Below are 106,117 nucleotides of genomic sequence, written 5' to 3'. Positions count from 1 at the left end.
AAAACACCTTCCCCTTTCCCTCCCCCCCCAAAAAATACTTAAGAAAATAAAGTATTTTACAACATTTAGTGAAAGCTGAGGTAGGCGGATGGAGCCTGTGGTTGTGCAGCTTCACTGTTCCGACATTTAAGTGATTCTCAGGTGCCAATGCCCTCATTCTACAAAGATCGCAGTAAAAAGCCGGCTGGGGCATATTTTTATGAGTGACCCTGACCTGTATCTGTCATGGAATAGACTTTCAGGTGGTGGATATATCCATCTAAAGGAAACTGACTTACAATTAAGCACTGCGTATCATAAACCTCTTCTTCTTGGACTCAGATCCGTTGTTTAGGTCTGGTCCCCAAATTCCTTCTCTGCCAGTGTGAATAACCGGGTGCACAAGGACAACAGCAAAGAACAAACGGCTGGCTGTACAGTTGTTCAGAGCTTGTTGAACACTACATTTGGGCAGTCTGAGTACATAGAACACAACAGTACTTTTAGTTATACACGCCAAGAGACAGTTTTAATACATCAAACTGTTGCATGAATTCCATCAAACACTTACACTATAAACATATTTTTCTTCCCAGAGTTTCATATCAGTTTCTCTATCATTAGTGAGAAACAATTAAAATTCCATATAAAAAGACAAATAAATTATGTTACCATACTACTCAAATCATATATTCTTGTCTCCAAACTTTTGCTGTCTTCTTGAAATGCTTCCTAAAGCACATCTTTACTTTAGGTCCCAGAATAGAAGCTCTAAAGGTTCTAGATTCAAACTCAGTGGAATCCGCTGTTAGGGTTCTGCTTGCTGCTAGTTAAAGGCAGTGAGTGTGGCTTATGGCCCCTGAGATTTTGCTGACCCTTCCACTTCTGCTCAGTACAAAACTGTCCCTACTATTTCCAATAGAAGCGTGGTCTGGGACCGGCCTTGTTTGAACTGCGGTCTTCGTGATGCTCTTTCTCTAGAAAAGTTCATCACTGACCTCTTCTAGCCTCTCCTTGGTCCTTGGAAGGTCCGCGGGATCAGCAGAGACGCGTCTGTCGAGGCGATGGCCAGATGCCCAGCCCAGCAGTGTTGGGGGCAGCGCCGCTGGCGGGGAAGGCAGGGGCTGGGAGCGTAGCCCCAACTTGCCAGGGAGTGAAATGGGCGGGCCCCGGGTGGAGGCGACAAAGTGGGCAACCGGGTCGCATGGAGAAGATGAGGCCAGAGGTGGTGGGTTGCAGTCTCTCCAGAGCACCTGTGTCGCCAGCTGCAGCAGGGCGAGGTCCCTGTCTAGGTGTAGTCAGGGTGGGGCGCTCCCCCATCCCGCTAGCTCCTCCTCCAACCACCCTGTCCCTGGTCTGGGGGTCCCGTTCCCAAAACCAGGACCATTTCTTGAGCAGTATCAGGTGACTATTTTGCTTTTGCAGTCACCATCTGCCCCCGTATGTTACTAAATTAACATTCACTTGCAGCTGACGTCTGCAGAGAAGCAACTTACTTGTGGGTCATCTAGTTTTTCCCTATTTCTTCTTCTTCATATATATTATGTTTGAATCAAAAAGTAATTTATTTTAGATAGGTGTATATGATTTTGGAGTTTTTCCTTGTTTAAATTTTAAGAAGGAAAATTGACATTCTACTCTAAATTTAATTATCCTCATAAAAGAAAAGGATTCCTTCATGTTAGGTCCCATCAATAGATGAATAGATAAGGAAAAGTTGGTATTCGTACACAGTGGAGTATTATTCAGTCAAAAAGAAGAATGAAAACATGCCATTTGCATGAATATGGACAGAATCCCAAGATCCTTTTGTTAAGCGAAACAAGTCAGACTCAAAAGAGAAAAATATCATGTTTTCTCTCATTTTATGTGAAATCTAGGGAGGAAAAAGAGTAGCAGAGAGACTATTAGGGAAGAAGGGGATGGAGAGGAGGGGAATATGAGAGCCGAAATGGCCAAACTGTGATGTGCATGTACAACATGCCACAACAAACACCATTGTTCTGTATAATTGGTCTGCACTTAATAAAATTCCAACAATCAAAAAATTAATTGCTCATTGAAAAAGAAAAAGATTCTCAAGTAATAAATTTCCTTGAATAATTCATGATAGAGGTGGAATATAAAAACTGAAAATTAGAATGAAACTTGAAAGCATATTATGGTTAAGGAAAATAAACCAAATTCAGAAAGTCAAGGATAGTATGTTTTCCCATGTATGTGAAAGCTAACAGAAAAAAAAGAGAAGAGGGGAAAGGACCTCATCACAATTGAAGGAAGATCAGAAGAGTAGAGGAAAAGGGTCAGAGGAAGGGAGGCAGGATGGAAAGGGGAAATACTAGGGAACAATATTGACCAAATCATATGGTCATATACATGCATGTACGAATACATGACACTGAATCCCACTATTATGTATAATTATAATACATCAATAAAAAAGATGGGAAACAGAGCTCTTCAAGATTATTTGCTTTGGATGCAGGTACCCACAATTATACAATGATCTAAAATGTGATATAATCTAACCTCTATTATTCTAAGTTGTATTGTTATTTTATAAGAATTTATTGACTTGATAAAAATCAACTGTTCTCCCTTAAATTGTCTAGCTAATGCCCTTTTTTTTAATTTTTATTGTTGGTTGTTCAAAACATTACATAGTTCTTGATATATCATATTTCACACTTTGATTCAAGTGGGTTATGAACTCCCATTTTTACCCCGTATACAGATTGCAGAATCACATCGGTTACATAACCACTGATGTACATATTGCCATACTAGTGTCTGTTGTATTCTGTTGCCTTTCCTATCCTCTACTATCCTACCTCCCTTCCCCTCCCCTCCCCTCTTCTCTCTCTACACCATCTACTGTAATTCATTTCTCCCCCTTGTTTTTTTTTCCCTTTCCCCTCACTTCCTCTTGTATGTAATTTTGTATAACCCTGAGGGTCTCCTTCCATTTCCATGCAATTTCCCTTCTCTCTCCCTTTCCCTCCCACCTCTCATCCCTGTTTAATGTTAATCTTCTTCTCATGCTCTTCCTCCCTACTCTGTTCTTAGTTACTCTCCTTATATCAAAGAAGACATTTGGCTAATGCCCTCTTAATATTTGTATTAACTGTCCATCTATTTACTAATTTAACAATTAAGATTTTTATTAATTATACATATAAAATTCACAGCTTTCACAATAGTAGTTAATTATAACATATTCTTCTTGTATAAATAAATTTGTATTTGCACTTCAACGTAGGGATAGAATTTCAACATACAAAGGCAAAGATTTTTCACTCCAAATCACATCTAGAATGCTTAACTACATTTGAAAATGGCCTACCAAGGTATTAACAATAAGTCCAAACAATGTGCTTTAGTTGTGTAACTGACATTGCAGCACTGAATAACTATGATTTGCTTATACAATCACATGAACCTTGCTGGTATCTTGATTCCTGAACCAGGTGCCACAGATGACACTTAAGTAGCTGTTCCGCTGTTTAACTTCCCAAAGAGGCAAAGCAGTAATATTTCCCTCATTTTGAAAAGTTAAAAATATGCACACAAACAATTTTGTTTAGGAATTATATGAATTTGTGTCAAAATTACAAAAGCATGTCTGAGGACAGGCACGAACCAAAGGCATGAATCTGGTTCTTTTGGGGGAAAGGTAGGAACACAGTAGAAGACAGATAAGCAGAAAGGCCAATTGTGTCTCTGATGTTTGTTTTATTTATTTATGGTACTGAGGATTGAGCCTAGGGTTTTGTGCATGTGAGGCAAGCACTCTACCAACTGAGTTAAATTTCCAGCCCCTATTTTATTTTATTTTATTTGAGACAGGGACTTACTAAGTTGCCAAGGCTGGCCTCCAACTTTCAATCCTCCTGCCTCAGCCTCTGAAGTAGCTGAGGTTATAGGCGCCATCACCATACCTGATCATACATTATTTTTAATGGAAAACAGGTACAATGTGTCTTTCTGTTACAGCAAAAGAGAAAAAATATAGCTAAATGTAAAGAAAACAGTAGTTTGTGATTGAAACCAAATGAATGACAATCAAAATCTCTAATTCTGAGGGTAAAATCTCCACTTTAAGTAGTATGTTAACTCAGTCCCCCAAACCAGCTTGTTTTGATGTTCCCTTACTTCTGTTTAGGCACAGTTTTCTTTTTTGGTATTACCTGGCAGGATTTTTCCCCCTCCATAGCTTCTCAAACCTCTGATGAGGCTTTGGACTGGGAAGCCTTTGGTTCTAGTTGTTTGATGGTACTAAGTAACTGCCTCATTAAATACATTAAAACCTTTGAATTGTACACTTTACATGGGCAGATTTTATGGTATGTAAATTATATCTCAACAAAGATGTTTTTAAAGTCTATTATAAAGGAGAGATTTAAAAGGAGAAGAGTGCCATAAAGAATAGAGGTCTCTTGGATTTGAGCAGTCTGTTAGCTGAAGCATTTAGGCAGGAAACCACAGAGAGACTTTGAGTTTTTTAATCTAGAATATTCTATCATTCTCTTTCCCCATGTCCCACCAAAGTCCTTCTTTGCTATTTGCCTAATGATTAATCTAATCCAATACTGCCCTGTGCCTAGGTATCCCTTTGTGGATGAGGAAGATTAGATACATCCACAGGACCCTTCTGTTCTTTTTTCCCCTATTGCGTCTCCCCCTTCTTCTTGCCCAGAAAACCGATGTAAGACCTAGAAATGCAACAACCAATTGGTGACCTGTGGTGACAGAGTATGAGGATAAAAGCCATAAAGTTCAGAAGGGCAAAGCAGAAAGACTGAAAGAGCCCTGGTCCTTATGAGCATTTCTCAATAATTGCACCAATGCTGGACTTTGGGATTTCCTACTGTGGCAGTGCTGGACTTCTGGATTTCCTATCACATAAAACTTTGTCCCATTATGTAAGAAAATAGAACTCTTTTGTTAACCTACTGCTGCTTGCTGTTGTGAACAGGTATCCCAGTTACTTGCAACCAGAAGCACTCCAACAAGCCAATTATAACACTTTTGTATGTTAAAATTATTAAAATACGCCAATGCCCATGGGGATTTATTTTAAGGTTCAGGGACTGCTTCTTGAACAAGAAGAGACCGCTTATAGCTAATTGGGTTTTTAATTACAGTTTATGAAGAAACAGAGGAAGAGGAAGGAGTAAGGCCCCCCCCATATCCCTTCAAGGGTATACCCTCAGTGACCTGAAGACCTCCCACTAGGCTCCACCTCTTAAAAGTTCCACTGTCTCCCAATAGTAACTCACTGGGGACCAAACCTTTACCACATGAACATTTGGGAGACACATAAAATCCAGACTATAGAAGTGGATTGAATGATTGTCTCACCTCCCTGCAGGGAGAGAGATGTGGTTAACTTGGTAGAAGATGGCACAAAATCAAGGGATATAACTTGAGGCCCAATGTGCTGTAGAAGTTCAAGTGGGATTAGCCAGTCAAGTGCTTCTACTTTGAGCAAAGTTTTATGTTTTCCAGGGAAAAGTTTTCCTGGGACTAGAAAGCTATATTACAGAACTCCCATGAACTAGTGGAAAGCACCTGCCAGCTGCAAGTTCATCCCTGAAGACCTCAGCTACGTAATACTTGGGTGGTATCCCAGGTTGCTCCCAGTCACTCTGGATAAGGAAATTCCTTACTGTACCTGTGCTGGGAGAGAGATGACTCCTTGAAAGCCCTTCCTCCATTTCAGTCTCAATCTCTCCTTCCAAGACACAGACAGCCAAGTTCTGGGCTGACCACCTTGGGTTTTCCATGTCCTTCATGCTATCCAATTCTGTGAAGGTTGGGGACAAATCTCATGTGGCTTGGATTTTTCTGTTGACAGGCTCATCACCAAAGTGGTTCCCCCACTGTACTACTACCTTCTAGGCATAATGACTATCTAGGTTCTTTCAGGCTTACCCTCTTTGATTCTCCAGGTCTCTAGCCCAACATGCAGAAGTGAATCATCATCTGTCACAGGTTCTCATTATGTATGAAGGACAGAAGGAATGTCAATCCTCCAAGTTTCCAAGAAAACATGTATTTAAATACTCTCAACTTTTGATAGAGTGTAGCAGAGTACTGCTTATTCCCCAATTTTCTCCTTCATACTATATTAATAGAATGCCTAAAATAAAGGTTATACATTTTCAACCTTACTCTGCAGTTTAAAATGATTATTTTAAAAAGTTCTGGCCAACAAGTATGAGGGGGAATGACGTATGGAACTCTCAGGATATATCCTTAAGGAGGGGTCAGGCCCTTTCTCCAACATTCCTTCTCCCAGGTCCTCTCTTTCCATTCTGCTGCTCTGACTGTAGACATGGAGGTACACTTTGTTAACCAAATGTACTTCAGATTATATTCTATGGATGGCTGTACAACAAGTTAGAAGGAACTTAAATGACATCCCAGATGACATTAAGCAGAGCTGCCATACCAGTCTTGGACCACCTGCGGAGAGAGTTGATCTGCTAGCGTCCTGGATATCCCTGAACAACTTTTTGGATATACCAAAAAAAAAAAGAAAAATTTTGACCACTCTGTAGTCAGCCATTTATCAGGGTTATATTTGCAATGAGGTATGAGGTAACATCTTTTACTAGACAAAAGAATTGGCTTTCTTACCACTCACCATAAAAATGGTAGATTACAACTGTAATGCTAACCTATTATGTGTTCCACCTTAGCCCTTCCACATGGATCTTGGGGGACAAGGGGAGATAGTACCAATATGATGAGTATATTTCTCACTATGCATTGAGTAATAAAATCCTTTGTTTCAGATTCAGGAGTCTTGTATCTTCTTCCAGCATCCATGAACCAGTAATTTATGAGCTTGCATGTAGGGTCGGATTCACCAGATCTAACTACCTCTAGATTATTTTTGAGAGAAATCAAATTGCATCTCTCTCTTTTTTTGAGAGAGAGAGTTTTTTAATATTTATTTTTTAGTTTTTTTCAGTGGACACAACATCTTTATTTTATTTTTATGTGGTGCTGAGGATCGAACCTAGCGCCCTGCGCACTCCAGGCAAGCGCGTTATCGTTTGAGCCACATCCCCAGCCCCAAATTGCATCTCTCTTTAGCCCCTGTTATTTTGGATTTCTATTACAAGTAGCTAAATCTAATCTAATAAAAGAATAACTTTTCAAAGTTCTTATTTGACAAAAAATCATGCTTATTACATCTTTTTGAATGTTTATTTTTTATTTATTTTAATTAGGTATATATGACAGCAGAATGCATTTTGATTCATTGTACACAATTACAGCACAATTTTCATTTCTTGTTTGTACACAATGTAGTGTCGCATGGTATGTGCAGTCATACATGTACCTAGGTTGATACTCAAATGAAGCCAAATAGAATCCATTTAAAACCAGGAAATTAAACAATGATAAATGTATGCTACTTGGGACCTCTTGGGAAAGTGTCATTCATATCATTCATGGTTCCTGTGGTTAGCAAATATCAAAGGCATTGTTAACTTGAATCAAGCTGTTAAAATTATGCAAGTGAATTCTCCACATTTGAAGGCCTGTTTCTTTTAGTTGCTTAAACATTATTTTCTTCCAAGTGTTATATTCACCAATACCTCAATATAAAATTCTATATTATAAGAAATAGAATCCAAATGTACTTGGAGAACAGATGATTTGACCTTCCGGTTCTGAGAATTCTTCTTTATGTGTTTGGCAGCTCATATCCTTTGTAAAACAGCAGAATAACTGAAAATATTGAGAAAGGCTCAAACAAGTTTGCATCACTACCATGTTAATCAGGAGATCAAAGATGAAACAAGAGTAAATGTGAGGATGTGTCAATAACCTGCAAATGAACCACTGACAAAATGTTGAAAGCTCTTCCATGAGATACGGATGTGTCAAAATATTTTTAGTGCTTAATTTCTCTACAATAATTTCTTGTGTTTTTTTTTCTTACTTCCAACATGTTCACAATTCTTAGCTCCATCATTCTTTTTTTGGAAATTAAGCAGTGATAAATGTATGCAACTTGGAACCTCTTAGGCAAGGGTTATATGAGAATTTAAAAAGACCATATCATTTGTGGTCCCCTGGTTAACAAATATCAAAGGCATTGTTAACTTGTTTCTGCATTCTCAGCACCCATTCTCACTTTGGAAATAGCAATTCACACTTTGCCTTAGGGAATCACTCCCCCCCCCACCTCCCAATCCATATTGTTGGATGAAGCTGATTCTATCCTATGAAGCACCAGGTAATTGGTTTAGAAAAGCATCCAAGTCTGCCCAACGATGTTCAATTTGAGGACTTCTGTTGCTACTATTAGAAGTGGAAATCTTGTTTTATACTGAGATTGCAAACATAGGATAATATAAACCTAGGGATGCTGAAATCATTAGGTAAAAAGAACAATTCTGAAATTAAGGCCAATGTATCAGAGAACAAAACCAAGAGGGCAAGAAAAAACAAGTCCTACTGATACAGTTTTAGCCTAGATCCATCCATGCCTAACCACAGGACTTTTCACTTTGTTAGCCAATAAGTTTCCCTTCTTGCCTAAATCAAGTTGGAGTTGGTTTATAACTTTTGGAACTAAAAGAATACTGACTCTTGAAAGTATTGTTGTCAAAAAGGACACCTACAAGTGACTATCCCATCTGTATAAAAGCAAAGAATATGCTTAGCCTAGTTGTTGCTCCAGAATTTCTATAAATAGGAAGAGTTAGATGCTATAATCAAATCAGAGAGGACTGAATGAGGGACTTGCTTAGAAGCCACTTATAAAATTGGTTAAATATCTATTATCATAACAAAGAATAGGAGTAAAAAAAGCCCAAAGGCAACATCACTGACTCAAACTAAAAAAAAGTCAATCAATATTGTTTCAAAGCACTAACAGGGTCATTATATATATATATATTGATGCCTACCAGAGAGGCAGGATGATATAGTGCTATGGGTTCAATTCACAGCTCTATAATTTACTGAACTAAATAACCCTGGAATAGTGATTTAAATTCAGGAGGATACATTTTCACTTAGATAATGGAGATCATTTTTACAGCTATTGTAAGAATTAGATCCAAAATAAGTAAATCATGTAGCACATACATGTGCATACATATATGATATTCTTTGAATATATTAACAGCTTATCTTCTTCCATAGCAGTAACAGATTCATGAATTTTTAATAGATGCTAAAATGATTGGTTAAGGTTTATGAAGTAGCAGAAAATGATATGACGTACTGAGCACCTAGGAGCTGTTCTAGAGTTAAAGAAGATCAAAACATCAATTCAGTAAACTGTAATGCACAAACGTGGATTGGATCCTTAGCTATATAAAAAAGTCACTATAAAAGACATTATTGAGGAGAATGACCAAACTTGAAAATACTACGAATAGATAATTATATATTTAATATTATATTTCTAAAATTTTATAATCATACTGTGATTAGGCAAGAGAATACCCTTGTTCTTAGACAATAAATGCTTATTATATTTTAGGGGTGAAGGGTTATGACTTCTTTTACTTACTCTAAATGGCAAAGAATAAGGAGGATAAGAAGAATAGTAATATAATTAGCAAGAGGAAAGAATTCAAGTTAATCTTAAAAATTGGCAAATATATGTATAGAGTATGTTTTTCATTCTTATAATTTTCTTCAAAAGAAAAAAGATGAAACAGAAACAAATTTTAACTTAAAATTAATAAATTCCAGATTCTCCCTTTGATCCAGTAGGAATTCTAGTAGGAATCTATTTTACCTCTATTCCTGTCTAACTACATAAAACAATATATATTTGGGCATCCATGATCAAATTTCTTATAATCCCAAATGCTGGTAACAACCTGAATGTCTATTAATAAAAGATGAATAGTGGTACAACTACTGAGTGGAATACTTTGCAGTTATTATAAGGATCAAGTTAGTCTACAAAAAATGGTACAAAAAAAAAAATCCAAACTCAGGCTGGGCTTGTGGCTCAGTGGTAGAGTACTTGCCTAGTATTGTGTGAGGCACTGGATTCAATTCTCAGCACCACATAAAAATAAATAAATAAAACAAAAAGGTCCATCATAATTTAAAAATAAAGAAAGAAAGAAAAAAGAAAAAAATCCAAATTCTGTAGTGGAGTAACAAAAGACAGTTAACAGAAGAGTTAAGTATAATATAATTTTGTTTTATCAGCAATCATATGTCATATTCAAATTTGGTTATTTTCCAAATTATTTTTATGTCAAAATTAATGCATACACATAATTGAAAAACAAGTACTATTAAAATAATTATAAAATAGTCTCTTTTTCTACCTTTACCCAGCTATTACTCTTGCTCATCTCAGATAGTTATTTTTAATTCTTTCAGCTGCTTATGTTTTCAAAGAGGCTATACATGGCCATGACATTCAAAATATTTGACAACTAGCAAAGTGTGGGCCTCTGTAAATCATAACCCACTATGACTGGCTGGAGAGTACTTCATGCTGCAGTGTGTCCTGGAGGGGTGTGTGTGTACATACATATGTGTGTCCTGAACACATCTCTTTGTATAGGCATGATAATTTTCTGGGAATACAGGCAAGAATCCATTAAAAATGGTGGTAGGATAAACTGAGACCCTAAGAAATACACATAAGGGATCATATGATTACATTTGAACTAAGGACAGAACTGCTGTGTTACTGGATGGCAAATGCAAAGCAAGGTTCTGAAATGATTTTTAGAAGGGATATTTATTAAGCTGTGCAAAAGAGCAGGGGACTTATGAGGCAATTGGTTGGGGAGAGGAACTCTGGGAGAAAAGAAGATCCTTTCAAAATATTTTCAAGTTCTTGAGTGCTGTGTGATTTTACTTCTTTCCTGCTTTCCCACAAATCTTAAGCAAACTCTTTCTTATTCATTGTGGCATTGGATCTATTTTCTAGGAGCAGATGACTGGATATTTGTGACCTCAAGCAGTGGCTTTCAGCGGGGAATCATTTTCCATTCTCTTTGAGCTTCCATTTTTTTGGCAGGAGATGCGTCTTAGTACATTTTGTGAAGAGATAACAAAACACCATACACTGAATACTTTTTAAGCAATAGAAATTAACTTCTCATGTTTTGGAGAATGGGGAGTCCTAGAAGAAGGGGCTGGCATCTGGTGAGGAACTTTTTGCTGCATCATCCCATGATGGAAAGTGGAAGGGCTAGAGAAGGCAAGATGAGAGACAAAGATTAAACCCATAGCCTCAGGCCTTTTTAGAATCAGCATGAATCTATTTGTGAAGGTGGAGCCCTTGGGACCTAAATACCTCCCATTAGGCCCTACCTCCCAACACTGTTGTACCGGTATTAATCTTCTAACACAGCTTTTTGGGAGGCACATTCAAACCACAGTAACCTATGATAATAAATAAATTAATATGAAGTAGGTCCAGAGGTGATGAGTGCCTTGTTTTAGGACTTGTGGGTGCTAAGGACTAACTCTTCTCCTTGGACCCTTCTTTTCTTAAGTAAGTAAATGTAATAACCTCGTGAGCCCAACATGAACTAATTCAAGAAACCATGCTTGGTGCAGTAGCACAAGCTACTTGTAATTCTAGCAACTTAGAAGGATCATAAGTTGGAGGCCAGCCTGGCCAACTTAGAATCTATCTCAAAATATAAAATAAAAATGACTGGAAATGTAGCTCAATGGTAAAGCCCTCTTTGTTTTTCTGTGTGTTTTGTTTGTTTGTTTTAAATTATTTTCAGTGCTGAGAACTGAACCCAGGGGTGTTTTACCACTGAGCTATATCCCCAGAGCTTTTTATTTTTTTATTTTGAGATACCCTCCCTCCAAATTGCAGTAGTTGATCTTGATCTTGTCAACTTCCTGCCTTACGTAGCTGGGATTACAGATATGTGCCACTGCACGAGGTAAGAAACCAATTTTTTAAAATTTACAATTACCTTACAATTAGAAGATGAACATATTACATTACTATAAAGTACTAGAATAAACAAAGTGCTTTGGAATCCAAGTTCTCACCTGATCACAATACCAGACAGCAGATAAGGAAGTGGGTTAGTGCTCCTATCTCTGCAGTCAAGCTACCAAGGATCAAGTCTGGGTTTCCTGACTTACTAATCATGTGACCTTGAACAAGTTTCTTTACCTAAGTGTCAGTTTCTGTATCAGTTAATAGTGCCTGAGTCAGGGGTGCTTAACACAGTGCCCAGTAAAATTTTAGCACTTTAGTTTACTACTATTCAATTAGAAATAATTGGATGGATTGATCATGTGATATTATTCCCATTTTATAGATGAGGGACCTAAGATTCAGAGTGGTTGAGCTAATTGCCAAGCCAGTAAGTGCTGGTGTCTCTTGAACTCAGGTCTTCTGATACAACAGCCAATTCTTCACAATATTATTTGTACAGATTAATGTATTGTATATTCATTCAATAGTTTTGTAGTGCTGAGGATCAAACCCAGAGCCTTATGCAGGCTAAACAAGTACTCTAACCATTGAGCTATACCCCTCATCTTAATAATTATTTATTGAGCATCTAATATGTAACAGTCACTGTGCTTGGTGCTAGGAAAATTCTAAAATAATCCCAATATGACTTGCCATCTTTGAGCCATCCTGAAATTACAAAACCTGAAGCTAGGCCCAGAGCTACTTTGTTTCATCCAGCATTAGTTAATAGTGAAATCTGAAGATTTTTACTGAAGTATTTGTGGGGATAAAGATGAGGATTATATCACATTAAATTAAATTAATTTAATATATTATATCACATTAAATTATAAGTTATTTGAATGCAAAAATCATGTTTTTACTTATAAAGGTATAACTAGCACTTAGCACAATGTCCATCACATACTCATAGAATAGTTGACAAATGAACAACATGCCATATAGCCAAACTGAGTCCATCTTCCTAAAACACTTCTCATGTGTCCCTCACAATACATTCCCTGGTAGCTGCTCCAAAATTGATAAATTGAATTGAATTCTACCTCCCATGAACTTGATTCTTCTAGGCATTCCTGGCTTCCTGATACAAGTGATTTTCATCTAAAACCAAATACAATGAGTTTGGGTTACAAAAAATTATGTAAGTAAAAATATCAAGTCAAGAAGCCAATAGTTGAGTAAACAATGACAACAAAACATAAGAAATGACAACAAAAGATAAGAAATGAGTTCAGATGGTGAATACAAAGTGCCCAATGAAGAGAACTGAAATATCATGGAGTTTAGAGGAATGAGAAAGAGAACAGATGCACAGTAACCTATTCCAGGTCTCTTATAGACAAACTGTATATTGGTTTTTGTTATCGAATCTTAGAGAATTTCCTCTCTGTAACAGCCTGTCAATGGCTTAAGGCTTCAGCAACATCTCTATGAATGGGGGGGGGGCTAAGAAGTCCCAGAAACAGCAGACCTTGCAGTTTCTGTGTAGAATGAGGAAGTGGGGGTGGGGTCCGAGCCTTGGTTCACTTGAAAGTGAAACAAAAATGAAGTTAAGAAATCCTGATATGTTTCCTTTTCTACCAAGTCAAGCAACAAGACCTCCCCTGGCGACACTCAAAGCTGGCCACTCAAACAAATTTCTTTCATTCTGTGACAGCATGAGCTTGCAGAACATTGAGAACAGGAGGCCAAGAAAAAAATGCCATCTTCCTGCTCACAGAAGAGATTGTAAGACATACTTGCTCACACAGCATTACCAAAAGGGCTTGTGTATGAGTCAGGCACAAATGGTAAGTGGGCTGATGAGACTTGCAGAGTTTATGAGAATTTCTGATGAAGCAGCATGCAAGAGCGCCCATCGGTTATTGTATGAGTGTGGTGCGGTCTGTAATTTGACTTGTTTGGGTCTTCTTGTTATTATAGGTTGTGCTTGACTGAAGCCTGTTGAAAAGTCTTTTTTTCTTTTTTTTTTCCTTTGCTATTAGAATTCTTGTTTAGTGATGAAGAATTGAGACTTTGCGGCAAGAATGCTAAATACTCCTTCAAGCTACACAGGCAGAAAAGGATGTGAGATAGTTATTATGTTTTATTAGCATCTGATTACAGGAACATGATCCCAGTTCCCCTGTTTCCTGATCACAGATGATTTCTGCACTCACCACAGTGTAGTTGGACACTGTCTGAAGCACCCAGGAACCAGGTCAAATGCAGGGCAAAGCACTAGGGATAGGTATGCAGAGGGATTGAACAAAACATGTCTCTAGGCTCCTAGTATCCCCCTCCTTTCCAGGGCCAACACTCTTCTGGAGTTGCTACATTTAGCAAAGAAATACAGACATGCCTGTATTTCATCTCATAGTCCTTTAGGGTTTAGTCCTCTGCCATCAGAGCCTAATTTGGCAGAAAATGTCTCAGTTAGTTATCAGACCTTAAAGCAATATTTCAATTCTGGACCCAGATAATCTGCATTAGCATTACCGGAGGGTTGGGAAAAAATGAGAATTCCTGAATCTTGTCCTAGGTTCCCAGAATCAGAAATTGCAGGAATGGGCCTAGGAATCTGCCTTTAATTATGAGGCCCACTAAAGCAAGAAAAGAATTCAATGACCTCAGTGTCTTTCCTCTCCCATCTGTATATACTTAAGGACTTCATCCTACTTGTAAAGGATTCAACAAAGGTACAGTACTTGACCTTTATAGGGACTACAATAATGACATGTTTCCTTAATCCTTTCCTAAAGGAACTTTGGACTTCAGAAACAAAATGGGTATCTACCCATGGCTCCTCCTTGAAGAAAAGAAAGTCTGAAGCTATCTCTGATCACCTCCAAAGAAGGGCCTAACCCCTCTACCAGACCATGTCTAGGTTGCTAATGCCTGCCAGCAGTCTGAGGGGGATCCTCAGCAGTGACTCCATCAGGACCATGTCTAGGGCTTCATCCTGTGCTACAAAAAGGGCAGATCTTCAATCAGTGTGCTAAGAAGCCTGCAATGATCTACCTCCTCTAAATTACCTCTGTACTGTTTGTTCTGCATCAAAGTGTTAACCAGAATTTTCCCCCAAGATCTGCCTCTTTGTCCCTAAGTCTGCTCTCTGCATTTTCCAGTACTTTGTCTGACAATCAGCCATCAACAATAATGACCAGATCATTGCACTCTGAAAAAGTGTGTAGGAGAAGGGGATGGGACACAGCGAACTCAAGATTTGAGTTTTGAAAGACTACAGGCTCCAAAATGCAATTTCACCTCCCAAAGACTACCATTCCCAACATGCAGTGCAGCCAGGGTCAGTAAATGCTTGGCTTGCCTTTCTGTCCCCTCAGGCAAAGGAAGGGTATGGAAAAGCCCCAGAGGATATTTGTGGCAGGAGTGGTCACTCCCTAAATCCAGGCAAGGAAGCTGAGCGGAGTCCCGCCCCTCCTGCAGTAAGCTCCTCAACTCGGCTGCAGGAGTTTTAAGAGCCGGGAGTAGCTGCACGCCGCGAACTTTCACCATGGTTTCGGTGACCAGAACAGTGTTTGGAGAGCTGCCCTCCGGAGGAGGGACGGTGGAGAAGTTCCAGCTGCAGTCAGACCTGTTGAAAGTGGACATCATTTCCTGGGGCTGCACCATCACCGCTCTGGAGGTCAAAGACAGGCAGGGGAAAGCCTCTGATGTGGTTCTTGGCTTTGCCGAGTTGGAAGGTGGGTTCCACCAATCCCGGGCCGAGGGGATGATCAGGACCACCCTTCACGCACCCCGAACGTTCGGCCGCCTGTGAGCGAGGGACTGAGGTCAAAGTCCCTGAGTGATCTTGGGACGATCTAACTGGGGAGGGCGAGGGTTGGCTAACAGGGCAGTGTGGCGATCCGGAGCTTGGGGGGAAAAATGAAAACCCAGAATGATTCCAAGTAGAGCAGCTAAAGGACTTGGTTTCTTGGCTGCTGGTTATCCATTCAGGCTTTGCCTCAGCGCAAAAAGTTAAGGCCAAACTCCAGCAATCCTGGAGCAAACTGAACTGCTGGCAACAGGGGGGCGTGGCTCCTTCTTCTTCTGGTTCTGCTCTTTTCAGAAGAAGGAAAATCACAGACTTGTGTCTACTACTTACTCTTCATCAGATTCTCTTTGAAGACTGATTGTCCCAGAAATGTTTCATAATGTAAGCTGAGTGAGTGTAGGCTCAGCAGAGAGCTTGGCTGTTTTGGTTATGATGCCCAGCCCAGCCCACCCTGCTTGCCGCTCAATAAGAATGTACTGACTGAAAGGGAGAAGATCACCTCTAACTAGACGGACTTTCTCCCTTTGGGGTCTATGGGCAATTAGGATCATGTGTTAATTCATGCATTTTAAAACTCTGGTAACACATTCGACAACACAGACAAGCCCCCACGCCCACCCCCTTCACAGAGCTTGCTGTTTAGCTAAGGAGATGTTTTTTAACCCAAATAACTCCATAAATGTATAATTACAACTGCAGTTGGATTGCAGCAAGAGAATGGGTACATGGTTCTATCTCTTGGCACTGCAGTGTAACCAAACAGAAAATGAGGTCTGAAATGAAATTGGCGAAGGGAAACTGAGAATTAATAAGCTCTGCTGGATGTTGGGTGTGGACAAATTCTGCATTGTAAGAATATTGCTGAAGGTCCTGTTGATCACCTCTGCTTGTCTTCACCAGCCTTGGAGCCCCACAGTTTTGTTTATATGATCTTTTAGGTATGACCTAGGAAAAGAACAGTAATGCCTTTTCTGAGTTTTGCATACCATTTCTTATCTTTAAAAATTTCTTTTACTTGTGTCCCACCTACAGTTCTTATGGCTTCTTTCAAAGCCTGTTATGAGAATATTTGCTGGTAAGCCACATAGATAAACAACTTACCCATAAAATCCATGAGATTCCTTTCTTTCATTTCCCCCCAGTTACTACCAAACAGCCATCGATTGCTGCCATGAGTCATTATGGCACTTGCCCAGCACATGTGAGGCCTGGGTTAGATCCCCAGAACCTCCAATAAACAAACAAAAATGCTTCTTTAGCAGCAACTTAAGTGAGGAGGCTGGTACAGGAGGCTGACTGCAGGAAGGTAAGGGGATGTGAGAAAGATCAGCGTCACTTCCCTTCCACACATCTTCAGAATTAGAAGGCAAGAGGGCAGGCAAGTGACCAAAGAGGATTCTCTATAATCACTTTGCCGAGTCACTTGTCTCTGCTATAGGCTGCAGATAGAACCACAAAAGATTGCATCTGTTTTTTGTTTGTTTGTTTCAGTACTAGGCCTCACACATTCTAGGCAAGAGCTATACCACTGAGCTATATCTCTGACCTTTTTATTTTAATTTTGAGATAGGATCTCCTTAAATTGTCCAGGCCAGCTTCAAACTCCAAATCCTCATGTCTCAGCCTCCCAGGTAGCTGGGATCACAGTTTGCCCACCACAAAGAGTTTACTTGACTCATGCAAAATTGTTCAGGGGAGTCAAAGGAGAATTGGATATTTAACCTGGAATTCTTGATCCACGGAAAAATATTGGGGATAAAAAGATGTGGGCACCATCCCTTATCACCATTCAGAAAGGTACTGTCCACCCCCTGCAGACATATGCACACCTCTCTTATTTCCTGCAATTTTTAGTTCTAAGAGTCACAAGAATCTAAAAGCACAAAGATCTTTGGAATTCATATGGAATGTGAGCTGTGATGACAAGCCTCCGGAAGACATGACACCCAGGAAGCACCAGTTTCTTGATAGGTGTGGAAGTGCAAAGACATTCACATAATCCTGTGTGAGACTGTAAACCTTGTGGGAGTCTCAGTGAAAGAATCCTTCCCAAATGTTCTCAAATGTTCTTAAAAGGAAGAAAGCACGTTAGCTCCCCTAGATTATAGTGATCTAGCTGGTATTTTATTGCCCTCCCTAGTACCAACATATGTTGAGAATGTTCAGTGGCATTTTCTCAGCAGAAGGCACCACAGCTTCACAGAATGCCAATTTAAATCAAAGCATTTCAAATATTCTTCTTGGTGCTGGTCCAAGATGGACATTTTCATTCCTGTGCTATAATTTAGATAATTTAATTATTTTAAAAGGAAAGAAAACTATTTTCAAAAGACAATATAAAGAGAAAACACCCTCAGTATATTAAATTACACTTTCTGATATGTACAGCCATCTTCAAGGTTACCATAAGTGGACCCTAGTTCCCTTTATAAGGCTTGTCTTTTAGTATTGCCAAAGATAAGACTTCACATATGTCATAATAGGAAGCATATTGCCTCAATCAGAAAGTAAGAAATGGATCTCTGCTACTATTTTGGTTAATTCTAATTTATTAAAACCCATATTAGGAAACTACTAACCTCAACGTAGTGATGCATCCTTGTAATCCCCGCTACTTGGGAGGCTAAGGCAAGAGGATCTCAAGTTCACCGACAGCCTAGGGAATTTAGTGAGACCTTGTCTCAAAGTAAAAAGTAAAAAGGGGTTTCAATTTAGTTTAGTGGTAGAGCATCCCTAAAAGAAAACTAGCCACAGTGGTTGTCCTTAAGAAAGGACCTTGGATAGTTAAGGTTCAGTTTTTTCCTCATCTGACCAAAAGACAGTCATTTAAGTAATAAATGTTGTTTGGGGTTTTAAAAAATTAATTAAATACATATGCATATGTACATATATTTAATATATGTATATATAATAATTAAGTTATATACTATACAATATTATGTTATTAAACATATTATTGTTCTAATATTTATAACATTATAAATAAATAATATAGTAATAAGGTTATAATATGTAATACATTCTATATTACATATTATATATGTATGCATATATAATTAAATGCATATCTATTTATATGATATATATATGTATGTATATAGATATGGATATAGATGTACTTTTTTTTTTTAGATGGGTTTTTCTATGTTGCCCAGACTGGCCTTGAATTTGCAATACTCCTTACTCAGCCTTCTGAGCAGCTGGGATTATAGGTTTTGCACCACCATGCTGGGCTGTTTTGAGGGAGAGTAGTGATTAATTTATTTCAGACTTTAGAGCACTGTGGTAAAGGTTTGGGCTTTTTGAGGTGGGTGTCATAGCTGGGGATCTTGGGAGGTCACAGGAGTGGAAAGGGCCATATACCATGCTTAAGCAATTATTGATTTTTTTCTCGCCAGTGCCTTGCCCAGGAAAAGGAGCAGACTTTCCCAATCCTCTTTCTCCCATGTCAGCAGCTGATTTGATTAAATCAGTATTAGTGGCTTGACCTAGGAACTTGGAACTTTTCACTTAAAACAGAATTTTCTGCAATGCAAAATAACTTTTTAATCATTCCTTATGCAGAATTTGGGGATTTTCATTTTTCCATAAGACTGATTTGATACAAATGCTTAATTACATTTGAAAATAGTATGAAATCTATTTGTTCTATTAAGGTTTTTTCAGAGACAGCTTAGACAGGTGGTTTCTCCGTCCTCATGGATCAATTCTTCTTTTTTTTTTTTAGTATTTATTTTTTAGTTGTGGTTGGACACAATACCTTTACTTTATTTTTATGTGGTGCTGAGGATAGAACCCAGGGCCCCCTACCTGCATAGATGAGCGCTCTACTGCTGAGCCACAACCTTAGTGCCCTAATGGATTAATTCTTAAAAACTATTAATCTAAACCAAGGAACTGGCAGGTACTTCTCATCTCCACAGGCTGATGGACTGTTGCCAGGAGCCGTGGCTTCTGAGGGAATCTTGCCAGCCGGTGTGGCAGGAGCTTCACTGTCAGATTGTCTCCAAAGCCTAGTATACCTCTGGTGGAGGATGGGGGCTCTGGGTACACTTGTGGAAAAAATTGAGATCGCACTAAAAATAGCCACAGCCAGTTGTTGTATGTTTGTTTGTTTGTTTAGACAATCTGCTTTTCTTTACATTTTAAAACTTTATTGGGCTCAGACATCCCAAATTAATGTCTGCAGAAGCAACCTCAAAGCAAAGTTTCCCTCTGGCCTTCTCTTGCCCTCCTGTCTGTCACTCCTCATTCTCTCCTGAGGCAAGCCATAGAAGCTAGGATTGCTCTTCCCCAAGGCAGGTCATAAAAACTAGAACCCCCTTTTCCCCAAAGTCAAGATAAAAGCTAGAAATATTACTCTAACACCCCCCACACACACACACAGACTGTCTCTCTAAGTGTCAGCCATAAAAAAAATTCTCTGACCTCTTGTTCAATTGTAGGTCTTAGGACCCCTGTTCTAGAAAGGGTCTTGGTTCGTAGCTGGAGGAAAGATTGCTGTTCAGACAGGCCAAGAAGAATCTGAGCTGACAGGCCTTGCAGGGTCTGCCACGATTATACCCTTTTTGTCCAGTTCTATTTCTAAATGGCTGTCCGTGCATCATCTCTCCGAAGAATATAAATGCTTAGTTCACCCTGGATCTCTGAGTCTTCAATCTGAAGGTTCCTGTGTCACGTGAAACTATAATCAAATATGCTTTCCTCTTGTCAACCTGTCTTTTGTTATAGAGGTGTCAGCCATGACCCCTGATGGTGGGCAGGAGAAGGATTATCCCCTTTTCTATCTAAAGAGAAGATGAAACAAAACCAAGAAGAGGTTATTTGCCTTTTGGGACTCCTTTTGTTTAACCACTGTTAAGGGGTTTGAAAGCTACAGCTTCAGAAAGTGGAAGGGGGGAGAAGGTGGGAACTGACGGAGCAATGAACCCCACCAGTGCCTAGAGATGGTGGTTAGATGGGCCAACCAGGATGCCTGGTGCTTGCTAAATACAGTTGGCCCTCTGTATCTATGGATTTGCATCAGTGAATTCAACCAAACACAGATCAAAAATATTTGGGAGAAAACTGCAATAGTACTAAAAGTGTTTAGCCTTTTTTTTTTCTTGTCATTCCCTAAATAATAATAAAGTACAAAAACTATTTATATGGCATTTGCATTGTATTAGGGATTATACATAACCTACAGATGATTTAAAGTATGTGGAGGGAGCTGGGTGCAGTAGCACCCACCTGTATTCCAAGATATTCAGGAGGCTGAGGCAGGAGAATTGCAAGTTCTAGGCCAGCCTCTGGAAATTAGCGAGACCTTGTCTCAAAATAAAAATAATAAAGGGGTTGAGGATATAACTCAGTCCCCAGTACTGAGGAAAGAAGAAAGAAAGAGGATGGATGTGCATAGGTTTTATGCAAAAACTACCCCATCTTATATGAGGAATTGAGCATTTATATACTTTGGTACTTTGTTGTGGGGAAAGGACCACTGGTAGGCAATGCTTAAGAGTATGGATTAGGAGCCAGACTACTTGGATTCAAGTCTTGATTCCTCTGCTAACTAGTGTTTTAGAGCAAGTTACTAAACTTTTCTGTCCTCAGTTTCTACATCAGTAAACTGGGGCAATAATAGTATCTACTTAAGAGAAATGTTCTGAGGATGAAATGAATTAAATGTAGAGCCCTGAGAAAGTGTCTGGGACTTAGAAAGGACTAAGTGTCTGCTGTTATAATAGTTCATTTACAAGATTCTGAGGCACCATGGATTAATGAGGAAGGAACCAGGACCTGGAAGAGAATGATTAACTTGTGCCCAACCAGTTGCGAAATGGGAACAGTGACCAGCCACTGGCTGATTCAGGGTCTGTATCCGAGAGCCCCTCCAGGTGTGGAAAAAGAGGTCATATGTTTGAATTGCATTCTTTGCTAATCCTAACTAGACATGGAGGATACAGAGTACCCCAGGGAAGGAGATTGGAATCCAGAGTGCATCTGAGTGAGAAGTAGAACAGAAAGGAATTTTAGTGAAAATGCAAAAACAAACTGTCTCCAAATCTTAATCTCTTCCATGGAAAACCACAAAAGAACTCAAAAAAACTGTAAGAATAGTAAACTTTAAGAAGAGAAAAACTTTAAGAAGACTACTTTAAGTACTTTTACTGGAATATGCCCTTGTTCAGAGTTTTAACTACAACAATGGTGCTTTGCTTTTTATAACCTGTATCACCAAAAAAAAAAAAAAAAAGCCCAGCAACATTTGATTCTCATCAATATGCCCTGTAGCAATCAAAAGGAATATGGTATACAGGCAGTAACAGGGAGAAACCTTAAGATATTTGATAAATGAAAAGTTACAGAACAATATGTATAACTCAATTATATCTGTATAGAATATACATGTGTTTGTGTTCTTGCATGTATGCTTATATGTAGTTAATTCAATTTTTGAAAAAACTGTACATTCCCAACTGTTAACAATGATTACATTAGGAAGGAAGAGAAGTGAAGAAAGGCTTTTAAAATGTTTTACACTATGAAGTTTGCCAGTAAGAAGTCTGATTTAAATTTCAGGTAAACAACTTATACTGTCTCATCCACACTAATACTATGAACATACTTAAATACTGTTAAATGATTATTCATTTTTTATTTGAAATTCAAATTTCCTAGGCATCCTGTATTTCCTCTGGCAATCCTACTCTATGTCCTTGGGTATTATTTAACTCTCATTAAAGATATTTACATGTACTAATTATATGATTTTACAAAAACATGAAAAGAGAAAGAAGAATTAGATAGTTTTCTCTCAAGACTACACAAAAGTCTAATTTTTAGTTAAGAAAATTGGGGCTGGGGATGTGGCTCAAGCGGTAGCGCGCTCGCCTGGCATGCGTGCGGCCCGGGTTCGATCCTTAGCACCACATACCAACAAAGATGTTGTGTCTGCCGAGAACTAAAAAATAAATATTAAAAATTCTCTCTCTCTCTCCTCTCTCTCCTCTCTCACTCTCTCTTAAAAAAAAAAAAAAAGAAAATTGATTGGCTCAGAAAATAGCAGATTATAAAGCAACATTCCCACTAAGATCCCAGTTTATAAAAAGAAGCAAATGCATATGTACACTACACTGAAAGACAGAAGGATATATATAAGAATATTAATAGTGGTTCTCTCTCGAGTGATAAGATTAAGGAGGATTTAAATTTCTTCTTTGTGTGTTATAAAATTCTTTAAAACTTTTTGTAATGAATATGTATTACTTCTGGAACAGGAAAATGTCAGGTGTGAAAAAAAATACCATTTTTCTATGCTTTCATGAAGACTTTGATATGGCCAACTTGTAGGTAGTTGCGGCTTCCTCAAGAAGAAAGTGACAGGCAGCAGTGTAAGACACCTCCTCTGTTTGAAGTTTTAAAAAACACTGTCATCCTTGTCCTTTCAGGGTACCTCGAAAACCTGCCCTACTTTGGATCGGTGATTGGAAGGGTGGCCAACCAAATTGGCAAAGGAACATTCAAGTTGGATGGGAAAGAGTATCACCTGGCCATTAACTATGGGCCCAACAGTCTGCATGGAGGACTCAAAGGGTTTGACAAGGTGAGTCCAGGGCATGTGGCAGAGTCCTTTCTTGGTCCACTTCCCAGAGTACCCACAAGCATGTCTTCTATTGCCAAGCAGAATCCTAGGCCCTGGGACATGTGCATGGTAAAGCAATCCAGGAAAAAGGCTGTTCCCAGGGTTTGGGGGAGCAGATGCAAATGGCCACATCCAGGATCCGTCCTTCTCTAGTTCATCTGATTGTCACAAGCAGGGATCCTCGAGTGAAAGGACCATGACCCCTGACTTAGGAAAGATGTGGAACAACTTTCTCATAGTGTTGGGATCAGGGAATCAGGTTGAAGAAATGTGGGTTAATAATAAATACCTACCCTCTACTGCATAGGCCTTCACATACGTTGTCTCTGACCTTTCCAAGAGACCTGAATCATCACTCAAATGAGAAATCTGAGATTGTGAAAGGCACACGATTCCTAAAGGGGACAGCCAGGTCTGCCTGGCTCCAAGCTCTCATTCCTATACTAGAGCTGCTAGTGTCCTCCATGGCCACTGTGGGACCCCCAATCCAATACTCCTCCCTGTTCCTCTTGTGTGCACGCTTCCTGTGCAGTGTGGCACCACACCCGGAAATGCCCTTCCCTGAAGTGCTTTGTGCCTTGAAATTACCTTAGGCTCCTCCAGATCCCCCTTTCTAAATAAAAACTCCATCCCCTAAATAAAAACTCCAATCCTTGGAAAGCAAAGGGATCAAGCTACTCCCTGAGATCAGAGTTCCTGACCTCCTGCTTCAGAGTCCTCCAGTCTCATTTTAGTCTCTGAGGGAAAAAATTTCAGAGAGCTCTCCTTTAAATTATACCACCCAGGTTGTTTGCTAGAGTGGAGAAAGAGAAGATAGGAAGTAAGATGTGTGGTAACTAAAGGCCATGATTTCCTTTTTTCTGCCTCTGGCCTCCACTTCTCCTGCTGAAGGAAGTTGGTTGCTCTAGGTTTTCCCCTCTCCCTCCAGCTTCCTCTCTGTAGCCAAGACTATCCTGTTGGCTTCCCTTTCTTCAGTGAGGGACTCCTCACACTAGGGAGAGCAAAAACTCTCCCTAGTAGCATCTGCTGTGCCCAAGAGCAGAGGGCAGAGATCCTCTAGAACACGCCAGGTCCGTGAGTAAACCCCATCTAGAAGAAGCTGGGCCAGGTTCCTACAGGGATCTTGAGAGGACCCTCAGAACAGCACCTTGCTCTTCTCCTTCTGTTCCACTGTGGTATTTTCTGCAGTGTTGCTTCATATGTATTCCCTTTATTAACACAGAAGAATAATAAGAATGCATATCTGTCTTACTTTGCTATGACTAAATACATAAACTGGGTCATGTATAAAGACAAAGGTTTTTTTCCCCCTCACAGTTCTGGAAACTGGGGAGTCCAAGAGTATGGTGCCAGCCTCTAGTGAGGGCCTTCTTGCTGTGTCTTCACATGGAAGAGGGCATCTCGTGGCAAGAATGAGCAACTGTACCAGTTTGGGTCTTTCTTCCTTTTCAAACAAAACCATTGATGCCATCGGAGGTTACCTCTCTCATGACCTCCTCTAATCCTAACTACCTGCCAAAGGCTGCATCTCCAAATACCATTAGCATGAGTTTGGGAATTAAGTTTTAAACATATGAACTTCTGGAAGATACATTCAAACCACAGCCCAATCCAGTGCAGTGGGCCCCTTTTGTGAACCACGGAGCATAATAGGCTGGGGATTCCTGAGGTTCACAGTATAATGAGGCAGATGGACCCTTACATAACTACTAACAGCTGAGCTTCCACAGGCACCACAACTTAGATCCTAACATTATACTAGAAGAGCTGAACATGAACAAATGAATAGTTATGAAGGTGGGACTTGAACAGCTTTTGAAGAACAGGTAACATTTCATTCAGTCTGTGGGTATTAGACAGAATGGCTACACTGGGGCCCTGAGATGGGTGGGAAAAAGCTGAGAATACTTATGGAGCCACTGAAAGTTTCTCAGCAGTAAGTTTTTAGATAGGTATCGTTAGCAGTATCAGATGGACTTTATTTTAAGTGTATTGGATTTCAACAATTACTGAATGAATAGTTTAGGTTGGGGGTGTGTGTTTTTCTGTGCAGAACAGCACAATTCTTTAAAAGATGAAAATTAAATAACCTGACAGGATTTGAAATAGTATAAGAAAGTCTGCAGATTTAGAGTTTCTGGAGAGTTAGAAACTATAAGGTCAGAGAAATTCTTCCATGAATGGGAATTACACATAACTGAAAATATTTGTTTACACCAAAATCTTTCCATTCTTTCCTTTCCCTAAAGAGGAAAATCTGGGTAGCAAGGTAAGAACATTTTATTTCAGATTTTTTAATTCCTACAATTTTCCATTTGGGGAATTCTTCTTATATTTTTTTAATTACACATATAACAGTCTTCCTATTTTAAGTCTTGAAAGTTCAATATTTCTGAGAGATAATTAGGCTATAAATTAAATTTTTTACTGAGCTCAGTGAATTTGTGTCAACGCCAGCTGCTCTCATTGTAGATGAAGGTAGAGACCTCCATCCCTGCTGGGCTCCCCTTCCTGGCAGACAGAACACCTGTGAGAGCCAGACCCAGGCCAGAGTGAATGGGCAGAGCCTGGGCTGCAGGGCCATTCCTCTGATGCAGAAGGTCATTATCTTTTAACTGTGTTTGGAGTGAGAGTTTGACTCTTCTGTTGAAAATGGAGATTTGAATAAAGCTGTTCATTGAAACTAAGATGTGAAATCATGTAGATAGCCAGACCTGAGTTGGAATCCTAGCTCTGTCACTAATTACATGTATGATTTTAAACAATATTTTTTCTTTTTAAACTATGCTGTATTAAAGGGTTCTATTCTACACCTCCTGAATGTATGGGGAGAAACAGGCAGGTTAACTCCATTGAACTTAATTTGTTCATCTGTAAAGTGGGGATAATATTAGTTGGAACTATAAGAGATTGCCAGTGTTCAACAGTTTTGACCTACAGGGACAGTCATTCATTTAGTTCAACCAAAAAGTTCCTTGCAAGGTGATTTATGTAAGGCATCAGTGACTGGTGAATACTCCACAGATTGGAGGTCTCCTGTGTGCAATAAGCTCTTTACTAGTAGTGATCCCAGAGCTCCCTAAAGGACCAGGACTCTGGTCAACTCATGCTGCTATTGTAACATAAGGGAAGAGGCTTGGGCTGGGTCCAATCCACTATCACTTAGGAGCTGCATGACCTGGGGCCAGCAGTTTACCCTTCCTGAGCCTCAGTGTGTGCTCACTCAATGAGAATGATGGCACTACTTGAAGTAGACAGATGAGAGAACGTCTGTAAAGTTTCTGGCTAGGTGCCTTTCTTCATAACGAACACTTGATAAATGCTGGTTTTCCCTTCCCTGAAAGTGTGATCTTGGGGCCTTTCAGGCAAAGTGAAGAGGAACCTCTATGTTAATTCAAGATTCCATTTTTTCTCTTCATATTTTTCTTGCCAGTCTTAGAATTGTATTTGCTAGAACACAGAGAAAACCTTCAAGGTAATTTTTCTAGCTCCTTAATTTTATGGAAGTGATAGATGCCCAAATTTACACAGTGAACTAGGAACAGATCTGGCTCCAAAACCATGACTCCTGACTTGTGGGCTGGAACTGAATCCTAATGGAACAAGTGCCCAATTTGTTATAAACTCTGTCCAGGGAATAAGAGAAACTTGGAGTGTTTTTTATTAATATTTGTATACAGTACACCAGAGAGAGGGGTTGATTTATTAAAGTTATTTTTTAGATCTATAAAAAGGTATTGCTACACAACACCAGAATGGAGCACCAAGATTAAAATAAATGTATATTCAAGAAAAATTCAAAGAGAAAAATATTGTAGATACATACATGTAAGATTAAAAGGAAAGAGTATAAGGAATGGAACCAGGCAAGGTGGCACATGCCTGTGATCCCAGTGGCTCTGGAGGCTGAGGCAGGAGGACTGTGAGTTCAAAGCCAGCCTCAGCAAAAGTGAGGTGCTAAGCAACTCAGTGAGACTCTGTCTCTAAATAAAAAATATGAAAAATAAGGTGGGGATGTGGCTTAGTGATCAAGTGCTCCTGAGTTCAATCCCTGATAATCCCTTCCCCCCAAAAAAAGAGTATAAGGAATGGGAGTAGGTAAACAGGAAAAAAAATGCCTCTTTTCTGTACAAATCAGAGATTTAGATGAGTTCAAATCCAGGCTACTAATCCAAGCCTTAATGATTGATGAACTCCCTTTCTGGAATCAGTTATCCTTAAATATTGAAATGTGGCATTTAACTTGGGATTGAAGCAAATAAGCAGCTTTGAAAACACTTTTTTCTAGGTCCTCTGGACCCCTCAGGTGCTCTCAAATGGCGTCCAATTCTTCCGCATCAGTCCAGCTGGTGAGGAAGGCTTCCCTGGAGAGTTAAAAGTCTGGGTGACCTACACCCTGGATGGCGGGGAGCTCGTGGTCAACTATAGAGCACAAGCCAGTCAGACCACACCAGTCAGTCTGACCAACCATGCTTACTTCAACCTGGCCGGCCAGGTAAGGGACCTCGCTCCTTCTCTCCTGCTGTAACTTGCTTCGTGGAATAACCAGGGACTGTGACTGGAGAGACCAACCCAGTACGGACTTACTCTGGTCCTGACAATGATGAAAAGAGCCCAGGAGAGTATCTGGCTCCTAGTAGGTGTTCAATAAATGGAAGTCATAGAGGAAGAAGATGGAATGAATACATCGTACTGTCAAGAAGGGTATCTGTTCCCGTGGCCATTTCAAGAACTTCTCTCATCGGATTGCAGCATGTGCTCACATCTGCTTCCCTTATTGTACTCCTACATCCCCCTCCAGTTACTTCCATTTAAGGAAGCAGATATAATCCTCCGAATTATACTTAAACCAGCCCCTTTAATATTTGTGTACTCCCACTGTGCAGCCCACCAGCTCCTTCCAGGGATTCTGGTGGCCAGTCATGCCCTGCACAGGACAGTAGAAAGAGCATTAGACCTGGATTTAGAAGACCTGGAGGTTTTTTTGTTTTTGTTTTTGTTTTTTTTAGAATAAGAGGCATGTTCTTAATTTCGTAATAGTAGCTACCTATTATTTATCAGCCCCTGTCAGAAGCACTTTATGAAGTTGTCAGTAAAGACATTGAAATCAACCCAGCACAGGGATAAGCCCCAGGAGAAGGACTCTTAAAATGTCTCCCTACTCGTGGTAGAGAGCCACTGGCAGTGCCCTTGAGCGATCCCCTCTAAAGCACCTCTTTCCCTTCAAAAGGGAACACTTCAGCTTATTGAGGAGGCTATCACAGGAGGCAGAAAACAGGCTGAGCCCAACTCTGTAGGTTCTGTTACTTCCTCATTATCTGAAGAAATCACGGTCCACTCAACTTGAATCATGTGGGCATGATTTCCTTCAAGCCTATGTACAGCCAACAACTATTAGCTTACATTTCTGCCCTCCCCAATTTTTAGAAATTTACTGCTGATTTTTAGGGGGTGGGGAGTGGATAATTTTCTTAAATAACAGAGGTAATTGGTTCTGATAAAATTTCCAAAGTTTTCCCTTTAAAAATAAGAAATATGGCTCTTCCCTTGTTTGATCTTATCCCCAGAACATCCATCATCCTTCCTGAAATCTGAAAACTAAACCAAAAGCTAAGAACAAATCAAAAACACCCATTGGTAAGAGGATCTACTTTTTAAAATGAGTTCAGAAAGGGCAATAATAAAGAAAGAAAAACAAAAGAAAACACATGATATTGTTTTAGGTAGAGAGTAAATTGTGATGATTTTTCTGTTTTCTGAATTTTGATAGGCTTAGGACATATTATTTTATAACCTTGGGAATGATCTAAATGAATTGATTCAGAAATAGAAAGAGAAATTACACATGAAGTATTCCATCTGCCAGTGTTCTTCCAGTGAAGGAGATAAAATGGGATTTTAAGGTTTACTAAGGCCCTTTGCATTTGTCACCTTTCTAATCCTGCAGGGACTTGGAGTGACAGATATTTCTGAATCTCTTTGCAGAGGATGAATACTTTCCTAGATCAGAGACCCCACCCAGAAGAGCAGTCAATATAAATCTCTCTTCTTAGACTGTCTTAGTAAGTGCAGCTCAAATCTACAACCACCAGCCTCAGCATTAAGGGCACCAGCCTTGGGGGCACTTGGGTAGGAATGGATGGTCACCAGGCCTGGGGTCAAGAGCCGCTGCATATTCAGAACATCCCTTGCCCTATCCTGGGAAGCATTATCATATGTCAAGCCCTCTCCAGGGAAATACTTCAAAATATGATATTTAAAGTAATTAGCTGGGATGTGGTTCACTGGTAGAGCACTTGCCTAGCATGGACAGGCTCTGGGTTCAATTCCTAGCACCTAACACAAAAATAATAAATGAACAAAGTAGCCAGCTCATGTTACATCTGTTCACTTTTTTTGTTATCTAAATCTAACAAATGGTATTTTTGTTCTATTTTGGGGCCCAAGCATTGGCTTGCTACTTCTAGTTTGTGTGTTGGGGGGTCTGAGAGGTAGGATGTGAGAACCGTTTGAAACTTAACCTAAAGACCTCTGAAAGCAGGCCTAGTGGAACTTGAGATGAAAAGCAATAGCTGTGGTTCTGGTGTGACTAGGTAGATAACGTCATCAAGGAACCAAGTTCTTCCATTTTTCCGTTCTATCTCCTCAGTGTCTTGGCTTTTTTTTTTTTAGTTGTTGTTGGACCTTTATTTACTTATATGTGGTGCTGAGAATCGAACCCAATGCTTCACACATGCCAGGCAAGCGCTGTACCACTGAGCCACAACCCCAACCCAGTGTTTTGGTTTTTGTCTTCAGGTTTTTCCCCCTCAGTCACAGGGTGGTTGCTACAGCTCCAGGAGTCACCTCCTCATACAGTCACCCCCTGAGACAAAAGAGGATGTTTGCCTTTTTCATATCTCTAATGTTTCTTTTCTAAGAACAAATACAACCTTTTCTAGAAGCTCCTGGAAGACTCACATTTCATTGGCCAAAAGTGTGACTCATTCTCTGCCAACGGGAATCTGAGGCTGCCATGATTGATCTAGACCAACCAAAATTTGGCGTCTAGGGCTCGGGAAAAGGTTCCTTGCCTGAATCTATGACTTAACATAGAATAAATCAACAAGTCAAGTTTCTCCCAGGAGAAAGGGAGGGTACAGGTGAAGGGAAAGGCACTATGACTTCTGGGCAGTAGTCAACAGTGTCTGTTACTCCTGCTAGGCACATTAAAAGATGAATTAAGGCAGAAACTGTGGCAATGAACAGAAAAGGTTTTAAAATCTCTATGCAAGTTGTGATGGGCTTTGTAAATGGCTAATGTTACAAACTGGTATTAATCGAGCAAAGTTCACCAAAACACTGAACTCAGAGATGGAGCTCAAGATCTGTTTGGGAGTCAACATTTCTTGCCAAGTGTTCATCAACCTTGAATGGAAATGGGTCTAACAGTAATATTCCACCAGAGCAGATCATTGGGGTTTTCCAGGCCAGGAGTGAACTGAATCATGCTTCTCTTTAAGGAAGGGATATTAGTGCTACTTGGTGACCCAGAGGCCACTGGGAGCACAGTGAGCATTCTTTTCCTGCTCCTCCCAGCCTCTTCCTATAATGTCAGACTCATCCATTTTTTTGCAATGTGACTTTTTTTGTTAATTCATTTCCTCCTGCCCATTGCTTTAAAAACAACAAAACAAAAAAGAAAAAGAGAAAAGGAAACTCCTAAGCAGCCTTGTTCATGATAGTGAAACACTATAAACAATCCACAAGTCCACCTACCCATCAGGAGAATGGGTAAACAAATGGTGACATAATGGTAGAGTTGAATATTATCAACAATAAAAAGGACCAAATTACTGATCCAATAACATGAGTGATCTCAAAAACCTTATGAGACACAAAAGAATATCTACCATAGGATTCTATTTATGGGAGGTTCTAGAACACATACAACTCATCTATGCTCATAGAAATCAGAATAGCATCCTGGTTATAAATGAGCATTTATCTTTAAAAAAAAAGAATGGAAGGAGGCAGGCACCTGTGGAAATTGAGTGAAGACCTGATAAATGCTAGGCCAGAAGTCATCTCCTGCAGGCTTTGCTCACTGGATGGCGTAGGAGAGGTTATGTCTCTCAAGCCTCATATATGCAAAGAAAGGATGGAGGTGTTCTTTTGGTCTGGCTGTCCTTTCCTGGGACTCTTCAGTCCTCTATGTGGGCTGTAGATGTCAATCTAATACCCTCATGGCTTTGTACTCAACCTTCCTTGCTGCTGCCTGGACTGAATAAAACCTTCCAAGTTAGGGCTGGGGGTAGCTCAGTGGTAGAGTGCTTGTTTGGCATATGCAAGGGCCTGGTTTCAAACCCCGGCACTGAAAAACGAAGCAAAACAAAACCCTCCTGTTGAACTGAGCATTGAACAAATAGAGCTGGGGAAATAGTTCTAAATTCCCATTCTCATCTTCCCTCCCTTTAGTCCCAAAGGCCTCCTGGGTGCCAGCACCACCCTGGTAAAAGAGCATGGCAGTAGGGAGGAGCCTCTATCCAGGAGAGACACCCTGATGTCTTGAGCTACACTGGACCTGGGTGCACGCCACCTCCCATTTTGGACCTGCCTTCTCAAGTCAGAACAGGAACCAAAAAAGTGGCTAAGAGAGGAAGCATGAGCAGCAGAGAGCTCTCTGTCCTCATATTGTCCCCATTTCCTCCTACCCCAGCCCAGCACAAACCCATTTTCTCTCCCAGGGGATATCAGTTCTGCAGCAGCAAAACCTTCTAGCAGTGTCATTAAGCCAGTTTTTGCCACATTTCAACATGGAATCTCATGATCCCTAAATCTTGTTCTTTCGCCTTAAAATGACTCCATTTGATTGTGTGGCCTGAATCTTTCTCTCCATAGAATCTGCATCCCTTCAGCCTGCAGCCCTCCACCCCTCTGCCCCTCTGCTTATCTCTCTGCAGCTCAGCAGCAGCTTCAGTTTAGCTTTGCTCAGGGTTTCTCAGCCACTGATATTTTGGGGCAGATAATTGTTTGTTGTGGTGGAGAGGGTGGGAAGGCTGATTGTTGAGCTTCACTAAGCAAAAGCCCTCTCTTGGTTCCTCTTTCCCATCTTGTGTTGTGAAGCTTTAAAATATGTTACTATGGATAATAAAAATAATCCTTTGCATTAAAAACATACATGTATAAATTGATTTTCCGATTTGCAAGTAGCCCTTACTAAACTGTGCCTCACAAAAATCCTAGAAAAAGTGGGATCATCATAATCCCAATTTTACACAGAGAGAGAGAGAGAGAGAGAGAGAGAGAGAGAGAGAGAGAGAGAGAGAGAAAGAGTATTCCAGAGGTTACATGACTTCCCTAGTGGGTGGAAACTAGATTCCAAGTCTTCTGACCACTGACTCAGGTTTCCTGTACTAGCCTTTTTTTTTTTTTTTTTTTTTGCAGTACTAGGAATCAAACCCAGGACGTTGCACCCTGAGCTACTTCTGCAGCCATTTTTATTATTTATTTATTTTATTTGGAGACAGGTTCTCAGAAGTTGCTCAGGCTGGTCTTAAATTTATGATTCTCCTGCCTCAGACTCTGGAGTAGCTGGGATTACAGGTGTGCACCACCTTGTCTGGCCTGTACTAGCCTTTGACTCTCTCAAAAAGGCAACAGAATTTTGATTTTTGGGCTTCTGTCATGTGGCAGGGAGTGGAGCCTCTAGATGGGAGCTGGGAGAGGGGTGACAGGTGACCCCTCTAGTAGGCCTGGAGGCAGTGCCTTGACCACCCAGGACTTGCTTTCTGGGTGAGTGATCCTTTCTCCTCCCTGTGGCTGCTGAGTGACAGAGTAGCAGAAACCCCTCCATTAAAAAGCGGGAACCAAAAGGCTTCCTAGCCACTGTGGTCTCCCTGATTTCTCACCTTCACGTTCCACTTAGAAAAGAAAATGCATGCCGGGGTCACACGTTGAAAGCTTCTCTCACGTGTGTCCATGGTTGTTTGGAGGCCCCAGTGCACCTACACTAGATGATCCTGTTTACTCAGTATCATTGGTCAACTGGATTTCTAAAATTCTTGTCAATGCCTGAAAACATTTTTACAAGAAATGTTACAAAGCAAATATGTAAAAGACTAAACAGTAAGTCTTTTTTTTTCTTTTTCCTTTTCCCTCCCAGGGGTCCCCAAATATATATGACCATGAAGTCACCATAGAAGCTGATGCTTACTTGTCTTTGAATGAAAACATGCTTCCTACAGGTTAGTGAATTTAAACATTTTTATGTAACATAGTGTCACAGATTAGATTCCGAGACCAAGACAGGACATTAGTAGAGAAACTGGTAAAATCCTAACAAATCCTATCGTTCAGTTAATAAACTTATTCCAGTGTTAATTTCTTAGTTTTTGATATTTGCATCATGTTTATGCATGATAGGCTTCCCTCGATGTACTATTTTTACCACATTTCTGTGAATTAAAATTCTTTCAAAATTTAAGTTAAAAACAATCAGTGTAAGAAAGTACTTCAAGTTTACAGAATACCTGTCCTACACCAGGCAAGGACTTTTGTTTTAGTTTAGCCTCTTTAAAACAAAGAAGTTGTATTTATGGCTGCTGGTTTAATATTTTTATAAGGAAAAAGATAAACATGTGAGCCTGTGTACTCAACAGTGACTTGAATTAACAGCAGCAGTGAGAAACTTCCATAAATACAGTGACCATAAAACTAATTGGAATAATAATGAGAAATTGAGATAGATGAGTTAAAATTTTTGTCATCACAGTTTTGAGTGTTTTCCTGCTCCAAGACAGGGTTTAAAGGCCTTTATGTTTGTCTTGGTAATATGTGTCATCTTTTGATATTTAAATGACTCAATAGATGAGCATGAGTAAGCTGGCCCATCTTTTTTAAAAAAAATTGGTGCATTATAATTATACATAATAGTGAGATTTTATTATGCATAATTTGATCCATTTGATTCCCCAGTAAATTTGTCCCATTTTGTCCTGGATGCAGAATTATTGCATTACAACTGTATATCATCAATTATAAGGAAAAAAATAACCTGACTGCTATAATGGACTGATAAGGAAGAAAGTGAACTAAGTAGCTTATAAATGCAGGTTTTGAAATAAGTGCATATTTATTTGTCTATATTTATAAAATCTTCTTATGCTCTATCCTGTTGTTTTGATCATATGAAAAGTGCAAAAATGCACAATTCATGCTATGTAAAGATTATCTGCCAGGGTTTTAAAAGATCATTGTGGAGGCTACAGTTGAGCCTTACAGTCCATTAGAGTTCTATCATGATAACAAATAAGTTGCAGTAACTTCAGAGCTCATGAAAAATGATAATTCTCTGCTGCCTGTCCATATGTTCACCAGTTCTACATGTTATGTCTGCTTGCCCCATAATACTCAAACGAAAATTATAAGACTCCTTTGGAATAGCCTCCAAAAATGGATGGTAACTGCTACTTGGCACCTCAGTGATGAAAGAATTCACATCTAGCCCATTTTCAGTTGAGAACAAAATCTCTAGGAGCCCAGATTTCATCTGATTCTTAACATTGACCAAAAAACCTGAGCAAGTGGTTTAATTCTTTTTTTTCAGTTGGGAGGATTGAACCCAGGGGCACTCTATCACTGAGCTACATCCCGAGTCTTTTTTTTTTTTTCTTCTTAGGTATACAGCACAATGAGTATATTTTGACATATCATACATACATTGATATAACTTATTCTAATTAGGATCCCAGTCCTTTTTATTTTTTATTTTGAGATGTGCTAAGGCTCACTTTGAATCTACAATCCTCCTGCCTTAGCCTCCCAAGCCACTGGGATTACAGGCATGCACTCTTGTGCCCAGGTGCAACTTACTAATTCTGAAATCACTACAAAGGGTCTGTCCATCATTTGGGCATCCAAAAATGCCTTCCCAGGGCTGGGGTGTGGCTCAGGGATAGAGGCCCTGGGTTTGATCCCCAGGGATCAAAACAAAAACAAAAACCAGAACTGCCTTCCCTGTGCTCCTGGGAGAGTTAAATACAATCTGGAAGTTCAAGTGAGAGTTTGCTAGGCAGTGAGGAAAGAAAGGTATTCTGGATAAAGAGGAGTAGATCTGGGAAGTTCAGGAAACAGCAGGCCTCTCCCAGGGAAGTGCTGCTTCTGAAGCACCAGGCTGCACCACGCTCAGCATGGCATAGGTTAGATGGACCACATCAGATCTGCTGAAGTGCCAGGGTTGGCCCATGGTGACCCCAGGCTGGCCTGGAATTCAAGGTCAGCCTACACAGAACAGACTGAAAGGTGGGACCAAATGCACTGTCAAACTTCCTGGTATTCAGCCAGACGTGGACTGAACACTCAAGGCCACTTTCTTGTGATGCACTTAGGAACCTGTTAGACCAGCCACACTCCATTAAGACTTCTGGATCCAAGTGCAGTATCTAGCGATGTAGAGACTGTAGTTTTGTTGAATTGAGATAATAACTTGTGAGATGAGATGAAGGTTTATGACACTAATAGCTAGTATTTCAAAGGAACACTATAAATAATTCCTACTATAATCCTGTTGGGTGGATTGTGTTCATTTTCTTATTTAACAGATGTGTAAACTGTTGAACAAGGAATTTAAATAACTCAGTGAGATGTGGTTAGGTTATGGTTTGACTGCGTTCCCCAAAGGCTCATGTGCTAAAGGTTTGGTCCCCAGAAGGCAGGGTATAGGAGGTGGGGCCTCATGCAAGATAATGAGGTCATAGGACACCGTCCTCAGAAGGGACGAATAGCAGTCTCTCAGAATGAGTTTGTTCCCCTGAAAGAGAATTGTTGTACAGGGAAGTCGCCTCATCCAACTGGCCTCTTCTGCACGCAGCCAGTTTCCTTCCTGCTTCTCTGCCATGTTGTGAGATAGCCAAGGAGGCCCTCACCAGAGGCCAAACAGATGGGGCCCCCTGACCTTGGACTTTGAGCCTCCCAAACTGAGCTAAATAATCCTCTTTTCTTTGTAAGTACAAAGCCTCAGGGTATTTTGTTATAACAATAAGAAACTGGACTAATACAGAGAATCACCCAGTTAACAAATGGTGGAAAACTGAGATTCACACCAAGTAGTCTGACATTAGAACTTGGGCTCTTGGGCTAGGGCCATAGCTCAGCGATACAATCCTTGCCTAGCATGCACGAGACTCTAAATCTAATCCTCAGCACAGCAAAACAAACAAACACCCCAAAACCATACTCCCATGTTAAATGTCAAGAAGGTTTGGGTCAGGTGTAGTGGTGCACGTCTATATTTATCAGCTACTTGGAAGGCTGTAGCAGGAAGATTGTAAGTTTGAGGCCAGTCTGGGCAGTTTAGTAAAACCCTGTCTTAAAATTTAAAAGAAATAAAATAAAAACTGAAAGTGCTGGGGAGGTAGCTCAGAGGTAGAACCCTTACCTGACTTAAGCCAGGGCCTAGGTTCAATCCCCAGTATTAAAAAAAAGAAAAAAAGAAAAAAAAAAGATTTGGGATGATGAGGAAGGGTAAAAAAGGAAAGAAAGAAAATAAATTAATTTCTTGACTCTATAGATACCCAAGACCACCACATAGTCAAGAAATGAGAAATAAGCAAAAAAATAAAAACAAAAACTTTTAATAGTTGTCAATTCTCATTTCTTTTGTCACCTTTGTACAAGAAACGTCACAGCTTCTCTCACAATTGTTCCCTGTTTTTCCTTCTGTTCAACTTATTTCTAGTTTGCGGCAAAGAGAACAAAACACACAAGTTGGTTTGCATTTTATTTTACAAAGGGAGAGAGGGGGAGGGAAGAATTTTTCTGAAGTTAAAAGCATGAGTTTAAGTGTCTGCCTTTGTCTGCCCGACAAGGAGGGAATCAGAAAAAGAACAACTCCAAGGCACGTAAATGGAAGCTCAAAACTGTTCTCTGTACCCCTCAGTAGCCCCAGAGCTGCAACCAACTGTGTTTGGCAATGCATCCCTGGTCTTGCTGGTTCTTGGTTTTCTTATCTGCAGAATCTTACTATGATCATATTGAAAGTTTACTTTCTTAAGTATGTGATGTGTGTGTGTGTGTGTGTCATTTCTGTTGAAGATGACAGGAAAATCATTTGATAGACAATTCACAAACATAGTAAAAGAAAAGCTTTACCAGTTACAGGATAGCTTTCAGTTATGTGGAGAATTCACTTACTGGGGGACTTATTTGCCCAGCAGGGACACCGGGTAACAAGTTCACTTCAGACCCTCTGCTCTCCCTGGCTTTCCTGGGGCTGCTGATCTGTTGTGGTGAAGCCCTTAGAAGTCAGCAGTAACAAGATCATTAACAACTTTGGTCTTCTTGCATATGAGTGGCTCTTATTCACAAATCGGTTATTTTGCTCACTCTCCTAATCCTCTGCTCTGCACCCCAGATCCTTGCTTGGATGTTTGTTTTTCTCTCTTCCTGGGCCATAAAAATTTTCATTAATTTTGCCCAGAACTCCTGGAGAGAAAACTCTTATTATCATTGTAGCAGAAAAAAGGCTGAGCACCCAAAACTCTTTAACAGTTAACAACAAAATCTGAAAAAGTGGCACATGCAGAAGCATTTGTAGTGGATGTGAGGGAAGCTGGGGGCAATATTTTAATCATCATATCATCTACATTTCTTGAATTTAGTGTGATTTAATCTGACAAATAACAATGTCTATAGACTCATCTGATTTGATCCTACTGAGTGTTTGCAAGTCCTCTGGGGGTCCTCCTAAGATTGTGCTTCACACAAAAATGTTTTAATAGCTCCCCCATACACACACACACACACACACACACACACACACACACACACACCATCCTTTCCCTTTTGTGGCTATTAATTTATACTTATGTTTTAACTCTTTATTTTGCCCTTCATACAAGGTGTAACCTGAGCTGCTAGTCTTGTGGGAGATGCTGATGCAGATCTAAACTCAGAAGGTGATTTTACCCTGGTTAGTACACTGACGCGCTCAGTACATGATTTTTCAGGTGATGGGAAAACCCATCATCATAAGAACGTAGCTTATTGTATTTTACAGTTAACTATAATACCATAGCCAGGGTATTCAGTAAAAGAGACTAGCCTCCTGCTGGGTGTTTTTGAGGAGGGGTGAAGTCCTATTTTTCCTTTTGTTTGTTACCTGCTTACTAATTGAGTGTCATCACACAGAAAGGAAAGGGACATGGTAGCAGACAATGAGTGCCTTCTTCCTTCTCTCCTTATTCTACTCTCCTAAATTAAAAAGCTACCCTTTTCCCCAAGCCCCATGGAAAAGCCTCCACAAGGTAGAGGTATCTGCAGCCTTCAAAGGGACTCAGCCAAGTAATTTAGAGTCGTCCCTGTTTCCCCACCGGAAACTCCTGCCATCTTGTCAGCCCTGGAGGCTTCAGTCCTTCATCCTGAGGCTGCGGGGAAGGGATCAAAATAAGAACAGAAAATATTTTGAATGAAACTCATCACCTTCTAAAGCTGCTTCTCTGGATGCCATTCCTGGCACTTTGGAGTCTGCAGCGAACACGTGGTCCTTGCTCACAGGTGCCTCAGATATGACCCAGAGCAGTACCAGCTGAAGGCCTCTCCAAGGCCGAGAACTCATTTTAACCCTAGACCAGGAGCAAAGCTTGCTGCTCAATTTCAGTTCAGCTTTACTTCTTCAGAGTCATTGTTTTTAGCTATTTAATGAAACACAAAAGCATTGCTGCTCTAAAGCATTTGCTCCTCTGCAGCACAAGGGCCACAGCATGAGGACAGGCTCCCACTGGGCATCTCAGGTCCACTTCAGTGTGTTTGTTGTGTTTCTTGTAATCAGGGCGCTCCCTATGGGTTCCCAGAAGTGAAACTCCTAGAAGCTGTTTACCAGAAAGACAGATGTACAGTGGATGGTCAGGACAGAGAACACTCAGTGCCAGGTCTCTGAGCCACATGTCAGGCATTCCACTCAGGACATGATTCTCACGCCTCGCCCTGTGACAACGAGCAGAAACCAAAGTGAACAGGTGAGAAAAATCAATCCAGATTTCTCCAGGGAATAATTTGTTCCCAGGTTTGTAAATATTACTTTTTACCCTTTCACCTTACAGAATGGTGAGAGCAAGAGGCAAGCTGAGCAATCTGCCCAGCAAGATGTAGCCACGTATATAACACAGTGCAGTGTTAAAAAGAAAGATTTTTTTTTTGAGGCGTGCACCACCACACCTGCCTCGTTAAAACATATCACTTTTTGTTTAATCTTGCTGCTCTTTATTTATAGATGAGGATCAAAAAAGCAAAAATGCCTATAATTCCAGCAACTTAGGAGGTTAAGGCAGGAGGATGACAAGTTCGAGGCCAGCCTCAGTGATTCAGCAAGGTCCTAACTATCTTTGTGAGACCCTGGCTCAAAATAAAAAAAATAAAAAAGTGCTAGGGATGTGGCTCGGTGGTTAAGTACCCCTGGGTTCAATTCCTGGTACCCAAACAACAACAACAAAAAAATGCTTTGATCAGGTCTTTGGCTCTTACAGTAACAATAGTAAAATCTTCTCTTGCTCTTTTTTTTTTTTTTTTAAGAGAAGATACCTTGTATTTTTATAAAAATTTGCCCAATCCACTCTGTCCCCCAACCCATCTGTGTTCACCTGCTATTCTTGCTGCTCTCCATTTTTCAAAGCTCACTCTAAAATTACATGAAAGCAACCCCATTTTAACAAAATTAGAATTCTGGTAGGAAAGGCTTACCGGGAGTCTGTGGAGACAGACCCAGCAAGAATTTTCTGTTTTATTTCAGCCTCTCTCGGTTCCGCCTAGAATTTGGTCGATGATATAATTACTTCCCTAGAGCAGGTCTATGTCTCTACCCTGGAGAAATAACAAACTCCAAAGTATTCTCCTGTTTCAAAGATGCTGCAGATGAAGATTGTTTTGATCTTCGTGCATTAGCATGTGGGCTCCTGACAGACAATTCCTTTCGATATTACATAATCCTAAAATATTGGACACGGTGTTCATTTCAACCATCCATGGATATGCTTCTCTTTCCTTTTTACCCTCCTCCACATCATTAGTCATCAGGTCCTGCTGATTTTTAACTCCTACGTACTTCTCAAATGTCGCCTCAGTATGTCTTATTGATTATATGATTCCACCTCCAGTGACACCATCTTGGTTGATGAGATCTTTTCTTGTCTAGATCAGTGGGCTTCATAAATTTGGATGAATAAATGAATGAATGAATCTAAATGATCACTCTCTAACTGAAAAAAAAAATCTCAAGATCTATCTTCCATCTGGTTCCTAAAGATATCTATCTAAAATGCAAATCTGACTCTGATAATCAGCAGCTTAGAACCTTTTAGATGATTTTTCAGGCCAGACCCCAGCTGCTTCTCCAGGCCATTTCTCACCATGCCTCACTCACAACCCCCCAACCCCCATCCTAGAGGGACCACAATTATCCCCTTCTTTTTTTTTTAATATCTTTGTTTTATTTATTTTTGCATGTGGTGCTGAGGATCTAACCCTGTGCCTCACACATGTGAAGCCAGCGCTCAGCCACTGAGCCCCAGCCCCAGCCCCAATTATCCCCTTCTTTGCTGCATAAACCCCCACTTGTCCTACAAGACTCATACCTTCTCCTTGGAAATCTTTCCCACACTTACTGGAAACAATAGTTTTGTTTTGTTTTTAAGAATTTGATCTTTGTTTTATTTATTTGTTTTTTTATGTGATGCTGAGGATCAGAACCCCAGGCCTCACCTGTGCTAGGCAAGTGCTTTAATGTTGAGCTGTAACCCAGTCTGAAAATAATAGATTCTTGTCTAGGGATTTTGTTTTGTCAGGGCCTCGTGCATTAGAGACAAGCACTTTACCACTGAGCTACATCCCCAGCCCTTGTGCTTGGTTTTATAATGACATAAGCCATTTAGCACTCATCACATGCCCAAGCTTCCCTCCTTGCCCCTCTACAAGTTTTCCTTGGATGATCTATCAGGATTTAGTTGCAGATCCAAAGAGGAGAGCTTTGGGCTTGGTCACTTTTGAAGTTGGAAAACTAATCTATGCTAAACACAAAAATGAAACCAAGAGCAAGCAAATCTACATATCTTAGAAACAGCTACTGCTTCCTTCCCTCATGGCTACTCACTCCACTCTTCCTCCTCCTTTGCAGTTGTTTTAAATACAATATATTAATGCGATATGGTGTGAGATCTGGGATTCAGAAAACCAGGTACGATTTTTAGTTCTGTTCTCTACCAGCCATGTCCTCTAATTATTCATAAAAACTGTTTGGCCTTATCAACAGAATCTGTAAAATTTGATTAGATGGGAATCGCATGAGTTGGACTTTAGATCCTGTCCATTTCTAAAAATGACTCAAAAGACCACATGGAACCTGTAACCAGGCCCCTGACCAGGACCCTGTGTGTTTGGAAAGATGATAAAAGAGCTTTAGGGACCCAGGAGGGGAGAGGAGGAGGGCTCAGCGGTAGAGCACTTACCTAGCATGCATGTGGCCCAGGGTTCAGTCCCTAGTAGCTCTCCAAAAAAGGGGGTGCCCAGGCACTCCTAAGTTCTATGGAAAACCCTGTGTGAGTTGGCCACATCATCTTGGTCTGCACAGGGGTTTTCTTGTCCTTTTTCCTATCAAGTAATGACAGTCTATGGCTGCATTATATATACTATGCATTAGTGTATATAAAGCGTCATCTTTTTCCAGAAGAATAGTAGTATTTTCCTTTGGGGGAGTTTCAGGGTGGATTTGGTGTTTTGTTTCGTTTGCTGATTCATCATCACTGAATTTCCTGAAGGGAACTAGAAGGCTAGCTAGAGGAGAACGGCAAACCAAGAAAAGCAGCTTCCCCAAGTCCCACCAAGAGGAGTCACAGTAGTTCTCAGTTTGGAGTCAGAGGCCAGCTTTTCTGTTTCTACTTGATTCGGTTCATGAAATGGCCTCCACATGTCCACCAGCCATTGGTTTGGACATCAGTATGTGGGGTGTAGGGCAAGCAGGCACACCAGGGCCACTCTGCAAGTGACATGTTCTGGTTGTCACCCTCAGCTCTGCAGTTCTGGGGACAAGCCCTTCCAGCTCCAATCTTCCCCCAACTACTTCATTTTCCAGTCTGTACCTACAGGATGTCACAGTACCTACTGTGTGCCGGTACTATGCCAGCCCTGGGGAAGAAATACTGAAAAAAACTGAGTAAGTTTTGCCTGAGTGAAAAATATACAGCCATATGTATACTACAGGTCCTGTCCTCATCCAAATTTTAGGCTACAAGAGTGCTTGATTGACCCTAAAAAGATTAAACTGTGACATTGGATTTTATTCAAAGCTGCTTATTCTATGACAGGTCCCTCCTAAAGAGTATTCAAAGAGGTTTGGTGTAGAAACTCCACTTCTCTCTCCTGGTAATGATGATACTCTCCAAGGGGGTACATTACTGAGTTCTTCTCATAAAATGGTCCCAAGAACAGTTTTATGAACCCCTAGAATAACTCCCACAGCTACTCATGTCCCCTGTTAGAGAACATATCACTGCTACAAGATTGGCAAACATGAACCAGCCTGGTGGCGATCTGGCAGAAGGAAAGCTCGGAAATTAGCACTTGTCCAGGCTGTTAGAATTCCTGTGAAAATTGCAGGCTCACATCGAATGAATTTGTCAGGAGGGGAATCATTTGCTAGTGTTCTGACCACCATCCTGGAGAACTGGTTTAACATTCACCCCTTCCTTACCCCAGCTCTGGACAAGTGCTGGCTCTGTTTCACTCCTAGTGCACCACAATCCTCAGAGGTCACCCCATTCGGAAGGGGCCTAGTGGTAGCTGGGGGCCTTGGACGATGGATCTGCCTCAAGGGAATTCCAGAGCTGACTTTTTCAGTTCAGATAGCATTCCCTGGATACCTGCTGACTCTTACATGCTGCCTGAAGCACTGGACACCCCTAAAAAGAAAATGGAACACTCTCTCTGCCCTGGAGAAGCTTCCAGGGAGCAGCAGGATCTAGGTGGTCAGATCTGTAGTAGAGATACAACTCTGCCGCAGTCTGGCTGGGCACAATTCAGGAGCCACTTGTCAAAAGAAACCAACTTTATTTTTAGAACTACAAACGCCAAGCAAAACAGCTCCTCAGGAAAAAAAAAAACCCTCAGAGCCCAACTGCCACCACCAGCTTCCACAAGCCTCTCACCCACACAAGCCTCCCCACCTCCCACAATCCTCCTGCTCTTGAGGGCGATAGGCTGGGTCGTGTGGGCGGAGCCAAAGAAGTCCCCCAATGAGCAGCTCCGTGGTCTGAAAGGGCAGGGAAACAGTCCAATGAGCAGCTCCGGAGGAGCCAATCAGCTAGATGTTGCTGGGGCCGCTGTGAGCCAATCATCAGCCGGCAGCTGGAAGTTTGCTGGCAGCTGGAAGTTTGCTGGGGCCTCTTTGGCTGTGGCTCTCAACACACCTCTATGCCCACAGGGCTTGGGAGGCATAGAGGTGAGGTTAGGAGGAGGCTCTCTCAAGATCACTGAGTTGTGAGAAGCTTCTGAGTGTCTGTGAAGATACTGTAGCAAGGAGACTGAAAGCACCAAAGCCTGGAATGTGGAAGGGGGTGGACTGTGAAGCCAGAATGTTAGAGAAGTAGTAGGGCAGTGCAGTCACTAGGGTACAGAATTTAAGGTGACACCCCTTTTCAAGGTCGGCACCTGAGAGCATCTGTCTCCTTAACATTTGCCCCTGCGCCTCGCTTGCTCAGCCCTGCAGAGGGTGGTCTCCATTGGCCTGTGTCTTGCTAAGGAACTGGGACTTTATCTTTAGATCATGGAGGTCTTTGAAGGGTTTGAAGCCAGGGAACTGACTTGGCAGGACTGGCCTTTCAGAAATACCACTCCAGCAGCTGTTAGGGTGGAGCTGGACTGCAGACAGATAAGAGGTTGTGCTCATAGTTCAAGCGTGAACTGGGGAGGACAGAAACATGGTGTAAGTTGGGGTGGGGGGGCTTGTTATAAAATTCAGGAGGTAAAAATCAGATCTGAGTTGAATGTTGGAGATGAGGAAGGAGGAAAGCTATCTGATCGCTGCTGGTTTCTAGGGCAGCCCTGTGCAAGAGAGATAAAGAAATCAAGTGGTAAATGGAGAAGGAAGAAGAGGAGGTGGCATCGGGTCGGTGGGCAGGCTGGGGAGAAGTGCTGGGAGAGCTGTGGATTTGGCCTCAAAAACACAGAAGGTTAAGGAAGCCATGGGGCGCCCAGGTGGTGACATACAGCCGGCGGCTGGACAGGTGAATATGATGGTAGGAGAGGAAAGAGAGCTGGAGATACAAATGGGCAGAGTGCACTTTGTAGATTGAGCCACGTGGCTTTCCCAAAAGGAAATGTCGATCCAGGAAAGCAGCAATCTAAGGACCAAGCCCAGGGGAACCCTAGGAAACCACTTCCAATATTTAAGGTGCAAGGAAGCCCCCAGTAAAGGTACTGCCGAGGGAGATGGTGAGGGGCTGCTGGTCATCGAGCTAACAGAAAGGCGTGTAGGAGACTTGGAGTGGCCAACACTGTCAAGGCTCTAGGAAGGTCAAGTCCCAGGAGGCCTGGGGAAAGTTTGTGATTGTAGTCTGACCCCATTTGACAGTGTGGTCAGGGCAGAAGCTGGATGGGGACAGTTTGAGGAATGACAGAAAGTGAGGAGAGAGAGGATACAGACCAGTGAGAGATTCCCAACTAAGACAACTTTCTCGAACACCGAGGCCTGGGCCCAGGTATTGTGGTTCATGTGCTTGTACCTGAACCAGGGACCTGAGTTAATGGAAGGGATTGGTGTTGAACCTGCTCTCGGGTAGCTGGCACAGGAAGAAAAGAGAGTGCTTCCCTGTATGGGGATGCAGATGCAAGTTAAGAGGTTTCCTTTAAGGACAGAGGGCAAGCAGAATGGTTGAGTGGGCCGAGAATCCACTTAAAAACTGAGACCATGGATTTGTGATGGCTTCTGTCGGTGCTTCTGAGAGTTTTCTCCAGTGTCTCTCAGCAGCACGGAGTCAAAACTGAGAAGGCGAGTCAGGGGAATAGGAAGGGCAAGAGTCAGGGTGTAAGGCTGATCAGTGAGTGCCACCACCCGTGGCTCAGGTCATAGACAGTGCACCCTTAGAAGGTAGTGAAGGGGGTGAGAGACAGAAGGACATGTGGCAGGGGAATGACACCAGGGACCTGACAGTCTCCAAGAGGAGCAGACCTGGGAGGAATGAAGCATGAAGGCCAGGAGGCCACAGACGTTGGCAACAGAAGGGTGAACCTCTTAGTGGATGGCAAATTTCCGAGGCCATCTGAAGAGGAAACATGGTGGAAAAAATACTGTCACGAAAATGCCTTCCGTGGGTCTAACTGTGAAGTGTAAAAGTGGCCTTTTTGCCTGAAAATGAATAACCTGTGGTTCGGTTTAGCAGTTTATACTTTGGATATCTTGTCATATCCAGAAACAATACCTTCCCCTACTGCAAGTTAAAATAAAATCAGAAAGTGCTCAGTGGAAAGAAAGAAAAAAAAAAAAAACAGTAGTTGAATAAAGCCACAAAACTCAAAGGCCGGCAGAGGAAAGGGGGGAAAAACTGCAGACAAGCTTTGAGGTTGTGTGAACTATGAAAATGTATAGAAATGTTATCTTTACAAAAAAAAAAAAAAATCCCAAGGTGCTTTACTTGCCAACCCCTGGAATGAAGTAAAAATTCCCATCCAGAGTGCTACTTTTAATTATCATTCTCTTTATGTTGTTTCCTAAAATAATAACTGGCATTCTAGAGATGATTTACCAAGATGGCTTAATTAGATGTCAGATGAGTACCTGTGCCCACGAGCCCCATTACTGCAGGCTTCTTTATGCAAATCCGACTGACTGTTCTGAACCTGACTAGATAAAGAGACAGACATAATTGGAGCAGCTGGGCTGGAAGCACAGCTGGGCCATCCCCATGGAGACCAGACTCCAGCGCATGGCGCTTCCTGTTGTCCCAGTGTTCCTGCCCACTCTTCTTTTTCAGAGAGGAACATAGCAGCCCATCTGAGCCTGGGTCTCCCTTGGATGACCTCCATATTGGTGCTCTTCAGTTTTGATGTGCACACCAATCTCCTGGGGAACTTGTTAAAATGCAGATTTCGCCTCCTTGCTCTCTCGTGGAGCCCTGGGGTTCTTGTTTCTGACAAGCACCCAGGTGATGCAAGTACTATTGAACTTCAGTTCCCACTCGGAGTAGCTATAAATAGGCTCTAAAAAGCTCCAACTAGCCTTAAGAGAACTTCGTTGGCATTCCCATTTTAGCATCTGTTTCTCCCCTTTTGCTCCTTTCCCCAACCACCCTGCCTTCTATCCTGCCTCCTTGGAGGGAGGAGGGGAATTAGTAGTGAATTAAGGTATTAATTCCCCTCCTCCCTCCAGGACTTCACACTCTGGGCTCTCTCAGAAGCTCTCTCAAAAGCTGTTCTACAAATCAGGTGTGGTGACACACCCCGTGGACTCCCGGCTACTCACTACTGGAGAGGCTGAGGTAGGAGAATCACAAGTTCAAGGCCATTCTGGGCAATTTAGCATGGCTATGTATCAAGATAAAATACCAAAAGCAGTTTATGGGGGTTAACTCCGTGGTAGCTCAGTAAGTCATTCTGCAATGAGCTGCTGTCAGCCAGTAGTCCCCTTAAATAAGAGAAGCTGAAATTTTTATTTTTAAAAAGACAGAAAAGAGAAATAGCCAAAATATCACAGAGTCCCCCAAAGGGAACAGCCTGCTTTATTATTTTTGTCACCTGAGCCAACAGACTACATTCCTGGAATGTGGTAGTTGGTAGCTACCACCCATCTTTCCAGTATCTGAACTGCAGACCTCTGGGTTCCACTGACACTTGGGTGCCTCTGGGACAGGATGTTCGTGGTCCATCACGGGTCAGCATGGAGGAAGGCTTTTCTAATATTAAAATGAAATCCATCTACCTAGAGCTCATCCCAGGGGCCTCATTCTGGGAACTGGTCCTTAGGTCCCTGCAGAAGAGGCTTGAGAGCCTAGAGGCGGCTGTCACGTCATTCCTGCATCTTTTCTTCAGGCAAAACATCTCAGGTGCATTGGCTATTCTTCTTATGCCATGGTTTGACACCTCTAGACATTGTCCTCTGATTCTGCTATATGTCCCTCTCTCACTGCATTTGTCACATTCTCCTATAAATTTTTATTTTAAATCAGATTCCAGGCTTTCTGACCTAAGCTGAACTCTAGACATAGAAGATACTAAAAAAACTGATGGATTAACAAATTTGTCTTTGTTTTTTCCCATCCAAAAGTAATCACAAGGAGTAGGGTTTTTAATGCACAATTGCTTAAAGGCATTTCTAACCATGTGAAAGGAGAGGAGGGGAGAGATTTGCTTCCTAAATGAACTCTAACAGTTCATTTAGAAACTTCATTTAGAGCAGGGACAGGAATCCTAAGAAGACTCCTTCACTCTCATGATTGGCAGCTGGCGTTGGCTGTTGGTTGAGGGCCTAGTTGGGACTCTCAGTCAAAACAGCCAGCCACACGTGTTGTCTGGACTCCAAGGGCGAATGTCTTTGAAAGAGGGCTGACACCACTTTGTGTTCTATAATCTCTTTTCAGAGATCACTTGTGCCACATTTCTTTTTTTTTTTAAATAAAGGAATTCTCTCTCTTTTTTTAATACTTTTTTTTTTAGTTTTTGGCGGACACAACATCTTGGTTTGTATGTGGTGCTGAGGATCGAACCCGTGCCGCACGCATGCCAGGTGAGCGCGCTACCGCTTGAGCCACATCCCCAGCCCCTCTGTCGAGGCAATTTCTAACCATCACTTTACAAGAGAGGAAAGATTCCATCTCTCAGTGAAGGAGGGTTGGGATCGCAATTGTAAGGAGTGTATGCACATGGGATGGGATATAGACTGGTGTGGCTCTCTTCAAAAAAATGCAATCTGCCACAAGCAGTCATGGAAAAAGGGGCCAAATTCCTTATAATAGAATGTGTGTCTGAATCCCTTATGTGAGATAAGAGATAAGAATCAAGGCAGATGGGTTTCACGAAAGCACTGAGTTTTTCCTTCGCTTTGAGTAGAGGTAATTTTAACTCAACAACACAAATGTTGGGCTAGGGATGTGGCTCAAGCGGTAGCTTGCTCACCTGGCATGCGTGCGGCCTGGGTTCAATCCTCAGCACCACATACAAAGATGTTGTGTCTGCCGAAAATTAAGTATTAAAAAATTCTCTCTCTCTTAAAAAAAAAAAATGGATACCCTTAGAAAGTCCTGATCAGAGCCACTTCCTCTTTTTCAAAAATGAGGCAGCTGTAGTCACCAGAGTGTCATTCAAGTGAACTCTCTTAATTGAGGTGACCTATAGATGCCCCTGCCCCATCACTTCCTCTCATTTCTTGTCATAATTTTAATCACTTCATTAACCATATTGTGACACCCTGACTTCTCAGCCTCCTGAGATCCCGTCTTCCAACCAGCTTGTCCTCCATCCTGCTCGTCCACTCACCCCATCTGTGGTCCTAGGGCCATACCTTTGATTTGTCATCACTTCTCATTGCATGCAGCCCTCCATGGTCACTATGTTAGGTGTCTTTCAACTCCAGTAACTCTTCAATGCCAGAAGACCCTATAGCCCTTTGATCCTTCCACCCCTTCACTGTCCCTCACCCCTTGGTGACCTCACTTCCCTCCCCACACCCAGCCTGGATCAGGAATCCATCACAGAACCACCCTTTTGCACATGTTCAGCGTTCTTGCCCCATCCCTCGAGTTCTCCTAACAAACCCAACCCCAACACCCACCTGCCATGAAAATAGCCTCCAGTGGGTCCTTACTGCTGCCTGCAATCAGACTCTCCCTAAAACAAGGAAGCAGAAATGCTGCCTTTAGTCCTCCCACCGCCACGCTGTACCCCGACATCTTTGGGCCAGGGCCTAGTATCTGCCAGGCTTTGCTGCTCAGGCCTTACACACCAGCAACCTTCAGAAAGATAAGAAGTCCTCCTGAGAACACAATGCCTCTTGGCCAACATCCTGGCTTTCTAGTGGTTTCCAAACTAGAGTGACATCCTCTCTGAGGGCACCCTTTCCATTTCCGCCTCCTTTTCTGTACACTCAGCCTTGCTCAGAGAGCTATTTTGACATCTCTTTCTAATCTTAGCATAAAGCACAAACTCACATATGCAGATTAACCAAAAAGTTAGAAGAACTGCACATCCATTTTCCAATATCTTAGAAAAATCAAGAGTGCTTAGGGGCTTAGAGATAGAAGGGGCTGTCACAAGGCAGATACTGTAGGGTAGAAAGGCCTGGAGGCTTCCGTGTGCTGGAGATGTGTGACCTCTGGCAAGTCCCTTTTGCTGCCTGGGGTCTCAGCCTCTTCATCTGCAGAGTGAAGACTCAGGATGAGGCAATTCCCAAGGGCCTTTCTAGATCTTTCACTCTGACTTTGTCACAGGATGTTACCACTTCATAATTGCCTGTTTTTTCTTCCTCTGAATCATTAATTTATCAGTTTTTCAATCAAGGAAAGGCTCTGCTTCATGGCCAGAGGGGACAAAGTTAAATAGCCCACGATGCCTGCCCTTTAGGAATTCAGGCTCCTTATAGACAGAGCTTGCTCTAATCCTATCATTTTACCACAATGTGATGGATGTTTGGGGAAAGTGTATTGTAAGTCTGATGGGAACAAAATAAAAAAAAGGATTAGTTCTGACTATGGAGGTTAGAATCCTTCCCTGAGGAGATGCTATTATAGACTACCCCTAAGTGAACAATTGGACTCTGCCAGAATATGGGTAGGGACACAGAAAGGGCACTCTAGTTATGATAAGGGGTCCAAAGACATGGTGAATCTGAGGGACAAATTCAACGTTTTCCACATAACCTGACCATTAAGCACAAGAGGGAGTGTAACTGAAGAAAATAAATGGGGACTATCTATTTTTTTTCTCATTTAGCAAAAATTTTATTTTAGAATTAGCCAAAGTTTCTAATTTTAAGTCAGGGCTTCTCTAAAATTTTCTTTTTTAACTTGTTTTTATTTTTATGTAATGCTGGGATTTGAACCCAGTGTCTGACACATGCTAAGCAAGCACTCTACCACTGAGCCACAACCCTGGCCGCATTCTCTAAAGTTTTAAGTCTTGCCCTCTCTAGCCTCTGCTGTGTAATATATATGTTACCTGACATCTGGCTCGTTTATTTATTTATTTATTTATTTTAATAGTTGCTCAAGACAATACAATGATCTTGACATATCATACATTTGATTCAAATAAGGTATGAATTCTCATTTTTCCACGTGTACAGATTGCAGGATCACATTGGTTATACATCCATGTGTATACATACAGGAATCCTAGTGTCAGTTGTATCGTTTATTTATTTATGCTACTTTCCTGAAGATGTGCAAGAACAATATTTATCAAATATTTCCTTGTAATGTGAAAGGTAGCCAATAATAGCAGCTTTGTTTTAAGGGGGAGAAGCTGAGGCAAACAGTGATTGGTAGATTTAACATGGGCAAATATCCCCTGTGTCTTCCTTCATGAAAATTCCATGACTTTCTTTGTTCCTTATAGCCTTCTACTTATAGTCATACCTGAAAGGGAAATATTCATAAGCAATAGAACTGACCTGGGGCAGCCACACTAGGTCAGTCTCAAGGGTGAGATCTTGACTCGAGTATGGCTTTAAGAAGAATCAGATATTATGAACACTATATAAGGTTAGGGAATAAAGCCTAACATAAGTTACTACTCAAAATATGGGTAGGTAAAATTTAAATCTCCTAAGCCAATGAGATAGCTGTTCCCTTCTCCAAATCTAATTGTGTCACAGTCATTGTTGCCTTTTGTCAATCTGGAAGGTGGCTGGTCGCGCACTTTATAGGACAAAAGCACCGATGTGGATCACTGCCATATAGGATTTGGCCTTTGGCCTTAGAGATCCAAAAAGAGAACCCCATCTCCCAGAACTGATCAGAGTTTAGAGGACAGACAACTCAGCTGGGTCTTTCTCTCGGGTCTCTAGCGCCATCTACTGGGAAGCAAGTGGCCTTCATTCGAATACCTTCAGTTCAGTGTCCGACACCTAGCCAAGGCAGCAAAGAGGAGAAAAGGGGAGGAAGGAGAAGCCAGAGCAGATTCTACCAAAAAAGATTAGGTGCATTATACTGAAGCCACTGATATACAGTGTACAGTTGAAACCACAAAACAAAAATAAAAACCTTCTAAATTATCAGAAACAGATACAAGTAAACACAGACCACATAACAAGCTTTTAAAGCAACAACTGGAAATCATAAACTATACATAAGGAAGCATACTATACAGTAAGACAAAACTAAGAACACTTAGAACAAATGTATCCTGTGTTAATTCCACTAAATGTCCCTATTAAACAGGATCATGGATTGAATCCCCAGACAAAACCCAATAAAATGCTGTATACAAACCAAGTGAAGGCTGAAAATAAAACATGAAAGTAAACCAGGCAAATGAAAGTCAGAATAGTGTGTATGTATACATGTATGTATATATTGGAGTGCTGGGGATCAAATCCAGGGCATGGGAAAGGCTGTGGTTTTGATTCCCAGCACCACTGAAAAAAAGAAAATTGAGCTGGGGTTGTGGCTCAGTGACGGAGCGCTTGACTCGCATATGTGAGGCACTGAGTTTAATCCTCAGCACCACATAAAAATAAATAAACAAAATAAAGGTATTGTGCCTATGTATAACTGAAAAAAATATTTTTTAAAAAATTGATAAAGTATTAGCTAACCAATTCAATAAACAAAACAAGAAATGAATATAGGAAAATTACTACATATGAGATTAAAAGAACCATAAATTATTATATGCTAAACTCTTTATGAATAAGTATCAGAGTAATATAGATGAAATAGATACTTTTCTAGGAAAATCAAATTGGCAGTTATGGCCCCTGAAAAGAAATATTAAGTAGACAAATTATGATAGCAAAAATAGATAAAAATATGGGTGCATAGTTATCTAATAAAACAGATATAAAATTATTGGAATAACTTTAGAAACAACCTCTAAAATATATTGAATTAAAAGATCAAGGTGGAAATGGGCTACCAGGTGTGTGAGTGTGTGTGTGTGTGCCTGTGTACACTAAAATATCTTGTTTTGGATATCTTTTTTTTTTCTTTTTCAAACATTGATGGACCTTTATTTTATTCATTTATTAATATGTGGTACTGAGAATCCAACCCAGTGCCTCACACATGCTAGGCATGTGCTCTACCACTGACTACAACCCCAGCCCCTTGTTTTGAATATCTTGTTTTCTGGAAGGGTGTATTAAAAAACAGTTACAGTAATTGCTTCTGTGGAAGTTGTGGGATACGTGGGAAATAAAGATGAGAATTCTTTCATTATATAATATTTTATGTTTGTATCTTTTACGTATGTCACATTTAAGTTGATCACACATGTATATTACTTATTCAAAAAAATTTGTAAAAGAAGAATCTAGGCAAGGAAATAGATGCTTTTTACATTTCCCCAATAATTCTATATTTCTTAATTTTTTCCTGAAGCTGATTGTGATACAAAAGATTATTTTTTATGCTTCCCAAATTCCCTTGGTTGAACAGTGGACACCATATGCCACGGTGTATCACCTGAGCATCAGTGTCTCACTCAGGTGCTTGGTACCCTGAGCACTCCCAAAGCTGTGAACTGCAAGACTCCAATCGTCACACACCAGAAAGGTTGCATCTCTGAGTTGAAGTATGTCTTCTTTTGCTCAAAGATTAGTGTTCCCTCACAGCAATTAGGAATCTTCAAAAACAGAATCAAAAGCTAAGTCTAATTTTACTTACATAATTAAGTAAAGAGTAAGGTACAAGCTCCTGATTTTTGTAGGCCTTCTAAGATTATGGCCTCACTTTGCATGCTAAATCTTTCTCCTAAATATAGTAGGCACCAAGTTCCTAAAGTATCCCCTACTGAACACATGAAAGGAAAAAGTATTCCTCACCCCAAAAGATTATGTCAATCACCTAATGTCTGTACTTACCTTTAGTGTATATAATACAAGTCTGGGACAATAAAATTTTAAAAAGGACTAAACTATATCATTGTTTAAGGATCAGAAATGGAGCCCCTTTCTTTTCTCCTCTTCAAGAATGGCTAGAGTACCAGGTGTAGTGATGCATGCCCATAATCTCAGTGGCTCCAGAGGCTGAGGCAGGAGAATCTTAAGTTCAAAGCCAGCCTCAACACTTACTGAACAACTTGATGAAATCCTGTCCTAAAATAAAATATAGAGAGGGCTAGTGGTGTAGCTCAGTGGTTAAGTGCCCCTGGGTTCAATCCCGGTACCACCCCCACACACCAAAAAAAGAAAAAAAAATGTCTGGAGTGTTTGGCTTGCTGAAGAGAAATTAGGGATTCTTTGTGCTTGATGCAATATTCTAGGACCTAACCGTGGGCTACTCCAGGGTGGGCTAGGATTTTATGGGACAAGGTGGACCTCTGCTGTCATTTTGTCCTGGGTTTTTTTCCTCTACACTATTCAGAGCCTGCCTTGGCTTCAGTTAGAACTCTGGCACATAAATATACACATATGTATACCTGGACATAAAAAAATGTGTCTAGTATATTGAGTGTCCTCAAAGATTCTCTCTGAAATAAAGAATTCTGCAAGAAGAGAGGGTGGGTAGTTGAAAGTCAGTGGTCCAATTTCATTGCATTGATGAAAGGCCCAGGCTCAGGGCTGTTTGAGATGGCTCAGTCTCGCATCTGGGGAGAACCAAAAGTTAGAAAAAGGGGCTGGGGATATAACTCAGTTGGTAGAGTGCTTGCTTTGCATGCACAAGGCCCTGGGTTCCAATCCCCAGCACCACAAAAAAAAAAAAATTTTAAGAAGTTAGGAAAAGAATGACAGGTTAAAAAGTAAAATGTATTTTCAGAAGAATGTACAAACCCATACTGTGTTTTGGCAAACATGTATAGAGGACTTTGTGTTGAGAAATTCTCTCTCCTTTGAATCTCCATAGAAATGACTCAAGATAATCCCACTTTCTCTTTCTTTCCTCAAATCCCTGATTACTTGTTTAGTTCTTTTAGTAGGATGGAAGATATGACAAACAACTTTTACATATTATCAATTCTAAGATGCCATTGTTTATAAAGTTGCCATTATTTTATGTATCATAAAGAAAGAAAATCTACATCTAGGTTGTTGATAATGATATCAGGTTGTATGAGTCTCGGTTTCCTTATCTGTTACCTGAGCAGTTTAGACCAAATGAGTGGAGAACCTACAGGTTCCAATGCTATTGAGTTGTGGAACACCATGAAGGGGTGTTCTGGGCATTGGTCATGTGACAATCACCCAAACTGGAGTCCTGTCCCAGTCCCTTCTATGCTTTGCCCTTTAAGAGTTGAAGATCCCTACATAGCAGTATCCTCCCTCAGGACTGTCCACCCACTCACATCATTGTGAAGAGGCTCCAGGATGGCCCACCTTCATAAGAAAAACTCCAGTGCTCTGACAGTTGGAGGAACCTGGCTCACACACACTGAGGAGGCTTTTGCCAGACTGACTGCCCCAGGAATCACTCCCGGAGAAAAGCTTCCATCAAAGTACTGAATTTAACTTGGCAGATGATAGAGTGGTCTACATCCCAGTTTGCCTTGGACTATCCTACTTGATCCATTTGCTCCAGGTTTATTAACATCTTCTGCTACAGTTTAGAGTGTCTATAGACTGATCAGGGAGGTGATTTGGACAAGGTAATTGCCAGTGTCCCTTTAACCAATAATGGCCCCAAATGGTTTAAAAATCACTATTGCAGGCTTTTTTAGTGTCTGGTCTGCCCTGCCAGGTGCTAATGCTTGGTTAAGAGACTGGGGATATTTTAGCAGTAAAGAAACATCATCTGGAGGTGTAGCTCAGTGGTACAGTGCTTGCTAGCCCTGTATTTGATCTCTAGTACCACACAAAAAGGAAGGAAAGGGAAAAGAAAAAGGAAAGAAAGAGAAAAGAGAGAAGGAAGAAAAAAGAGAATCAATGAGGTGATTGGGTGAAAGGTTAACACAGCCATCACCTTTATGTAACTTAACCTTTCATGGAAATTAACGTGTTTCCTTATTTCTTGTACATTTCATACTTGAATGACTCTGAATATTGTATCTATTTCGTTTTATAATCAATAGCATATTCTAATCAAGGAAATCGAATAATTCATTCTCCTTGGGATCTGGGCTTTCGTCTCCTTTACGAATTGAAATGAAGCCTGAGAGGGTAGAGCCAGTGGGTCTTTTGAGTGCTGTATATAAGGCTTGATCTGAGCATTAATCACCTTTGTTCTCTTTCTACCAGGAGATGTTGCTCCAGTGCAAGGAACTGCATTCGACCTAAGAAAGCCAGTGCAGCTTGGAAAACACCTGCAAGAGTTCCGCCTCGGTGGCTTTGACCATAATTTCTGTCTGAAGAGCTCTAAAGAAAAGCATTTCTGTGCAAGGTCAGGTCCTTTTCACTTCCTGCCTCTGAGGGAAGAAGAGACACCAATTCTTTGAGGAGCCTTTTGCCTGACCATATTGATAGCATTTACAACATGACAGAGGACCGGACACCACATCCCCCATCTTTTCAAAGCTCCCATGAATTTGGTGAATTCATCCTCCCTGGCCTGCCATCATCCCTGTATCCCCTACTTGGGTGGCATCTCATCTCTCCCCTTCTCTGCCTGTTCTTTAAGGCCCATTTTCTGTTAGAGAAGCCCTAAACCTTCCTGACTGAAGTCCCCATTGCCTTCCTTGACCTTCCAGAGCCCTTTGTACTTGATCATCTGTGACTCATGTCCTGCCCACCCCTGTGTATACTTGGAGGCTCCCCTTCTCTCACAGCTCTTACCACCTCAGTCTCCAGTCTGCTAAGATGCCTGTGTGCATGCTCTTTCCTTCTCACTGAATTCCCAGTTCCTTGTACCATTTCACTGGCAATAATCCATACAAGTTTGTAGAATCAATGGATTTTAAAGAAAGCAGAGAAAATGATTCAAATTCTATAATACAGACAGAAAGAACTATACAAATCTTCTCCACCTCCAAGCCCCAGCACCAAAGCCCCCTGTGTTCTGTTTGAACCACCTTCTTCCTGGGTATGTCTCTCCTCACTGCCCCCACCCAAAGAACCCCCTGCCTTCTCCCTGTTGATTCAAATCTTGCCCCCCTTTTTCCCCAAACATGTTTCCCTGAGCCTCTTGTTTGACAGCAAGTTGTGTGGATGTCTTAACTATTTCATGCATGTATTGTGCCTTAAGACTCAAGCTTTTATCTCTAATTCATCAACAGCAAGTACAGAACCAGAAAGGAGCTCACCCCTATAGAGGCCTGGTTGTTGTTTATAAAGGACACAGTTTGTCAGAAGAAACCCACAGCCCCTAGCAAAACTGTTACAGAAGAGACCTAAAACCAGCCTGCTCCAGCCCCTGGGAAGGGAATAGTTTAATTCATAAAAACATCTCTTCTCTTTTATAAAAGACATGGCTGGTTGTCTCTCCAGGCCAAGCAGAGAGCCTGATTCCGTGAAAAAGAATCTCAGCCTCATGTGCTGGGGATATGGTTCAGTGGGAGAGCACTTGTCCAACATGCATGAGGTCCTAGAGCCCCTACTGCTTCTTTCCAGCCTGGTTCCTCTCTTTCCACCCTACCTCAGCTGGCTGGGGTCAATCCGTTTTGCCATTCCCCAAAGAAGCCAAGCTCAGAGTGAAAAGTTGCCTTGGAGGATCCTTGAAACCACCTTCTCATGCCCCACCTAGGAGGCTGTAAGAATTTTCATCATGGGCTGGGGATGTGGCTCAACTGGTAGCGCGCTCGCCTGGTGTGTGTGCGGCCCGGGTTCGATCCTCAGCACGACATACCAACAAAGATGTTGTGTCCGCCGAGAACTAAAAAATAAATATTAAAAATTCAAAAAAATATTAAAAAAAAAAAAAAGAATTTCCATCATATTCTTCCTTCCTACCTCTCTCTCCTCCATACATCTTGCCCCTCTCTGTGGCTGGGTCTGATTCCTGTCCCAAAGAGGATTCCATTTCTACCCCTCTCTGTCTGCTTTTCTGCTCTGGACTCACATGTGGCTTGTCTTTATCCCCAGGGTGTATCATGCTGGAAGCGGGAGGGTACTAGAAGTATACACCACCCAGCCTGGTGTCCAGTTTTAAACGGGCAACTTCCTGAATGGCACGCTGAAGGGCAAGAATGGAGCCATCTATCCTAAGCACTCTGGCTTCTGTCTTGAGACCCAGAATTGGCCTGATGCAATCAACCAGGTAAAGCCCCAGGCTGCCTTGATAGAGTGGTATTGAGTCCAAGGTCACAGCCCTCAAATCAAGCTGTATGATTCAAAAGTCCATGTTTGTTTTCTTCTCTGTCATTCCAAACAGAAAACCCAAAGAAAGCTGCTGATGTGGCATTTACATGTTTTTAAAAAGCTTAAACTTTTTATCTTTGAAACCTTTATTCAGTATAATTTTTTTATTAAAATTTTTTTAGTAGTAGATGGACATGATCTCTTTATTTTTATGTGGTGCTGAGGATCGAACCCAGTGCCTCATATGTGCAAGGCGAGTGCTCTGCCACTGAGCCACAACCCCAGCCCCTATAATGTTTGTCAATAACCACGTTCTGCAACCACACTTTTAAGCAGAGCCTACATTTCATCCTATTAGATTCTTTATAACTTTTTTATCTATCATTTGAAGCAATTCTCCTCAAAGTGCCAGCCTATAATAAGGAGCTCTCAACTTGCATCAGAATATAAACTTTTTTTGTTGTTTTTGGTATCAGGGATTGAGCTCAGGGGCGCTTAAAAACTAAGCCACATCCCATATTAGGGATGCTTAAATACTAAGCCACATCCCAACCCTTTTTTGTAGTTTACTTAGAGATAGCATCTCACTGAGTAGTTTAGGGCCTCCCTAAATTGCAGGGGCTGGCTTTGAACTCATGATCTCCTGTTTCAGCCTCCCGTGCCACTGGGATTACAGGCATGTGCTACCCTGCCTGGCTGTAAACTGTTTTAGTCAGCTTTTTTTGTTGTTGTTGCTGTGACTAAAAGAATCAGACCAGAACAACTGTAGAGGAGGAAAAGTTTATTTAGGGTCTCATGGTTTCAGAAGCCTCAATCCATAGACATCAGGCTCCATTCCTTGGCTCAAGGTGAGGTAGGATATCATGGTGGAAGACTGTGGAAGATCAGGAAGCAGAGAGAAAGAGCTCCACTTGCCAAATACAAATATATACTACCCCAAAGCCATATCCCCAATTCCCACCTCCTCCAGCCACACCCTACCACTTCAGTTGCCACTCAGTTAATCCTTATCAGGGGATTAATTTAATGATTGGATTAAGACTCTCACAACCCAATCATTTCTCCTCTGAACCTTCTTGCATTGTCACACATGAGCTTTGGGGAACACGTTACATCCAAACCATAACATAGACCAACTACTTCCTCCAGCAAGAAAGTCTTGCTTTGAAAAATTGTGCTTGGTGATTTAGATTTTCATTCTGGTTCAGAATGGTTCTTTATCTCATCGCAAACCAATACTACTGTTTCCACACTGGCACTGACCCACAGAGCCCTGGTCTAGAAGCACACCCTGAATGGCAAATGGCACGACCCTGGCTAGTGAGGTGTAACTGTGTTGTCTTCCCTTCACAGCCCCACTTCCCTCCTGTGCTGCTGAGTCCTGGGGAGGAGTACAACCATACCACCTGGTTCAAGTTTTCTGTGGCTTGAGGAAGTGTGAAGATACATCCTAGTCCATGCCCAGGCCTGGGCCCCCTCAGCAGCCTGTCTCCTGTCCAGAGACAAGGTGAAGATTTAGAGGATTTAAAAGTGATCACGTGCTAAATCATACAAATGGTGGCTGTCACAATAATTGGTCTGAATATTGATTTCCTTTTCCAGTGACTGGCTCTGGACCATGTCTAATGCCAAGCTTTATTCTCTGTGCAGTTCAAAGGGCAAGTGAACCCAACCATCAATGTCATCATCTAAGGCCTGAACTTAGCCCAGAAGTGGTGTCCAGGGACTCTTATACACTGTTGTAGGTTCCATCTCTCATCTTTGTTTCTGTGATGTTGCTCTCATTGCTTTTCTGTCTCCTCCTCCTCCTTTACATCAAATTGCTTTACTCTTGGGTAGCACTCTACAGTTTTCCAAGGTCATATGAGCTGGTTCACCATGCCAGCAGACGGAGCCTCTGTAGGAGGTAATTGACAAGTGAGGGAGCTGAGGCACAGAGGTTGAGTGACCCACCGCAAGCTAGTAAAAAGTTTAAGTAGGACTTAAATTTAGTTCATGCAAATTAAAGTCCCCTTCTTTACCTATCCCAGTCTGCCAGAGCATTCCAGGAGTCACTGAAGGGTTAAAAAGGGATCTGGTCCCTGCTCTGTTAGGAGCCAGCCTTTCTTCTGAGATTCCCTTTTGTAAGAAACCATTCAAATACCCATAAAGAATCCATCATTTAGACTCCCTGCCTTTGGAGTTAACATTTATACTGGAAGCAGTGTTGTGTTTATGTAGATGAGGCTGGAGATTCTTTTCCTGAATAATCAAATCATGAATGACGGGTGTGGGCTGGTGCTTTTTAAAGAAATATATTTTATACTATTGTTTACTACAATCAGTTGAAATGAAGTCATCCCCAGAAGACTCCAGTTGTTTCATTCTTCTTTGTCAGGCATGGACTTTGGGGAATGGAACAAGTATATGGTGTGTGTTCTGGATTCTATGTTCTCCAATAGGCGCCCCAGCATTTTCCCAGAGAAAGCTGGCAAACTATTGAACTTTCCATACCTCCTCTTTCTCTGAAACCAATAATAAATCAAAGATACAATTTTTAAATTCATTTCAGCATGGATTTTCTGAATACCTACTCTGTATGCTAGGTCTTTTAAAGCATTCATGATGCCTGACATGCATGAGGCACTAGGTTCGATTCTCAGCACCACATATTAATAAATAAATACATACATAAATAAATAAAGGTCTATCAACAACTCAAAAAAATACATATATATACTTAAAATACATATATACATATACATGTATATATTTTTTTGAAAACTTTGGCTGGGGCTGGGGCTGGGGCTGGGGCTGGGGCTGGGGCTCAGGGGCAAAGTGCTTGCCTTGAATGTGTGAGGCACTGTGTTCTTTCAGGAGAGAGACTAATAAATGTGTAATGTAAAATTGCACCATGAAAATTGAAAGCATTCCCTCTAAAAACTGGAACAGACAGGGATGCCCTCTTTCACCACTTCTATTTAACATAGTTCTTAAAACACTAGCCAGAGCAATAAGACAGATTAAAGAAATTAAAGAGATATGGATAGGAAAAGAACTCAAATTAGCACTATTTGCCGACAATATGATTCTATACATAGAAGACCCAAAATTCCACCAGAAAACTTTTAGAATAAATGATTTTAGCAAAGTAACAGGATATAAAATCAACACCCATAAATCAAAGGCATTTCTGTATATTAGTGACCAATCCTCTGAAAAAGAAACGAGGAAAACTACCCCATTTATAATAGCCTCAAAGAAAAATAAAATACTTGGGAATCAACTTAATTGACTTGTACAATGAAAATTACAGAATGCTAAAGAAAGAAATTAAAGAAGACCTTAGAAGATGGAAAGATCTCCCTTGTTCTTGGATAGGCAGAATTAATATTGTCAAAATGACGATACTAACAAAAGCACTATGGAGATTTAATGCAATTTCAATCAAAATCCCAATGACATTCCTCATGGAAAATGCAGTCACGAAATTCATCTGGAAAACTTAAAGGACCAGAATAGCTAAAGCAATCCTTATCAAGAAAAGTGAAGAAGGTGGTATCACTATACCAGACCTTAAACTATACTATAGAGCTAAAGTAGCAAAAATGGCATGGTATTGGCACCAAAATAAACGTGTAGACCAATGGTACAGAATAGAGGACACAGAAACAAACCTACGTAAATACATTATCTTATATTAAACAAAAGCACCAAAAATATATTGGAGAAAAGATAGCCTCTTCAACAAATGGTGCTGGGAAAACTGAAAATCCATATGCAACAAAATAAAATTAAGCCCCTATCTCTCACCATGCATAAAATTCAAGGGGAACAACGACCTAGGAATTAAACCAGAGACCCTACACCTAATAAAAGAAAACATAGGCCCAAATCTCCATCATGTTGGATTAGGCCCTGACTTCCTTAATAAGACTCCTATAGCTTAGGAATTAAAACCAAGAATCAATAAATGGGATAAATTCGAACTCAGAAGTTTCTTCTCAGCAAAAGAAACAATGAATGTAGTGAATAGAATGCCTACAGAATGGGAGCAAGTTTTTACCACATGCACATCAGGTAGAGCGCTAATCTTTAGGATATATAAAGAACTCCAAAATGTTAACACCATGGGGCTGGGGTTGGGGCTCAGCGGTAGTGCACTGCCTGACATGCATGAGGCACTAGGTTCGATTCTCAGCACCACACAGAATGAATAAATAAATAAATAAATAAATTTCTATCAACAACTTAAAATATAGATATATACTTAAAAATATATATATACATATATGTATATATTTTTTAAATCTTCGGTTGGGACTGGGGCTCAGGGGCAGAGTGCTTGCCTTAGTTATACATTTTGTCCATGTATAACTAAAAAATATTTTTTTTTAATTTTAACACCAAAAAAAACAAATAACCCAATCAATAAATGGGCCAAGGAACTGGACAGACACTTCTCAGAAGATGATATACAATCAATCAACAAATATATGAAAAAATGTTCAACATCTCTAGCAATTAGAGCAATGCAAATTAAAACAACTCACTCCAGTCAGAATGGCAGCTATTAAGAATACAAACAACAAGTGTTGGTAAGGATGTGGGGAAAGGGCACACTTTTACATTGCTGGTGGGACTGCAAATTGGTGCAACCAGTCTAAAAAACATTATGGAGATTCCTTGGAAAACTGGGAACGGAACCACCATTTGACCCAGCTATCCCACTCCTAGATTTATACCTAAAGGACTTAAAGACAGTACATTACAAGGACACAGCCACATCAATGTTTATAGCAGCACAATTCACAATAGCTAAATTGTGGATCCAACCTAGATGCCCTTCAGTAGATGAATGGATAGGGAAAATGTGGTAAATATACACAATGGAATATTACTCAGCCTTAAGAGAGAATAAAATCATGACATTTGCAGGTAAAAGGATGGAGTTGGAGAATATAATGCTAAGTGAAGTAAGCCAATCCCAAAAAACCATACGCCAAAATGTCTTCTCTGATATAAGGATGCTGATTCACAATGGGGATGGCACGGGATGGGGAGCATGGGAGGAATAGATGAGCTTTAGATAGGGCAAAGGGGAGGGAGAAGAATGGAAGTGGCATGGGTATAGAAAAGATGGTGGAATGAGACAGACATCATTACCCCCTAAGTACATGTATGAAAACACGAATGGTGTGATTCTATTTTGTGTACAATCAGAGACATGAAAAAATGTGCTTTTTGTGTAATATGAATTGAATTGCACTCTGCTGTCATATACAACAAATTAAATTTTTTAAAAAATTGCACCATGACAGAGCTGGGAGCACTGAGCACTATCTTTGGTACTATTAATTTTACTTGGCCTGTTTTGTCACCTATGAGACAAAGGGATTAGACTTTGTGAGATAAACATATATCTGTAGGGCAGGATGTCAAGCTGGGCCACTTGTCAAGTTCTTTTCTCCTCAGGCCCAGGCCCTCCCTATGACTATGATGAAGGGTATTGAAAGGGTGGACAACAAATGCTCAAACTGGCCAGAGCACTGAATAACCAATGCTGGGAGCCTGGAGCTTTGTTCTATTTCTCTTCCTGGCTGGATTTGAACAGGTATGGAGGCCTAATTAGATCACTCTAGAACTCCTACAACCTCTGGACAATTAAATTCTGTTAGCACTTTGCCAGAATTCTCTTCTACTAATTGTTCATTCTCACTTCATTGGAATGGCTATGGAAGTGTTTGAATGGATTCTTTCATCTGATCCTTACTTCCCTGTAAGATAGGTGTTAAAGTCCTTGTAAATAAGTTATTAGCTGGAGAAAGGCATACTGCTAGAAAGTAGTAGATCTAAAACACATCTCCAAATCCTTTGATAAGAAACCCAGTGCAAGGACTGGGGATGTGGCTTGGTGGCAAAGTGCTTACCTAGCATGTGCAAGGCCCTACATTTAATCCCCAGCACGAAACATAAATAAGAAACTCAGTGCATGTTCTACTGGCACAATATTTTTTAAAGAAAGAAACTCCCCAATTTTTCCTATGACAGAGGAAAAAAAATCTAAGATTCATAATATACAGTGTTGATAAATGGAGAATCCTCTCCATCACAATTGGTAGAAACATAAATACAACTTTTTTTGGAAGGAAATTTAGCAGAATCCATCAGTACTGACAAACTTTAAAATTCATGATCTAACAATTCCACATTAGAAATGTTTTGTAAAAATACTAGCATAAATGTGTAAAGAAATTCAGACAAGGCTATTCATTGACACCTAATTGGCAATTAGGGGAAAAAAAGAAAAAGAATATTTAAGTAATTCCACAAATATTACTGTAAAGACTAAAATGGCATACCATATAGGTTGAGCTACTGTGACCATTCAGTGAACAATGACAATCCAACCTTGAAAGATGAAGTTTAGTGTCAATAAATACTGGATAATGGGCTGACATTGTGGCTCAGTGGTAGAGTGCTTACCTAGCACATGGGAGGCCCTGGGTTAGATCCTCATCACCACATAAAAATGAAGGTATTGTGTCCAACTACAACTAAAAAAAAATCAATATTTAAAAAAAAATAATGGATAGCTGGCAGAATAACTCAGTAGCATATGCCAAATAAAATAAATACTGGTAGTTTACAAAAAGTACGACATAAAAAACTACAGGACAATTCCATTTCAAAGCATCTGAGCCTACCATGAAGACACCATGAGCAAAGGTCTCCCTCCTGAGCTGAAAACATTTGTGGACAAGAGGTTATGGAAATTAAACAGTGGCAGACATGTCTAAGGAATTTTGCAGGGCTTTGATCCCTTTATGAATCTTATGACAGATGAATGTGTGGAAATGGCAACTAGTGGGCAATCGAATAATACCTAAATAGTCTTTAATTTGAGGAAATATACATTATCAGCATGTTAGAAGCCTTGGAACAAGTATAATGACTTTCAGAAATGCATCTCCTCTCTCAAAGGGCCTGTTTATATGATGTAAAAATCAGGTCACTGGGGATGAAACCCAAGGCCTTGTACATGTTAAGCAAATGCTCTATCACTGATCTACATTCCCAGCCAGGTTGGATCCTTTTGCTAGGAAGTGCATTACTGAGACAAGTGTCAAAATTTGAATGGGACCTTTGAACGGTGTATGGGAGTATTTGGTGCTATTTTGGAGCTATTCATGCAACTTTTCTGTAAATTTGATTCTTTTTTTTTTTTTCAAGAAGATAGTGACTTCCAGCCATCCTCATTTTAGTGCCTTAAATTTTTTCAATTGCAAAAGGAAGAGTTTTGTCTTTGGCAATTCAAACTGTACCAATCATTAAAAGTTAAATATTCTCCATTCCCACATATTTTATTTCCCAGACAGAGCTCACTGCTGTTTATATGTATTATATATATAGTTTTGGTTTTACAAAAGCAGGATATTGTATGTATTATTTGACCTCATCCTTTTTTTCATTGTATGGGTTATCATTTATCCATTCCTGTATTGAAAACATTAGGTAGCTTTAAAATTATGCTTCATAATGATCAAAGGATCAACATATTAGCAAGATAAGACTGTTATAACCTTATGTATGTGCTAATAGAACCTTCAGATCTTTTGAAGCAACAATTGTACACACAGGCTATGCCTGGAATTACTTTACTACTGGGCATAACTTAATAGTTCTGTTAAATATTGCTTCACATTTCTTGAATAGAATTTATTTTTTAGATTAGTATTTCTTTGAGCACAGTGACCTCTACTGGTACTAATAAAAATGCAGTTTATGCCCCTTTCACCCAGCATAAAGACCAGGGAAACTTAAGAGAGGGACACACTCTCCCCTTGAATCACATGTTCTAACTTCCTTTTTATAAGTAGTGATAAACTAGGCTAATCTGCCCAATAACAGACAGTTCACAACAGTGAACTAGCATCGTATAGCAGTGGTTTTCAATCCTGGTTGCACATTAGAATCGTGAGGAGTTTTTAAGATTAATTAATACCAGGCTTCACCATGATTTTGATTTCATCAGAATGTCACTGGGGGGGGGGGGCTGCAGATAACTCAGTTGATAGGGTGCTTGCCTCACATGCACAAAGTCCTGGGTTTGATCCCCAGCACCACACACACACACACAAAAAGTCACTAGGAATGAGAATCCCTAGAGTGAAAACTTTCCCTCTTTTGTCAATATTATGTTAAGTGCATAAATGTGTTAAGACAGAAATTGTTACAAATCACTTCCTCAAGGAATGAGTTATGGAGAAAACAAGTCTTCCCAGACCATTAGTATGTCTTGATAAGGCCCTAGAGGAAAGCCTACCAATAATCTTGGCACCCAAGATCTTCAGTGATAATAACTTTCAATACTGTAAGGCTGAAGCCTAACATCGAAACCAGGAATTGACAAATATTTTCTGTAAAATAAAAATGAGAGTAAATTCTTTAGGCTATTTGGACTTGCTTGTCTGTCATAATTACTCAACTCTGCCCACTGAAGCACAAAGTCTTGGACATAGGTAAACAATCACATCTATGTTCCAATAAAATTTTAATGATTCTACAATATGAATTTCACATAATCTTCATGTCACGAAATATACTTTTTTTTTTTTAATATTTATTTTTCAGTTTTCGGCGGACACAACATCTTTGTTGGTATGTGGTGCTGAGGATCGAACCCGGGTCTCACGCATACCAGGCGAGCGCGCTACCGCTTGAGCCACATCCCCAGCCCACGAAATATACTTTTGATTGGCTACTTAAAAATGTAAAACTCATCTCTCCTTAGCTAAATGTAAACAGTAGCAGGCCAAATCTCGCCTACAGTCCACAATTTGCTTATCCCTGATTATAAGAGGGGGAAATTTTTTCTCTCAACTCAAAACACCACTTAACAGAAGACACGAATGGTGTGACTCTATCTTGTATACAACCAGAGACATGAAAAATTGTGCTCTATATGTGTACTTTGAATTGAAATGCATTCTGCTGTCATGTATAACAAATCAGAATAAACTTTTTAAAAAATCACTTAACACTTCTAATGCTAAATGTGTTTTGCACCATCAACAAAGTAATCCTGCAGCAGGCACCCAGTATTTCCTTACTCAATTCAATTCTGACAGTATCTGCCTAGAGATAGTGTCAAATCCCAGAAATTGAGGGCTCAGTCCCACATAAATGCTCCCTCTACTTCAGACATCCACTAAAACTAGCAGACTGGCTATTGGGGTCTGCTAGTTTGGGTTCGCAGAACTCCCTTCCTTAGTTCCATTAAATTGCTAGAATGACTCAGGAAAAAAAAAACAGGAAAACACCATGTATTACAAAAGATATCACAAAGAACACAAATGAACAAAGAACACAAATGCATAAGGCAAGGCATGTGGGAAGGGGCCCTTTCTAGGGTCACCACTTAAGGCACCACCATGCATTCAGCTAACCACAAGCTTTGATCCTGTTGGACATTTTTTTTTTTTGGCAATGCTGGGAATTGAACCCAGGACCTTGCACATATTAGGCAAGCACTCTACCACTGAGCTACACCTCCAGTCCCCTTTTGGATTTTTTTTTTTAAATGGAGGCTTCATTACATAGGCATGATTGATTAAAACCAATGGTTACTGATGATCAATGTAACCTTTGCCCTTTCTCCCCTCCCTGGAGGTTGGAAAGTGGAGCTGAAAGTTCCACCACTCCAAGTGTTGGTCTTTCCAGTGACCAGACCCATCCCAAAGCTTTCTAGAGGTCACCAGCCATCTGTCATCTCATTGGCATACAAAAAGCACCCTTATAGCTAGGTGTAGTGGTGCACAACTATAATCCCAGCAGCTTGGGAGGCTGAGGCAAGAGGATCACAAGTTCAAAGCCAGCCTTAGCAACTCAGCAAGGTCCTAAGCAAATCAGAAACTGTCTCAAAATAAAAAATAAAAAGTATTGGGGATGTGACTCAGTGGTTAAGCAACCCTGGGTTTAATCCCTGGTTCCAAAAAAAAAAAAAACCAAAAACATTCTCATCACTCAGATTCCAAGGGTTTCAGAAGGGTATTAGGAGACTTCAGCAGGAAATGGAAGACTAAATGTCAATCTCATGATAATCACTGGTCTAAAAAAAACATTATAAACATTAAAGCCCAACATACCCATATTATTAAAGGAAGCAGTGCATTCTATAAATAGGTTCCCAAGAACTCTGGTGATGGTGCCCCTGACAGGCTAAGATAAACTGCCCATCTACCTTTACTTCTGCTATATATATTTTCTTTATAGATTAAAAAATATATATATATCCTGAGGGCTGGGGATGTGGCTCAAGCAGTATCGCGCTCTCCTGGCATGCCATGCGCACCTGGGTTCGATCCTCAGCACCACACACAAATAAAGATGTTGTGTCTGCCGAAAACTAAAAAATAAATATTAAAAAATTCTTTTAAAAAAATTGTCCTGAAACCTTATCATTTTTTCTAGAATCTGCATTTTTTTTTCTTTCTTTCAGTACTGAGCTATATATTTTCCCAGTCTTTTTTATTTTTTGAGACAGGGTTGCACTATGTGGCTAAGGCTGGCCTTAAATTTGCAATCCTCCTGCTTCAACCTCCCAAACCACTAGGATTTAAGTCATGGGCCACTGCACCTGGTAAATCTAGATTCCTTAAAGCAATTTTACAACCAAAAATAAAAATCCAGACACCCTCAAACTTAGTTGATAAAGAAAAACACAAGCACAAAGGATATAGTCTTAGGTAACTGGTAGTCATGAATAAATAGAAGCTGCTGGTCCAACAATCTGACTTCACACCAAGCTAGCTCACCTGAGTTCACCCACTTTTTTTTTTGTTTTTGGTACCAGGGATTGAACTCAGGGGCACTCCGACCACTGAGCCACATCCCCAGCCCTATTTTGTATTATTTAGAGACAGGGTCTGAGTTCTTTAGCGCTCACTTTTGCTGAGGCTGGCTTTGAACTCGATCCTCCTGCCTCAGCCTCCTGAGCTGCTGGGATTACAGGCATATGCCACCAAACTTGGCAGTTCACCAACTCTTGGTGCCAACTGAGGCTGTACCCTTTCTAGAAATAACTTTTTTTTTTTAAAGAGAGTGAGAGAGGAGAGAGAGAGAGAGATAGAGAGAATTTTTAATATTTATTTTTTAGTTCTCGGCGGACACAACATCTTTGTTGGTATGTGGTGCTGAGGATCGAACCCGGGCCGCACGCATGCCAGGCGAGCGCGCTACCGCTTGAGCCACATCCCCAGCCCTAGAAATAACTTTTTTCAGAGGAATTTTCCACACTCATTCTGAGCAGAACTCAGTTAATCCAAATGAGAGAAAAACTGTGATAAAGTAGCAGAGTTGGACACTTTAAACAGGAGTCACATAGGCACCAAAAAGGAAAATGTGCCTCAGTCTTACAGAAGAGGTTCCAGTTTTATATACTTGGCTTAATAAAGTTAGAATTAATTCATCCATTAACATTTTCATTCATCAAATACTTAAGGTTCTAAGTTCTTAGCATTCTGGTTCCTGCTGTCACAATGTTTTGTGATGGTATAAATACAGAAGTGAACACACAATTAAATTACAAATAAAGGAGTCTCACTGTAGGTAAAGTTGCAGTATATTGAGAGCAAGGAAACTAAAAATCAGACTTGCAAACACATGGAAATTTTCCAGAAGGGGGAAAACACGTATTTTACCAAACAAAACAAAACAAAACTATCAAGATATCATTTTTTTTTTTTTTTAGTTGTAGTTCAACAAAATACCTTAATTTTATGTGGTGCTAAGGATCAAACCCAGTGCCTCACATGAGCTAGGTGAGCACTCTACCACTGAGCCATACAACACCAGGCCCAAGATACTATTTTTATAACACAAGATTTTTTTAAAAAATCAAGATGGTTGGGGCTGGGAATATAGCTCAGTTGGTTGAAGGCTTGCGTCACATGCACAAGGCTCTGGGTTCAACTCCCAGCACCAAAAAAAGAGATTGTTTTGTCCTGTTTTTTTTGCAGAACTGAGGTTTGAGCACAGGTACTCTTATCACTGAGCTACATCTCCACTTCTTTTTACATCCCCACTTCTTTTTAATGTTTATTTGTTCATTCATTCGTTCATTCATTCATTTAGTGGTGCTGGGGATTAAATCCATGACTTTGCACATGCAAGGCAAGCAGTCTACCAACTGAGCTATATCCTCAGCACTTTATTTACTTTTTGTGACAAGGTCTTGCAAAATTACTAAGGCTGGTCTTAAAAACTGCAATCCCCCTGCCTCAGCTCCTAAATCACTAGGATTACAGGTGTACACCACATGCCAAACCAAAACCAACAGGCTTGATAGCCCACCATATGGGCAAAAATAGTACAGGAAAACAGGCATTTCTATACCCTGCCACCAGGGCAAACTAACAATACCCATCCAAAATATAATTTGACCCAGCAATGCCATTTCTAGGAATTATCCTAGACATGTTCACCTGTGCAATGGTGTACTATGCAAGTTATTCAGTTCACTGTGGTAACAGTAATTAGAAACAACCCTCGTATTCACCAACAGTTAAGTTCCTGTTAATCCTTTTCTCAGATACCCTCCACAGGAAAAAAAAGACAACCCTATTAAAATTAGGGCTAAAGACCCTTAACAGATCCTTCGCCAAGGATGATGGTAGCTAAGTACATGAAAAGATGCTCCAGGGCTGGGGTTGTGGCTCAGCATTAGAGCACTCACCTAGCACATGTGAGGCCCTGGGTTTGATCCTCAGCCCCACGTAAGTAAATAAAGGTATTGTGCCCAACTACAACCAATAAATAATTTTTAAAAAGATGCTCCACCATCACATGCTGCTGACCAGAAAAATGCAAGATAAAACCCAAACCACCATACATACATTAGAATGGCCAAACTCCCTAACACTGACAAACGCTTAATAATGCTCATTAAGGATGTGGAGCAACCCAAACTCATTCATGCAGCCTACCTGAAAGACAACTAAATGTATTTCACATAATTTTGCTCCTTGGCATTTACACAAAGGAGTTAAACTTATGGCCACACAAAAACCTCACACAACAGCTTTATTCGTAATTACCCAAACTTGGAAGCAACCAAGACTTTCTTTTATTAGGTTAAGTGGAACTGTGGAACTACCAGAGTGTAATTCAACCTCCAAAAAGGAGGAAACTTGCCTATTAGAAGGTTAAATCAGTCAATCTGAAAAGGTAACATACTATGATTCCAACTATTATGACAATCTGGAAAAAGCAAAATAGATGGTCAAAAAAGTGGTTGCCAGAAATTGATGGGGGAGAGAATAAAAAGGTAAAACAAGCCAGGTACAGTAGCAGACACCTGTAATCCCAGTAACTTGGGAAGCTCAGGCAGGATGGCAAGTTCAAGGCCAGTCAGGGCAACTTCATGAAACCTGTCTCAAAAAATATAAAGGGATGGAGGGATGGGGACATAGTTCAGTGGTGGAGTGCCCGAGTTTAATCAGCAGTGTGGGAGGGGAAAAAACAAACAAAAATCAAACAAAAAACAAGAGTACTCCAGCAGTGAAACTATGTGTGATGCCACATGGTAGACAAGTTATTATGTATTTTCTGAACCCATGGAAAGTTCAACCCTCAAGAGCCCTAAGGTAAAACTATGGACTTTAGGTGACAATGTCAAATCAATTTAGGTTCACCAGTTTGAACAATTGTACCAATCTAAAAGTTGATACTGGGGGAAATTTACAGGTGTGAGGTGATATGGATTGTAGATTTATCCATATCCTGCATCACCTACCCCTTTCCTTCTGGGACCTTTGCTCTCTAACAATTCAAACTACTTTAGGGCCTCTGCACCTACTATGTTCCCCTGACTAGAGAACAGTTCCTCCAAGAGTCAAAAGTTGTTATACCCGCCCCCCTTCACTTGCTCAAATGTCACTTAGACCATCCTTCACAAATTAGCAACAAAGCTCTTTTATAACTCTCCAGAACTTAAGCTCCATTTTAATATACTTGTTCACAGGGCTGGGGATGTGGCTCAAGCAGTAGTGAGCTCGCCTGGCATGCGTGCGGCCCGGGTTCGATCCTCAGCACCACATACAAAGATGTTGTGTCCACCGATAACTAAAAAATAAAAATTCTCTCTTTAAAAAAAAAAATACATATACTTGTTCACTTCTGCATCCCAAGGACACATTGAAGAGGTATTTAAAAAGTTTACTACACAATACCATCAACTAAACAAGTAAATGCAACATAAAAAAAAAAAAATGACCAAGTGATTTTTACAAGATCTCCAAAATACTAAATGAGAAAAAAGTCAATGTACACTATGCTGTCATGAAAATGTCTACTTGTTACATAGGAATACAACTGTTGAGCGATCTATATATCTGAAACTGGTTAAGGTAGCTCAAGTACAAAACCTTGTATCCCGTAGTCAAAAATGACAGGAAATGAAAAACACGTTTGGCAACTGGAAAGCCAAAAATCATCAGACATGAAACAAGAGGTTGAGGGGCTGGGAATATAGCTCAGTTGGTAGAGTGCTTGCTTTGCATGCACGAAGTCCTGGGTTCAATCCCCAGTGCACACATAAAAAAAGGCCACATCTTTTCAAGATATGGCCATTAACAATGGTACCAAAATGGGTAGGACTATAGGGTTACTTGTATTTTTTCTGATTTTTCCATGTGATTGTCTTTAGTGTTTCACATATTAAAGAAAAAAACTTTCAATTCACAGGTAAAGATTCAATCTTTTCCTACTTCCTACCTAGGTAGGAAAAAAAAAACCTGACTAAATTACCAATCTGAGCCCACTTTTTCTTTAGTGAGATGGAGTAATAGCAGAGTTTTGTTGCTGGGACTAAATGACAATTCTAGTCAGCTTTAACTTTTTAAATGAGTTAGAAATGAAAATATTTTAATGAATATTTGTTCTAGACATCACAATAGTAGGCTTTCAAACTGTCTACTGGAGCTTTTTTCCTACATATGAAATATTCAGGACATTAACTCCATGAAACTTTATCATTATGACATACACTACTCAACAGTAGGTACAAAGTTGTCAACAAGTAAAGCTGTTGGACTAGGGTCAGTATTCACTTTCTCTGAGAGTAGGATTTCTACCCTTGCTTCATACCCATATCCTTTCAACACTAACTTCTGGGATGCCACTATTTTCCCACTCAAAAAAGCTATAGTTTTAATGATTCCTACCTTTTAGCTCAGGGCTCACACTTCCAAAAACTGAGTATCAGGATTATTTGTTCAATCTCTGCAGATTTATTGTTGAGTAAACTTATCTTTATATAATACAGAACAATTAAAGCTAACCAGTGCAACAAATAAGCCTGCCAATTACACAGCTTTATGCCAACCATATAATGCTCAGTTGTCAAAATTCCAAAACAAAGAACCCAAATAACTTCCAATATACTAGTGATCACTCAGACCACCAAATAAATTTGAGGCAGATCAGTATTCCCAAATTGCATTATCATCCAATGACTTTGTAGAAAAGCCTTAAGAAAACAGACAAGGACAGATTCCTGTGCCACCAGCACTTTTTCCTTTTTTTACACCAAGGTTAGAAAATACCTGGTAAAAGTTTGTCCAGAAAACTCTCAAAAATAACCATTGTCCCATTATACTTAATATAGTTAAAGTCTGAATAAGAACCTACTGGCTGTAACATTCTAAGGTCTACCATATACTACCAAAAAAACTTAAGCTACATGAAATGTTGCTACTAAATACGTGGGATTTACAAAACTGCTGAAGTCTCATTAACATTGCTGATTGACATCATTAATTACTTTGCACCAGCTTGGCAAAATAATGTTGCTTGTTGGGAATTGTGAAACCTAGCTTAGACATAATAGGTCTTTGAACAAAATAAGGCGATCCATTTGAAGGAATACAGAAGAGTATCTAGGCTGGAAAATTTTGCAAAGCTGGTTTACATTTTATTCCAAATCCAGACAATTTCTCATACATGCATTTTTTTTTTAATCTGGTATAAAATCAGTTAACTAATGTTTGAAAACAAAGAACACTGAATAGAAACCATCCCACCTAATTGCCTGGAAACATCAATAAGCTAAAACAGCCTCCAGAAATCAGTTTCTCCTTACATCTTATATCACATTTACTCAAAAAGCTTTGCTTAGTTCCTGTCATGCTCATTTATAGGTCAATCAGTGGTCCCTCTAGATTGACAGATTGAGATCATTAGTTTGATGTCTCTTAACACCAATTTCAATAAGTTAAATTGAGGGATGTGTCATGATAAACTCATACTATTACAGGGGACTCAAGATCATATTACCCAGCTACAAGGGTAAAATAGAATTTTTCAAAGTCCCTTAAGATGCTGACAAAGTGTTATGTATAGAACAGTTAATGATGTTCAAGACTTTTAACACCATTAAACTTTGAATGTAACTCTGTATGAATATTTAATAGTTATCAAGTTTGACTCCTGATGGTTACCAAATTGAGAAGTGTTAATATTGAACACGAATCAAAAATCTATTTAGAAACATTTTATTTAAATGTGCCAAATAAAAACCCATGTTCAGACCATAAGATGTTAATACATTCAACAAAAACTTATATTATCTTACTGCTGTGAATTTACAGAGTATTAATCCAGATCCATTTTGATTAGATGGTTGAAATATCCTTCCTAGGTTACATTTTACAGACATCACAAATCCCTTATAATAATGTAAACAAAATAACTTTTCCCTAAAGGGTGAACTTGAAAACTTCAGTCCATTCTTTCAGGACTTGCACTTCTGCGTGGACTTCCTGATGGGGAACGACTAAAAAGAAAAACATTAGGTTTGGGAACCAATTAGTGTCTACTGAAATATACTTTTTCCAATGTACAGTCAGGGAAAATAATACTTCAATAAATCCTAAGGTACAATGTATTCCTACTAAAGCAAAGATCTAAACTTACATTAAATTTATATACTTATCCTCCCCACCCATTAGTATTAGGCTTTTTTAATAACCTTGCCAAAATTCCAAGGTTACATTAAATAGAACAACCATTTGTAGTTCTCTGGCTCCTTAAGGACCAAGAGACAAAATAATTTAGTTGCCAGATTTCAACCATTTGCAAGATTTATAGTTTTCCTCACTTCATTTCTACCTATTGTCCACAGGTAGAATGTAGGAAAAAAAATCAAGCTGCTTAGCATGAAATTTCTACAACTAAGGATTCATAGGACTATTTAAAAGTAAAAAAACTGTTAAAGGAAAAGCAATCATCTCAGAAACATAATACCTAATCTATATAGCACCAATTCTCCAAAGAGCTCAAAGATTGCTAATTAGACAAAGCAGACAAATTCTGCAGAGGCCACACTTGATTGGTTAAGACTTCGCAACAAAAGATTATTTAGCTTACCTTCTTTTTGGAGATGGAGATCTGGACTTTGATCGGCTGTCAAAACACGAGAAACTCTATTAAGAAAAAGTACTAACCAATCCCTACCTTTTTAACCACAATACCACAAAACAAACCCCCACACTGTCCTGAGCTTAAAAAATGTCAGACTATAATTTTTTTTTTAAATTAAAGTGAACTGCTGTATTGTCACAATTCATCTTTTCCACATACTATCTTAAAAAACACTTATTTCAGGATGCTTCTCCAATGCCCCTAACAGTTCTAGCAAAGGCCTCTCAACCCCAACAAATCACAAATTTCTAGCACTTCACATTCCCTCCTCTAAGAAGCCTGCAATAGGCCATGTATAAATGAAGTTCTCATTTGGCTTAAAAAGGTTTTGTATTTCCACTTAGGAGTTGACATTCAAATTTTTCAACAATGAAAAACACTTTGAACTCTTTGGATATTGGTGCCATATAACTGGAAGAGCATTTGATCACACTTGTACCTTACCTGCTTCTTGGTCGTGAAAGAGACCTAGATCTAGATCTTGATCTTGACCGGGATCTTTAATAAAAGAAAAATGAAAATACATTAGTCCATAGGCATTCCTTTTTTGAGCACTGAATTAGATAGGTTAAGAACAAAGGACCTAAAACTGATCAAAATGCAAAATCTTGCCTTGTGTCAATCTAAAGTTGGACAAACAAATAAGGCTTTTTTCTTAAATCATAAGCAAGTTACACCAACTACACTGGGCTGATATATGCATCTCAAATATCTTGAGATCCTGCAATAAATTAGATAAACTATCTAGAGATTAGTCCAGTTTTTTCAAATAGACCTCAGGATTTGTAATTTCTACTTTTAAAGGGTTTGTTCTATTCAACAGCAACTGAGTGGCATTCTGAACAACTGCTTCATCATCTATAGTGTTAACATTTTCTAGAGTTGTATAAGTTCATCTTTTAAGACTTGCTTACTAAGGAAATATATGGTTCCCAACTCGATTTTTCACTTCTCTTAAATGTGTTAAAACTGTCAGCTTCAGATTTGTCATCCTACAGCCTTAGATTCATAAGTCACTGGAATTACAGGAATGCCTAGTCCACTATGGCCTCTTAACAAGCCTTAAAATCTTTACTTGTAAAACTAATGTTCACGTTAGAAATCATAAAAATTCAACTTTTAAATCTCAAACATTCTGAAGCAATTCATTTGAATTTTGTCCTTAAGACACTCCACCACTGTGCTGTTGTGGTCAAGATGTGACAATCCAACTACAAATAAGGAGGAAAAAAGTGTTACATACTGGAAATACCTCGATCCTTTTATAGAACCAGACCTAGATCTTCTGAGTGAAGCTGATCTTGATCTACGAAGAGATACAGATCTTGATCGTCGAGGAGATGCTGATCTTGACCTAAAAATTAAAAGAAACTAAAGTCCATCTCAAAAAAAGCCTCCGCCCCCCCCCAAGACAAATTACTGAAGATTTCTCACCTCCGTCCCCTGCTCCTGCTACGTGAGCGAGAGTACCTCCTTCCTCTGGATCGAGAATGTGATCTAGATCGTGACCTATTTTTCAAGTTAGAAAAATACAAAATATTAGACGATAACTCGTTTTTAGCGTTTTTGTGCCTCTGCTGAAATCAAATCTCAAAACTATTTAAATTTAGTGTCTCATTTGGAAATAAACTCTGGGCCTAGTTGTTGGTTTTTTTTTTTTTTTTTACTACCTAAAAAAAGATTGTTAAAAGCTGAATTACAACTTAGAATTACATAATATAAAACACTGTAATGTGTATTTAAAATAAACCTTGCAAGTTTGCAGGTCGACCCTCTTTGGCCCATGGTCTAGTAGGTCTAGTAGATCTAGACGATCTAGAAGTATCTATAGCCGATCGCTGCATCTAGATGTTTTCTTCAATCTAACGACGATCAAACTGACAGCCAAAAGAGCCAGGTGAGGCTTGATTGACGCAAGAAGATTTTTCTAGTTGGGAATGTGGTCAATCTGGTGTTCCTCTTTCTAAAGCGGAGGGGGGCCCCAATTGTAAGCCAAATTTACTGTTACGGCGATCACCGTCTCAAATTTTCTGCCCTTTAAAGAATAAGGTGAAGCTAGGTGTAGATGACTCGAGGGGATCTGGCCTCTTATGCTGATCACCTCAAGGTCTAGGAGGATCTTAATTGTCGGATTTGCAAGGCGCCTCAGCATGATATCATAAGGCTCGTGACATTCTGAATCAAGGCGACTGACTCAAACGAAGAAACCTGAAAGGTTTTGACCAGGTTGATTATTAATATATTAACATTTTTAATTAAACAAAAATTGTAAAATACACCTGTACAATTAACATTCAAGTTTATAGAAAAACACTAGTTTCTGCCTTGCTAATAAAAGAATTACTTTGATTAATTAACTAGAATACCAACCATTCCTTTATAAACTAAATACCTGCTTCTTCTTCGACGGCTATAGCGATGACAATCATAAGCATAATGTCCCTTTTCGCCACACTCATAGCATCTATCATTGGGATCAAAGGGACGTCTGGCAGGTGGTCTATCAAAACGAGATCTCCGGGGCATGCCTGTTGATAGTTCAACCCTCACTCGGGAACCACAAATCACTCTGTTAAAAGTAACAAAATTCTAAAGTTAAAAAAAGGTGACACCCCCCCCCAAATACTAGGGATTTAACCCAGGAGCCCACATAACCTAGGCAAGCACTCTACCACCCAGTTACATCCCAAACCTTTTAATTTTTTTGAATAATCAAGTCTCACTAAAATTGCCAAGGCCAATTTGGAACTGGGGATCCTCCTGTCTCAGCCTTTCAAGTAGATGGGATTACAAATTAACCCCCAATTTATAACTCTCTTTAACCACTCCTTCCCCTCACAGGCTTTGGCTCTTTACTAAGTTCTTCAACTCCACCCTTGCTACCCTCTTTACCCCCATTAAGTCTGAAGTTCTCAATTCTACAAACATTATTCAAATATTATTTCAAAATTACCATAAATGGTGTATTTGTTGCTTGTTTTTATAATAGATGTTCCACATTTGTGATGATAGGGCAAAACAGATTTAATCCTCATTGTCTTGAATAAATATCAAGATCAGGTATTTAAGGTAGGTCTCCAGACTGTAGAACACAAAACTTAGCACACCAGATCTCTAACCTACAAAACATTTTAATAAGTGTTTCATAATGAACATCTCACTTACTTCCCATCCAGTCCTCGCACAGCATCTTCTGCATCTCTAGGATCTTCAAATTCCACAAAGGCAAATCCTGGGGGATTTCTTGCAATCCATACTGTTCTTAAGGGACCATAATAACTGAAAGCCCTTTCTAACTCTCCTTTGCCAGCACCAGTTCCCAGGTTACCAACGTATACCTTGGTTTCTGTTTAAAAAAAAAAAAAGCAACATAATAACATACATTAGCAAAGTTTGGCTCAATGTGACTGAATTCTCTGCCTAAACAGGACATCCTTAAGACACTGTTTTGAGACAGACTCTGGCTACTTTGCCTAGTCAGGTCTCCAACTCCCGGGCTCAAGCAAGCAATCTTCCCGCCTCATTCCTTCCCAGGTAGCCAAGACTAGACACCACTGCACCCGACTTGTACAAAACATATCTAATGCTTTCTCTAGGGTCGAATTTAGTCTTAAAATCACTGAAGTCCATAAACACCCAAGAAGCTAGACTTTATAACAAAGTTTTCAGTATTATAATAAGGAGAAAAATCTCCAAAACAGCAAAGATGCGAAGTAAGATACCCTGATTGGGGCGGGCCCGGCCCGGCCCCGCCCCCGAGTCCCGGCAGCCGCGGGAGCGTTAGGAGCGCGCGGGCCCGAGGCAGCGGCGTCGGGCGGGCCTCGGCCGGACCGCCAGAGTAGGGCTGCGCCCGCTCCCGTCCTCACAACAACCGGCCTAGGCGCTGGCTTGCCAAAGTCTCCAACTCCCTGCCCCAGTGTCATAAACAGCTCTCCAAAAAGCTGCGCCCCCCCCCCAAAAAAAAGCCCATCGTTGGTTGCAATTACCATCCCTCAACTCAACAATTGTTTGACAAGAATCCGCAGCTTGTAGCTGCCAGTTCCATTCAGTCCCAAATCCATCCCTCACTTTACCACAGCAACCAGATCTGTCCGCTCGAGTGGCGGGAAAGCGCTAAGGAAATGCGCCACCACGGTCGTCAATGTGCGCAAAATGGCAGCCGCCGCCGAGGGGGGGAGGGGGCGGACGGGCAGCTCCAAGAAGGGCAAAGGGAAAATCGTGACCCAGGACCCGACTTCAGGCCCGCGTGGGCGACAAAAATGCCCAAGAACTGGGGACCGGGCTCAGACACCCACCCTCTTATTTCCCATTTCCATTCAACACCCCGCCCCCGCTGCCTCCAGCTTCGTTTGGCGTGCGCCGAAGCCGCCATTACGCACGCGGAATAACCGTCTCCCAACCGCCGCGCCAACCCCACGGCCTCATAATATTCACTATATGCACAGAACTCTTCTTTACTAGGCCCTAAGTTCTTACCTCCTCCATACCGCCCGTAGCGCGACATGTTAACCGGCCCGCGTGCTCTGCTCTTTAGCTCGCAGCGCCCGGGGCTCGAGTAGTACGGAAGCTACCACACACACACACACACACACTCGCCAACGGTCCCGGGGGCACTACGAAGAAGAGCCCGGCTTCGCGCTTATATATGCGGCGGCTGGGAGTTTTGCGCATGCGTCATCTCAACGTTCTGCGCGGCACAAAGGAGCTGGGCGGAAACATCCGAGAAGCGGCGCGGAGGGAACTGAAGAGGCCAAGGCGCTGGTCACGGGCGGAGGGATACGTTTCCATGGGAACATCACGATCCCGCCTGTAAACCTGTAGTCTTCCCCGCGGCTTGCCGCTCCATCCCCTCCCTTCCCCTCCCCCTTTCTCTGAACCCCCGGGCTCTTCCTTCCCTTCCCCCTACCCTTTACCCCCTACCCCTTTTCATTTTTCAGTCTAGGAATCCTCAGCGATAGTAATCTTTAGCACAGGTGCTTTAGACCCGCCTATAGGCTGTACACTTTAACCGCTGAGGTTGCAGTTATCGCCGCCTTTCTTTTGGGGGGCCTGACCTAGTCTGCTACTCAGAGATCTTTGGGGCTCATCAGAGGTAATCGAGAGTGTGCCCAGGGTGAGAACTCCACGAACCCCGCCATTCTTCGTAATGGTCTTTGCACCATAGGCCTCAAAAGGGGTGATGCCCCCCAGAGACTTTGGGTGATAATTCCCCTGCTCTACACCGACCCTCCACCCCCTTTAGAACAAGTCACCAATTTAATCTTCCACGTGGTTGGTCGGAGTTTTTGGATTCTGTGGGACAAAGAATAGAATTGTGGGAGTTCTTCCTAGTTATGTTGAAATTGTGATAAAATCCTAAATCCTTAAAGCATTTTGGCTAGTGGCCATTAGGAAATTATTTGCATCTGAAGTACAGATTTATTTGTTCTTTCTTTCTAGTGCTTTCTGCTTTGTATTGTAGTAACACATCTCATCCACTAATACTCGGATCCTGGGGCTTGGGAGGTTTAGTTTAGGTCATCAGTGAGTATCTCACCTCAGCAGGGATAGCAACTTTGCTTGATACACTACCACTCAACATCCATCAAATAAATGAACACCTTTTCATTACATTAAAAATTGCTTAAAATCCAGTTTTGATTTTATGCAATGAATTTGCCAGACACCAACTCCAAAAATACAGAGTTAAGTTACTTTTGTCACCCCTGCCCCCAACCATAGATGTTAAATCTGGAATGCATGAGAGTTGGAAATGTTACACATAAAAGAGGAAATATTTAGGTATTTGTAGTTTTATCTTTTTCATCTGTTGTAACTTCACTTGGTGTGTGTAGGTGTGTGATGCAGAGTACAAGGAAAGGAGGCCTACTTGGTGAATAAAGTATGGATTCTCTCCAGGTAATGCTATAAATTTATATGTATATAGTTCTTCAAATTTATCAAATTATGAAAATAATTAGTCTCAAGAACATATGTGGCAAGAAAATGAAAGCTCCATAGAGGGTGTAATATTTGTTCTCCCCAAATCTTATTGATTTTTGTTTTTATCTACTTAATAGGGTTCTGAAAAGCATTAAATAATTCTTATCAAGATTTTTATATACTTTATGAAAGACAATATCAATTCTGTAATGCTTCACTAATTTCACTTTCTTCTATTAAAAATTTAATGATTTATAACCTGGAACATGGCACACACCTGTAATTCTAGCGGCTGGGAGGCTGAGTCAGAAGGATCTCAAGTTCAAAGCCAGCCTCAGCAATTTAGCAAGGCCCTAAGCAACTGAGTGAGACCTTGTCTCTAAATAAAATACAAAATGGGGCTGGGGATGTTGCTCAGTTGTTGAGTACCCCTGAGTAGTTTAATCCACAGTACAAAAAAAAAAAAAAAAGAATTTAATGAATTTGTGAAAACTACCATTGGACTAGCATAGATAATTTACTGAAAGATAGTTCCTGTTATATACCACATAGCTCATAAAAGGCCTCAATGAATATTTTTTTTTGTTCTAAACACAAAGTCTATTATACCAAAGAGAATTTATAAACAAATAATAATAGTGCAAACAGAAGCAGTTTTCCAACTTATAAAAAACTGCTTTCAAATATGTTAAAGGAAAAGGGGGAACCTGAGGATATAGCTTAGTGATAGAGCCTTGCCTAGCCTGCCCTGGGTTGGATCTTCAGCACCACCAAAAAGAAAAGAAAAGAGATAAACTCCTGACTCTTCTAATATGCCTCTCTTCAGACAGGTATTTGATAGGCTTATTACTAACTATGATTTATCCCTGTTACAGCAGAACCAATTCTTGATCAGGCTTTGCTAAGTCAAGACAAAATAATCATATTGTATACTGTTTCCATACACATACACTACTATACTAAATATTATTTCTGCAAGAACACACAATCAGTTCTTTTCACTAAATGTAGGTGCAAATCAGGGAGATTTTATTGTGCAGAGTACTTTTATTACTGCTGATTCTCTCTCAAATTATTTTTACCATGTCATTTTCTACCTCTAGAATTCCATGTCAAGATCATGTTTCCAGACTCATTTTAAATGTCAGAATTACTTAATTCACTTCAACAAATAACCTAATATTTTCTGATATGAAATATTGAGCAATTCTTAACATGTTCCCGTTGTTAAATCTTAGCATATGATCAGTTTAGGAAGTGAGAGTAATTTATAATCTTTTTACATCAATTTTTAAAAGTCTGCTGTTCCTACCTTCGATATTTCCAGTCTAGCATTAAAGAAAAGTTCACTTTTTAATCTTACTTCCTTCACCATTTTAGTTTCACTTTTAAGCTATTGTCACCATTTTGGCTTGGATGTGAAAACCTTAAAACAAGAGGAAAGAAAATTTAAATCTTTTACACAAGTATCTATTGTAAGAACAGTCTTTTAATATGTATTTATGTATGTGCTATATTTTTGTATGCACTGTAGGTCAATCCAAACAACCATATTCAACTACAGCTTTCTTTTCTTTCAAAATTTTATGATCTACTAATCCCTCCAGAATGCTATTAGGAAATTCTGGGAAGAAAACATTCATAGAAGCTTGTTCATAATTCTTTCATACTACATAAAAAATTAACTTCTCATTAGTCGAGTACTAACTTATAATCAGTACTACCATATGAATGGTGGGGAGAGCAATAAAGTCCTTTGACTAACTTGGAAGATTGAAACTGAGAGAGGAGAAATGTGATGTAGGAGTGCCCCACTGTAAAAAAAAAAAAAAAAAAAAGAAAGAAAAAAGACTTAAATAAATGGTTTATGGGTTTAAAACAATCTAAGGAATTGTGACTTTCTGAGAAATGCCTGATTGTATTAAAAAGTGTAAAACCATGAAATCTTTAAAGACTTAAGTTAATCAATGGTATTGTTCCCTCTGTAAACAAAAGAAAATTAATGAAAGGAACTTGGTATCTTCACTAGAGAGCTAGCTTGATTTATTCAGCACTATCTTGGAAGGAGGGAATCTTGTAGGAGGGAATCCAATCACTAAAATAATGTATTTTATTTATTTATTTATGATTTTTGGTACTGAGGATTGAACCCAGGGACACTTTACCACTGAGCTACATCCCAGTACTTTTATTTTTTATTTTGAGACAGAATCTCACTATATTGCTGAGGGTCTCTTCAAGTTGAAAGCAAAGTGAGGAATCAGGAGACGGGCAAACGAGAAAATAAAAGTTGGTAACCAGGCAAAGATACACACAAGAGTTTATTTGTCAGAGCTGACAAATAGAGGCACATCTCTCCATAAATGGAGAGAGGCAAAACAGGCTTGGGGATCTTTTATGGGGCAGGCTCAGGGATTAGAGCCCGGTCGTTCCTAATTCAGGCATAGAATTGCTTGGGGTGTTATTAACCATGCAGATTTCAAAGTCTACTCCAAGAGTAGGCTGCTATTAACCTGAGGGGCCAAATTTTGCAGAAATAAATTTATTTCCTTAAATATGGGATTCACTTAAGGAACCTACCTTATTAACCAGCACTTGGCTGTACTTAGAGTGACACTATTTAAGACCATTGTCTTTTCTTTGATTTTATTTGGGGGTAGAGGGGTGTTGGACCCAGGAATGAACTACATCCCCAGCCTGTTCTGTAATTTTTTTTTTTTTTTGGTACTAGGGATTTAACCCAGGGACATTTTACCCATGAGTCACATCCTCAGATCATTTTATTTTTTATTTTGAGACAAAGTCCCACTAAATTGCTTAGGGCCTCACTAAAATTGCTGAGGCTGGCCTTGAATTTGGAATCCTCCTGCCTCAGCTTCCCAAGTCACTATGTTTACAGTGACTATGTCACCATGTGCCCAGCTTATTTAATTTCTAGTCTGTGGAAATGATTCTCTTCTATAAATTAATAAGAACATTTTAGTGGGGGCTGGGGTTGTTGCTCAGTGGTAGAGTGCTTGCCTAGCATGTGTGAGGCACTAGGTTTGATCCTCAGCACCATATAAAAATAAATAAATAAAATAAAGGTATTATATTCATCTACAACCAAAAAATATTAAAAGGAAAGAAACCATACTCTAAAAAAACATTTTAGGTAATAAATCCTTTTCTAAGGTGAGAGAGTAATATAATGATTAAGAGCATAAACTCACCTGAGTGAGGCAGTACACGCCTATAATCCCAGCAACTTGAAATGTAGAGGCAGGAGAATTACAAGTTCAAAGCCAGTTTTAGCAATTTAGCAAGACCCTACCTCAAAATAAAAATAATAAAAAGATCTGTGGATGTGGCTCTGTGGTTAAGCACCCCAGGGTTCAATCCCTCGTACAAAAAAGAAAATAGCATAAAAGTTCTGGAATATGACAGAGTTGGGTTTGAAGTTTGGCCCCTCAGGTTAATAGCAGCCTACTTTTGACCTTTAACCAAATTATTTAACATCTCTTTAGCTTTCTCGCCTATAAAATGGTGTTCAGTAGGAGTACCTATCTCAGAATGTTGTTAGGATCAGATGAGGTAAATAACATTGCACAGTATCTAGCAGATCCTGAATATTTAATAAATGTTTTCTGTTAGAAGTAATAGTTTGACTAGCTTGTGTCAGTTGCTAAAAATTTGATATGGTGTGAGTTTATTGACAAAATAGAAATTTTATTTCTGCAAACCTGAGGACAAGACACTAGAACATGGTGACCATCCTCGAATGGCCAGCTAACTTTCTATGAGACATCTTTGCCTTTATTCATTGACTTCAATAATAATTAAATTGGCACTTTTCTTATGTGACCCAATCCACAGAGAGAAAAAATATTGACACATTTAAAAAGCAACATTTCAGTTAAGAAATCTTCAAGTAAATTAGATTCCTAAGAATCCCAAATTCAAATTCTGAAAACTTCTTAAGGGTTCTATCCAAAGACAATTGCCTGTTTAATGAGAAGATGTGTTCATGAACAATGGAGACGGGATAGGAAGGGCCAGGGATATAGCTCAGTGGCAGAGCACTTGCCAAGTTTGATCCCAGCAGAACACAGAGAAAAAAGAGATAAGACAGAAAAATATTTACTTTTTTATTATAACAATTATTATTTGGTCTTTTAAGCTAATGTATAAAAATTAGGCATACCTTAGAGAGGGAAAAAAAAAGGCAAATAAAACGTCTATTCCAGCCAGGTGTCATAGTATGTACTTGTAGCCCCAGCTACTTGAAAAGCTGTGGCAGGAGGATCATGGGTTCCTAGCCAGTCTGGGAGCATAGTGAGGCCCTGTCTCATAAAAACAAAAACAAAACAAAATATATTCCAAAGCTATTGACAATATATTACAATTCCTATATAGATAATTAAACTACTTTTGAAAAAAATGGCTTGAAATTCAGAGGCAAGAGAAATTTTATGAGCTCACTAGTCTAATCATCTTGTTTCTCTAATGGAATTAAGATTAAGAACAGCAATATGATGAGTGCAATGGTTTCCAAATCCTGCTATAAGGACCATCAGTTTGGACTTTGACAAAGTTTCTCCAATCTCAGAATTATTGCCAACCTCTCTTCTTTTGGGATGAACTATCCTTTATTTTGCAAATATTATATATATCTCCTAGATTTTATTATATATAATAATAATAATAATAAAAAGGTCTGGGGATGTGGCTCTATATATACATATATGTATATATGTGTGTGTGTGTGTCTATATATATATATATATATATATATATATATATATATATATATATATATATATGGTGTGTATGTGTGTGTGTTTTAAAATGTAGTAGTAGTAGTTCCCCAACTATTTTGTTTTTAGTTTTATAGTTCTGGTGTTTAAACCCAGGGCTTTAGGAATGTCAGAGCCTTGTGAAGGCTAGGCAAGTACTCTACCACTGAGCTACATCCCCAGTTCTCCTCTACCTTTTTTAAGTAAGAGGATGCTAACAGTAATTTTTAAAATCTTATATGCTTTTTTGATATATAAAATGTTTGATCCCATCCCACCAATCCTTTTATTTCCAATCTCCAAATCCAAGTATCTAGAGTTGATAGTAACTAACAAGCATGATTTATCCTCATAAAAAAAAAATCATGCAGGGCTGGGGCTATATAGCTCAGTGGCAGAGTGCTTGCCTAGCTTGTGTGAAGCACTGGGTTCAATCCTTAGCACCATATAGGAAAAAATAAATAAAATAAAGGCACTCTGTCCATCTACAACTACAAATTTTTTTTTTTTAAATTCATGCAGGTATAGTGGTGCACAACTGTAATCCTAGATTCAGGAGGCTGAGGCAGGAGGGTTGCAAGTTCCAGGCCAGCTTCAGCAACTTAGCAAGCCTGAGTTTCAAAGTAAAATAAAAAATGCTGGGGATGTAGCTCATTGGTAGAACACCCCTGAGTTCAGTCTCCAGTACTGAAAAAATATATATATTTATCTTCATTAATAAATGCAAATTTAAAAACAACACACTATTTTTCTCACGAGTACAGAGAAATGATACCATGTATTTTTTTTAAAGAGAGAGAGAGAGAGAGAGAGAGAGAGAGAGAATTTTTAAATACTTTTTATTTTTCCGCGGACACAACATCTTTGTTTGTATGTGGTGCTGAGGATCGAACCCGGGCCGCACACATGCCAGGTGAGCGCGCGCTACCGCTTGAGCCACATCCCCAGCCTGATACCATGTATTTGTAGGTTAACATGGTAATATGTTTTTTAAATGTACTTTAGCTCAGCATTTCCATTTCCTGGAATTTATTGTTGGAAATAATCAAAGTTAAGCATAAAGATTTATATGCAAAAATGTTTTACAATCTTATTTATAATGTCAAAAATTGGATATAGCCTGAAAATCAAACAAAAAGGGATTGAAATATGGTCACTTAAAAATCATGTAGAATATATCTGTACAACCAGACAAAAGAGAAATTACAGTCCGTATATATATGATGTGTTGTCAAAATGATTCTAATTAGAACAAATGAAAATAAAATTTAAAAATAAAATAAAAATCACGTAGAAGAATTTTTATTTTGGTACCAGGGATTGAACCTAGAGGCGCTTAACCACTGAGCCACATCCCCAGCCTTTTTTTTTTTTTAATTTTATTTAGAGACAGGGTCTCACTGAGTTGCTTAGGGCCTTGCTAAGGTACTGAGGCTGGCTTTGAACTTGTGATCCTCCTGCCTCAGCCTTCCAAGCTGCTAGGATTATAAGCAGGCGCCACTACACCTCACTAAGTAGAAAAATTTTTAACATCAGAAATATATTCATGATACACAGTTAAGTAACAAAAGCAGACTCCAAATTCAAATATATGTGTACTTGTTGGATTTATAAAAATAAATTGGTATTAATAAAAGTAATTTTCTCACTTTCCTGTATTTCACAGATTTCTATAATTTTTTTTTAACTGGTGGGGGTGCCTGAAAGTAGAAAAATTCCAATTTGAACTAAGAAATCACTGGCTAGTAGCTGTGTAAACTGAAACATAGTACTGTACTTGTCATTTTAGGCTTTAGATTTCTCAAGAGAAAATGGAGATAATAAAAGGCTATCTGTTGTTGAGGAATATTAGGAGTGAAGTTTACATGCACTTTGATCATTTTTTGATTTCTTATGATCTACATGCACTCTTATAAGATGAAAAAATTAAATGTCATCTTATTTTGAAAAATAATTACAAATAGTTTAAGTGGAAATAGTAATGGAGGAACTAAGTGGGAGATAGTTAATAGAGGTATAATCTAACATTAATATGCTCCCTAACTATTAATTGTGGTTGCCCTGGGAAGTGGGATTGGGTGGAAGATAGGGAAGAGCTTTCAGTTTTTAACTGTTTAGTCTTCCCTATTATTTGAAGGGTTTGTTTTTATAAACAAATATAATACTTCTGTAATAATTTTTAAACATGGCCATATACCCTTCCCCACACCCTGGATACCTTTTACACAACTTTATTTTTTTTATAGCCCTTCTTAACTTCTTCTGACTTAGCCATTTATTGCACAATAGGAGTTGTTAAATTAATGAATTTTACTAAAAACTTATTTCAGCCAGGCACAAGTAGCACCTATAATCCCAGCGACCCAGGAGGCTGAGGGAGGAGGATCCCAAATTGGAAGGCAGCTTCAGCAATTTAGCCAGGCTCTAAGCAACTCAGAAAGACCCTGTCTCAAAAAACCAAACCAAACCAAAACAAAACAAAACAAAACACCTATTTCACTGTCTTTACATGGTTATTGCTCAATTAACATTTGCAAATGGATGATTTCTCAAAGGTAGTATAGCTACTTTCTGGACTGATTCTGAGCCTATTCCAGGGAGATGTTTGTTTTATGGTACTGGGGAATCAAACACAGGACCGTGCGCATGCGAGGAAAGTGTCTTAACACTGAGCCATACTCCCAGACCATCAGAGAGGTTCCTTTTGCCTCACATTACCTCCCTAGAAGTGATTTGTTTTGGATTTTTATCAATTATTTGAAGATCATAGGGACACATTTGTTTTATGTTATAAAAATCTATCTACAAACCTGCAAGTATACTACCATTTTTCATTGATATTAAAAAGCAACAACAACAACAACAAAAAAAAAAAACTCAACATTCCCCTCTATCCTAGGATTATTCTGTCTGGTTACACACCAAGGGAAGTTGTTTATTGCATTTTTATGAACAAGTATCCCTATTGACTCTCCCCTGTCTACATGCAGCTGAATTTCTCTTACAGATTAGCTCTCAAGGTTACTCATATAGTGTTTCTCATACAGATAATCTTAATTATGAGGTTAAAATTCTCAGTTGGTCTTCTCAAGTGTAAAGAACCAAACTTTTCTGAATTTTGCTAGTTCCACTTATTTTCGCACAATTTTCCATCCCCTCAGATTCCAGGGAGACAGCTTCTCTTCAGTTAAATGTCTTAAATGAGGTGCTAAGGAGGTCCAGGTTTTGTTTTCCATGAAAACCTTCCATAAAAGGAAAAAGAGGAATATTAATGTATCTTTTCTTGGAATTCTGGGGAATAGTGTAAATCACTTTACACTTTCTTTACACATTTAATTTACAACCACAGTAAAGATATGTATACTCATATTTAACAAATCATAACAAAAAATAAAATAAAAAATAATTTAAAAAAGATATGTATATTCCCTTTCATTTTTTCTTCTTCAAAAGCTTGTACTATGCTCCTAATAAGGGCAAGCTTATCATAAAGATAATAAACATGTGGACCTTGCCCTCAAAGAATCTTAACAGGATCTAAACTCATAAATATATATGCATATTTACACCAAATTGATTTGGCTTCCTTATTTCAGATTTAATAACAATTATTCTTGCTTTTTTTGTTTTCCCAGTGTGAGGCAGGAACTCTACCAATAAGCTACAGCCCCAGCCCTCTATTTTGTATTTTATTTAGAGACAGGGTTTCACAGAGTTGCTTAGGGCCTTGCTAAATTGCTGAGGCAATTGAATTTGTAATCCTCCTGCCCCAGCCTCCCAAGCCACTGGGATTACAGGCATGTGCCACCATACCCAGCCAATCTGTTATCTCTTAAGTTACCTCAAAGTATATTTACCTAGCATTTGCCTATATTTTTGCTAGTAGAGTTTTACCCCTTCTACCATTATTGTCTCCCAATGGCTAAATCATGTAGAAAGTTTTCCTAGGATTTTTTAAAAAATATTTTTTAGTTGTAGATGGACAAAATTTCTTTATTTTGTTTATTTAGTTTTTTATGTGCTGTTGGGGAAATCTAACCTAGTGCCTCCTGCATGCTAGGCAAGTGCTCTACCACTGAGCCACAACCCCAGCCCAACAATACCTTTGTTTAAGCCACAATCCCAGCCCCAATACCTTTGTTTTAATGTGGTACTGAGGATCGAATCCAGTGCCTCACATGTGCTAGGTGAGTGCTCTACCACTGAGCCACAACCCCAGCCCTTGGGTTTCCTAGGATTTTTATGGCTCCTAATCTTATCCCAAAGCTAAGATGTCCCTATAGTCTTTCAAAATATTTCTTTTTCAATGAGAGCCTTCCCCCTTGCTATTGTAAATCTTTAGGCATTTTGAAAACGAGGTATATTTCATGTTTGCACAAACATAGAACTGCCATGCACAAAGTAGGTGGTCAATAAATTTTTGTCAAATTACTTTTTTAAAAAATAATTTTTAGTTGTTAGTGGATCTTTTATTTATTTATATGCAATGCTGAGGATAAACCCAGGGCCTCACACATGCCAGGCAAGCACTCTACCACTGAGACACAACTCCAACCCCTTGTCAAATGACTTTTAAAATAGAAGTTGAAATAATACTATAATGTACAGGGTGCTGACTATGACTATGACCTCTAACCTGGGCTTAAACCCTGACTGTGCATACAGTGACTTGGGCAAACTTTGACTTTGACTTTGGGTAAAATAGAATAAAGCACAAATACTAGACTATGAATATTGTGCGGGATGGACCAAATCTAACTATTGTATGCCTAATTCTTAGCACAGTTCTTGTATCTTAGATGCTTAATATTTGTTGAATGTTATTAGATAAAATGGATATAGATAATCCTTGACTTATTATGGTTCAACTTATATTTTTACTTTACAAGGAGTTTAGCCAGATAATAAATGCATTTTGAACTTAATATTTTTGACTTATGATGGGTTTATGGGGATATAACTCCATGACAAACTCATCATAAATCAAAGAGCTCTATAAATGTTATCCACAGTCACACCACCCAGGGATAACCATCTTTAATCATCTGGGATATATAATTCCAGTTTTTATCCATGTGTATGTTGTTTCTTTAGGGAAAAAAATGTATCATTTTGTAAAGCCCTGCTGTATTTGCTTAGTGCATGTGATGTTTGACTTTATGTTTCAACTTGACTGGGTCACCAGCTGCCGGGCTTTTGGTCAAACATTATCCTGGGTAGGTCTATGAGGTTGTTTCTGAGTGAGATTAACATTTGAGTCAAGCAGATTGCCTGCTTTATGTGGGCAGGCTTCATCCAAATATTTGGACCTTGATAGGGAAAAAAAAAAAAAAACTTTGGGTAGGAACTCCTTCTACCTGGCTGACTGAATGAGATAGCCATCTTTTCCTGCCTTCTAAACAGAACTGAAGAATTATCTCTTCTTGGGTTTCCATTCTGTCAGTTTGGAGATTAAAATTCACACTATTGGAACACCTCATTCTGGGGCCTTCAGACTCTCACTGGAACTACTATGCCAATGGCTTTCCTGAGTTTCCAGCTTGCAGATTGAAGATCTTGGGACTTCTCAGCCTCCTTAATTGCTTGAGCCAATTTTTTAAAAATATTTTTTTCTTTAGTTGTAGATGGCCAACAGTATATTTACTTTATTTATTTTTATGTGGTGCTAAGGATCAAGCCCAGTGCCTCAAGTGCCAGTCAAGCACTCTACCACTGAGCCACAACCCCAGCCCTTGAGCCAATTCTTTACAACAAATCTCCATAGAAAGATACATCGATAGGTAGGTAGATGATACAGATGTATGGATATGGATTTTTCTTTATTGGTTTGGTTTCTCTGGATAACCCTAATACAGTACATTGCACTATCAACAATTATCTAAGTCATTAAATTTTCTTTTTCAAGAATATAATGTTTGTAGAGTATACCATTGTAGGGTTCCTTTGTTATAAAAAATTTAGATTGCTTTCATTTTATATGTTATAAATAAATGCTGAAGTGAATATAACTTATATAAATATCCATGCATATTTCGATTATTTCTTTAGAACAATTATATAAGTAGCTGGGTACTGTGATGCATACCTATAATCTCAGTTACTCAGGAGGCTGAGGCAGGCAGTAGAATTACAAGTTCAAGAACAAGTTGCCTAAGCAACTTAGTTGAGACAAAAAAAAAAAAAAAAGATCTGGGCATGTGGCTCAGTGGTTGAGTGCTTGCCTAGCATTTGCAAAGCCCTGGGTTCAATCCCAGGTACAACTAATAATAATCATTATTATTTTAATTCCATAAATGAAATTGCTGAGTAAAAGAGTATGAAAAATGTATAAGCTTTTAAAGCATATTGTTAGGAGCTAGAGATATAACTCAGTGGAACAACGTATGCCTAACATGCATAAGATTTGATCTCCAGTACTGCAAAGAAAAAAAATGAATGTTATCAATTAGCTCTCCAAAGTGGTTACACCCATTTATACATCTGGCAACAAGTCTAAAAGGGCATTTGGTCACTGCAGCTTCATTAATACCAAGTGTTAATGATTTTTTAATCTGCCAAATTTGATTTTTAAAGATATCTTATTTTTCAATTTGATTTTGATTCACAGGCCAAACATTAAGCTTGTTAACTATTCATGTTCTTTGCTGATTTTTCTGTTGGAATGTTTTATCTGTCTTACTGATAAATAGGAACTCTATGTTAAGAACATAAGGCCTCAGTTTGGGTTGTAGCTCAGTGGTAGAGCACTTGCCTAGCATGTGTGAGTCACTGGGTTTGATCCTCAGTACCACATAAAAATAAATCAATAAAATAAAGATATTGTGTCCACCTACAACTAAAAAATAAATATTTTTTTAAAAGTATTAACTGATTGATAGTATTAACAATTAAATGACTATTTCTTCTCTTCTCTCTCTCTTTTTTTTTTTTTTTTTTTGGTACTGAGGATGGAGCCCAGAGGTTCTTTTACCACTGAGCCAAATCCCCATGGATGTGGCTTTTTTTTTGTGTGTGTGTGTGTGTGCTAGGGATTGAACCCATGGCCTCATGCATGAAAGGCAAGTACTCTACCAACTGAGACCCAGCTCTTTTTATTTTTATTTTGAGACAAGGTCTTGCTAAGTTGCTTAGGGCCTCACTAAATTGCTAAAGCTGGTCTTTAACTTGGGATCCTCCTGCCTCAGCCTCCTGAGTCACTAGGATTACAGGTGTGTCACCACACCTAGCTTAAATGCTTAAGTGACTATTTCATCTTGAATTTTAGTATATACAAATTGAAAACTATCATAACCATTTGATAAATGCTAATTTAGCTAAGTGCCAGTCATTATTGTTGGTCAAGACATACAAAAGACATGATCAGAAGACTGACACTTAAAAATATATATATTCAGGGGGCTATAGCTCAGTGTTAGAACACTTGCCTACCATTTGTGGGGCCCTTTGTTTGATCCCTAGTATCACCAAAAAAAGAAAAGAAAAAAGAAAAATCCTCTTTACCTGTGCTTTGTATATCCCCTTTAGTCACTATTTATTTATTTATCTATCTATCTATCTGTCTGTTAACAGTGTTGGGGTGATTATGCTAACAGATTTAGATAAAGTTTCAGACAAAGTAAAATTTTGGGTTATCTTGAATGGAGAATAGTCTATGGAATATAATTTGAAAACATCTTGATTTAGGCCAGAAGAAAGGATACTGTCCTTGGATTGAACTTGGCTGTTGCCCAGGTGGATCTGGATAACCTTGATCTAGCCACTACTCCCTGACCCCAGTACTGGGGATCAAACCCAGGCCCTCACATGATAGGCAAGTGCTCTACCACTGCACCCCTAGCCCTAGCCACTTTTGTTGCCACCCAAAGATTAATTTCCCTCCTAATGGATGATTTGGCTCTCCCACTCAGAACCAAGTTTCAGCTAATTGTGTGATTAACTCTGCTTTCCAAAGGATAGTTTTTACAGTTGCTAATACCCTGAAACATTATCGAACCCTAAGGTATAAAAACAAATATTTACCTAAAATAATACATCTGAGGCTGTCTTCTCCATTATTTTTTCCTTGGATGTAACATATTTTCCTTCTTTGTTTTTTTTCTTTCTTCATAAAAATCTGCATCTCTTTCTTCTGTGTTTCTCTTCTTTCCTTTGATTATCCTTCTTGCTTTACCTCTCTCTCTTGACTTTTTATTTATTGAAATAAAGAATTTAGCCAGGTGCTGAGCATGGAGGTGGACACCACTAATCCTAGTCACTCAGGAGGCTAATAAAACAGGAAGATTGTTAGCTCAAGGCGAGCCTCAACAACTTAGTGAGACCCTGTCTCAAAATAAAAAATAAAAAGGGCTGAGGAGGCCTGGGGTTGTAGCTCAGTGGTAGAGTGCCCCTGAGTTCAATCTCCAGTACCATAAAACAAACAAAATTTAGGTATATTCTCTGAAGTATATACTTAATTATTCATATGTACTTGTAATTATTCTACTTAATTTTTTAAAAATTAAAAAAAATATTTCATACTAAAGATTGAACCAAGCCCTTTTTATTTTTTATTTTGAGACAGAGTCTCACTAAGTTGCTTAGGACCTCACTAAGTTGTTGATACTGGTTTTGAACTTGCAATCCTCCTGCCTCAGCCTTCCTAGCTGCTGGGATGATGGTGCCACTGTGCCCATTTCTAAAGTATTTTAATAATTATTGTTAAGTGTCATGTTTGTGGTTTTTACTTTTTTTTTTAAATATTTTTTAGATGCATGGATCTTTATTTTATTCATTTATTTATATGTGGTGCTGAGAATCGAACCCAGTGCCTTACACATGCTAGGCAAGTGCTCTACCACTGAGCCACAGCCTCAGCCCCAGTGGTTTTTACTTTTTAAAATAGATTAATTGAAACACTCATGTTATTATGAATAAATTAGTTTGCTATTCATAATTGGTCTTGAATATGCCCACTCCCACCTGACCTTGCAGTTGTTAAATGACTCCTGGTAGAAGAAATGATTTCCTACCAAGATACTGTAGTAATGCTGTGATAATATTGTTTTATTTGAATTTCTTTTTTCTAAAGGCAACAATACTGGGAAGTCTTTCTAGTTTGTATGGCTCTCTGCATACCCAAAGTCTTGTACAACTGACCATATTAGTTTTGCTAAGACCTAGTTAGCATTCATACTATGTGCAAGTGCCATGATGGTGCTAACAGCATGGGAGGGATTTTTCATTTCCATAATCTTTATTTTCTGGTCTGGACAATTCATCCCTTCCTTAGTCTGAACTGGAGAACTGAGTGGACACATTCTCTTTCCAGCCAGATTCTTGTCCCTCAAGGCCTTTCCAATTCAAGGGTTTTCCACAGCTCTCACAGTACAGTTCTGCAGTAAAATACACAACAGCATGATCTTGAAAAATTGATATATTGAAGGAATGGTTACAAAATAACTCTCTGTTTACAAAGGATTTATGTTGGAATGTTTTTAAAGTGCATGTTTTCTTTATGATTTAAACCTTTCAGAAAGGCTTCTTATGGGTAAATAAAATTATCTTTCTCCCCCCTTGTCTGACATAGATATCCTTGTGCTGCACCTCACGGCTAGTCGTGTGTTTACCTCCATTTTAACAGCAATACCCCACACGGAGCTTTGGGTGGACTAAGAGACCCTGGTTAAGACAGCAGCAGCTACCCTCATTTCAACCACGTCACTCCACTTTGAATATTTCCCATCTCTAAGCGGAGAAGCAAATATGCCTCTTATTCTAGGAAAAAGAGAAAATGATCAGGAGGACAAGTTAAACAGTACACGTACTTTAAGTGAAGGAGAAAAAGATCAGGATGTCATTAGTAGATCACTTCCTCTAAGTAAAAGAGAAAATGTTCAGGAGGAAAAGTTTGAAGATGCCTATGAAATTATCCCTATGGCAACAACAATGAATCTCCTGTCTTCCTTGGAAGAATGCACAACTGGACTATACTTATTTCTAAATAACAGATTCACAGATGCAATAAATCTCATTTACCCGTGGTCTAAAAACAGCACATACCATGCCCTATTATACAGTATGCTTATGGTTGTGAAAGCCATCCTGACTTTTGATCCACAGGACATACAGATTGGGATGAATGCTGCAAAGGAAGCTTTGAAAACCTGTAACAATTTCCGAAGAAGAACTAGGATAATGACTTTATCTCGTATAGTGAGTAGACAGGGAATAAGAGGTGTCAAAGAAGAAGAATTACATGCAGAAGTCTGCTATGCTGAGTGTTTGATCTTGAAATCTTCCATAGCATTTATACAGGATGACAGTATGATTAGTTTTCTTAAAAGTGGGCTCAGCGTTGGGTCAAGTTATCAAATATACAAAGATTGTCAACAGGTATTAACTCTTATGCCTCACGGCCACAGCAAAGCCCACAGACACTTGGTTGGAGGGATAAAATTTGGACTTGGATCATTTAATTTGATGTTATCACTTGTGCCACCAAAGACACTTAGACTTCTCAATGTTGTTGGACTTTCTGGGGAGAGAGAGGTAGGCTTGGCTTTGCTTCATGAGAGTGCATCTGAAACTCATATAAATAATATTTTAAGTGTTTTCACTCTACTCTTTTATTACAGTTACATCCATGTAGCTTTTGGTGTTGAAAAAGTTTCCAGTTTGGCTACAGAGAATCTCTTCCTCATATACCTCCAGAAATTTCCAAACTGTGTTGTACTTAAATTTTTTCATGCACGTTTTAGTATGTTGAGAGGAAATTTTGAAAAAGCACAATTGAAATTACATGAGTGCATTTTTACTCAGAACGAATGGAAACAGGTTCACCACCTCTGTTACTGGGAACTCATGTGGTGCCACATTTTTCTGCAGGATTGGAAGCAGGCTTACAACTATGCCCATCTACTGTATATACATAGCAGATGGTCCAAGGCAATATATGTGTACAGTAAAGCTATCATATTGGCTTTACTTCCTCCTGATTTTGTGAAATCACTAAATGATAACATGAACTCTCTCTTCTTAAATGTGGAAAACCTGAGAATCAAAATTTTAGGCACCCCTGTGCCAATAGAAAAGTTTGTTGCTGAGAAAGGTCAGCGCTATGGTACTACTACAGGCTGGTTTGCGGCACAGCCCCTTCTGGAATTCATTTATGCCTGGAGTGGTTTCCGAGTCATGAGCAAAAAAGTAGAGCTTATTTCAAGCTGGCTATCAATAATTAACAAAGGAAAAGACCTTTTGCAGGAAAATCCAAATGAGGAATATGGCACAGATGACATAAGTTTCTTAAATTTGCTGAAAGGGCTATGCCTGAAACACCTAGGCAAATATTTGAAGGCTGAGCATTACTTTAATCGTGTTATTCAAAAGGAGAAGTTTTTAAAATATGACCACTATTTGGTGCCATATACTTACTATGAACTTGGAATTCTACACTATCTGAAAGGAGATTTTGCCAGTGCAACAAAATATCTAGACAACATAAAGAACTATAAAGACTATTCCATGGAAGCCCGGTTACAGTTTAGGGCTCATATAGCCCTTGAACAAATAGCTAAAGAAAAGTGATTTAAACACAAAGTGTGCTTTTGTTTAGCACAAGTGGAATATCTACAACCAGCAAAATAATTAGCAGGTAGAAAAATCATTTCTTTGTGGAAAAGAAATTCAAGAGGCAGCTGCTAAGATCTGATCAGTAACAAATAAGAAAGGAATTGGCCATTTCTTTCCGCTCTTTTTTTTCTCCTTATGTTTAAATGTGATGATTAGACTTGCAAATGGAGTGACCGAACATTCTTGAAAAAGAAAAGGCAAATGCTTTCTTCACATTGTAAAAATATTGTCTTAAAACTTCCAAGGCAGTTTTTAACACCAACTTAGATAATGTATACAACTTACAAATAAAATAGGAAAAGTGGCCACACTCAGGATACCAGAGGCCTGTAAATGTTTTTTTTATTTAATTTTAAAGAAAATGATCTCGAAGGTCTTACTGATGATATTTCAGTGATAACACAGAATAGCATAAATTCTGAATGTTTTTCCCTTACATACAGTCACTTTTATTGGCTTTTTGTATCAGAGAATAATTTTTCCATTGGGTGAAGGGGAGTATTTTTTAACTTTTTTCATTAGGAAATTCAAATAAAGGTTTGTAATTTCCCACAGGATAGCAAAAAAAAAAAAAAAAAAAAAAAAAGCACACCTCTCCTGCTACACACATAAACCCTTGGGAGATAATTGGGACCAAAAGGATATGTCACTGGGTAGAAAGAAAAGACCAGGCTCTTGGAGGAAGAGGAACCCTCCCTTTCATTGTGCTCCCTAAAATGTTAATTCTTATTAAGATCAGCTCTTCAACATAATTAAACCTCCTGTATCTATCCATTGTTGCTTGGCTAATCTGAGATTAAATGGAAACTATAAGGGATGAGGCAACATTGTTTTACCTGCCTTAGAGATAAAAATCAGTTCCTAAAGACCAGACCAGTAAGTCAGGATAAATATAACCGTCCCCTTTGTAGTCACCCTTTGAAACAGGTTGCTGGGGAAAGTGTTGCTTGGTAAAACACAGTAGTATAGTACATTATCTTAATACTTTGGGTGTCCAAATAGCCAATTGGAGCACAATGAGGCACCAATAGTTCATATTTAGCATTAATTGCTTTTAAAAATATTTTCCCCATAAACTTTTATGTGAACAATAGTGCTTAGTTATTCCCCATTATTTAATTAGTATGGTTTAGTGGTTAAGAGGTTAAGAGGTAGTTGCTTGCCCAACTAGGAGATTTGTATTCTAGCTCTGTTACTAAATAACTGTATGATCCTGGGTGTGTCTGCTTTCATTTCCTTAGCTGTAAAATAGGGATAACAATAGTACCTATCTCATGGTTTTACTATGTAAAGATAGAGCCAATAAGCCTCTTTTATTATTATTACTGGTACTACTAACAATAATACCACATTATTCTTTAGGGCAGAAAACTTTCTTGGAAAAAGGTCCCTTTTCTTTCTGCCTTGCCAGTGTAAAATTTGACCTGTTAGTTTGCTTTCTCTGTTCTCCATTTAGCCTGGTCACTTAAACAAGTAACTCTGTCTAAATTGCAGTTTAATGTTTTGTAAAATATCCCAGCTTCTCCCTATAAATAGCAAATTAGTTGATTGATTAAACAAATATGTATTGAATGCCTACTGTATGCAAACACTGAAACACAGTACTGAAGACATACTATAAAGCATGATCTCTTTCCTGAAGGCCTTATTAGGGAGGTAAATTGGAAAAGGGTTTCACTGGAGGTAGAAGCACTTAAAATACTCATTTGAACAGTTTATTTGCCCCACATAAAAACAATCTGAGGATAGATAGTTCAGGTCTGCTATGACCCTTTTGTCTTTCTGTTTAGCATGAAACCCTTCTCATGCTTGTCTCCTCATAGTGGGAAGAGGCTGCCTTACCTCTAAGCCTTGTGTCCAAGCCCAATAGGCTGAAAAGATAAGGGACAAAGGGGCTTTCTCTCTGCTAGGTGGCTTTGCCTTCTTATTTCAGAAAGGAATACCTTGCTGGACATGGTGGCACCTGTAACCACAACATTTGTGAGGCTTAGACAGGAGGATTGCAAATTCAAAACCAGCCTCAACAATTTATGAGGCTCTACACAATTTCGTTTCAAAATAAAAAATAAAAAGGACTATGGATGTGGCTCAGGGCCCCTGGTTTAAATCGCTGGAATAGGGGATGGGGTCGGGGGAGGAAGAACTGCCTTCCTAGGGACTTGATGTACATCTCAATTGCTAGAAATATTTGTATAGCCCCTGTTAGTTGCAAGGGAAAATGAAGATTGAATTTTAGCTTTCAAACCTCATTAGGAGGTTTTTGGGAGAGTTGTTCAGTGGACCAACATACGGTAGCTGCCACAACAAATATGTAAATAACAGACTACCAAAGGGTTTGAGTGTGGTGACTCACACCTATAATCCCACCTATTTGGGGGCTGAGGCAGGAGGATCATGAGGCCAGCATGGGTAAGTTAGTGAGATCCTGTCTCAAAACAGAACATGAAAAGGAATGGGGGTGTCATTCAGTGACAGAGCACTTGCCTAGCAGATGTGAGATCCCAAATCCAAACCCAGTTCTGCAAAGCAAAGCAAAACAATACAAACCAAAAAAAGGACAAAACACAAAACGGGGAGAGGGAGAACACTGCAACAATGAGATCAAGGAATCACTGGAGAAGACCAAATAAGGACCTGACAAGAAATCTTGGAATGGCATTACTTTTGTGAAGTTGCTACCCACTGAGCCCAGATTCTAGCCCTTACCAGTCCAAGACTTACTTAGATACAGAGACTAATTGTATCCAAATTCACAGGAGATTGAAGTAGAATTTACTAATTTCTTTGTTTCTTGTAGAGGCTTTCCCAGAGTTGCAAACTTAAATTTCTATAGGGATCAGGAAGGTAATGTAAATATATGAAGCAACCAAGCATAAAATAAGAGTGGTAGAAACTAGCTTCAGTGAAGAGATGACACAGTGTAGGTCATATTAGACCTAGCTGCATGTTTTGCTATGACTTATTGGTCTCCAATTAGTGACTTATCATCTATCCTTTCTATTGACTAGAAAGTTCTCGTGTTTCATCTTGAACACGATCTGTCCTGATAAACAGTGTACCTGGAAAATCAACAGTCACAAAGCAGCATGCTGAGGATGGAGTTAAGACAGAGTAAGGCAGATAGTTTTAGGAATATCTATGCCATGTCAGTGTAACACCTGATGAATCATCCGTTCTCACACTATGCATCCATCCTGGGAAAATGTCTCCCAAATTCTCAGGACTCTAAGACATATTTCTCAAACCCCAGCTTTCAGATTTTTCTTCTCTGCCTTCTGCTGTTAACCATGGGTTACTGAATATTCAGGAAAGGTACAATACACTGTTTCCATTTACTAACATACAAGCCATTTCAACCCTGTTTCCTGGCTTAGAATTTCAGTTGTTCCCACATGCTTTGGTCATTCAGATTACAGATGGTCTCTTTGTGCAAATGAATCACAGATCTAATCACATCCATTTAATTTAACTTTTTGGGTCAGTTTATAAGAGACTAGAGGAGTTATCTCATGGTTGCCTTTTGTACCGTAAACACAAATAAGACGCTATTGAAGCACTTTTTATGCAATGAAGAAATTTTCCTATCCAATTTAATGAAAATAATTACTACTGGAAGAGGCCCAAGAGCCTGGGGGAAAAAAATGAATGGGAAGGGAAGGGCTTATGCATAAAGAACAAAGAGAATTTTTGTTACAGACCTGAGTCCTCAAAGCTCTCAGCATGTCCTTGCCCCAATCCAATCAATGAGTAAATTATGTTGATTACTTCTTTGAAATATCTTTTGAATTTTTTTTTTTCATTTTCACTTTTTTCAGCCTAGACTAGGACTTCACTTTTTGTCTGGACTACTGCAGTTGTCTTTAGGAACAGTAATTCAGTGGTGAACATCCTGTTTTGTTCCAAGGAAATTCCAAGGCAAAATAAAAATTGCCAACCCCACATTTTTTTTTCAAATAAAAATGAAATCTATATAAAGCATGTATATTTTTGCTACTTCAATTTCTCACTTCATTAGATAGATAGCCACAGAATTTTAGTCATAAAGATTTATTTTAATTTTTTTTCTTTAGACATGCTAGGCAAGCATGCTACCATTGAGTGACATCCCCAGCTATAAAGATGTTATTGTCTTGGCATATTTATCTGAGAATATTTGAGAAGCAACATAAAAATAGTTTTCTAGGCTTTCAAACTTTTGCTTAGTTCTTCAAAATTCATAAAGTCTGTTCACTTAAGAAAACAAGCCTATCTTTATGTTAAGGGAACCACTCCTTCTCTGAGAAGGTAAAATCCCTCTGGCAGGCTGGATGAAAATGATCAATTTGGAGACACCCCTCTTCAAAAATCATATCTCATGCAAGTTTCCATGGAGATGACCTGTAATATCAGCGATTTGGGAGGCCAAAAATGAGACAGAAGGAACACAAATTTGAGGCCAACCTCAACAATTTAGTGAGGCCATCTCAAAAAAAAAGGCTGGGGATGTGGCTTAGTGGTAAAGTGTGTGTGTGTGTGTGTGTGTGTGTGTGTGTGTGTGTGTGTGGCCCTGAAGCTAGAGAATCACTAAGGCTCAGGAGTTCATGACCAGCCTTGGAAACATAGCAAGACCTGGTCTCAGAAAAAGAAAAAAACATCCACTTAGTGTTAATCTTATTAATCTTTAGGGTTGTGAGTGTAGCTCAGTAGTAGAGGATTTGCCTAGAATGTGTTCCATCCCCAGGACCTCCAACAAGAAAATTAGTATTGGAAAGTTCTTAGAATAGTACCTGTCACAAATGAAAGGAAAGCGAGAAACTGGGAAATGGGTGAGCTATAAATGAAAGACACAGAGCAGGCAGAGATACACACAAGAGTTTATTTGTCAGAGTTGACAAATAGAGGCACATCTCTCCATAGACTGAAAGAGGCAAAACAGCTTTGGGGTTCAGGACTTTTATGGGGCAGGCTCAGGGATTAGAGCCAGATGGGTCCTAATGCAGGCGGTGAAGGGTTGGGTTGGTATGAGGGAGGGGTGAGCCTTTCTCAGAAGTGCCCTTTAGCAGGAAAGCGAAATTTTTCTTAAAATGTCTGTTGTCACTTAAGATGGCCATCCAGATGCTAAGCAAGGACCTTACAACAAGCTCTAACAAGCTGAGAAGTTTTTTAAAGAAATACAAATTCAATTCAAATTGAGCAACTATTAAATTCCAGGCCATGTGCTAGAGGTTAAATATATAGTAGTGAACAAAACAAGCATGGGCTCTGCATGATGTGCAGGAGTCAGCCTAAACTGATCCCAAAAGCCCATTGTTAAGTATTTAGGAGATATTTATATTTATTTAGGTTTTTGTACAGGGATTGAACCCAGGGGTGCTTGATTACTGAAACACATCCCCAACCCTTTTTTAAAAAAATTTTTAAACTTTATTTAGAGACAGGGTCTCACTGTGTTGCTGAGTGCCTTACTAAGTGTTGGGTGTGTGGGAGACTCCCCGCTAATGTTAAGTTTCCCTCTTATGAGAACATCCCATAATCCTTTACCCCTCCTCCTCCTCTCCAAAGTGCGCCAAGCCTAAGAGCGCCAAATTCAAAGGTTTTCTCAACCAATCTCCGTGGGACATTGGATGTCTGCTTGCCATCCCTTAGTCGCCGTGCAATCAGCACCCACCACATCGCCTATGCAACCCTTCTTAAGCCCAAGCTAGCAAGCCCATGCTCTCTGCCCTCTTCCTCTTCTTTCTCTCCTTTCTCTGCTCTCTTTCTCATGCTCTCTGCTCTCTCTGCCTTCCTCCTCTCCCTCTTTGTTCTCTGCCTCTCCTTTTTTCCCCTTCAGGCAGCCCCCAGTAAAATCTCTCCGCCTATGATCATCCTGCCTCAGCCTTCTGAAGTCACTGGGATTACAGGCATGTGCCACTGCTCCTGGCTAGGATATTGTTGTCCAGTTGTTTAATCATTAGAAGCTTGAAATTAGATACAGTGGAAGTATTTACACTGTGGAAATAGCAAACAGTACAAATCAAGACTTGTTTTAGTCAGCTTTTCTCACTGCTGTGACTAAAAGGACCCGACCAGAAAGCACAATTGTAGAGGAGGAAAAGTTGGTTTGCGGCTCACGGTTTCAGAGGTCTTAGTCCATAGTAGGCTGACTCCATTCCTGGGGCTCAAGATGAGGCAGAACATCATGGTGGAAGAGTGTGGCAGAGGGAAGCAGTTCACATCATGATCAGAAACTAGAGAGAGACTCCATTTGTCAGATACAAATGTATACTTCAAAGCCCACTTTACCACTTCAGTTACCACTCAGTTAATCCTTATCAGAGGATTAAATCACTGATTGGGTTAAGACTCTTAAAACTCAATCGTTACTTCTCTGAACTTTCTTGCATTGTCTTACGTGTATGCTTTTGAGGGACACCACATCTAAACCATAACAAGGTTTTCTCAGTACTGGGGATTGAACCCAGGTGCACTTAACCAACTGAGCTCCATCCCCAGTCCCCTTTATGTTTATTTTGAAGCAGGGTCTTGCTAAATTGCTGAGAGCCTTACTAAATGGCTACAGCTGTCCTAGAACTTGTGATCTTCCTGCCTCAACCTTCCGAGTCACTGAGATTATTCACATGGACCTCATGCCCTGCTTTTTAATTTTCTTTAGAATATTATAAACTTAACCAAACTGAAACCAAGATTGCTAAACTCTCTATTATTATTATTATTTCTTTTCTTTCTTTTTATTTTTTTAAATCAAACCCAAGCCTTTTTCATGCCTGGCAAATGTTCTACCATGAGCTATACTCCTAAACAGTCTTATTAATTTTTAAGTCCTAGTTCTTAACAGAAAGCATAGCACATAAAGCTACATAAATATTTGCTTGATGAATAAACATAAACAAGGAATTGACACTTCTGATGGCTATTGTTGAATGAATGAAAAAACTAGAATACTTAAAAAAACAGGTTTTTTTGTTTGTTTGATTTGGTTTAGTTTGGTTTTGTTTTAATCTAATCATACCTTGCATGAAATATACTTAGTAAATTATGGTCTCTTCCTACACCATTTTCTACCTACTTTTAACACTCAACATCGTGAAGTGAAATTTGTGATGGTTTGACTAGAGTAGGATACCCTTATCTTGGCACCATGATAAAGACCAGTGAATAGTTCAAGACAATTGAATTGACAGTCTTTTTAATTTCTGATTTTCTTCAGGGCATTTAAGAAGAAAAGTTTCTTTGAAAATAAGTATTTTACCAGGAGCAGTGGTGCATACCTGTAATGCCAGTGGCCCAGGAGGCTGAGACAGGAGAATTAGAAGTTCAAGCCAGCCTCAGCAACTTAGTGACACCATAAAGAATTCAGTGAGGGGCTGGGGTTGTGGCTTAGCGGTAGAGCGCTCGCCTGGTGAATGTGGGGCCCTGGGTTCAATCCCCAGCACCACATAAAAATAAATAAATAAATAAAATGAAGATATTTTTTAAAAAAAGAATTCAGGGAGACCCTGCCTCTAAATAAAATACAGAAAAAAAGGGAAGGAGGACTGGGGATGTGGCTCAGTGGTTATTATTTTAATCCCTGGTACCCCCCCTCAAAAAAGGTATTTCTTGCTAAAATGAAACAATGTACTGGAGAATCTAAAATAAGCAATTTTGAACTCAGCTGGAGGATCTCAAATTCAAGGCCATCCTCAGCAATTTAGCAAGACCCTGTTTCAAAATATAATATAAAATAAAAAGGGCTGGGGATGTAGAGCAGCTCTGAGTCCAATCCCCAGCACCCTAAAAAACAAACAAATAAGCATATAAATAAAGTGTGTATAGGTTTGTGTTGAGAGCCACAGCCCAGTCAGAATGATGCCTGGCCTTTGCCAGAGGGAATGGTTGTAAGGTGACACCAGCGAACCATTCAGATGATGATTTGAGTTAAGCTATATATAATTGCTGTGATGCTGGATTGATTGTATTATATATTTGACCTTTACTGTCGGGCAATAGGGCAGCTCTTGCTGCCTCCGGTGCCCGCTACTTTGGAGTTCCCGTGAGTTTTCACGGGGTTTGGAGAAGATTGGATGGAGCCCGGTGGAGGGAGTGTGTTCCCGTGTGGTGTGGGCAGTGCCGATGAGAGTTGGGGAATAAAAAATTGCTGTTTGAACCTACAAGGCTTTGTGGTGGCTCGGTTATTTGTGCCCAGCCAGACTGCGGCAGGTTTGAGAAGGTGTAGACCTTTGGAAAGATGGACCGAGAGTGGAATGGAAAAGGAGAGGAACAGAGAACATGAAAATGGCACACCTGCTGGAGTGAGCTCCTTCAGAGGAAAAAGAGGTAGCATCATTTAAACTTAATGAGGACTGGCTACAGGAGAGGTCCTAAATGGGCAGGTCACCAGTTTGTTTGAAGTCAGTGATTTATATCAGCAGTTCCAGGGAATGAATTTTTACTTTCATTAAGAGGCAAAAGGTGATGGACTTAGTGGCACAGCATGTAATTCCAGCAACTCAGGAGGCTGAGGCAGGAGGATTACAAATTTGAGCCCAAGACTGGGTGTTTAGTTCAGTAGTAGAGAACTCCTGGGTTTAACCCCTAGTAAAACACAGCACACAAAGAGGCTAAAGGGAAGCGAGGGAAATTGCCCAATCTTGTCACCTTAAAGTTTACATTGAGACTATCTTCTGTTTGTAGAATTATGTGTTTAGAAAACAAGACCAAAGGTTTTTAT

At 39.7% G+C, this 106,117-nt stretch overlaps 3 protein-coding genes and 1 non-coding gene across 9 annotated transcripts; 2 read left to right on the top strand and 2 right to left on the bottom strand.

The window, feature by feature from the left end:
• The first annotated feature begins 15,209 nt into the window (after nt 1-15,209).
• LOC101967759 (galactose mutarotase) lies at nt 15,210-60,206 on the top strand. 2 transcript variants are annotated; one of them, XR_013429044.1, is made up of 7 exons: nt 15,211-15,621; nt 23,129-23,283; nt 27,611-27,817; nt 33,467-33,548; nt 55,667-55,808; nt 57,446-57,620; nt 59,015-60,206. XR_013429044.1 is itself a non-coding variant. In XM_078029335.1 (6 exons), exons 1-6 carry the CDS (start codon nt 15,432-15,434, stop codon nt 59,037-59,039), a joined length of 801 nt encoding a protein of 266 aa, XP_077885461.1. In that variant the 5' UTR covers nt 15,210-15,431; the 3' UTR covers nt 59,040-60,206. The 2 variants fall into 2 exon arrangements, 1 of the variants encoding a protein (XP_077885461.1); XM_078029335.1 differs by lacking the exon at nt 57,446-57,620 and having other exon boundaries at nt 15,210-15,621.
• Nucleotides 60,207-67,124: 6,918 nt separating this feature from the next.
• On the bottom strand, nt 67,125-67,196 carry Trnai-aau (transfer RNA isoleucine (anticodon AAU)). Its single transcript has one exon. It is a non-coding gene; the product is annotated as a tRNA-Ile (tRNA).
• A 6,981-nt stretch (nt 67,197-74,177) lies between these two features.
• Nucleotides 74,178-79,794, bottom strand: Srsf7 (serine and arginine rich splicing factor 7). Of its 4 annotated transcripts, none has more exons than XM_005324547.5 (8): nt 79,598-79,792; nt 78,287-78,467; nt 77,514-77,690; nt 76,556-76,630; nt 76,374-76,475; nt 75,566-75,619; nt 75,068-75,103; nt 74,178-74,474 (listed from the first exon to the last, which is right to left on the bottom strand). In XM_005324547.5, the coding sequence occupies exons 1-8, from the start codon at nt 79,623-79,625 to the stop codon at nt 74,420-74,422; spliced, it is 708 nt and encodes a 235-aa protein (XP_005324604.1). In that variant the 5' UTR covers nt 79,626-79,792; the 3' UTR covers nt 74,178-74,419. The 4 variants fall into 4 exon arrangements, with proteins under 4 accessions (XP_005324604.1, XP_005324603.1, XP_005324606.1 ...); XM_005324546.4 differs by having other exon boundaries at nt 76,365-76,475; nt 79,598-79,789; XM_005324549.5 differs by lacking the exon at nt 75,068-75,103 and having other exon boundaries at nt 79,598-79,794.
• Nucleotides 79,795-79,836: 42 nt separating this feature from the next.
• LOC101967471 (tetratricopeptide repeat protein 39B) lies at nt 79,837-97,742 on the top strand. Of its 2 annotated transcripts, XM_005324558.4 has the most exons (3): nt 79,837-80,213; nt 80,956-81,019; nt 95,384-97,742. In XM_005324558.4, the coding sequence occupies exon 3, from the start codon at nt 95,560-95,562 to the stop codon at nt 97,378-97,380; it is 1,821 nt and encodes a 606-aa protein (XP_005324615.1). In that variant the 5' UTR covers nt 79,837-80,213; nt 80,956-81,019; nt 95,384-95,559; the 3' UTR covers nt 97,381-97,742. The 2 variants fall into 2 exon arrangements, with proteins under 2 accessions (XP_005324615.1, XP_077885460.1); XM_078029334.1 differs by having other exon boundaries at nt 79,837-81,019.
• The last annotated feature ends 8,375 nt before the right edge of the window (nt 97,743-106,117 follow it).

The sequence above is a fragment of the Ictidomys tridecemlineatus genome, chromosome 12, assembly GCF_052094955.1.
Source record: "Ictidomys tridecemlineatus isolate mIctTri1 chromosome 12, mIctTri1.hap1, whole genome shotgun sequence".
NCBI lineage: Eukaryota > Metazoa > Chordata > Mammalia > Rodentia > Sciuridae > Ictidomys > Ictidomys tridecemlineatus.
The sequence above is the reverse complement of the archived record's forward strand: the minus strand, read 5'-3'. Positions and strand labels throughout refer to the sequence as shown.

Bases quoted from the DNA above. Each gene is read 5' to 3' on its own strand.
- Srsf7 (XM_005324546.4), bottom strand. From the start codon at position 79,625: ATGTCGCGCTACGGGCGGTATGGAGGAG. The intron at 75,620-76,364 runs GTATGTAACACT...CTTTTATTAAAG, and splicing joins AAAGGATCGAGGTATTTCCA to ATCCCGGTCAAGATCAAGAT. The intron at 75,104-75,565 runs GTAAGGTACAAG...GTGTTTTGACAG, and splicing joins CTTTCACGACCAAGAAGCAG to CCGATCAAAGTCCAGATCTC.
- LOC101967471 (XM_005324558.4), top strand. From the start codon at position 95,560: ATGCCTCTTATTCTAGGAAAAAGAGAAAATGATCAGGAGGACAAGTTA.
- LOC101967759 (XM_078029335.1), top strand. From the start codon at position 15,432: ATGGTTTCGGTGACCAGAACAGTGTTTGGAGAGCTGCCCTCCGGAGGA. The intron at 27,818-33,466 runs GTAAGGGACCTC...TTTCCCTCCCAG, and splicing joins ACTTCAACCTGGCCGGCCAG to GGGTCCCCAAATATATATGA. The intron at 55,809-59,014 runs GTCAGGTCCTTT...TTCCCTTCACAG, and splicing joins GAAAAGCATTTCTGTGCAAG to CCCCACTTCCCTCCTGTGCT.